The 144,179-nt window shown below is 39.1% G+C and overlaps 1 long non-coding RNA gene and 2 pseudogenes across 1 annotated transcript, besides 3 other annotated features; 1 reads left to right on the top strand and 2 right to left on the bottom strand.

Annotated features, from left to right (window-relative positions):
• Nucleotides 35,707-36,259: an enhancer, noted in NCBI's record as "H3K27ac-H3K4me1 hESC enhancer chr2:222849491-222850043 (GRCh37/hg19 assembly coordinates)". NCBI's record gives its function as "activates a minimal SCP1, AML or CMV promoter by ChIP-STARR-seq in primed H9 embryonic stem cells {active_cell/tissue: H9 hESC(primed)}" and the evidence as "EXISTENCE:reporter gene assay evidence [ECO:0000049][PMID:30033119]".
• Nucleotides 56,574-59,361, bottom strand: HSPA9P1 (heat shock protein family A (Hsp70) member 9 pseudogene 1; annotated as a pseudogene).
• LOC105373900 (uncharacterized) lies at nt 60,172-114,859 on the top strand. Its single transcript, XR_923944.3, has 3 exons — nt 60,172-60,366; nt 112,765-112,909; nt 114,475-114,859. It is a non-coding gene; the product is annotated as an uncharacterized LOC105373900 (long non-coding RNA).
• On the bottom strand, nt 76,220-76,856 carry LLPHP3 (LLPH pseudogene 3; annotated as a pseudogene).
• Nucleotides 103,127-103,421: an enhancer, noted in NCBI's record as "tiled region #7272; K562 Activating non-DNase unmatched - State 24:Quies". NCBI's record gives its function as "activates a minimal TATA promoter and a strong SV40 promoter by Sharpr-MPRA in K562 cells {active_cell/tissue: K562}" and the evidence as "EXISTENCE:reporter gene assay evidence [ECO:0000049][PMID:27701403]".
• Nucleotides 123,682-124,881: an enhancer, noted in NCBI's record as "CDK7 strongly-dependent group 2 enhancer chr2:222760870-222762069 (GRCh37/hg19 assembly coordinates)". NCBI's record gives its function as "activates an origin of replication core promoter dependent on BRD2, BRD4, P300/CBP, MED14 and CDK7 cofactors, with strong dependence on CDK7, by STARR-seq in HCT116 cells {active_cell/tissue: HCT116}" and the evidence as "EXISTENCE:reporter gene assay evidence [ECO:0000049][PMID:35650434]".

Raw genomic sequence — 144,179 nt, 5'->3', positions numbered from 1 at the left:
GGCAAGAGCTGTGAGCCGAGGAAGGGTGCTGGTGGGATATAGGTGGGGGCCATGAGGGTCTGGGCTATGCTCACGGAATATGCTGTCCCTTCTGGTTCTGCTAGGCTTAATCTTTGATGCAACATTTTCATCTTATAATGAATTCCTGATGGGCCTCTGTTATGACTTGATGAGGCTGAGGGGACTAGTAATTCTAGTCGAATGGTCATTTGTCATCTCAGCTCTACCAGGGCCAAACAACGTGACAAGATTGTCTTTCAAAAGGTGTATAATTCTCCGCTGCAGAAGACATGGCATGCTCCAGTCCCCAAAGGGTTTATATTGGGGTTCTCACACTGGGATGTTCCAGACTGCACAAAGCATCTTTTCTCTCTACTGCTGTTTCCAGAACCATTGCATTTGTTGAGTTGTTTTCCCCAGTGGCAGGCTGCTTGCACTGCCTTAGGCTGCTTCAGGGCCCTTTCCTGCTCCAGGCCCCACTCAAGATCCAAGCTCTTCATATTTCCCGGTATATAGATAAAGCAGTAATTCCAGGTGTGGAATATGCTGCCCCAGAACCCAAAAAGGCCTTTCCTTTCTGTGCCTTCTTTGTTATAACAGGGCACAATGCAATGAGCTGCTTCTACTTTGGAATGGATGTCCTGACCACTGGATTTCTAAACATTTTACAGATGTGGCAGGTTCTGATTCTTTGTGAGTTTTACTTCCCACCCTCTGTAGCACATGTGTGGCCCACAGCATGCAAGCCACCTCTAGCTCATTCAGCCCCACCAACATAATACTTTTCATGTAACAGATCAATGTGCTGTTTTCTAGGATGTTCAGATGGTTCAGATCTCTCTAACCTTTCTATGTTAAAGGGTAGGAGAATTAACGTAGCCCTGGGGCAAACCTTCAAATGTTTCCTGTTCTTTATTCCATGTTAATGCAAACTTTTTTATTCTCTTTTCTGATAATGATAGAAATGAACACCTTCACCAAATCAATGGCCACACACCATGTGTCTGAGGCTAAGATACCACAGTGAGCATGGTGACTGCAATCTGGGTTGAACTTGCATCCCAGGCATACTGCAGGATTCATCCTCCAGTTTCCAGGGACCAGACTGGTGAATTTAATGAAGGTATGATAGGGACTATCTATGGCCTTTGCATCCTTTAGACTCTTAAGGAGATCACTCATGTGGATCTCCCCCAGGAGATGCAATATTGCTTTTGATTTATTATCTTGGCCAGAAAGGGTCAGTTTCAGAGACCTCCATGTTGCCTTCTCCGCTCTGATAATTCTTACCCTGCAGAATAAGGCATCAACTGCGAAGTATATTGATCTCAGTTATATATTTTGAGACTGAACAAATGGCACTGAGTGGGTCTGGTGACCCAGTATGACCCACTGTATGCCAAATGTTTCAGGATTACATGGATTACATAGATTCTATATGCCCCCATTCTAATATGAAGAGAGGCCTGATGATGCTCCAGGTATTACAGTATTAATGTCAATCAGATCCTGTGTCCAATAATTGAGATGTCTGGTGGTCCATTTTCTCCAGTGTTCAGTTACTCATGCAAAAGGCTGTAGGTTCCTTTGTGGAAGAATTAGGAAATTGCCACGGTGTGATTGGCATGATGGTGCAGGATCCTTTCTCCTAGAGAGCTGGTCACCTCATCAGCCAGTGGGCTCCAGGTCTGAAAACTGGCTCAGGTCTGGAATCTGGGAAAGGGGTGACTTCCCCTCAGCCTCCTGGCCATCCATTCTTGATATCTTCCACTGGTATAAACTGAGTAATATCCATGTCAATTGTCCATCTATTTTGTCCCCAGAGCTGCTACATTCTCTCAACCATCTCCATAACTTGTGTATGTGCCCCCCCCCCGCCCACCCAGCTGCCACTCCAACTCATTCAGACCCCAGGCTTCCAACGGTGAAGTCTTACTGCCTGACCTCTGTTGTTCAGGCATTCTAGCCTATCATCTGATTGCTATTGATGAACCAGATTCCGTAGCAGGTTCTCCCACTGTCAGCCCAGGCCTGCAGGGGACAGCCACCACTCACCTTCTTAGTGATGCCGGTGCCTGCTCACCAGCACATTCCAGTAGCCTTGGTGTGTGTCATGTCACCTGGACCCTCTGGTGGAACCTAATCTGGATGTCTTTTGGCTGTATGCAGTATATCCATTCCAGCAGGTTCCACTTTCCAGAGACTTTTAATCTCTTGCTCCACCATTCTGCCACCTCAATTCTGTCTTTTCAGCATGAGCTATTGCTTTTTTGATGCCTCTAGGAGCCACATTAGCAATGATTTAGTTAGCACCCTTGCCTAGGGTCATTGCTGGAGTGTTAAATCCTGTCTCTTGGGATGGTGCCCTCAAATGAGTCAACAAACTCTTCCGTATCCAGTTTTATGTTTTGCCTCCCTTAATCAAACATTCTCAGTATTCAGCCCCCCGTGTACTTTCCCAGTTAGTGCATGCTGGTCTAGCCTTAAGACTCCTTTGGGATATAGTCCTTTCCTTCTTTATCCATAGCTGGGTTATGCTATGGCTTAATCCTTTTTGTAAAACTAGTGGCCAGGAGAATCCTAGGGGGGCACTCACTGGTTCTGCTTATAATACACTCTGTGTAGGACTTTCTTTAATTCCCAGACTTGTTAGGGGCCTGGCTCTCCCTTTCCATAGGAATTTTGCATCCTCTCCTGGAATATTTGTTATATTATACAGTCTTCCCCACTAGACTATAAGTGCCATGAGATGGGTGAGTATTCTCCCTGCCTAGTACCATGCCTGACATAAATATTTAATCACGTGTGGCTTGAACACATGTGGCCTTGTAATAAAGGCCAACATGCACTGAGTGTTCACCATGGGCCAGGTCGCTTTAAGCTTTTCCATACACCCTCACTCGTTTAATCTTCACATTAATTCTCTGGATTAGGAACTATCATTAGTTCCTGTCTTGCAGATGAGGCAGTCTGTCCTTCACCTAGGTCCCCATAGCATCCTATACATTCTATTCTCATAGTAATTAATGTATTGTGTACCTTGAATTATTTTCTACCTTAGAATTAGAACTGCACTTGAGTAGGGAATCATAGAAATTCAATATACTTTTGTGTGTATCCATAACTGAATGAGTGAATAAATTAATTCCCAGAAATTAACCAGAGAGGCTTAAGCATTTTGTAATTTCCCTCTTTCTGTTACAGGCATATTGCATTATATATTGTTCTTAATTCATGTACGCTGTTGAAGAAAGGCCAGATCTTTTAATTTGAAGTTCATAAGCCATTACTGCATTCGCCTTCATAATCATCTGTGACTAGTCAACAAGCAATATATTTTATGAAACAGGATATGCAAAACTTTATTTCACATGAGGAACATGCTTCTTTTATGCATGTCCTCCTCCTCTTCCAAATGTAAATCAGTTTTTATGTCTGTCAAATATGAGCACACATTCCGGTGATTAACAGCCCAGTGTTAATGTGATGAAAGAAATTAATTTTAGATATGTTTGGAGTTTAGAAGTAATTTGTGTAAAAATAAGATCCTGCTGTGATTCAACTATTTCCTACCCATCTGAAATATGCTGCCCTGGAAAATGTGTTATTGGCACATTTATCATAGATCACAGCTCATTATTTCAAGGGCTGACAAGTGTTTCATTGCACATTTATTAGGGAACTGAGCCTTAATCATATCTGTGGTTTTAAGAGTTCCTGTCCTATTAGATTTGTGACTTTTTTTTTTGCGGAAGAATTTTAAAAGGGAAAAATCTCCTAGACCTGGAACTGAAAGGATGATAATTTTATAGAGTATTAAAAAAGAGTTATAAGGACTCACCTATATTAAAAAGATGGCTCCTATTTTATTTTTATGTTCTGATGAGCAAACTCAATTTTTGAATTCCATTCAGTAGTTCTAAGCACAGTTATATTCTGAGCCAGTAAAACCTCTGCCTTCTAGAAATTTCACGACACTTTCTTTTTCATTTTCTTTTTTTTCTTTTTGGATTTTTGTAAGAGCCAAATAGGTAAAATAATACTAATACTAATAGTCGTAATAATAATAATGTGATCATAATTTAGAAACACAAATCAAATCAAATCTACATGACCAAAAACAGTACTTTCAAAATGCTGTGTTTCTTAAAACATTTTTCTTCAATTATTTCAACAAATATTTTAGCCTCTGCCGTGTGCCTGTCACTGTTGTTAGTGTCTTGGATGAAGAAAACAGCTACAATTATGTGCCTAGGGAGAGCTTACCTTCTATTAGGAGTGGACATTGAACAATAAGCACAATACGTATTTCCGTTATGACGTGTGTTCGAAAAGGACTAAATCCTTTGGGAAAGACAGAATAAGTGAGAAGTGTTGGAGAAGGTCTGAGGAGTGTTGGGGAAGGTCTGCAATTTTATGTGGTGTTGTCGTTCTTAATGAGATGATGAGACTTGAGCAAAGACTGAAAGGGGAGGGAGTAGACCTTGAAGGGGTCTGGAGGAGACGCATTTGAGGTGTAAGGAGCAGCTAGATCCAAGGCGCTGGCTTGGGTCTATGTCTGGAATGTTCAAGGAACAGCCAGAAGGTCATTGTGGGGTGAGGGATATAGGAAGTGAATTCAGGGAGGGACCGTAGAACCAAGAAACAGCTAGGGGTTTGTGGCATTAAAAGAACTTTGGATTTTCCTCTGAAAGAAATGGGGAGCCAATGCATTTAAGCAGAAGAATGACATGATCCCTCACGATGATCACACAGCAAGGCTGAGAACATACTGCATGGGTCAGCGTAGGGAGGACCAGGTAGGAAACTATGGCAGTAATTCAGGTAAGAGAGGATGGTGGCTCAGACCAAAGTAATAATGGTGAGGTGATTAGAAGGGGTTAAATTTTGAAAATGGGTTGAAGGTAAAGACAATAGATTTTCTGACAGATTGGGTGTGAAGTGTGAAAGAGAGGAAGAAATCAAAGATAAATCCAGGGCTTTTTGCCTGAGCACGTAGCAGGATGGAGTTACCATTGCCTAAGATGAGTGAGACCACAGGTAGAGCAGGTATAGGATGGTGGTGGAAGTGGCACAAGTCAGGAGCTCACTTGAGAGCCCATTAAAATAGGATACATATTAGATATTCAAGGGAGGATGTCAAGGAGTGATCTAGACTGGAGATATATCTTTAAGAATTGTAAATATGGGCCAGAGGCGGTGGCTCATGCCTGTAATCCCAGCTCTTTGGGAGGCCGAGGTGGGTGGATAATCTGAGGTCAGGAGTTCTTAACCAACCTGGCTAACATGGTGAAACTCCGTTTCTACTAAAAATACAAAAAATTAGCTGGGCGTGGTGGCACACACCTGTAATCCCAGCTACTCGGAAGGCTGAGGCAGGAGAATCGGTTGAACCTGGGAGGCGGAGGTTGCAATGAGCCGAGATTGCACCATTGCACTCCAGCTTGGGCAACAACAGCAAAACTCCGTCTCAAAAAAAAAAAAAAAAAAAAAAAAAAGAATTGTAAATATGTAAAAGTGATTAAAGTCACGAGACTGGTTGGGATCACCTACAGAGTGAATACCTATTAAGGGGAGAGGAAGTTTAAGGACTTATTTTCTTTTGCACTTATACTTTGTAGTTGACCTAATGACTAGGTGAATAGGTAGCATAAAACAATAGCAAGTACAACTGGCATAAGCAGGTTTGGAAGGAAATATGATTTTTGGGAAGTCACCAACTCAACTGGGAGAGCAGAACTGAATTGAGAGGTCACTGGGTATGTCAGGATGTTGTGTTAAGGAAGGCTTAGTTAAGAGTCAATTATTGAAGAAGGTTTTTACTTTATTGAAGTAAATTGGTAAAGAAAGAGAAGCCATAGTCAACTCCTTCATGGGACTGCTTCTTCCAATCTCTACTCCACGACAGACCCAGTCAGAGTCAAAGGGTTGACTTGGTATCACCCATTTGGCTTCCCATTTTCTGTTCTCCCTGCCCTGTTCTGGCCCATGGGTGTCTGAAGGGAAGGAAGTGGGAAGGCTGGAGAAGGTATTCCTCTTGCCTTATTGCAGTTCAGATAACAGCTACATCTTTTCATGACCACAGCTTCTGTTGAGCAGTGGTTTCAACTCTCACTCATGCTCCTGTTGCCTGTTCCACCATGTCCTCCTCTTCTTGCTCCAGCAGGCATTCTCTCCCTACTGTTGATAGTTCTTGGGGGTCTCAACATCCTAGGTCCCCATCTGTATACCTTTCACTACATAATATAACAAGCTAATAAATACAACTCCCCACTTGCTCACTTCTTCTTTTCTCCTTATCTTTCCATTCTGACTCACCTCACAGGAGTTTCATGAGAACTATCTGGGAAAATGCACATTAACTTAAGAAAAAATACCAGCCTGGGCAACATGGTGAGGCCACATCTCTATACAAATTAGCTGGGTGTGGTGGTGCACATCTGTAGTCCCAGCTACTCAGGAGGCTGAGGTGAGAGGATCACTTGAGCCTGGGAGGTCAAGGCTGCAGTGAGCCATGATCATGCCACTGCACTCCATACTGGGTAATGAGCAAGACCCTCTCTCAAAAAAATATTTGACACAAATGTATTCTTATTATTATACAGAAAAACATAAAGACATATATATCAATAATACATATAAAATATTTATAATTTGAGTTGAACAGTAAATGTAATCGAGGTATGCATTATTGCAGGAAGAAACATTTATTAAAAATGAGGCTCTCAAATGCCCTCCCAGCCTATACATTTATGAGAAAGAAATTCTAGAATGGTGTACCGCCGTGTTACCTCACCAAATAGTCCAGTGTACAGGGAGTCTGCAATGATCAGCAGCCACCATTCTTTTATTACTTTAGCAAACCTTTATTGAATAACTTTTATATGCCAGTGACAAAGATAAATGTAGCATAGTTACTGCCTCAAAGCTTTTACAGTCTTGAGAAAGAGCTGTATAAACAGATAGTTTCTATACAGTGTGATAACTGCTTTGATCGAGGTGACTATAATATACTGCAACACAGAGAAATACCAAACAGGGAAATTAGGAAAGGCTTCCTGGAAGAGGTGATGCCTGAAGTGAATCCTGAGGGATGAGTAGGAGTTAGTTGAGTGATGGGAGGTGTTGGAGGGCAAGAGTCTAAGAAAGACACATGAAAGGCTAGAAATAGAGATTTGGAATTAATAACATATAAAGAGAAGCGAGTAAAGCCGAGGAGATGAATGAGAACTCCCAGGGAAGGAGGATTGAGAGAACAATGAAGAAGGGCTCCAGTATTTGTAGGTTGTGATAATATAAAGAGAAGTCAATGAAAGAAAAGGCTGAAAAAAAGCTAACAGAGGGGCTGAGGATAACCAGAATAGAATAGCATGATAGAAGCTAAGGGAGGATTTAAAGACTGAACAACGTCAAATATGAGCAGAAGATCACGGAGAGAGAACTCAGGTTGGGGGAAGTCCGTTGTCCTTGTAGGTGGTCTGTATTCACCTTTTGAAGGGAAGGGTGAAATTTATGAAGTTGAAGAGAGGGATACATTATTTGTAAATCACTATTTTGAGGGGATTGACTGTGAAGAAAATGAGAGAGACAAAGGATAGGTAGGAGAGAACACCAGGTCTTTTGGGAGCTTTCTGTCTCTGTGTTTGGAAAAATGTATGTTTAAGCATAACAAGAAGTAAGCCAGTAGAGAGGGAGAGAGTAAAATACAGGATAAGGAGGGAATTATCATAAGAGAAAATCTGTTCCCACCCTGAAGGAGGAGGAAAGAAATGATATCACATGCCCCATAGAAGAACTCTCTCAGTTGCAGGAGACAGAAACCTAACTCAACCTAGCACAATCAAAAGAAGTAATCTCTAGGGTTACCTAACTGGGAAGTCTCAGGATAAGATCCAGGGGTTTATTAAATAGGATTACCTCTATCTATCAGTTATATTTGACTTAATTATCAGATATCCTGTCTCCACATGGGAGCAAGTTGCCACTGGGAGAGAAAAGACTAAATTATCCTTACAATGTATTTTCTCTGCAGATGAAAATATATCTTTCTAGTTTGTTCTATCAAAATTCTCAAGAAGAAATGCAATTAACCTGGTTTGGGTCACTCCATAACCTTGAACTAATTATTGTGGCTCAGGGGAGAGATTATTCTAATTTTCCAGATAAAAATCAGGTGCCGATACTCAACCAGGTCAAGGGTGAAGATGGGATCAGCCTCAGCTGAACCACACCAAATGAGTGGGATTATATGGAATTAAGGAAAGGTGTTTCTTAAATTTGGCTGCACATTAGAATCTAATGAGGAATTTAAAAATTAAAAAAAAAAAAGCTGCTCTCCCAAAGGTGTTGATTTATGGTTTCAAGTGGGAACCAGGAAAGAGAACGTTAAAGGTATCTATTACAGGAAATTTACAGTTTCAGTTCTTATGTGTGAATCTTCAACTTACTTTAAGTTGATTTTGTGAATGGTATAAGGTAAGGGTCCAATTTCGTTTTTCTTTTTTTCTTTTTTGCCTGAGGGTATCCAGTTTTCTCAGCACTGTTTGTTGAATAAACCATCCTTTTCATATTGTGTACTGTTGGTTAAAGATCAGTTGACCTATATGAGTAGGCTTATTTCTGGATTTTATTCTGTTCTATTGGTCTATATGTTTGTCTTTATGCCAGTACTATACTGCTTTAATTACTGTAGCTTTTCAACATATTTTAAAATCAGGAAATTTTATGATTCTAGCTTTGTTCTTTCTCAAGATCACTTTGGCTATTCTGGGTCTTTTGTAGTTCCATTTGAATTAGCATTGTTTTCCTATTTCCATAAAAAAGATGCCCAATCTCCCTTCTTGATATATATCCAAAGGAAACCAGGGTCTTGAAGATATATATACGTATAGATATATATAGATATATCTTGAAGCTATCTATCTATCTATCTAACAATTATCCTGACAATTAAGGTAACTTAAGATTTACTGTATTTGTAAATGTAATTTACCAGGCTTTTTCAAATTTTTAGGTACTTAAGAAGGTGTGTTGTAAAACTGAAGTCTTCAAAAAAGAAAATCAAATATAGTGCATTTATAATGCAGTTAAACATGTTTGAAGGTATATAATTAAGTTTGCAAATTGAACTGAAAGTATTTACAACCTTTAAATTTTGTGAAATTTATAAATAAGAATAGTAAACTGAGCTGAAAGCTTAAGAAACAATATGTAAATTTAATGCATTGAATATTAATTGGTTTGTTAACCAAAACACACCTCAGAGATGGTCTTTTCTGGACACAAAGCCTGCTCTTGAGGGCCTGAGGGATTCATTTTGTATCCAGAAGTTGGTTGCTGCCAGGATCCCAGCCATTCCATTGACAATGTCAGCCTATCTCTAGATTTCCTGTTAGGAAAGAAAAAAATAAGACTCAGTTTATTGAAGCCACTGTAAATTGAGTTTTTATTATGCTGGCTCTTTCTTGATATTCTTTAATTTTCAGATATGAGCTATTAATCTCTGAGGTCCAGAATATCATAACAGACAACTTTAAACATTTTAAAATTTTAAAGGTAGGACTGAAGAAATTCCAGAAACACCTAGCTCCGTGCCCAAGCTTAGCATACAAATTCCCTTAACAGCATCTCAGGCAAGAGGTTGTCTAGTCTCTGTTTGAACAGCTTTGGTAATGGGAAGTATAACTCCTTGATGGAATCTTCTTATTTTTAGACAACTCCAAAAGTTAGAAAGCTCTTCCTCAGGTTATGCTGAAATATGCCTTCCTGTCTTTTCCCTGCAATGGTCTTCATTTTTCCTTGAGTCTTTATTTTTCCTGCAATAGTGGCTTTGGAGTCCATGATTGTTTTCCTCTCTGTTCCCTCAATGTTTAATATGCGCTCTCCCTTTCATTGCTTTTTATGTGACGCTGGTCAGACCCTTCTTGATGTGTAGTGTTCAGAACTGAACACAATACCCCCTGTGTGATCTGAACAGTCAATCTATAGCCAACTATTTTCTTCCTCCCCTTCCTTCTGCTCCCCACCCTCTCAGCTTCTGTTCTCTCTCCTTTGGATACTCTATTTCCTTTAAACCCCATCATTCTCCTTTCCTGTCTAAAACTCTCAGCTTGGAAACTTTAGAATCTTATACAAACCAAATAGGTTAATTCCCCACATTTCCAATGTGGACCATTTGGCCATTTAAGCTGGGTTTTGTACCAACTTCTGTCATTATTTGTATGCAGAATTTATGGTTAAGCTGAGATCAAATCTGTCAAAACAATAGATCAGTGAGCTGTTTAGGGTTGAGTCTCTACAGGTCTTAAAATTTAGGGCAGGAAAAAAAAAAAGAAAACACTGTCTTTTCCATCGTCTTAGGCATAAAAACTCAGAAGTATTTTTGTTGCTGTATTAAAAATTCCCTGCTTTGAAAAGGAGTGATTGAGACCTAAGCATCACTTGAGGAATCTTTGCAAAGTGGCTAGTTCTGTTAAAAGAATAGATTTGCCATGTCTCAGAGCATTTGCAAACTCAATTACAACCAGAAGGAGTCACACTAATGTAAAAAAATAAATAGGAAAAAATTAAATGAACAATGGAAATTTGAATGAAGTTTAACTTTCAAAAGAATGCAGATGATGCACCATGGAGTGGTTATATGTTTTATCTATTTCTTTTGAGTAAAATATGTTAAATGTGGTAGGGAAAATCCTCAAGGAAGAGATGTTGGTGAGTCTACTCTGGATTGACTCTCCTTATATTTGGTTAAGGTTTTGTCTTTATCTGTTTTAATTGTCCCTCTCACCTCATCATTGTTCAGGTCCTTCAGGAAATGAGATCTTCTTAAGAAGGGATGTAATGACCACATTCACTAAAGGAAAAGCAATAGAATTTTCGCTGACTGTTTTTTTTCTTCTCACCATTAATGCTTCCTTATGATCATAATGAAAACCTTGAAATATTAACTCGATTAAATGTTTTATAGTGAAGAAAGAACTACCATTTTATAGAAGTTGAATTTCTGGCCCGACAAAGGTTTTAGTGGGTTGGCAAAAGCAGGAGAGATGGTAAAAGAATCAATGAATGAAACACAAATCTCCAAGTGTGGGCTTTGGAAGGATTTTTAACAGCCATATTTTGTTCTGATTAACTCTCCTTTTCCCAGAAGCGAGAGGATGTCCTCTGTCGGAGCAATGCATCTAGGACAATCTGTCATCTTTAATAGTACCACTAATAATAAGAAAGCCATTTTCAGGCTCTTTCATTTTAATTAGATGCTGGATAGCTACCCTAATAGCTCATTCTATTCTTTCTTCAAGAGCTTGTATATTATAGCTTTTGTGGAAGTAGAAGCCTTACGTTATAGACAACTGTTTAAAGTTTTTTTCTGGCTAAAGCATGTAGCTTTTCTATATTATTCATTGGAGGAGAAATTTATTTTTTTAAATTTTGATATGAATGAATCTGAATAGGTGATGAGTGGGAAGAGACCTACACTAACCTGGCCAGTCACAAGGAGATGGTTTATTTTGGTAGATATTAGAAGCGTTCTATAGTTTGAGGTAGGTAAAGGCTATAGGTTTCCTTCCCTACCGTCTTGCTCCCAGGTGACATATTATAATGAAAACATATCTCATGCTGAAATTTTCCACTCATGTGAGCAATTATCAGCAAGCAACCACAAAATAACCATCCAGCTTGCTCCTGTAAAGTCAGTGAGGTCCCATTCTCTGTTCTTTAGTCCCTGCCTTTCATTATATCACCACCTGGTAGCAAGTTCTCTGCATGAAAGGTTCTTTGGAGGCAGTTTCAATGCTATTGCGATAGCAGGATTCAGCTAAATCTCTAGTTGGAATAAGGTGACAGAATCATCCGTTAAGTTGTGGGACTCAGGACTGAATTGGAGGCTAAGAATACCACATGGGTCAGGCTGCTGGGCTTGCTAGATTACTATATTCAATCCACTGTACTTAAATATTATTCATTTCATCCATGAAATATTATTTCTAATATTCCTTATGCAAATAAGCAAATTCTATAGTGCTGATCTAGGTGAAGATAGTTCAAGTGTTTGTGGTTCAAATGCTATGCAACTATCATGGGTTATTCATGATTACAGAGGTACCCTCAAATATTAACCAAATATATATACACAAATATATATACTGTGTATAAAGTAAATTATAGGTAATATGATTCATGAGATATTAAATCTCCATGCAGCTTCCATTTCCCTCATGTTTCATTTCCCTCCCTCCCTCCTTTCCTTCCTTCTTTCTTTCCTTCCTTCCTTCCTTCTTTCTTTCCTTTTTCTTTCCTGCAATCTTTCTTTCTCTCTCCTCCCCCATACCCACTCCCCTTATTCAGCAAGTGTTCATTGAGTGGCCACCTAATCTGTCAGAAAACCTGGATTGAGAATCAACCATTACTATTTTACTAGCCTGGGATATGGTTTATTTTACTGGCTTGGGATAGAGGTTTTTCCCAGGACCTGAAACTTCCCATATTTAAAATGGGGTCAGTCTCAGGCAATCTGAGATGGTTGGTTACCCTAGTTACCCTAGTTATAATTCTGGGGAAATTTAAATCCTGAAACTCAGGCCTCTCATCTTTAAAATGGTAAGTGATAATATAATAGGTACCTAATAGTGTCATTGTAAAAAAATTAATAACTTGGTTCATACAAAGTACATGAAACATGATGTAACAATGTGGAGGACACTTTATTTCCTTGACAACAGATTTCGCTCCCCCACCTGCCACACAAAAAAAGACTTATTGGTTAGGTGAATACTTAGGAAAGCAGGTAGAGGTGATGGTCTGGGGATATGGGTGAGAGAGAGTACGTGGTCCCTAAACTGCTTTCTAAGGAGGATTAGGTGTGGCAGCTGGCTGATTGTGTCTTGCTGAATGGACACAAAGCTGAGGACCTAGATAAGGGAATAACTTCTAGAAGCTCTGTGTGTAAAGGGAGTGGTATGATGAGAAGCAAAATGTTGAATATAGAAAAGGATGAGGCTTTCTGTCATATGTGATATATTCTTCTATGTCCCTGTGAAATTCTTTCTAAAAAATATACATGACTGCACTATGAATTTGCAGCTACATCTTCTTTTAGGGTGTGCTGATGAACAGTTCAACATCAATAAAGGCACAGGGTAAGAAGAGAAGCTGCCTTCTGAATGATAATAACAGTACTTACCTCATAGGCTTGTGGTTAGGATTAAATGAACTTATGTGTCTTATGTGACATGATGTCTATAGAAACTCATAGAACAATGCCTGACACATTTTAAGTACCCTGTAAATGTTAGTTATTATGATATTATTATTAGAATAGCGTATTCCCAACGAGCACTAATTTCCTTTCACCTCCTTTATGCTTGAGGCTTTCTCCTATACTTTATGCTTCCTTTTTTTTTTTTTTTGGTTTGGTCTTTTTTGAGACAAGGTCTGGCTCTGTTGCCCAGGCTGGAGTGCCTTGGTGCAATGACAACTCACTACAGCCTCAACCTCCTGGGCTCAAGTGATCTTCCCACCTCACAGCCTCCTGAGGAGCTGGAACTACAGGTGTTTGCCGCCACACCCGGCTAATTTTTTCTATTTTTTGTAGAGAAGGGATTTTGCCATGTAGCCCAGGCTGCTCCCAAACTCCTGAGCTCAAGCAATCCTCCTGCCTCGGCCTCTGAAAGTTCTGGGATTACTAGCGTGAGCCACTGTGCCCAGCCACTTCCCTGTTTTTAACTAGCTCTCAGTTTTGGATTAAAATCTAGACCCTGGTGTTGCAAAAACCTCAAAAGTCCTGTGTAATGTAACCCTTGTCTATGCTGGAGATATTGTCTCTCCTTGGCTCAGCAGGGTCCTGAGAAAGTCTTTTTCCCCCACACAGACCAAGGTTGGTTATTTTTAGAGGTCCCATTTTCACCTCAGGATTCCCAAGGCTTGGTCTCAGAGGTGGTTGATTCTAACTACTTGATTCTTTCTTTCTGCATTTGAGGAGAGGAGGTTAAAAAAAAAAGTTCAGGAAAATCATCCTTAGCTGACATATAGAGCAGGAAAAAGAAGTAATTTTTGGTGCTTATTGGAGTCTTGCATAGAAGCAGTCATTTGACCTACAAGATTTCACAGGTCAAGCTTCCACATTCAAGGCTTCATGAATAATTGAAGTATACGGATCTTTCCGTTAGAAAACCCACTTGATTTATTCAGCTTCAGGTTGTCTCACTTCTAGGTTATTCATTCAGGACTGCTTCCAGGTAAACCTGATAGCTTCAATTACCCAAACCCCACATCTGTGTGTTGGTGCCTATATATTTGAGTAATTTAAGGGGGGGCTCTTTGATTGAAACTCAGAATATCTTGAGATCATGTAAGAATCTTAAGTGTCTTGATATCCTACCTAAAACTACCTTTGTACAATGGCTAAATTATCACTAGACAGTTCCAGGATGCCTGCTGTTCAGAGCCCAAATACTGGTGAGTAAATCACACACAGTCAACAATGAAAACTCAAGCTAGACCTTTCGTGAGACCTCATGTCTACATTGGTGGATATGACCTCTAGGGACAGCCGGCACACACTTTTTGGAAAAAATAAACTTAAGATAACATTAGAAAGGAAATCTATCTAAACAATTGCCTCTACTGAATACTCTTTTTTTTTTCTTTTCTTTGTAGCACAATAGCTATCTAAAGATCCTTGCATAAGATTAGATGAGGTTACCCATTAATTCATGCTATTCAGTGTTTAATGTAGATAAAGTATTTTGGAGCCATAAAAATTCTCTTTAAATAGTAAACCTAATTCAACCATCAGGATCGTTTCCTCTGCTGTGTTAAAAATCAACCTGACTATTCATGCATGCTGAAAGTCAGAATTTATGACATCCCAGATAAACATGGAGATACAGAGGAATCTGTTAAAGACTTCCTTAGCTTGTACATAATAATATCAGAAATAAGTTTTGATAAATTTTAGTTATATAAAGTTATATGAAGAGTGAGACTAATGTTTTTCATGTGAGAAATATATCTATATCCAAATAGAAGTATTTATATACTATTCTTAATTACTTTCTGGTAAAGTCAGCCTAGCAGGTTTGCCTTACACAATAGTTCTATGGCTGATCTCTTTTTATTTTTTTAAAAACATATTTAGTTTGCATACCCCTTCTTCCTCAAAAAGGCAAACAATTTGTGTGTAATGAAATTTCACTTGCTATGGGAAGTTAAAGTTCTATTAAAAAGCAAACTGGAGAAGATAACAAAATGTATTTTCTGAGACTACATTTCATTTCTAAAAGGAACATGATTTTATCAAAAGCTCCATAATCAATTTTGATAAAAATAAAACACTAGAGATTAATTCACCTGGCACTTAAATCTGGAAATCAAATACATTTTTCCTTTTTCATTAGGACTCTGCATAGCTCAACATGTTTGGGAATACTAAATACTACTAAGCATTAAGAGAATGAGAAGACAAACCATAGAATGGGAGAAAATACTTGCAAAAGACACATCTGATAAAAAAACTGTTATCCAAAATATACAAAGAACATTTAAAACTCAACAATAAGAAAATGAACAACTTATTTAGAAAATGTGCAAAAGACCTGAGCAGGCACCTCGCTAAAGAAAATATACAAATGGCAAAGTGAGCGTATGAAAAGATGTTCAATATCATATGTCATTAGGGAATTGCAAATTAAGACAATAATATGATATAACCACATATCTATTAGAATGGTCAAAATCCAAAACATTGACAATACTGTGATGGTTAATACCGAGTGTCAACTTGATTGGATTGAAGGATACAAAGTATTGATCCTGGGTGTGTCTGTGAGGGTGTTGCCAAAGGAGATTAACATTTGTCAATGGGCAATGCGAAAGGCAGACACATCCTTAATCTGAGTGGGCACAATCTAATCAGCTGTCAGAGAGGCCAGGATATAAGCAGGCAGAAAAACGTGAAATGAGAAACTGGTCTAGCCTCCCAGCCTACATCTTTCTCCCATGCCAGATGCTTCCTGCCCTTGAACATCGGATTCCAGTTTCTTTAGTTTTGGAAGGTGGACTTGCTCACCTTGTTCCTCAACCTGCAGATGGCCTATTGTGGGACCTTGTGATTGTGTGAGTTAATACTTAATAAACTCATATATATATATATATATATATATATATAAATATATATATATATGAGTTTAATATATATACATAAATATATCTATGTATATTAAATACATAAATACATGTATAGATACATAAATCTATCTATATATATTAAATTTATCTATCTATCTATCTATCTATCTATCTATCTATCTATCTATCCCATTAGCTCTGTCCCTCTAGAGAACCCTGACTAATACAAATACCAAATGCTGTCAAGTAAGTAGAGCAATAGGAATTCTCATATTGCTGATGGGAACCCGGAATGGTGCAGCACTTTGGAAGACACTTCGGCAGTTTCTTACAAAACTAAACATACTCTTATTATACTGTCTAGCAATCATGCTCTCTGGTATTTACTCAAATGAATTGAAAACTTATGTCTACACAAAAACCTGTACATGCATGTTTATCGTATTTATAGCAGCTTGATTCATAATTGCTAAACTTGGAAGCAACCAAGATGTCCTTCCATAGGTGAATATAGAAATTGTGGTACATCCAGATAATGGAATATGATTTAGTGCTGAAAAGAAATGAGCTATCAAGTAATGAAAAGACATGAAGGAGACTTAAATGCACATTACTATATGAAAGAAGCCAATCTAAAAAGGTTCTGTACTGTGTGATTCCAACCATATGACATTCTGAAGAAGGCAAACCTATGGAGATAGTAAAAAGATCAGTGTTTGCAAGGTGTGAGTTAGAGGAAGAAATGAATAGGCAGAGCACAGAGGTTTAGTGCCCCCAAAACATTAATTTTAGGGCAGTGAAACTGTTTTGTATGACATGACTATAGTGGATACATCACTATACATTTGTCCAAGTCTACAGAATGTAGAACACCAAGAGTAAACCCTAATATAAACTACAGGCTTTGGATGATGATGTGTCAATGTAGGCTCATCAGTGGTGACAAATGTACCACTCTGGTGTGGAACGTCAATAGTGGGAGGTTGTATGTGTATGGGGACAGGAATAGGGTATGTGGGAACTTCCCGTACTTTCTTCTCAGTTTTGTTGTGAATCTAGACCATCCTGGCTAACATCGTGAAACCCCATCTCTACTAAAAATACAAAAATTAGCCAGCTGTGTTGGCGGGTGCCTGTAGTCCCAGCTACTCGGGAGGCTGAGGCAGGAGAATGGCGTGAACCTGGAAGGCAGAGCTTGCAGTGAGCCGAGATTGCGCCACTGCACTCCAGCCTGGGGGACAGAGCGAGACTCCATCTCAAAAAAAAAACAAAAAACAAAAAACAAAACTGCTCTACAAATAAAATTTATTAATTAAAAACAAAACTACTAAGCTTATTTTATTTAAAAACCTTTCTTATGTACATCTATTATGTATCCATAATAATTAAAAATAAAAACGCCTTCTCTTGTTGAGAAAAAAGAGTTTATAAAGCAAAGAGCAGTGTGTAAACATCATGAATTCTACTTGTAAGTTAAAAATAGCATTTTTTTTCTTTTTTTTATTATACTTTAAGTTTTAGGGTACATGTGCACAACGTGCAGGTTTGTTACATATGTATACGTGTGCCATGTTGGTGTGCTGCACCCATTAACTCGTCATTTAGCATTAGGTATATCTCCTAATGCTATCCCTCCCCACTCCCCCCACCCTACAACAGGCCCCAGTGTGTGATGTTCCCCTTCCTGTGTCCATGTGTTCTCATTGTTCAATTCCCACCTATGAGTGAGAACATGCGGTGTTTGGTTTTTTGTCCTTGCGATAGTTTGCTGAGAATGATGGTTTCCAGCTTCATCCGTGTCCCTACAAAGGACAAGAACTCATCATTTTTTATGGCTGCATAGTATTCCATGGTGTATATGTGCCATATTTTCTTAATCCAGTCTATCATTGTTGGACATTTGGGTTGGTTCCAAGTCTTTGCTATTGTGAACCATGCCGCAATAAACATACGTGTGAATGTGTCTTTATAGCAGCATGATTTATAATCCTTTGGGTATATACCCAGTAATGGGATGGCTGGGTCAAATGGTATTTCTAGTTCTAGATCCCTGAGGAATCGCCACACTGACTTCCACAATGGTTGAACTAGTTTACAGTCCCACCAACAGTGTAAAACTGTTCCTATTTCTCTACATCCTCTCCAGCACCTGTTGTTTCCTGACTTTTTAATGATCTCCATTCTAACTGGTGTGAGATGATATCTCATTGTGGTTTTGATTTGCATTTCTCTGATGGCCAGTGATGATGAGCATTTTTTCATGTGTCTTTTGGCTGCATGAATGTCTTCTCTTGAGAAGTGTCTGTTCACATCCTTCTCCCACTTGTTGATGTGGTTGTTTTTTCTTGTAAATTTGTTTGTGTTCTTTGTAGATTCTGGATATTAGCCCTTTGTCAGATGAATAGTTTGCAAAAATTTTCTCCCATTCTGTAGGTTGCCTGTTCACTCTGATGGCAGTTTCTTTTGCTGTGCAGAAGCTCTTTAGTTTAATTAGATCCCATTTGTCAATTTTGGCTTTTGTTGCCATTGCTTTTGGTGTTTTAGGTATGAAGTCCTTGCCCATGACTATGTCCTGAATGGTATTGCCTAGGTTTTCTTCTAGGGTTTTTATGGTTTTAGGTCTAACATTTAAGTCTTTAATCCATCTTGAATTAATTTTAGTATAAGATGTAAGGAAGGGATCCAGTTTCAGCTTTCTACATATGGCTAGCCAGTTTTCCCAGCACCATTTATTAAATAGGGAATCCTTTCCCCATTTCTTGTTTTTGTCAGGTTTGTCAAAGATCAGATAGTTGTAGATATGAGGCATTATTTCTGAGAGCTCTGTTCTTTTCCATTGGTCTATATCTCTGTTTTGATACCAGTACCATGCTGTTTTGGTTACTGTAGACTTGTAGTATAGTTCAAAGTCAGGTAGTGTGATGCCTCCAGCTTTGTTCTTTTGGCTTAGGATTGACTTTGCAATGCAGGCTCTTTTTTGGTTCCATATGAATTTTAAAGTAGTTTTTTCCAATTCTGTGAAGAAAGTCATTGGTAGCTTGATGGGGATGGCATTGAATCTATAAATTACCTTGGGCAGTATGGCCATTTTCACAATATTGATTCTTCCTACCCATGAGCATGGAATGTTCTTCTGTTTGTTTGTATCCTCTTTTATTTCATTGAGCAGTGGTTTGTAGTTCTCCTTGAAGAGGTCCTTCACATCCCTTGTAAGTTGGATTCCTAGGTATTTTATTCTCTTTGAAGCAATTGTGAATGGGAGTTCACTCATGATTTGGCTCTCTGTTTGTCTGTTATTGGTGTATAAGAATAAAAATAGCATTCTTTTAAGTAAGTTTTGACTATCATTATCCTATAAACTTAGGATATTTGATTAATATTAATTACCAACTATATTGAAAGAGATTTACAGGCAACAAACTTAAATCTGGATACTTTCTCCTCCAATTTTTCTCCTCCTTTTTTCTTCTTTCTCATTGCCTTCTTGTTTTTCTTTTTCCCTTCTTTGTCATAAAGTGACTTTTTAATCTTATAAAAAGAAGAATATGCATGTTTGCATTTTCTGTTAAGAAATGAACCCATCCAAAATCTCAAGAGAAAAATCTGCCTGTTCAAGATTTTTTAACCAGAAGTACATGTAAATATGCATAATTTTCAGAAGCCTCATGTTTTCTGGTTTTTGTATTCCTAAAATAATGTGACATATGGAGAATGAATGTGAGTAGCTCATCTAATGTGCAGCTTTATTCTGTCTTGAGTACCATAAGGCTAATCAGGAAAGTGACCAATAATCTTGAATTAATATTATTTACTCTGAAAAGAACAAATAGTTTTTGAGAATATGTGCGCACATATTTATTGGGAGAGGGAAATACATATGACCTGAGGTTAATTTGTCTTGTATTAAAGGATATAAATAGATTTTAGACTTTCAATAGTGTTTTACAAACTACAAGTTTTGACTTGTTAGTGGGTCAAAAAATCAATTGAGTAAATTGCAACCAGTATTTTTTTTTAAGATGAAATAGAATAGAAACTATCTGAGTATACAGTACTTAGGAAGAATAAGTACTATTACACAAAACTTTAGTTTCAGGGTTACTTGCTAGGTTAAGTTATCAACTTTATTTTATTTTTTAATTGTAGGTTACAAGCACAATAGCTTGAAAGTCACTGCATTAGACCACTCATTTTTCCCTGTAGCCATTAAGATTAAAAAGTAGTGACAATACCAAGTACCTTAAATTTACCCAATGCCCTTTCCTCTTAAGCATTCCAAGTACTTCATAAATGATGTGATCTCCTTTATAACAACAATGGTCTTGTGAACCATGTGGACAGCAGCTGCTGCAGATGGGAAATGAAAGCTCAGGAGTGACTCATGGAGGACTGCAGGAGAGCTGGCCACAAAACCTTTAAAGGTGGAAGATCATGAGAGCTAAGGTGAAGATGGAGTGAATCATCTCATCTCCTCCTTAATTGCATTCAGCGCTCTCCACCACCTGTCCAAAGGATGTGTTCAACGTTTTAAATAAATTCGAACACTAAGGTGAAGATGGAGTGAATCATCTCACCTCCTCCTTAATTGCATTCAGTGCTCTCCACCACCTGTCCAAAGGATGTGTTCAATGTTTTAAATAAATTCGAACATCTGGTACAAAGAAGAAATATCTAACCGTCTAGAGACCACAGAGAAGGCTGGAGAATCAAGTATGTGTGAGTACCTGGCCAATTTGGATTCTGCGCCAGTCGTTCTTAGAATGGTCTTTCCCTTTGAAACTTCTGGGAAGCATCACTAATGCATAAGTGGGTGTTATCTTCCTGGGAGGCTAGTTTAGCAAGTGAGAAGAATGATAACTGGGTGGAATTTGACAGACTATGGATTGGAATGTCCTTCTGGGACTCAGGCTGTCTAGCAAAAACCAGGAGGTTATTTCAAACAAACATGCACACACTTACAAGGATAACTGTTTTTCAGATGCCTGAGTGACTCATCTCCTCGTTCTGACTTACCCTGTGAACGTTTGTGTTGAATCCCTGATGGGCGGTTTGCCTTACGGTTTCATAGCTTATAGTTCGTTTGTCACACCCTTATTTGATAAGCTCTGGCAGATTGTTAAATAGGCAATGGGTGACTTGTGGCGAAAGAGTACTTAGGATGGATAAGCAACTTGGACTCCATGATAGATGTTGAAAAGAAGAGAGAGGCAGAGCAAAGCAAGCATAATGCAACCAGCTAATATTTGTTGAGTTCTTGTTAAATTCCAGGCACCTGACATGCATTATTTCTCAACAATCCCTTAAGTGGGTATTACAATTATCTCCACTTTTCAGAGATGAAAACTGAGGCTCAGAGGAATAAAGTAATTCTCCTAAAGCCACACAGTGGCACAATGACCAGGGTGGGATTCTAGGCATATCTTGCCACAGAGCTGAGTACTTAATTCTTCATGCAAATGTCAGACCAGTGGCCATATTCCATCTGCAGAGGCAGACAACATAGGTCCTGCAAAGAAATCCACCACTTATCAACACGGGACTTATGGCAAATACTTCCTCTTTTTGAACTTTGGTTTTTCCTTTTAAATGGAGATAATGATACCTCAGTCATTGACTTGTGAGAATTCACTAGTGCGAAGAAATGCACAGAAAGCCTCCAGTCTGTGTCTGGCACACTAGCAAATCCATAGGTGAGTTGCTGCTGAGAGCAAATCTTGTCAACAGGAAGCATGGCAGTTAGTAGTTACAGACGGTGCAACATGACCCCGGCGTCATCCAGCAACTTGCTGGATGGAGATGTGGATTAAGTGCTTTTGCTCATTTGCTAGTAACAGCAGACACTTGTAGACCAGCTGTGTGTACTGCGACAAGCCATTCACTTTGCTGCAGCGACCCCAACCCTGAGAGGGCACTTTCTCAAGACATCTCATTTCAATGGCTGTGTTTATTGGAAGAGCCCATGGCACAGCCTGATGAACTGAACCAGGATAAGACAGAGCCCTGGACACTTCAGTGACTTTCACTGCTTTCCTGCTGTTATCTTTCTTTGTTGACTGCCTGAGACCTTCACAAAACACAGGAATTAGGGACTCAGATGTAAGGCATAGTGGATAAAACCTCAGTTGCCTCCCTCTCTGTCTACACAGCAACACTCACCATCTTGTTTATAATGCTCCAGCCACATGTTTTTTTCCCATTCCATGAACTCCCCAGGTTTTTTCCTCCTGGTATTTGCTCCCACTCTTCCTTCCATATGAACACTCTTTTCTTGGCTGTTTGCACTCTCAAATCCTTCTATCCTATAAATCCCGTTAGAGATGTCTTCCTAAGAACCTCAGTTATGGGGCCAGTGCCCCTCATTTGTTATTCTCTAACATTTCACCCCTTTTAAATTTCTTTCTTTACCTTTATTAATATCTGAAATTATCTTCATGAGGCCAGGGATTCATGTCTGTTTTGTAAACCACCCCAAATGCCAGGGGGCAGTGTTTGGCAATTGATAATTGTTGTGTAAATGAATGAATGGATGGATGAATGCATTGGTTTACCTAGACTACTCAACTTATTTTCTCTCACTTGAATGTAAGCTCCTAGGCAGCAGGACCTTATCTGTCCAGTTCACTGCTGTCCCTGAAAGCCTAAAACAATGCCTAGCACAAGGTAGAAATGTAATAAATATTTTTAATAAATCAATTAAGCTTGGACTCCAAAACCTAGCAGGCTTACAGTTCACATTATTGGGGTCCATGGTAAAAGCACAAATGGATACCTATGTATCATACATCTAAATATTTATAAATCAAGCTAACATATTAAATAAAGTATGGTTTATTCTCCTATCTTGAATGATAATCTTTTGTAATAATCTAGAAAAGCTTAATTTTGGATTTTGGGACTCCTCAGAGTTCCAGAGTTATGTGCTAGAATGCAGTGGCCAGGGCAGTGTTGGCCTAGCCTGCCATCCATGCTTGTAGCCCACACTCTCCACCCCCTGCTCCATCTCACACCTCATGGAGCTTAAATAAGCACACGTTTGCACATTTTAGCCTATATGTTTGAGCTCTGTGTCTATCCTTCCTGCAAATCATTGCCTTTTGGATATTCCTCAGGCCTGAAGTTTTGCCAACAGAAGCATGGATGCAGAGAAGAATCCTTGCACAGATCCTGGAACTAGACTTAGGACTATGTTTGAGCAGTAAACTCTAGATTCCTGGACACCCAGAGCATGGTCTACAGGTGGTGGTTCCAGGCTCTGGGTGGGCAAAATCTCTTCACTCCATGGACTCTCCAGCTGGGCAGAGGGGCATAGCTGGAAGGACAGAGCAAGACTGTCTAAAACTCCTGGCTTTGATCATTGGGCAGCAATGTATGTGAGGGTAGAGGATACACTGATCTAAATTTCAGCAGGTACAGAGAATGGTAGGGAGGGAAGAAAGAGGAGAGGTTGTCTAGGATGGATGTGTGGCTACTTAGGCTGCTATGCCCATCTCCGTGTGTTTATCATTCCTGTCTACGGCTAGAAGACAAATGTGAGGGAACATAATCACCGAGAGTAGAAAGAGGCAAGATGACAGGTTGTGAGCTGAAAGGTGATTGGCTGGTTCAGGAGCATCATTCCATTAACATTATTCAAGTCATTCCAGAGAGGTGAGTAATGCTGGTGAATCTCCTCAGTTTATTTCTCAGTAAAAAGAAATGGATGTTAAAAAGAGCTCTGTATTATATGATGTTTAGTGAACACTTGAGGGAAGAAAGCTCATGTAAAAAGTGAACTATGCAATTGAATGTAAAACTGAAAACAAATATTCATAGTGCACTTTTGCAGGCCCATTCTACTTAAGAGTTTTAATCAGAAGACTTTACACAAAGCTAATTCAGTATCTTAATTTAAGTCCACAGTTTTTTTTTGTTTTTTTGTTTTTTCACCTTCTAAGTGTCGTCACATGCTGGGCACTGGAAGGCCAAAGAGGAACAACTGGGGAATCTAGCTTTTAAAGAAGGAACATTAAGATGATCTAAATTAAGATTTGCTGGCCAGGTGCAGTGTCTCAAGCCTATAATCCCAGCACTTTGGGAGGCCAAGGCAGGTGGATTGCTTGAGTCCAGGAGTTAGAGACCAGCCTGGGCAACATAGCGAAACCCTGTATCTACTAAGAATTTAAAAAATTAGCTGGGCATGGTGGCACATGCCTGTAATCCCAGCTACTCAGGAGGCTGAGGCAGGAGAATTGCTTGAAACCGGGAGGCCAAGGAGGCTGAAGTTGCAGTGAGCCAAGACTGCGCCACTGAATTCCAGCCTGAGTGACAGAGTGAGACTCTGTCCCAAAACCAAAACAAATTTGCTGCGTGCCCTTCTAGATGTATGCCTGCATCCTTTGCTACTTATTATTTTATAAATAAAATTTTAAAAACGTTTTTCTTTACCTCCTAAAAGCTTTTAGGTATCAAAGAATAGGTGGAAGTTTAGCTCAATGAAATAATTTAACTTTTTAAATAAAAGTCCTACCAATGCAAATATTGAGTCTCTTTCATTTTTATTAATTTGACTTAAAGGGTCTTAAAAAATGCATTAAGGTTCCACAACGTTTCACTCTAATTGTAATTTATGTTTCTTTCCTTCTTTAACCTTTATCTTTTAGGCTTTCTTTTCACCCTTTATTTTCATTTTACCTCATTGCAGTGTTACAAGCCATCACCTTTCTCGGTAACAGGGTCTGTGACAGTCAATAATTATGTGATTTTAAAAAATGATAAGTTCTTCTAATTGCTTTAGCTAATAAAATGGCATAGGACTGATAAGCTTGAATAATGCTACTTAATTGCTTTTGCTAAAGATAGAGTTGGCTGACATTAGTTATAGTCTTTTAACTTTGAAGAAGCAATACATATATTAAAGAAAATGACTACACATCCTTGGGGAAAATGGTGGTTGAATTCTCTTTTTGTTGGTAGGAAAAAAATGTAAAAGAATCTTAGATACAACTCAGTGATATGACTCCATAGTTTCATAAGAGGTTATTCTTTTCTAAAAGATAATAAAACCCAACCATAAAATAAAAAATAGATAATCAGATATAATCAAAATGAAAAAAAGTCTTTTGTACTTTGAAGTACACCATCAAAAACGTGAAAAGACAACACACAGAATGGAAGAAAAAATTTGTAAATCATTTTTCTGATAACATACTTTCATCTAGAATGTAAAAAGAACACTTATAACTCAACAATAAAAGGCCAATAATCACATTTTAAAATGGGCGGTGGATCTGGACAGACATCTTTCTCTGAAGGAAATGTACAAATGGCTTGTTAGTGCATGGAAAGATACTCATCACCATTAGCCACCAGGGAAATGCAAATCAAAAACCAAAATGGGACACCAATTCACACCCGCTAGGCTGGCTAGAATTAAAACAAAAAAACAAACAAAAAAACCCCAGATAATAACACGTGTTGATGAGAATGTGGAGAGATTGGAAACCTCATACACTGCTGATGGAAATGTGAAATGGAGAAGCTGCTTTGGGAAATAGTCGGGCAGTTCTTCAAATTACAAAATAAGACAAATGATTAAACATGTAGTTAGCACGTGACCCAGCAATTCCACTCCTGGGAGTATATAACCAATAGAAATGAAAACAGATGTCCACGTAAGTTATACATAACTGTTTATAGTAGCATTATTCATGATGGCCAAAACCTGAAAACAACCTAAATGTCTATCAACTGCTGAATGGATAAGTAGATGTGATATATCCATACAATGGGGTATTTCGTAATAGAAAGCAATGAAGTTCTGATATATGTAACAACATGGATCAACCTGGAAAACATTATGCTAAGTGAAAGATGCCAGTAACAGATGGTCAGAAATCGTATGATTAGATTTATTTATTTATTGAGACAGAGTTTCCCTGTGTCACTCAGGCTGGAGTACAGTGGTACGATCTCGATTCACTGCAACCTCCGTCTCCCTGGTTCAAGCGATTCTTGGGCTTCAGCGTCCTGAGTAGCTGGGATTACAGATATGTGCCATCATGCCCAGTTAATTTTTGTATTTTTAGTAGAGATGGGGTTTCTCCATGTTGGCCAGGCTGGTCTCGAACTCCTGACCTCAAGTGACCCACCTACCTCGGCCTCCCGAAGTGTTGGGATTACAGGCGTGAGCCACCACACTTGGCTGTATGATTCTACTGAAATAAAATGTCCAGAGTAGGCAGATTCATAGAAACATGAAGTAGACTAGTGGTTGCCCAGGCCTAGAGCAGTTGGGGAGAAATAGGCAGTAATTAATAATGGGGATGGGGTTTCCTTTTGGAGTAACAAAAATGTTGTAGAATTAGATATGGCAATGATTACACAACTCTGTGAATAACTAAGAACTATCAAATTTCATATTTAATTGTGTAAGTTGTATAGTACATAAAGTATATCCCCAAAAACCATTACAAAATAAGACAATAGTCTGCTGTTAAAATTTTGTAATCTTGATTTCTGTGATTCAGAGCCTCCTTGGAGCTTTCTAAGGTAACAGATGCTCTTTTAACTAGACAGCTTAACATAGTTTTACTATTTCTACTGTAGTGTATGTTTATATTTTTTACCCTTTGCTTTCTTCTAAATAGCAAAATATAATTGATTCTATTTTAACTATTTTACGATAAGGTCCATAAAGTAATCATAACTCTAAGATGACACCTTTTTAAATGCCACCTGAGTATTTAATGTGAGTGCTTATTCTGTTCGGTTTGTAGAAGTTCTGGTAAGAATTTCAATTTCAAGCCATCCAAATTCTCCCCATCTGCTCCGCCACTCCCTATTCCAGCTTCCATTATCTTTTTCCTGTATGTAATAGCCTCCTAATAGACCCCCACATCCTCTCTGGCCTCCTTCCAATCACTTTTCCACACCGAAGCTAGAATTTTTTCAAAATGCAAATAGTATGTCATCCCCATTAAGAAAGCTCTTCAATGCCTCTTGATTGTTCTTAAGACAAAGACTAAAGTCTTCTGGGGGCCCACAGGCTCTGCAGGCTGGAGTCCTACCTACCTTTCCAGCCACATCTCACACCATTTTCCTCCTTGCTCATCCACTCCAGCCACATGGGCCTCTTTCTGTTCTCAGAAAACACACACCCTGCCATGAAGCTGCTGTGCATGGCGCTCCCTGCCCCAGGGGTCCTGTTCCTCCCTCCGCCTCTCCTACCGTGTGTCAGGTCTCAGTGCCATCTCATTTCTGTTTCTTGGCACTGTGTTCCTTTCTGCCGTGGTCCGTATCATTATTTGTAATTACACATTCATCACTGAACGAGTAGCTGGCAGTCCAAGACAGAGACTACACCCCACCCATCACACTACACCATGTCCTCAGCACATCCAAGTATGCCCTAAACAACGGAAGACGGCAGAGTGGGTAGTGACTGACTTGGGTTGTGGAGAATGGGAAGGTTCCTTAGGGGAGAGGACATGTTGGCAGCATTCTGGAGGGTGGGTTTTACTAACCGGGGAATGGGATGAGAGAACCTGGGCCAACGGGCACCAGCACAGAAAACAGTGTGTTTAGGGAAAAGCCAGAATTCATCATGGCTGCCACCTGGACACCAGGGCAATGGGTGAGCGCTCGGTGAGGTGAGAGACAGGGCAGAGCAGCAGTTGGAATCTGAGGTTAAGCCCACATTGCAAAAGGTCTTATGGACAATAGAAAGTCACTGAGTATTTCTAACAAGAAAGTGATTTGAATAGGCCTTTGTGCTTGTAGGATGACTGTGGAAGAAGGGTAGGGGATAGATAAAAGAAAAAAAAGCCCCAAAGTGGGGCGACTGTTTCCAACAGGGGAACAATTGGGAACCAAAAGACCCCACCTAGGACTGCTGGTAGCCATGGGAGGCAGGAACGATCAGGGCCTGGCTGTGCAAGAACAAAGTGAATTCACCTTCAGAGTGCGGTCAGACCTGTGGGTGAATGTCCAAATGCCTTTTAGCTATCCTATGAAAAAAGAAGGAAAATGTCTCCTTCTATTGTTAGGTTTTGAGAAATGTCTGTCTTGATTTTTACAATGCAAAAACAGTATAGTACTTGCAGATAAGGATTAAATTATACAGTTCAATTTTCTTTGTCATTTTATCTTTCTTTCCAAGAGCACTGTAAGACAAGGTGATGGAATTAATCTATTAAATCTATGCAAAGGTTTTTTCACAAGTCACCTTGCTGGTGGTCATTACAATGATAATCTAATTCATATATGTATATAATTAATCTGTGTTCATTCATACATGTATATATGAATCCATTAATATATGTATATAATTATTTTGAAAAGTCTCAAGTCACAAGGTAAAGCATGAAATGTTTGTCCCCCTTAATAATTGCCTGCAATAGTCTTTGTTTAATCCACCTTTCCCACTGGGTAAAAAGTACTTCTAAGGTCATATTAATATAATACCATACTTTTAATCATTTCAATTATTAAAATAGTCTACTCTCAGATATTAAGACTTGGTTCTAGTCAACTTCCAACCCTTTGCTCTGTTTTTCCAACACAGGCTGGATATGTGGTTACAGATGGCAGCTAAGGAGCCAGAGTTGGTGAGTGGCCCTTCAGTCCTCATTTCAGAACTCCTTTGGCTTTTCTGGTGCTGGAGATGAGAGGAGGGAAAGGGATGGGGATCACCACTGATATACCTCATGGTCTATAGGCTCATTGTGGATGAGTGCAGGACCAAAAGACTTCACAGAAGAGGGATGCAGCTCCAAGAATTTTCCCTGGGTTGCTTGTTGAACTCAGTCATATCTTTCTTTTGACACCCAAGTTGGCCTCCCACCACAGCCCTGAGCTGCCCTAAATTCTTTGATTCCAGGTTGTGGTGGTCCTCATCAAATTTACCCCATTTGATCCAATTATGGAAGCTAAAGGTATCTCTGAAGTGAAAAGATGGCCCTGGATCCCTCTGTAACAGACTGTACCCTAGCGCCATCTTGGCCTGTGATCTTTCGTTTTCTTCCATAAAGCCAGTGCAGGAGATGTAAGCCTAGTATTGAGTAAACTTCTCAAGAAACAAAAGGTCAAGTCCTTTTCTTGCAGGTACAAACAGATTTTAAAAAAGATGAGTGTGGGGGCCCTCTCTCCTGGCACTGGGTAAAGAAGTGTCCTCACCCTCCTGGGAGAGAGAAGTCTCATTGCAAGAGCCATTGTGTTTTGACATATTGTGGTCATTGTCTTATATCTCTCATGGTAAAGCTGTCAAATTGTGTGCCTCACACCAAGGCATGTGGGAATCTCAGGCAGAGAATGGGGATCTTTTTTGAATTAGATTCTTCAGAATTTAATAACTTCACTCATGAGGAGAAGCATCCCCACTATAGCCCTACCGTGTTTAGTAACCTCAGAGGAACAGACAGAGGTCTGAATCAATGTCTCACACTGTGTGTATATATACCCACTCCCACTCCTTTCTGTAGAGATGCCATTTCTCTGATCTAATGCTAATCTTTCCAAATTGCTCTTTTGAGCAGGTGGATTCCTAAATATTTCAGAACTAGAGTGAGGTCTTGTTCCGTCTGTTAGTCCTTCCTCTTTTATTTTCAGCTTCCATCTTTCCTACAGCTTATAGTATACTCAAGTCACTTTCAGCTTAAAAAGGAAAGAGAGAGAGAGAGAAAGTCCCTTTCTTGACTCTGCATCTCCTTCTACCTGCTTTGTATTTTATTTCTTCCCTTCAAAGCAGAGTTCCTAGAAATAATAATAGTCTATATTTTCTGCCTTCACTTTCTTCTCACTTGCTTTAAAAAACTGTATTATCGTTTAATATATTATGTTTTATTCTTTAATACATTTTCAGCTATATAAAATATTTTCATTGAGAAGTTTTGAGAAATACAGAAAAGCATAAAGAAAAATAAAAATTTCCCAGAATTCCAGCATCATAGATCATCACTTTTTACCATTTTGAAATATTTCCTGCTAGTCTTTTTTGGGGTCACCTTCCAAGATTCACCCTCTCCAGGAAGTCTGTCTTTGAACCATTCCTTCTGGTCTCTGGCTTGATCCAGCACACATTCTACCTGTACACATACTGACCTCACCTAGTTCTCTATCTACTTCCCTCACCTGTTTACAAACTTGTTTGGGGAAAAAACTATGTTTAACTCATCTTTGTATCCCCCTCATTTAGCACAGTGCCTGAAACACAATAAATGCTTAAATTTTCAAAATGTTAAAGATAAGCTGATGTATTTATTATTTAAGAAATATGCTGATTTAATAAAAACATTAAATTTTAATAATTTTATTTGCAATTAAAAATTGTGTTCATTCTTATTTTTTTTTACTATACTTTAAGTTTTAGGGTACATGTGCACATTGTGCAGGTTAGTTACATATGTATACATGTGCCATGCTGGTGCGCTGCACCCACTAACTCGTCATCTAATATTAGGTATATCTCCCAATGCTATCCCTCCCCCCTCCCCCCACCCCACCACAGTCCCCAGAGTGTGATATTCCCCTTCCTGTGTCCATGTGATCTCATTGTTCAGTTCCCACCTATGAGTGAGAATATGTGGTGTTTGGTTTTTTGTTCTTGCGATAGTTTACTGAGAATGATGATTTCCAATTTCATCCATGTCCCTACAAAGGACATGAACACATCATTTTTTATGGCTGCATAGTATTCCATGGTGTATATGTGCCACATTTTCTTAATCCAGTCTATCACTGTTGGACATTTGGGTTGGTTCCAAGTCTTTGCTATTGTGAATAATGCCGCAATAAACATACGTGTGCATGTGTCTTTATAGCAGCATGATTTATAGTCCTTTGGGTATATACCCAGTAATGGGATGGCTGGGTCAAATGGTATTTCTAGTTCTAGATCCCTGAGGAATCGCCACACTGACTTCCACAATGGTTGAACTAGTTTAGAGTCCCACCAACAGTGTAAAAGTGTTCCTATTTCTCCACATCCTCTCCAGCACCTGTTGTTTCCTGACTTTTTAATGATTGCCATTCTAACTGGTGTGAGATGGTATCTCATTGTGGTTTTGATTTGCATTTCTCTGATGGCCAGTGATGATGAGCATTTTTTCATGTGTTTTTTGGCTGCATAAATGTCTTCTTTTGAGAAGTGTCTGTTCATGTCCTTTGCCCACTTTTTGATGGGGTTGTTTTTTTCTTGTAAATTTGTTTGAGTTCATTGTAGATTCTGGATATTAGCCCTTTGTCAGATGAGTAGGTTGTGAAAATTTTCTCCCATTTTGTAGGTTGCCTGTTGAATCTGATGGTAGTTTCTTTTGCTGTGCAGAAGCTCTTTAGTTTAATTAGATCCCATTTGTCAATTTTGTCTTTTATTGCCATTGCTTTTGGTGTTTTGGACATGAAGTCCTTGCCCATGCCTATGTCCTGAATGGTAATGCCTAGGTTTTCTTCTAGGGTTTTTATGGTTTTAGGTCTAACATTTAAGTCTTTAATCCATCTTGAATTGATTTTTGTATAAGGTGTAAGGAAGGGATCCAGTTTCAGCTTTCTACATAAGGCTAGACAGTTTTCCCAGCACCATTTATTAAATAGGGAATCCTTTCTCCATTGCTTGTTTTTCTCAGGTTTGTCAAAGATCAGATAGTTGTAGATATGCGGCATTATTTCTGAGGTCTCTGTTCTGTTCTATTGATCTATATCTCTGTTTTGGTACCAGTACCATGCTGTTTTGGTTACTGTAGACTTGTAGTATAGTTTGAAGTCAGGTAGTATGATGCCTCCAGCTTTGTTCTTTTGGCTTAGGATTGCCTTGGCGATGCGGGCTCTTTTTTGGTTCCATATGAACTTTAAAGTAGTTTTTTCCAATTCTGTGAAGAAAGTCATTGGTAGCTTGATGGGGATGGCACTGAATCTGTAAATTACCTTGGACAGTATGGCCATTTTCACGATATTGATTCTTCCTACCCATGAGCATGGAATGTTCTTCCATTTGTTTGTATCCTCTTTTATTTCCTCGAGCAGTGGTTTGTAGTTCTCCTTGAAGAGGTCCTTCGCATCCCTTGTAAGTTGGATTCCTAGGTATTTTATTCTCTTTGAAGCAATTGTGAATGGGAGTTCACTCATGATTTGGCTCTCTGTTTGTCTGTTGTTGGTGTATGAGAATGCTTGTGATTTTTGTACATTGATTTTGTATCCTGAGACTTTGCTGAAGTTGCTTATCAGCTGAAGGAGATTTTGGGCTGAGACAATGGGGTTTTCTAGATATACAATCATGTCATCTGCAAACAGGGACAATTTGACTTCCTCTTTTCCTAATTGAATACCCTTTGTTCCCTTCTCCTGCCTAATTGCCCTGGCCAGAACTTCCAACACTATGTTGAATAGGAGTGGTGAGAGAGGGCATCCCTGTCTTGTGCCAGTTTTCAAAGGGAATGCTTCCAGTTTTTGCCCATTCAGTATGATATTGGCTGTGGGTTTGTCATAGATAGCTCTTATTATTTTGAAATACGTCCCATCAATACCTAATTTATTGAGAGTTTTTAGCATGAAGGGTTGTTGAATTTTGTCAAAGGCCTTTTCTGCATCTATTGAGATAATCATGTGGTTTTCGTCTTTGGCTCTGTTTATATGCTGGATTACATTTATTGATTTGCATATATTGAACCAGCCTTGCATCCCAGGGATGAAGCCCACTTGATCATGGTGGATAAGCTTTTTGATGTGCTGCTGGATTTGTTTTGCCAGTATTTTATTGAGGATTTTTGCATCAATGTTCATCAAGGATATTAGTCTAAAATTCTCTTTTTTGGTTGTGTCTCTGCCCGGCTTTAGTATCAGAATGATGCTGGCCTCATAAAATGAGTTAGGGAGGATTCCCTCTTTTTCTATTGATTGGAATAGTTTCAGAAGGAATGGTACCAGTTCCTCCTTGTACCTCTGGTAGAATTCGGCTGTGAATCCATCTGGTCCTGGACTCTTTTTGGTTGGTAAACTATTGATTATTGCCACAATTTCAGCTCCTGTTATTGGTCTATTCAGAGATTCAACTTCTTCCTGGTTTAGTCTTGGGAGAGTGTATGTGTCGAGGAATTTATCCATTTCTTCTGGATTTTCTAGTTTATTTGCGTAGAGGTGTTTGTAGTATTCTCTGATGGTAGTTTGTATTTCTGTGGGATCGGTGGTGATATCCCCTTTATCATTTTTTATTGTGTCTATTTGATTCTTCTCTCTTTTTTTCTTTATTAGTCTTGCTAGCGGTCTATCAATTTTGTTGATGCTTTCAAAAAACCAGCTCCTGGATTCATTAATTTTTTGAAGGGTTTTTTGTGTCTCTATTTCCTTCAGTTCTGCTCTGATTTTAGTTATTTCTTGCCTTCTGCTAGCTTTTGAATGTGTTTGCTCTTGCTTTTCTAGTTCTTTTAATTGTGATGTTAGGGTGTCAATTTTGGATCTTTCCTGCTTTCTCTTGTGGGCATTTAGTGCTATACATTTCCCTCTAAACACTGCTTTGAATGCGTCCCAGAGATTCTGGTATGTTGTGTCTTTGTTCTCGTTGGTTTCAAAGAACATCTTTATTTTTGCCTTCATTTCGTTATGTATCCAGTAGTCATTCAGGAGCAGGTTGTTCAGTTTCCATGTAGTTGAGCGGTTTTGAGTGAGATTCTTAATTCTGAGTTCTAGTTTGATTGCACTGTGCTCTGAGAGATAGTTTGTTATAATCTCTGTTCTTTTACATTTGCTGAGGAGAGCTTTACTTCCAACTATGTGGTCAATTTTGGAATAGGTGTGGTGTGGTGCTGAAAAAAATGTATATTCTGTTGATTTGGGGTGGAGAGTTCTGTAGATGTCTATTAGGTCCACTTGGTGCAGAGCTGAGTTCAATTCCTGGGTATCCTTGTTGACTTTCTGTCTCATTGATCTGTCTAATGTTGACAGTGGGGTGTTAAAGTCTCCCATTATTAATGTGTGGGAGTCTAAGTCTCTTTGTAGGTCACTCAGGACTTGCTTTATGAATCTGGGTGCTCCTCTATTGGGTGCATATATATTTAGGATAGTTAGCTCCTCTTGTTGAATTGATCCCTTTACCATTATGTAATGGCCTTCTTTGTCTCTTTTGATCTTTGTTGGTTTAAAGTCTGTTTTATCAGAGACTAGGATTGCAACCCCTGCCTTTTTTTGTTTTCCATTTGCTTGGTAGATCTTCCTCCATCCTTTTATTTTGAGCCTATGTGTGTCTCTGCACATGAGATGGGTTTCCTGAATACAGCACACTGATGGGTCTTGACTCTTTATCCAATTTGCCAGTCTGTGTCTTTTAATTGGAGCATTTAGTCCATTTACATTTAAAGTTAATATGGTTATGTGTGAATTTGATCCTGTCATTATGATGTTAGCTGGTGATTTTGCTCGTTAGTTGATGCAGTTTCTTCCTAGTCTCGATGGTCTTTACATTTTGGCATGATTTTGCAGCGGCTGGTACCGGTTGTTCCTTTTCATGTTTAGCTCTTCCTTCAGGAGCTCTTTTAGGGCAGGCCTGGTGGTGACAAAATCTCTCAGCATTTGCTTGTCTGTAAAGTATTTTATTTCTCCTTCACTTATGAAGCTTAGTTTGGCTGGATATGAAATTCTGGGTTGAAAATTCTTTTCTTTAAGAATGTTGAATATTGGCCCCCACTCTCTTCTGGCTTGTAGGGTTTCTGCCGAGAGATCCACTGTTAGTCTGATGGGCTTCCCTTTGAGGGTAACCCGACCTTTCTCTCTGGCTGCCCTTAACATTTTTTCCTTCATTTCAACTTTGGTGAATCTGACAATTATGTGTCTTGGAGTTGCTCTTCTCGAGGAGTATCTTTGTGGCGTTCTCTGTATTTCCTGAATCTGAACGTTGGCCTGCCTTGCTAGATTGGGGAAGTTCTCCTGGATAATATCCTGCAGAGTGTTTTCCAACTTGGTTCCATTCTCCCCATCACTTTCAGGTACACCAATCAGACGTAGATTTGGTCTTTTCACATAGTCCCATATTTCTTGGAGGCTTTGCTCATTTCTTTTTATTCTTTTGTCTCTAAACTTCCCTTCTCGCTTCATTTCATTCATTTCATCTTCCATCGCTGATACCCTTTCTTCCAGTTGATCGCATCGGCTCCTGAGGCTTCGGCATTCTTCACGTAGTTCTCGAGCCTTGGTTTTCAGCTCCATCAGCTCCTTTAAGCACTTCTCTGTATTGGTTATTCTAGTTATACATTCTTCTAAATTTTTTTTCAAAGTTTTCAACTTCTTTGCCTTTGGTTTGAACGTCCTCCCGTAGCTCAGAGTAATTTGATCGTCTGAAGCCTTCTTCTCTCAGCTCGTCAAAGTCATTCTCCATCCAGCTTTGTTCCGTTGCTGGTGAGGAACTGCGTTCCTTTGGAGGAGGAGAAGCGCTCTGCGTTTTAGAGTTTCCAGTTTCTCTGTTCTGTTTTTTCCCCATCTTTGTGGTTTTATCTACTTTTGGTCTTTGATGATGGTGATGTACAGATGGGTTTTCGGTGTGGATGTCCTTTCTGTTTGTTAGTTTTCCTTCTAACAGATAGGACCCTCAGCTGCAGGTCTGTTGGAATACCCTGCCGTGTGAGGTGTCAGTGTGCCCCTGCTGGGGATTGCCTCCCAGTTAGGCTGCTTGGGGGTCAGGGGTCAGGGACCCACTTGAGGAGGCAGTCTGCCCGTTCTCAGATCTCCAGCTGCGTGCTGGGAGAACCACTGCTCTCTTCAAAGCTGTCAGACAGGGACATTTAAGTCTGCAGAGGTTACTGCTGTCTTTTTGTTTGTCTGTGCCCTGCCCCCAGAGGTGGAGCCTACAGAGGCAGGCAGGCCTCGTTGAGCTGTGGTGGGCTCCACCCAGTTCGAGCTTCCCAGCTGCTTTGTTTACCTAAGCAAGCCTGGGCAATGGCGGGCGCCCCTCCCCCGGCCTCGCTGCTGCCTTGCAGTTTGATCTCAGACTGCTGTGCTAGCAATCAGCGAGATTCCGTGGGCGTAGGACCCTCCGAGCCAGGTGTGGGATATAATCTCGTGGTGCGCCGTTTTTTAAGCCGGTCCGAAAAGCGCAATATTCGGGTGGGAGTGACCCGATTTTCCAGGTGAGTCCGTCACCCCTTTCTTTGACTGGGAAAGGGAACTCCCTGACCCCTTGCAATTCCCAGGTGAGGCAATGCTCGCCCTGCTTCGGCTCGCGCACGGTGCACGCACCCACTGACCTGCGCCCACTGTCTGGCACTCCCTAGTGAGATGAACCCGGTACCTCAGATGGAAATGCAGAAATCACCTGTCTTCTGCGTCACTCACGCTGGGAGCTGTAGACAGGAGCTGTTCCTATTCGGCCATCTTGGCTCCTCCTTCCGAAAAATTGTGTTCATTCTGATGTAGTAGGGAAGGAAGTATAAACAGTCATCATTTTGTGATGGCTTCACGAGACAGCTGTGTTGAGAGGCACTGGTGCCAGTCTTTGAGAGTGATTAGCAGTCTGAATTCAGAGGGTTGGGAGATCTCAAATAGCAGCAAAGTAGAACTTAATACTATTCTTAAAAATATGCCATTTTGACCCATGCAGTGGCTCATGCCTGTAATCCCAGCACTTTGGAAGGCCAAGGTAGGTGGATCACTTGAGGTCAGGAGTTTGACACCAGCCTGGCCAACATGGTGAAATCCCATCTCTACTAAAAATACAAAAATTAGCCAGGCATGGTGGTGCCTGCCTGTAATCCTGGCTACTCAGGAGGCTGAGGCAGGAGGATCACTTGAGCCTGGGAGATAGAGGTTGCAGTGAGCCAAGCTCACGCCACTGCACTCCAGTCTGGGCAACAGAGCAAGACTCTGTCTCAAAAAAAAAAAAAAAAAGCCATTTTGTTATTTTCAAGTGGACACTCTCCCTGTACATAGGCGAAGTGTGGCCCATTAGAGGATCTCCTTCAATAGCTAGATGAACCATTTGTGCTGGGTATCCAAGTAGCGTTGGTCTTTACATGGATGGTAACTGGGCTGTGTAGAAGTGGGTGTCTGCATGTTTTCTGGAGTGCTTAGGCACTCCTTTGGAAACCCTATGTATACTGTCACTTCACAGATTTGTGTGAGTGTGTGTGTGTGTAAATAGTAGAAAAGTCAACAATGGTCCAGCTCCTTCTTGAATTATAGCAAATTCTAAATAGAATTAATGAGGTTTATTATGTATCATTTATTTATAGAATTTTGTCTCCTTTTGATTTGTTGAACAAATCTCTGTACTTGGTGCTTATTTTCTTCATAAATGCCTGTGTTAGTGTTTCTTGTTTTAGAGTGAAAATTCCTAGGAGTCATGAAGATCACTGTTTTAACTTTATACACTGCCATGGGAGGTGATTGACAGCAGTGGTTAAACATAGGGGTTTGGGAGTTTCACTGGGTGTGAAACTCCACTCCATCCCTGACTACCTTGGGCAAGTCTTTTAATCTTTCCAAGCTTGATTCTTTTTTATCTATAAAAATGTTAGTAAGGGTGACTAAGATCAAATATGTAAGGTGTTTTTTCATCTTAAAAAATTATAGTACTGACATCTAGTAAATGTTAGATGTGTTTGAATAGCAGCATTAGGTCAACCTGTTATACTAATGTACATATAAGCACTTGCTAGGTATTGTATGATTAGGATGAAGTAGAAGTAAAATAGCAATTCTCAACCGGGGTTGATTTTCCCCACGGGGGGATATTTTTCAATGTGGAGAAATTTTGATTGTCACAACTAGGAGGCTAGAGAGCTGCTACTCACATCTAGTAGGTTAGAGGCCAAGGATCCTATTAAACAGCTTGCAATATACAGCATAGTGACCAATAACAAAGCATTGTCCTGCCCAAATGTAGATAGTGAGAAATGCGGTAGTGAAGGTATGGCATCACTTATAGAAGCCTGTAGGAGTCCTGAAATATACAAACGTATCTAAAAGTAAGGTGTTTTGTTTTTCTTGATTAGTAATAAAGGTTAACAGATTATTACTGCAAATATGTATATATGTATTTACTATGTATACATATATACTGCATATACATATACTGCATGTTATGTATATAGATATTTCTGCTAGTAGGCACTATATATTTCTAGATGTCTCTGTACCAAAGACTCATTTTATCCTATTGCTTTCTGGGTATACAATGTGTTTCTCAGCCATTCTGGTGGACTCATCCATATGGAGCAATATTTTTAAATAAAGTCGCTAGGCCTAGAAAATTTACTTTATTTGATATTATTCATATTTGTTGTGAAATTTTGATAACTACCAAATTGCCCACTTCCAGGCAATTAAAGAAGAGAGAAAATTATTTGTTTATGCCTATTTGTTTTAAAGCAGGCCCAAGTCACATAAAAAGTAGAATCAGATTTCTTAAAGTGTGAGGCAAAGTCTCCTTGCTCGGAATTACCAAAAATCCCAGTCCCAAGAGAATTCCTGTGTTCCACTTCAGATATAATGAGTCAGAATCTTCAGGGGTAAGGACAGGGAATCTGAATCTGTATTTTCCAAGTGTTTCAAAGTGATTCAAAGCATTCTAAGGTTTGAGAAGCAGTGGAGTACAATATATAAGTGTCAAAGGGTAGCAGGCAAGGCTGTGGTCCTGGGGTTTTATATTTTGGATCAGATTGTCTGTGAGCCTGGATTAGAATGGATAGATCCCCAGAGCTCTTTGGTTTCACATTTTCTTTTATTTTGCCTTGAAAAGGCCTTCAAAATACTCTGCACCCGAAGATATAGTTCCACTTTCAATAAAGGAACCTACTGTTTGCGCCCTTGGTAAAACTATTAGAATGGAACAGCTGTGAACAAAGGCAAGCAGATTCTATATTTAGAAGGTTTTGTGGGGCTGAGTCTATGACAAATTCATTCTTGTTCCTCTTAGAATGGCCCTGGTTTGTAAAGGAGAGAGCGGTTTACAATATACTAGCTTTTCAAGCTGGGTGAAATTTAGGGTAATTTATGTGTCCCTTAGGAAGAACGATATATCTAAAAGCACATTTCTCTTCCTTCTTCACACATCGATTTTTAAGTTAAAATAACATCACACTTTCAGTTCTTATTTTATGAGTTGGTACACCTTTCCAAGTGCCAGTGTAAAGTCTACTGATGCTAATTGCTAATAGGAATTACATGTTTTGGGGAAGAATGGGAGAAGGAAGCAAATTAATTCAAACCTAATTTGCTTTCCCTTGCCAAGTTTGAATTGGGACTAATTTGCAAACTGAATTATCTTTCTAGCCTTTATAGAGTTTATAATAATGCTGAAAGTTTCTTAACTCATGGTAGTGCCTTTTTAATAAAGACACATTCACAGCTGCAGTCTTGGTGCCTTGTAACATATTGCTAATAATTGGGCTAATAAGATTTTAAAGTTAATTAAAAGGAGAGGGAAACCCATAAAGTCTGATGCAGCTCAAACTGGTTGGTGTGTAACAGGCTGACCAAGCAAAACTGCAAAGAGAGGATAATAAAACTTATTCATCAGTGATTTACTAATGATGATTTTTTGGGTAAAGTTTGCACTTTTGCATTTCTCTTAAAACAACTGATAACCTTTTAACAAGAATTATTTGGTGCCCTTTATCTTGTTTCTTCTTATGGAGTTCCCTAAGACAGCTAAGGAGGTGACTCCTAGGAATTTTCATTTCGTAATGTTGATGGTCCATGGTAATCTGGGGTGGGTCCAGTACCATCTCCTAGGCCAGAGGGAACTTGAATGTTCTAGCCTGGCTCTCATGGAACAGTTTCAGTGCTCACAGAATCTCTTCATACTAGGACTCCAGGAGAAACAAGAGGAACGTTATTGTGATTTCTGTCTGATTTTTCTAAGGCTCTTCAAGCTTCTCCTTTACAAGCCTGCCTTCTTGCATTTCTTGTGTGTCCTTTTTCAAAGAGCAATTCTTCCTGCAGCTTTACACAGAGTGGTAACCCTGGTCATGCTGGTGTGCTGAGGTGCAGGTGTTCTGTAGCGTTAGGAGGTTAGAGCCTTTGCAATGCGTGCTGTTTTCAATATGGGATCTGGAAGCCAGATAACAGAAGGGACACATCCCAACTGCTGTGCTGCCTACCCATTTGTAAATGGTAAATTTCTGGTGCCTCTGCCTGGAGTTTGAGCTGATTTAAATGGATATCGGTCTTAGAGTCCCTCAGAATATTATATTTTAGTCTGTTATAAACGAGTATATGATTTGGGATTTTGAAGTTCTTTTCTTTTTGGAATGTTCGAGGTAATTCTTCTGAGCACTACACCCAGGCTCTTCTCCCATGAGTCACACTAGATTCAGTTCTGATAATTTCTAGTTTTAGTATTCTTCTTTGATGACTGGTATCATCAAAAGAAGCATACACATAACACAGTAGTATGAGCTTTACTTGAACTTAGAGATCATCTACATGTAAAACTCCCATCTTCATTCCCTGCCCCCATTGTCATCCTATGACCATGAAATTGTTAGTGGGTCAATAAAGACATTTGCATGATAATCCATACCCACTTCTCACTTACTGTGGCCACATTCTGTTTCCTAACATCAGATTCTGATTTGGGCAGCTTTTGGTGCCATTCTAGTGACATGATAGTTGTAACAGAGGCAGCTAATTGTCTACCTATGACCACTCTCCTCTAATATAGAAATATTTGTAATAGAACCTCTCATTTTAACCTGGCTTAGGCCTGCCTGAAATAAAACCTCCCCTACAGCTAAGGATTGCCATGGGACTAAGTTCTAATCAATATAGTGTAAGTTGAGGCAGGCTGTTTAACTTCTGGAAAGTGTCTTTAAAGGGAAGCAGCATTCCTTCCCCTGTCTCTTTTTTTCTTCCTGCCACCTGGAATGTGGATGTGATGGCGTGGATTTGGAGCAATAAACTCAGATGGAGGTAACCGAGGGAATAGAATAATGAACTGAGGAGCTAACAAGGGAGAAGGAACCTGAGTTCCTGACACTGCAGAGTGCCCTACCAGCTGTGGACCACCCAATGCCGGCTTTTTGAAAGAAATAAGTAGTATCTTGCTTATTTTGGGTCTTCTGTTACTGCCAGCCAAATTGAATACTAAGTAATTCATTAGTGTTCCTCAATTCTAAAAAATTCCTTCACAAACCTGCTCCTTAATGTTCAGGATTCATTCAAAAGGCCTAAAGCCCACTGTCTCACAATTTGTTAAAAGAATTAGTGAAGAGGAGACTCTTAGGCATTATAGTAGATTGACTAAATATCACCAAAGGGTGAATGATAACCCCAGATAGTGCGACCTTCTTCTTTATACCTGAGGCTGGGAAGAAAATAGATCGGAAATTTGTCAGGTTCTAGACCTGTTTTATGGGTACTAGGTATGAAGGGGAGAGAGGACAAAAGCAAAAGTGCTTAAATCTTTCTCAATTTTGGTCAAATCACTTAAAAGTTCTATTACTCAATGGATTTCAGATAGTTATCGAGTATTTTCCCATTCAAGAGTTCATGCAAGGTTCTGTATGGGGCAGGAAGACAGAAGATCTCTTTTCGAGGAAGTAAAATTTTCATCAGGGAATGTCTTCATTTGAGTCCTCCAAAAAGCAGGCCCCAAGATAAGGATTTAGGGACTAGTAGTTTATTTCTGAGATAATCCTAGGAAACATGGAGAGGGAGGTATCTTAGTTTATTCCTGCAGATATAACAAAATATCATAAGCTGGGTAATTTACAAGTAATAGAAATTTATTTCTCACAGTTCTAGAGGCTGGAAAGTCTAAGATCAAGGCTCTGGCACATCTAGTCTCTGGTAAGGGCTTGCTCTCTGCTTCCAAGATGGTGCCTTGTTGCTGTGTCTACTGGAGAGGACAAATGCCATGTCCTCACATGGTGGTGGGGATAGAAGGGCAAAAAGGACTAGGGCACTAATAATAAGGTCACTAATACCATTCATAAAGGTTCCACCCTCCAGTCTTAATCACCTCCTAGAAGCCCCACCTCTTAATACTATCACATTCATGATTACATTTCCACATATGAATTTTGGAGGGGACACATTCAGACCATAGCAGAAGGGAAGGGAGATGACCAAACAAGTCCTTATCCTGGGCAACTGGGCTCAATCCTGTTAAGGATTTTCTGGGTACTATGTGGAGCACAGCTCAGGATTTTTGCACCAAGAGGTGAGGAAGCTGGGGTATTAATCCACCAACTCTCATCCTTCACTGAAGTTTGCTTCTGAGGGTGTTAACTCACTGACATTTCCATGCATGGGCTGAAAGATAAGAAACCATTAACATATGGGAACTGGCCTGTCAAGCTGAAAGTGACCTCCAAAGTCAGTCAAAGGGCTATGAGGAAGGCACCAACATTTGATACAGTCCATTCCTTGCACTGCTCAGATGTACTCCTGTGTTTAGCTCTCTTTGTCCTGTTACGTGAAGAGATAGCTGCCCACCAAAGCCACATCACAAACACTTGATACTGGCATAATCTTAGACTCTCTGAGGCAGGACAGATCTCCGTGGGCCATCGTGGTGAAGGAAGAGCTTATATTTGAAATGAAAATCATTCTAGCCTTGCAGGCTAGCCATGGTTTAAATAAGAGGAGAGAAGAAGAGAAAATGGACGCCAGGAGTGAGGCATACCATGGGCAAGGGCTTGGATGTAAAAGCGTGAAAGGTACAATCTGGTAGTTGGTGGCGGAAATCAAAGGTCTACAGTGGGAGGTTAAGTTGAAAAAGTATTAAGGGATTTTTTTTTTCAGGCACATTATAGTTCAGACTAAGTGTTCTGGCTTGACTTCCTGCCAAGGCATTCCTTTCTATTTAATGGGACTAAATTCATATATAATTAAAATTTTGAGTCCCAATTTAATGGAAAATATTACACGCTCTTACGGGGTAATTTTAAAGTAACGGTTCTCAAACTTCTAAATTCTATCATGGTAGACATAAAAAATGATGTTAGCATGCAGCACAAACCCCATAGATAGGATAGTTTTAATTTTCTATGTGTTAACTTTACCTTTTTTTCTCTCCAGTTCAAAGATCAAAGATGCATATCAGAATGCAAGTACACAACACTAAAGGCATGATCACGATCAAAAACAATGTAATTAGCTAAGAAGAAAATAATTGGCAAATGTTGGTCCTTTAATGTTGGTGGAATAACAAATCATTTGTGATACACTTCAAAACTGGTTGTGGCATAGCAGTGTCTCTAACAGATGGCTGACAGCTATTGCTTTAAACCCAAGCTTGCAAATGGGTGACCTTCAGGCAGAAACCACAGGCTGACTTGTGATTGTCCCACTGTGTTAGCCTCAAAGGGTGAGGATGAGAGGAGCTCCCTTTGATACAGGCAAAGGACAGCAAACTCACTCCTTAGAATCAGGAGTCAAGAGATGAGTCAAAACCCAGGGAGTTTTGTTAACTAAGCTGCCAATATGGTAATATCCCTTCACCCCAATATCCCCACATGGAAATGAGCTGGAGCTGAGTGGCTGCCCCCTTGGAAAAGGGCCTGCTGTCTCCAGTTTATTCTTCCAGGCCTTCTTTCTGCTTTACTCTAATGGTCTGTAGGCATTTGAGTATGAAATACCACCTTCAAGGCATAAAAGGAACATGTGGCTGCTGGAGGTTCCCAAGGCCAGTTGATGCTTGGCTTTGGGGAACCTGCCTCCTTTACTCAATTGCTGGCTAATCTTAATTATAACTTCTCTAACTGCAATGGTGTTTGTCTCTTAGTGAAGACTAGTGAGTTTATATTCTTGTTGGAGAAGCATGACAATGAGCATATCAATACCTAATGTGCTAAATGGTGAAAGTACTAGGAAGAAAACAAAGTAGGGTGAGAGGCGGGTGGGGAGATGTGCTGCCTCATAGAGGATGGGAGAAGGCTTTTTTGAAAAGGTGATGGGTCAGAGCCCCAAAGGCTGAGGGAGAAGAGTATGCAGAGGTTTGAGAGAAGAATGTCTCAGGCACAGAAAGTGCAGTCTTGAATTGGGAGTGTGTGCATGGAATTTTTTTTTTTTTTTGAGATGGAGTCTCGCTATGTCACCCAGGCTGGAGTGCAGTGGCACGATCTCAGCTCACTGCAACCTCCACCTCCCGGGTTCAAGCAACTCTCCTGCCTCAGCCTCCCAAATAGCTGGGACTACCGGCACGTGCCACCACACCCAGCTAATTTTTTGTATTTTTCGTAGAGACGGGGTTTCACCGTGTTAGCCAGGGTGGTCTTGAGCTCCTGACCTTGTGATCCACCCGCCTCGGCCTCCCAAACTGCTGAGAATACAGGCGTGAGCCACCGTCCCCGGCTGGATATTTTTTTTTATTTTATTTTGTTAAGAACTAGCAAGAAGGCCAGTGTGAGTGGGGCTCACTGAAAATTAATAGGAAATTATATTGGAAAATTGCCTAAGGGTCAGATAACATAGGTTTTGAAGGCAAGAATAATGATTTTGGTTTATATTCTAAGTGGGTGGGTTTTGAGTACAGGAATGACATACTCTGATTATTTAAAAGGATTACTCAGACTTCTATAAGGGGATAGTTCGATGAGAGTGGATATAAAGGGACCAGCATAAAAGCAACTGCAATATGATGGCCTGGATTAGGGTAACAATGGAAGTAGTGGGAAGTGGGCAGATTGAACATAGAGGAACAGCTGATTGATTTACCGATGTGATGTGTGACATAGACAGAAGCATCAAAGATGACTCCAAGTTTTTGGCTGAGTATCTGCATGGCTAGACTCTAAGACCAAAAGGACTGCAGGAGGAGTTTTAGGTGTGTGGGCAGTGGTAAAAAACAAAGAGATCGTTTCAGATGCATTAACTTTGAGATGTCCATTCAACTTCCAAATAGAGATGTTAGGTGGACATTATGATATATGCATCTGGTGTTCAGGAGAGAGTTTGGGCATGAAGAATTAAATTGGGGAGACTTTAACATATTTAAAGCCTATGGGCTAAACAAGATTATTTTTAAAGTGAGTATGCATAGAGAAGAAATCCAAATACTGTCCCGGAGTGCTCGAGATGTCAGGGAAATGGCACCTTGATGTCATTTGAGCAAAGATGAGGATGCACGTCAGTGAGTGGGTTGAGAGTGGTGTCTTGGAGAATGAATGAAGAAAGCTTATTAAGAAAGAGAGAGGACCTATTGTGACAAACAGGGCTGAGACGGGAGGAAGGTAAGGACTGGGAAGTGACCACTGGGTTTGACCCATGGCTGGCTGAGATGGACAAGAGCAGTTTCAGTGGACAGAGACAGCCTAATTGGAGAGGAAAATTGAGAATGGGAGAGGAGGATGTGGAAACAGTGACTATAGACCATTTTATAATAGGGGACACAAAAATGGGAAAGAGAGAGAGATGGCCACATGTCCCATGATACAACTTCAGGGCTTCCCCCTCCTTATGTTCTCTTGCAGACCCTAAGGTGTGGTTGGGGGAAGATGGTATGCTGCCTCATGTGGAAATCACACTTCTGCTTCCTTATTTGCCCCTTTTCTGCTGGTGGTCAGGCTTGCTCTTCTGAATCGAGGTTCTTGTTCCTCAGCCAGCCTACTTGTGTCACCCACATGCTAGCACTGACTCCCCTTGGGCAGTGATACTCCGTGAGCATCTGTCTCTGTCTGTCTTTCCACCACTGTTGCCTAGAGCTTCCCATCATGAGGCTGTGCCTGCATTGCACATGCCAATTGTGTTCTTATGCTATGACAAAATGACTGTTTTATCTTGCCTTCCATTCCTATGTGCCATATCTCACATCTTGCAGTGGGGTATTGTGTGTATGTAGAGGGGAAGGGACAATAGAAAGTAAAGAAGGTCCCCTTGCATGTTAGAAAATGTAACTGGATATGGGAGGCGGGGCATGTCGTCTACCCTTGGCAACATGCTGGTATATTAACTCTTGGCTCCATCCAAGCCAGTTCCCTTGAAAGAGTCGAAACTTGTTAGTTTTGTAAATTTAGCAAATCAAATCAGCTTAAAATATCAGTTAAAATGTTTGTATTTTGAGGCAAATAATTTTCTCTTGTTGGATTCATTAGGGACTCTGAGTCTTTTTGGTTTGGTTATGTAAGTCTTTAATTTCTGAAAAGGAGAAACATGCATATCTGTGAAATGACCTTGGGACAGATCATTTAACTTGTGTATCTTGGTCCTCCTTCCCTAGTTTTTAACTATGTCTGTCCTTGGAAATAGAGTCTTCTAAGCAAGAATATCAGAAGAAATACTGTTGGCTAACTCAGATGTCTAGTCTTTTTCTCTCTCCCTATTTCTTTCCTGTATTAATCTGTTTTCACACTGCTGATAAAGACATACCCGAGACTGGGCAATTTACAAAAGAAAGAGGTTTAATTGGACTTACAGTTTCACATGGCTGAGGAAGCCTCACAATCATGGCAGAAGGCAAGGAGGGGTAACTTCTGTCTTAAATGGATGGCAGCAGGCAAAGAGAAAATGAGGAAGATGCAAAAGCGGAAAACCCTGATAAAACCTCACATCTTATGAGACTTACTCACTACCGCGAGAACAACATGGGGGAAACTGCCCCATGATTCAATTTTCTCCTACTGGATCCCTCCTACAACACATGGGAATTATGGGAGTACAATTCAAGATAAGATTTGGGTGGGGACACAAAGCCAAACCATATCACTTCCTCTCCAGATAATGTTCTTAGAAGGTAGTTCCAGGTTTCAGGCAGAAAACAGAGAGGATTTTCTCCATTTCTCATGTGGATCAGATTCACGGAAGTAATTTACTCTCAAAAGTGGTTGGGTCTTCAAGTGTAGATAAAGTGGGTACTTTAGTAAGGGTAGCATTTTAGACTCTCTTAGGGGGCACAGGCAAGAGTTTTCAATGTAGTTCTTGCGCAATTTGCTGAATTCTGAATTTGAAGGTGGGGGAAGCTGTATCTGTCACCCTTTCACTGTGATTTATAATTTATCTCTTAGGTCTCCTTGTTTTGAAGGTTCCTTTTGATCATTAGTTAAAATTTTGCCCCACCTGACAGAAGTGCTCTGATGAGTTAAGAAATCTGTAGCTTATTAATTAAAATTTATAGAGTCTTTAAATAATTTTTCTTAGTGACATTATGGTAATTTTGATTATAGCCTTTGGACAAAGAATATACAAAGAATCAGGTTATCAAGTTCCTTTAGGACTGTAGATTAAATTGTAAATTCAGCTACTCTTTGCAAGTTATACTAGTCCTTTTAAGGCCTATGTATGCACGTAGTAGTTTAGCCTACTCATCAAAATTTAAAAAAAAAAAAAGGAAATTTAAGAAGTGGGCACTGTGTTCTAGAAGCAAATCAAAGCATAATTTTTTGCTTTTCAGAAACACTATTTCAACTTTTCTTTCCCTTTCATTTTCCTTTCAATTTCCCATTTATACTTACCTTAGAATGTTCTGTGATTATCGTCTTTCTTACTGTTAGACTACGGTTTACTTGAAATGTGCACATTAAGATTAACACTGTTACCTTTGTCTCTGGTTTCCCACTCACTTATATTTAAAAACTGGCATTGCCAAGGGAAAAATACACACAGAGTACATATAATATCAAGATAAGTGAGCCAACCTAGGACAGATATACCAGGTCACTGTGCAGTGTCCGAGTGGAAAGGTGAGTGCCTTCAACGAGATGGTGAATCACGAGAGAGCCTGTTTTGACAGCGAAGTGAGGAAGAGTTGGGTCACCCACTAAGGCAGAGGGTTACCACAACTCTAGAAGTTCTTCTCTCTACCCTTAGGAGGCTTAAGAGGATAATATCCTAAACCAGTGGAGAAGCAGTCACTACATACTGCTCAGGAGAAAAAGCATTAACATGTTTCTGAGGTTTTGATAAGAAACACAATTTAATAAACAGATAATAATTAAAGGAAAGCACCTACTCTCAACCCATACTTGAAGGAACTTGAACCAGTCTGGCCAGTTTACAATTATAATGTGTGTTGTAACCAGATGAGTGATTTATCAGAACCTTACAAAATCTAAGTCTTGGTTCAGAGGCTTAAGGAAAGAGAAAATTTTCGAATCTTTGGATGACTGACTTAATTTTCCTTGCTGAATTTCATTTATGTTCTGGGCATGAACGAACAAAAATAATGTTTTCATTCTCTCCTTTCCAGATAAAGTGATTAGTAAGGGATGAACCACATTTGGCTTTGATATAAATCAAACGCATTGGAAACCAAGGTCATGGAGCTCATTGTATTTTCCTCATGTTTGCTTTGTTTCTACCTCTGTAGTCTGTGTAGAATTCCACCTGACCCAGCACCTCATTTTTAGTAACATTTTCATTACTCATGACAATTTTCTTTTCCTTTTTTGAAAATATACAGGTATTTTCTATTTAGTATTATGAAAGAGTGCAAATATTTTATGCTAAATGCCACCTTGAAGACATTTTATGCTAAATGCCACCTAGAAGGTGGAAAACCATAATGAAGTTAGATAATTGGTATGGGAGAGTGTTTGAGGCTTGAAACATTTTCCAGTTTGTAGTGTCTGTGGTATAAACTATTATTTTGGGTAATTCTTCAGGGCATTTCCAGGCACTTTATCAAGATTGACAGATTAGCTAATCGGTCTTCTTGGTATATGTGGGATGTGTGCCACAAACAATGTAGGAATGGACAGAAAAATGGAGCAACATACGTCTGGGATCATAAACCCTCACTAACATCATGCAAAAGACAGAATCCCTACAATAAAGAGTTCATACCCCACCGTGGGGAAGATTAGCCCTATTTTCAAATTCAAAACTAGGAAGATTTTATGAAGAGATCAAAGTGGAAGTTAGGAACTGACGTGTCCTAAGTGAAGTTCATTCTAATTGAAACTTATTTTAGCAAAGATGTCATGTGAAATCTCTAAACATAACGTTAGATGCAAGTTTCATTCTAGGATAAGGGATTATTTTAAAATAATCTCAATGAGACAATATAATAATATTAAAATGTAAAACACAACTTGTAAGTGAGGTGATTAACTTATAATAATTAAATAACACACCTTTGCTATGGGGACTCACGTGAAGTCCATTCAATGTACTTGTAAAGAGATTTGTCTAAACTATTTTCTAGGATTTCTCTTTTCTAGACTTTCTCTGTGACTCTTTTGGTAAATCTTTCTTTTCACCTAGAATGAATGCATTTATCTGCTTGCTGTAAATTCTGGGAAATACCAATAAAGTATAAAGCACAGATTCTGCCCTCCTGACATTTACATTTTGGTTGGAGAGATAAAACATATACACAAAAAGCACTTGAAGTGAGTGTGGGTGTCTGAGTTGTTCCTATAGGGTCTAGGAGGTCAGAAGTGCATGTGCTTGGAATGTTTGAGAAATAATTTGTTGGATACATAATTTCTTTCTTTCTTTCTCTTTCTTCCTTTTTTTTTTTTTTTTTTTTTTGAGACAGAGTCTTTCTCTGTCGCCTAGGCTGGAGTGTGGAGCACAGTGGCAAAATCTCGGCTCACTGCAGCCTCTGCCTCCTGGGTTCAAGTTATTCTCCTGCCTCAGCCTCCCAAATAGCTGGAATTACAGGCGCATGCCACCACCCTCAGCTAATTTTTGTATTTTTAGTAGAGACAGGGTTTCTCCATGTTGACCAGGCTGGTCTCAAACTCCTGGCCTCAGGTGATCCACATGCCTCGGCCTCCCAAAGTGTTGGGATTACAGGCATGAGCCACGGCACCCAGCTGGATAAATAATATCTAAAAAGGAGAAAAGGAGGAGAGAAGGCAAGGTGGATTGGAGATCTGTCATAAATAAAAGTGAGAATAAGGAAATGAGCTCAGAACTTATTTACTTAATAATTATTTATTGAGTGTGTACTAGAAATATACATCAGTAAATATCATGAGGGCTTGGCTCTCATAAAGCTTACATTCCAATATGATGAGGCAGATGATAGAAAGGAAAATAAATTAACAAGATAATTTTAGATTGTGAATGTAAAATTAAGGAAATACATAGATGAAGTGAGAGAAAAACAGGGAGGTTGGGGGTGTGTGTATTCTGTATTCCTTAAACTTTCACATGCATATGAATTTCCCAGGGATCTTGTTGAGATTTAGATTCTGATTCTGATTCAAAATTCTGGGGTGGAAACTGGAAGTCTGGATTTTCAAAAAGATCCCGGGTAATGCCAATATCCCTTGATTCACAGACCACACTTTTGAGTTACAAGTCTTTAGTTGGCATGATCTGAGAATCTCACTGAAATAAAATTGCTTGGAACACAGGAATCCCGGCAGGGCAGGGTGGGAAAGAAGAATGAAAAAGATTAACAGGAAGATTTGGGCCTTACAGCAATGAGGCCAGTGTTGAAGACGTCTGATTTGGCAGGCACATGCAGGGTGGAGTTGAGTGGGGCTTAGCAACCATTCTCACCTCGGGGCATACATAGAAAATGATGCTGTTGCACAGTGGGGAAAAGTGGGTTTCTGCCTGGGGAAGATCTGGATTAAAAGAGCAAAGGACTAAAGAGATGGCATTACCATGGTCCATGTATGCCACAAAGAGTCCCTTGTGGACAGAAAGGAAGCAGTGAGCAGGAGAAACAGCTACACAAAAAACCGTCAGGATTTTGTGAGTGTTCGGTTATACACGGTGAAGAAGGAAGATGGTTTTAGGGACGGGACATCAAACATTCCAGCAGACAGCTGAACACCCATCACTGGCACTCAAGTGAAAATTCTGCCCAGGAGTTAAAGATTTTTCAATCAAACCCTAAGAGTTTAAGATGTGCAAAGAAAACAATTCCTTTGAAGGCAAAAGCATGAGGAGAGAAGAGCAGAGAGACTATGCTTTGAAAAATATTTACAGCTTATAGAAGAATGAAGGGGGGCTTGTGTCCCCCATGAAGAAGGCAGAAGGCCAGCCGGTGAGAAATTTCGGAAGATCAGGAAGCTGTCGTGAGTAGTCCATGTTGTATGGGCACTGGACACTGTATGATAATAGGACTTGGACTATTGTTACTGTTATTGTAGACAGGCTGATTGGGAAGGCAGGTCCTTTATCCTCACCTCTTTGTCCCTCTCTAAAGCTCTCCAACGAGACCAGAAGCATGGTCAAGCAGGCATGTGGTCAAGCATTTGCACCCGAGAAAGTGCTCTCCGTCTCCGGGGGAAGGGGTGAGATGAAGGGGAGGGTGACCAGGAAGAGGCCAAGTTTGCAAGCAACCCCATATCCGACCTTACACAGCTCCTACAGCCCCAGAAGCATACAGTCCTCTCTGAGATGCACCACTAATCTGCACCCTTGCAGAGTGCGAGGAACAAGACAGCTTTCCTTTGTCTTCCTTACATTTTGTGGAAAAACGGAGTCCTGAGGAGGCTCATTGTGCTGTGAAAGATGACTACATCTGTTAGCAGTAAGTTTTGAATGAGGACTCAAGTTTTCTTGACTTTCAGAGTAGTGTTCCTATTTCAATTAAGGTAAACAGTGACAAGTGTTAAATACAGAGGATATGTATATATGGAATACCTTGTCCCTGAGTCTATGGGAGTCCTAGTTTTTGCATTCATTGACATTAGTTTTTAGCCTTTCTGGATTCAGGACATAAGGTGACATTTTTGTGTTTACTGTATTCGATATGCTCTGAATATGAGAAAACCTTCAATGGGTGTTTTGGGCTGTTCCACACCGAAGTGCTAGGTGGCAGCCTAACACTATCTTAAGATATTTCAAATGCCTGTCTGGTGCTCTCAATGGCATTTTAACAAAAAATTTTTAGAGATATTTTAAAAGGAATAACTTTAAGGAGAAGATTTAAATAAATAATTAAATGATGGTGATGACACATATTATTTGTAAACCTCCTTTCACTGAACCCTATTTTAAATTACAAATTACACATGCAGTCGAATGTGGTATTGAAAACGTAAGACTTAGAAAAATAAGCAAAAGATGTAAACAGATATTTCACAAGAGAAGAAATACATAGGGCAAAGACTGTGTGCACAATTTCTAACCTCTAATAAGAAGGAAAATTCAAATTAAAATAAGGACATTTTTACTATCTCTCAATTTGACAGCATTATTTTCTAAAGTTCTATCCTGAAGAAAAATTAATTAGAGATGTGGTCAAAGATTTATGCACAAGCATCTTCCTTGATGTTTTATTTATGGTAGTCTAAAGACATTAATGCTTAGAAGATGGTGTTTCTTAAGATGAAATATTATGCATTCTTAATTGATAAGGCTTTTTATTTTAGTTAGCCTCTAACAAAATTATATTAATTATAGCCACTTAATGCAAAAGTGCAGATACATAATGTATAAAAACACACAGAGAAGAGGCGAAGGTTAACCCTTGTTGGAGGAACTGGATTTGTTGTGCACATTTTAGATATTTAGGAGAATTGACTAGATCCGAATTTCTACAACTAGGTCAATGCTTGGATTGATGATGAAGCAGAAGAATCATAACCAAATGGATGGCAAGTGGCTGTGTTCAGCCGCCGCTGTTTAACTAAACTGCAGGAGTGCAAAGGGATGAAAATCCAGGTCCCTTCTTTGAGACATTTTCTAGAATCACATGGGTGTCTGTGGGCCTAAATGTCACACACAGGGCTGCTGTCAGCACAAAGATTTCTGTGGCAACTAAAAAGGGAAGAATTCAGTAAACTAGAAAGAAACCTGCATCTCTCTCTCCAGTGATTATTAAACGATCATCTGTAAATATTGTGAAAGTTGTCAGAATCAAAATGGAGTCACTTGTGTTAAAAACCCTGACAAATAGAGTTGGGAAAGGCCAGGAAGAGAGTGGTCTCATCATGAGTGTCTGATAACAAGAACTACCACAAAAGACTGCAAAAAAGGCCATTGCAACCTTATACACACACACACACACACACACACACACACACACACACACAAATGCTTCTGCGGGGACATCTGCTCAGCAACTGCCAGTCTAACCTCATACTGGCGCCACCCTTGTTATTGATCCTTTCAGCCAAGGATAATTATCTCAAAACAATTATGCAATCCTCATTTTTTCTTTAAAAACCTTTGTCTTCCTTTACCTCCCTGCAGATGCACACAATTTATTATGGCATGCATATTCCTCACTGCAGTGCCCATTCCAGAGTAAATATTACTTTATTTTAGACAGTCTCCTTCTCTGTTATTTGGTTTGACAATATTTTGCTACATTGATAAATGTATTAATCTGCTATTAATTTCTTTCTTAACATATTCTTTCCTGTGTATTATTTTTTTTTTTTTTGGTCAATAACAGAAGGTTATAACTGCTTGATTTGCTATTTGATTTAAGTAATAACATGGAATAAATAAGACAAAGAAAAAATCAATAGAATTGTCTGGTCCAAGAGGTTGCTTGTTGCATTCTGCCAGAAATATATGGATCAAATATTCAATTTATTTATTCGTTTAATTTATTGATTCAATTACTCATTGCCTTCATTGTGGAAATAGCAGATAAAACATGGTCTTACACCTTGGTAATGGTAAAGTATAGGAAACATATGGAATCCTATCTTGGAATCCAGTACCCAATAATAATTTTTTAAAGGACTTAATTTTTAGATGAACATGTTGTTAAATAGTGACCAGATATGGCCCCAAATTTAAAACATAATTATAGGCCAGGCATGATGGCTCATGCCTGTAATCCCAGCACTTTAGGAGGCCAAGCTGGGGGGATCATCAGATCATGAGATCAAGACCATCCTGGCCAACATGGTGAAACCCCATCTCTACTAAAAATACAAAAATTAGCCGGGCATGGTAGCACGTGCCTGTAGTCCCAGCTACTTGGGAGGCTGAGGCAAGGGAATCACTTGAACCTGGGAGGTGGAGGTTGCAGTGAGCCTCTGAGATTGCGCCGCTGCACTCCAGCCTGGTGACAGAGTGAGACTCTGTTTCAAAAAAAAAAAAAAAAAAACACAAGAGAAACATAATTAACATAATTATAATCTACACATAATCAAAGTCTTGGTGCTTTCATTTCATGCCTGCAATATAACCTGTTGAAAAGCTGATTGAGAGGTAACTTCTGCAATGTCTCTCTTCTTTCAGCAATATGTATTTTCTTTTAACAACAGAAAAGCTACATCAAGATATTTGGTAATAGCATTTTTCTAGATCCTGTACTTTGGGAAGGAAACAGACCGTGAGACCTCTAAGTTCTTTCTTAAAATTTTTTCATGATTAGGAGAACATATTAACCATGAGAAAATTTTTCTGTATTCATCGAGATAGTTCCAATTTCTAGGCTTCTAGCCTGCCGATGAGGTCCTACCCTTTGTGTAAAACCACAGTGCTGCTGATCTATTATAATCATTTCCATGGAGAATCATATAATATTCACTGGGGGAGGAAACAGTGGAGATTGTCCTTCTGAGGCCCCTCATTTGGCAGATGAGCTTGAACATTTGAGTGTTTTTTTTTCAGTATAGGTCAAAACCTACTCTAATGAGACTGATGGATGGAACAATAGATTTTATTACAATGGAACACAAAAGAAGCATAGAATGTTCATTATTTTTAAAATTTGCATACTTAAATGTTTAGCGTGCCCCTTATTTTTACAATTAGTAAGGTGGAGGAAAGAAGGAAGCAAATGCAAATTTGGGGGGACCTGGAGCATTGGGAAGAATAAATGTTTGTATTTCCTTTATAATTTTATTTTGGTGCAAGTTGAGGTCACCTTAACAAAAATCTTCATGTTTTGCAAAGGGTTGCAGAGTTTCTCTTTTGTTTGTTTGAATTTACTTACTTATGTAATCCATGTATCAAAGGTTCCTGTAGCATGAATGGCCTGGGCTATCTATTGTTGTTTAGGAATATTTCTTGCCTTTAAGTCTATTCCTTCAGAAATACAGGAGAGGAGCTGAATTTTACTTCCTGGTGTCTCAGTAACTCCAGAGGCTGTGAGAACCTGCAGGGACCACTTGTTCCAGTCCTCTCATGTTACAAATAAGAAAACCAAAGCCTGAGGATGTTAAGTGTCTGCCCAAGGTCAATGGCAGAGCTGCCACAAGGAGCTGGGTCTCTTGCCTGCCAAGTGGGGCAATTTTTCTACAACATCTCTTTTGTCTTGTGGGCATACTCCCTTCTCAGCAATTTAATAAAGATCCTCATTACCTTTCTCAAAGACAGTAACTGAGTCAAGTGTTGATGATTTGCCTGAGCTCTCTGTCAGCACCCACTGTACCTTTCTAGGGTGACTGGGACCTTGCCTCAATTCATTCGTGCTTCTTACCTTCTTTCAACAAATGGTGACAAATCATTCTCACCTCTCACTAGACACTACTTAGGAACTGCTGAACCCACTGATGACTGTTAATGACAGTTCCTGGTCATCACCCTTTCCCCAGGGAAAGCTGTGCTAGAGACTCCCAGAACTACCTAACACAGGGGGCCAGGTGGGGACAGGCTGCCTTCAACATGTGACATGTGAGTGTGAGGAAGGAGGAGCATAAGGTTCAGGATACTTGTTTCAAATCTGGGCTCTACAACGTGGGCACGCTACCTATCCCTGTGTCTCAGTTTTCTTATTTATAAAGTGGGAGAATAATAGCAACATTTCCTTAATAGAATTGTGGTGAGGATTTAATGACTTAATACATATAAAATATTTTAAATATGGACTAGTACATAGTAAATGCCCCATTAATAGTGGCCAATATTATCAGTATGGGTTTTACTATATGAACAGGATCATATTCATTTTGGGTCAAGATAGTGGTCTGACGAGTAAGGGGATTATTTCTGCACAGAGTTTTCTGTGTTCCAGCCATAGCGGCCTTCAGTTCAAGGAGCAAGTTGCCTTTTTTTTTTTTTTTCCTGTGTTACGGCCTTTGTATATATCATTCCCTTTGACTGTTAGGTTTTCTTTCTTTGCTTTTATCTTATTAGGTCCTATGTGTCCTTCAGATCTTAGAACCAGCCTTACTTTTTCAGGGAAACGTTCCATGACCTGCTAATACTTTACTACATATTCTCATAGCACAAAAATCTTCATAATTCTTATAACTGACATAATTTTACAGGTAACAGTGATCATTTGATCAAAGCCAGTCTTTCTCACTAGACTCTACACTGCATTAGCATAGGGATTTTTTCTGTTTTTGCTGACCATTCGGTCCCCAATGCCTACACAGTATAATCCATGTTGCAGACATTCAATAGTTGTTTGTAGAATTAATATATAAATGAATGAATGAATGAAGGTGAGTCCAATAGAGTTTTCATCCCAAGATGAAACTGTGTGACAATTGGGTACAATATTGAGCTCTGAGGGAAGGACAGGACAAGTAGGTTGATGGAATGAGATCAACGCCATCACAGTATTATGTACAACGTGCCATGGTAATATGGTTTGGCTGTGTCCCCACCCAGATCTCATCTTGAAATCCCATGTGTTGTGGGAGACAGGTTGCTCTTCACACTCATAAAGCCAGAAGTCGTTTCTTCTTTTTATAAAAGAGAAAAATCTAACTTCATAATTTTATTTTATTTGCTTTACATATTTATTAAAAAAAAAAACAGAATGGGTAAGAGAACAATCATCAAGGGTGTAGGTGCCAGACAAGGGCAGAAGATAGCTAGAAAAGTATGCCTTAGGGAAGTTAAGGGTCTAGCCTCATTCCTACGTTGTTTTAATAGCTGTACCTAACATAAATAACTAAGCTTTCCATTGTTCTAGATTCCTCTGCCCCATCTACAAACATGGCACAGCCGGCTTGCCTTGCAAGGCCTCAGTTGAAGGACCCCATGTACACATAGGCCAGTACAGCAGTACTAGGCTAACTAGAAGGATCTCATCCCCATATGTGGTCTCATTTCAAGTCTATGGCTGACTACCTTCATGATTGTGTGCGAGATGGTTTCACCCCTTGAAAATATGGCCACTTCAGCATAAAATAGTTAAATCTTTATAATGATCAATTCATCCTACTTCCTTTTACATGCAGCTGAAAAATGATAAGCTAGGGACATCGAACATTGTGAACTTTATACTGTTAGAATCACCATCCATTAAATGATCACTAGCTAATAGTAACTAAATTTACAAATTAAGGAAATTATATATAGAATACTGCAAAAACACAGTAAAAAGACTGAAGTTTGCCCGTTTCTGCTCAGGAAGTCTCTTTACTCCTAAGCTTCATATGTGGTCCTTCTGGCTTCAAAATTTCTGCTATTATTACTGTTTTTCCTCCTTTTGATCTTCCTTTTGTTCCCCAGTGCCAGAACTTCCAGAGCCTTCTCGTTCAGTTGCCATCTTTTTGTATGCCATTTTGAAGAGCTTCAATGATGCCTGCTGAAGAGAGGATGCTGCCTGTCTAATGTTTTCTCCTGTTTCACTGTCTTTTTAGCTAGGAGCTCCCTCACTTTGGAAATCTCTTCTTTCAGCTTGTTGCACTATCAGCAGGTAATTGGTCCTTGAATTCTTCCATCTTGGTTTCTGTGTCATGAATGATGCCTTCAGCCATATTAACTGCTTCAACTCATTCCTTCCTTCGCTGGTCTTCCTTAGCATATTTCTCTGCATTTTTAACCATATTTTCAACATCATCTTTGCTTAACCCACCAGAAGACTGGATTACAATCTGCTGCTCATGTCCTGTGCCTTTATCTTTAGCTGAAACATGTATGATCCCATTGGCATCAATGTCAAATGTAACTTTGATCTGAGGAACTCCACGAGGGGCTGGTGGAATTCCAATCAAAGTAAACTGTCCAAGGAGTTTGTTGTCTCCAGCCATCTCTCTCTCACCCTGACACACTTTAATTTCCACTTGTGTCTGCCCATCAGCAGCAGTTGAGAATACCTGGCTCTTCTTGGTTGGAATAGTGGTATTCCTATTAATAAGTTTGGTAAAGACACCTCGCAGAGTTTCAATACCCAGAGACAGGGGAATGACATCAAGGAGCAGCACATCTGTGACATCGCCGGCCAACACATCTCCCTGAATGGCAGCTCCAATGGCCACAGCCTCATCAGGATTGACAGCTTTACTTGGGGGCTCTGCCAAAAAAAGTCCTGCACAGTCTGTTGAACTTGGGCATCCTAGTCATGCCACCCACAAGAATCACTTCTCCTATATCACTCTTGCTGACTTCTGCATCTTGCATAGCTTTTTGGCATGGAGCGATAGTCCTCCTGATTAGATCAGTGACAATCCCTTCAAATTGAGCATGGGTCAACTTTGTATTCAAATGCTTGGGTCCAGAAGAATCCATTGTAAGATAGGGCAAATTGATGTCAGTCTGCACAGATGAGGAGAGTTCACATTTAGCCTTTTCAGCAGCTTCCCACACCCTCTGAAATGCCACGTTGTCTTTGGTCAAATCAACCCCCGTCTCTCTCTTGAACTCCTTCACAATGTGCTGTAGCAAGGCCTGGTCAAAGTCTTCCCCACCTAAGAAAGTGTCCCCATTTGTGGATTTCACCTCGAATACTCCTTTCTGAAATTCCAGGATAGAAATATCAAAAGTTCCACCACCTAAATCATATACAGCAATGACTTTGTCTTTTGATTTGTCTAGACCATAGGCAAGAGCAGCAGCTGTGGGTTCATTAATCACCCGAAGCACATTCAGTCCAGATATCTGGCCAGCATCTTTAGTGGCCTGCCTCTGCAAGTCATTGAAATAAGCTGGGACTGCGATCACAGCATTTTTTGCTGTGTGCCCCAAGTAATTTTCTGCAGTCTCTTTCATCTTCATCGACACAAATGCTCCGATCTGACTTGGAGAATACAGTTTCCCATGAGCCTCAACCCAGGCATCACCATTGGAGGCACAGACAATTTTAAAGGGAATATTTTTAATGTCTTTCTGTACTTCAGGATAGCTGGACAATGAGACATTTGGTAGCATAGAATGCATTGTTTGGGTTGGTGACAGCCTGTTGCTTGACTGGCATGCCAACAAGTCGCTCACCATCTGCTGTAAAGGCCACAACTGAAGGGGTAGTTCTGGCACCTTCGGCATTCTCCAGCACCTTTGCTTGTTTACCTTCCATAACTGCCACACAGGAGTTGGTAGTACCCAAATAAACACCACCAGCTGCTCCATTGATTGCTTCTGACGCATAATCCTGCCTTGAAACAATTCTAAAAGCCTCATGACTAAGGCCATTCCAGCCATCCTGCTGGCGGGCGGCCGTAGGGCCCGGGGAGGCTGCGGTGCCCCTGAGACGGGCTGCTGCAGCTCGGCTGGCACTTATTATGGCGGCTGGATGGAGGAGTATGAGGCAGCAAACAGGCGCTCAGGCGGCCGGGAGCTGCGCGGTGCAGTCATGATTTTATGATATTTAAAAAGTTGCTTGCAATCAAGTGCATAATATTAAGCATACAGTTCAAGTTTTGATAAACAGTAACCTTTATGACTAGCACTATAATCAACTGGGCTACTTCTGTCCTTATCTACTGCCATTGTCTTGAATAGTTTGGCATCAGCCTTCATTGGTCCTCTCACTTCCATTTATGTTCCACTTTGACTCATTCTCCTCCAGCAGCCAAACTAATTCAATTATTACATAAGCTAGATTATTTGATAATAACCTCTACTGCTTAAATTTGCTTAGATTACTTGATACTTGATTCTACTGCTTAGATTATTTGGTAATAATCTCTTAAAAGCCTCAACTAGCTCCCAGTTGTAATAGAATGAACTCAAATTCTTTAACATGGCCTAAAAGGCCCTGTGTGTTCTGGCCCCTACCCTGCTCCCAGCCTTGTCTTGCACCATTCTTCCCCTTGCATTCTGTACTACCGTAACATGGATCTTCCTTCAGTTCCTTGAATTTGCCAAGTTCTTTCTTACTCTAGAGTCTAGATAGAAACACTCTTTTTCCACTCCTTTGTATCCTGCAGGTCTATGGCAGGCAAATGGTGGCCTCCCAAAGACGTTCATGTCCTAATCTCCAGGAACCAGTGAATAAATTACCTTACATGGCAAAAGGAACTTTGTAGATGTGATTAAGTCAAGGATATTGAGATGAAAAGATATGCCTGGATTATCCGGCTGGGGACAGTTTAATCATAATAGTCATTATGAGCAAAAGAGGGAGGCAGGAGAGTCAGTCAGCAAAGGAGATGTGAAAATAGAAGCTGGGTTGAGGAGCTTTTAGGCTTTGAGGACAAAGGTGGTGATGAGCTGAGGACTGCAGGCAGCCTCTAGACACTGAAAAGGAAAGGAATGGATTCTCTTCTAGAGCCTCCAAAGAAACACAGCCCTGCCAGCATCTTGACTTCAGCCCCATAAGACCCATTTCAGACTTCGAGCTTCTAGAACTGTAAGGTAATCAGTTTATGTGGCTTTAAGCCGTGAGGTTTCTAGTTATTTCTTACAACAGCAATAGAAAACTAATGCAAGTTCTCTGCTTTAAATGCTATTTTTTCATAGACATCTTCCCCTAGCCACTCCATTTAAAATAGAGCCTGATATGGTTATGGTTTGGCTCTGTGTCCCCACCAAAATCTCATGTAGAATTGTAATTCCTAATAGTGGGAGAGGGACCTGGTGGGAGGTGATTGGATCATGGGGACGGATTTTCCCCTTGCCATTATAGTGATACTGAGTGAGTTCTCAGGAGATCTGATTATTTAAGTGTGTGTGGCACTTTCCCCATTGATCTCTCTCTCCCGTTACCATATGAAGTTGTGCTTGCTTCCCCTTTGCCTTCTGCCATAATTGTAAGTTTACTGAGGCCTCCCCCACTATGCCTCCTGTACAGCCTGCAGTACTGTGAGTCAGTTAAACCTCTTTTCTTCATAAATTACCCAGTCTTAGGTATGCCTTTTTAGCAGCATGAGAATGGACTAATACAGAACGCTTTACCCCATCCCTTAACAGGCTCTCAACCCCATTCCCACCGAGCAGTCTCTACACCACTCCTGGGCTTGTTTCCTGTAACACTCACCATTTGTATTATAGTTATCTTTTACTTATTCTTTGTCATCATTTGCCAGAATGTGTGCTCTGTGAGGACAGGGATAACATCTCATTTACCACTGTATCTTCAGGAACTGGTATTGCAGCTGCAATTTTTAAATTATGGGCTTAATCAGTATTTATTAATGATTCATTTCTGTGCTGTCCAATATAGTAACCACTGGTCACATGTGGCTTTTGATCATTTGCAACACGGCTAGTCCAAATGAGATGTATTGCAAGTGTAAAATACATTTTGAAGTCTCACTATAATAAAAGAATGTAAAATGTCTTAATGATACTTTTTTTGTTGATTATATGTTGAAATGATGACATTTTGGACATACTGGGTTAAATAAATATATTATTGAAATTAATACCAAATTATTAAAATTAATGTTACTTATTTTTCCTTTTATGAATATGGCTATCAAGACATTTAAAATTATGTATGTGATTTACATTCTGTTTCACAGGGCTTAGATTGTGGATATCTTGAAAGAAAACCCCACATTTTATTTCACTTTGTATGAACCAAAATTATTTGCACATAGTAGCTTCTCAATAGTTTGCTGCATGAATGGGATGTTTGTTAACTTATTTTATTAAGAATATGTAACATTGGCCGGGTGTGGTGGCTCACGCCTGTAATACCAACACTTTGGGAGGCTGAGGCGGGCGCATCACCTGAGATCAAGAGTTTGAGACCAGCCTGGCCAACATGGTGAAATGCTGTCTCTACTAAAAATACAAAAAAAAAAAAAAAAATAGCAAGGTATGGTGGCAGGTGCCTGTAATTCCAGCTACTTGGGAGGCTGAGGCTGGAGAATTGCTTGAACCCAAGAGGCAGAGGTTGCAGTGAGCCGAGAATGCACCATTTCACTCCAGCCTGGGCGACAAGAGTGAAACTCCATCTAAAAAAAACAAAAAAACAAAAAAAAAAACCCATGTAACATTGTACCAATGCATAAAATTGGGCCAAAAGAGAAGATTTGCATTCAGCAATTTTTACCTATTAGATATTTGTGGTTACATGTGGTATTTTTTACCGGATAGACTTTCTAGTAGCTTTAAAATTAATGCTATTAATATATGTTATCAATCTGCAATTGAAAATAGATCTAGATGGCAAATGTGATGAATTAGACATTCTTATACTGTTTAGCGCGATGAGATTCTACCTTCAGGGGCACAGCTTTTTCCTTAGAACACCCACTTTCTTATGAAACATTTAGAAGTCTATCTAAGAAAATGTGCTAGGCACTGCTTCTCAGTCTTTGTCTGAAAATTACTCTGAATGACCAAGGGAAGGAAGTATGTATACTCGTGAGTTGGGAAATGGGGGCATTTAGGACCTAGCCTTGGGCTCCGCCCTCTCTCAGTTTGCTTGAATTTTCTTTAACATCCATTATTTTGTCTGAAAAATTCATGACAATATTACATTCTACTCCATAATATGTCTGTATTTGTCTTAGTGTAAAGATATTCCTCTGTAGTCCAAATCCTTAAATAAAATAGATACTCCATGCTTTTGTCTGAGGCTCTTTGTACTCTCCATGTAGTGATCCACCTGGGGGCACTGGTACCGCACTCTGAGAAGAACAGAATTAAGAGTGATGTCCTGAGCCTTGACTTTCTGGGGAGTCCTTATATGGCTGTAATGATGATTGGTTAAGCAGTGAGTTGGGCAGCAGCTGGTGGGGAGGGGATGAAGTGGTTCTCCCAGTTGATGTGGGGCTGCAGAGTGAGGGGAAACAAGAACAAAAAAGCATTAGCAAAAATATGGAGGCCATCTCAAGGCCCGTGTTTATGGCCAAGATAAATTGACAGATGGGCCTTGTCTCTATCCACCTTTCATTTCCTTCTGGCTTCAGGCTGCCTTTTGGGATTGTTGTATGTGTGTGTGCCCGTGTGTGTGTTTTGTGTTTATGTGCCTTTAAAAGCAACACTTGGAATCCACTTGCCTATATAAAAGTTAGAAGAAGGGGCAGGGCACGGTGGCTCATGTCTGTAATCCCAGCACTGTGGGAGGCTGAGGCAGGTGGGATCACTTGAGGTTAGGAGTTCAAGACCAGCCTGGCCAACGTGGTAAAACCACATCTCTATTAAAAATACAAAAATTAGCTGGGCGTGGTGGCGTACGCCTGTAATCCCAGCTACTCAGGAGGCTGAGGCAGGAGAATCGCTTGAGTCCAGGAGGCAATGGTTGCAGTGAGCCGAGATCGCACCACTGCACTCCAGCCTGGGTGACAGAGCAAGACTCTGTCTCAAAAAAAAAAAAGTTAGAAGAAGGGAAAGACAGAATGTCATTTTTCTAGACCATTCTCTTCCTTGGAGATGGCCCCTTACTTAAACCTAGTGATAGCCTGACCCATCCTCCTTGTTTTGGTAACTGGCAATTTACATGCACTGTGTTATTTAATCCCCATTTCAGCCCTATAAGGTAGAAACTGGTTATTACCATTTGACAGGTGAACAAACTGAGTCTGCCCATAGTCTACCCGGCCTGTAAGTGCCCAAGTCAGGATTATGAGATTGTGGTTTTTTGCTTCCCCATCACAGTTTGCTGCCTATCCAGCAGGTTTAGAGGCCATTTCAACTTGATTCTACAATTTCTTTTTAGTGCCTCCTACATCCTAGGGATCATGCTGGACTTAAAAGAATATACAAAGATAAATACTTTTCCCATATATGACACTCAAAGCAGGATGTAAGAAAGATAGGAATTATTCAATTACTTTCTTGGGGCCATTCATCCTGAATAGCCTAGAGTTAAACTTTAATTTCTTATTCAACATAGGTAGGTGAATGAGACAACAATGTCTCCACTAGAAACAAAACAAAAGTAATACAAAAAATTGGCACTTCAACAGAAAATATGAACCACCACTGCTGCAGGTCCTTTGTCTCAATCATTCAGTAGAATGGAAAAAAAAAATCACTTCATAAATCAGTCGAACCTGGTCTCATTCTGCCATTCACAGAACATGGAATTACTTGCTTCGACTGATAAATGGATGTCTTTGCCAGAGTACTGTCACTGAGACTTATATAACTTACATTGCAATTATTACTTATGTCTTAGAAATAACTTATTTATTTTAGCTTATATCATCTTTTCATTCTTGAAACATGTCCTTTATGTATTTGCTTTTGAAAACTGGAGTAGATGCCAGTATAGAAAGAAGCCTTTCTATTACCATATCTGAAATATAGTTTTGAAAGTGGGTGATATGAAACAGTATGTTGATTTTTGGTATTATATCATCATAAGCCAGAGCAAAAGGAAAATAACAACTGCATTTTAATAAAATTAAGGGTATTTATGATTTGATTCCAGTAAGTGCTAAAACCAGAGTGTGTGGAGTAGTCAAGCCTTAAATTTGTTAGTGCACAAAAGGTTGATTTATTACATTTTAGTTGTTAGAGTCCAAAGGAGATAGGCACAACTTATCTACATATAAAAATATACATAGAGATACATACGTGTGTGTACCCAATATATACACGCAGACACATAATACACATAAAAGCTTATTAAAAACAACCAAATTCTATTTTAATCCTCTTAAAAAGGTAAAAAGCTGCATCGTCAATTTTGCTGTGCGTTTCCCATAATCTCAGTTAATGCCTCTGGGGAAGAGAGCTGAATTTTGGCAACAGTATGTAACTTGGTAATTGGACACAACTCCAAGTCATTTGCTAGGACTCCAAGTTTTTCAATGAAAGTTGAAAATTAATCTGTAAACCATTCATTTATACACACACACACACACACACACACACACACACACACACACACACATATTTTGGAGACAGAGTTTCGCTTTTGTTGCCCAGGCTGGAGTGCAATGGCGCAATCTCGGCTCACCGCAACCTCCGCCTCCCGGGTTCAAGCAGTTCTCCTCCCTCAGCCTCCTGAGTAGCTGGGATTACAGGCATGCACCACCAAGCACGGCTAATTTTTGTGTTTTTAGTAGAGACAGGGTTTCTCCATGTTGGTCAGGCTAGTCTGGAACTCCCGACCTCAGGTGATCCGCCCACCCCGGCCTCCCAAAGTGCTGGGATTACAGGCGTGAGCCACGGCACCCGGCCTCATTTTCATATTTTTAATATGTGCATCGTGAATCTTTTTCTTCTTAGCTTATGACTGTCTTTCAGAATGGAATTAGGATGGTAAATTTTAATTGGTAATCATTCCACTTTTGATATGTAACCTGGGATTACCCCGTGTCTTTCTGATTCTCAAAATCAACAATAAATTACCTAAATTATTACCACATATAAATACCTATTTAGTTTGCAGCCAAGCAGGCATATTTGCAACATCTTGAAACTAGAAGCATTTTTTATGCTTTTGCATGTAATATGCTCCCCCACACATCTCTGCAGAAACAACTCTCCATGTTTCTTTCCTAAATAACAAATAAATACAATTCTTTAGTAAAATGTAGGCTATTTCCCCTCAGTCCCCATTTTATATTATGTTATCATTTAGAAAGTCATATTTACAGTTATTTTAGAAACATTTTCTAATAAGGAAGATCTGTTTGGAAGAGGAAAATTGCCCGGTTTACTGTAAAGGTAGACTATCGCCCTTCCACCTAATTTCCCAACCCCATGCTCCACCGGCCAAGACATGATTGAATAACTCAGTTGTCCTTTTTTTTCTACTTACCTTCTAAAAAAGGTTTCTACTTGATAAGCGTGATGGATGTTAGATAACACCTGAAAGACCAGAGGGGGAAGTTGCTGTTGCTTTTTCTTTGTAACTCAAACTTACCTTTGTCACACATATTTTTCAGGTTTCTGCAAGTAGCCACTACCTTGCCCCTTTTGGCCTCCTCTTTTTCTCTAAGTTTTATTCTCCTTCTTATTTCTGCGAAATGGACTATTATGGAAACAATACTACTGAAAAAGAGAAGGCCAGACACTAACCGAGATCCACATTTTGACTTTTTAAAATTATACACTCTAAATTATGTTTGGATTTTTTCATTGATTTCAATGTTTACAATTCAGCTAATTTAATAAATTACCTTTTTTCTCCTTTTCTAAACTCTCTTATCCTCCCTTTTCCTCTCATGATCCTGTGTCTTGTTGTAATTGTCTTACCTGGCCTCATAGGCCTCATAAAAGCCTGGAAGTAGGCTGGTAAAAAGGAAACTCCTATGGGGTGGAAAATGTACAGGTAAAGCCGAGTGGGCAAAGACAATTTTTTTAAATATATGGAGTGGAAGGAGCATGGGTCAAGGTTGACAACATCATATATTAATTTTTATCTTCATTCCACTGAAATTGAGACATATAATTTCTCTTTCCCATGTAGACTTTTCTTTCCTCACTGTCAAATTTTCTGTCTTATTTCCAATTCTGGAATTGAAAACTATAGCTTCAAATCTCCTAAAAGGAATTAACCTGTAGCATTTGAACAGAGACACCGAATACTTACATATACCAACGTAGTATATGTAAATATTACTAATTGGTATATATTTATGCTAATTATTTGCATTATTACTGGTCATTTGATGAGGCAAATGTTCAACAGAAAGTAGATCTACCCATCCTGTGGACATAGTCTTGGAAGGTAAGCTTTTTAGAAAGAGGTATATTCTTTGCATTCCGTACAGCATCTTGGAGTGCATGATGGTTGTTCTATGAATATTATATAATGAGAAATATGATGAAGCCACATTTTTTGGTAAGTCTATTCAGGCCTAAATGAAATAGTTTTTTAAAAAATCTAAACACAGGGTTAAACATCTTCCAACGTTGAGGCTGATAGCTGATGTCTCTTTAAAAGATGTAAACATTTTGGAGACTATGCTTGAAAAAATACAGCCACACACAGAGAAATAGAAATAAGACTGAAATATATTTCTTAAATATTTGGAAATCTTACAAATTTTATAAAATCTGAGACCTTGTCAATTGAAAAGTGTACCTTATTTTGTATCTCTCTCACACACACGTGTGCACACACCCATGATGCTTGTTAGGATTTTTAGTTTATACATAGTGGAGAGTTATTTTAAGACTTAATTATGAAAATATTTTTAGAATTGATACTTCATTCTGTGTACACATCAAAAGGAAAAGGAAAATAAAGTAAAAATGGCTGAGGCATTCCTAAAATTTGTTCACATGCAGACTCCAATTCTCTGGAAATCCTGTTGGCTCAGTTGCTGGGGTTCATGATTTTCCTCACACTGCCATCCTCTGTGCCATTCAGAGTGTTAATGATGAAGAACTTCTTAAAAGAATGCTCCAGTATTGTCTCTGGGATTTTCTTTGAAGCAGTTGATCCTTAGTTGGAAGATTTGATGCCTGTGCTTACTTGACTATCTGAGGTACCAATAGAATATTTTCACATAATAGCCAGGACTCATATTTTTTCCTTAAGTGGGCCTGAAATGGTTTGTTGACAGAAATATTGATGGGTTGTGATTGTCCAGTTGGGTCACTAGGAATGACAACTGAACTCAAAGATGTGCAGGTGATGATAACTACTTTGCAATTTTACCTGACTGATAGCAATTGTGAGATGCATTCTGATTTTATAATGCAAAAACACAAAAGCAGGCTCATCTCAGAATTAATAAAAAATGATGGACATTTTATTAGATACCAGACATCATGTTAGATTGATTATTCTACAATGTAATTTGAATTAATCACTCATTTTACCATTATGTATCGTTAAACATAGTGTATTAGTTCATTCTCAGGCTGCTATGAAGAAATACCCAAGGCTGGGTAATTTATAAAGAAAGTGGTTTAATTGACTCACAGTTCCACATGGCTAGGGAGGCCTCAGGAAACTTACAATTATGGCAGAAGGCACCTCTGCACAGGGCAGCAGAAGAGAGAATGAGTGCCGATTGAAGGGGGAAGCCCCTTATAAAACCATCATATCTCATGAGTACTCATTCACCTCCACGAGAACAGCACAGGGAGAACTGCCCCCATGATTCAACTATCTCCGCCTGGTCCCACCCTTGACACGTGGGGATTATGACACTTCAAGGTGAGATTTGGGTGGGGACACAGTGCCAAGCCATATCACACAGCTTCATTCTGAAGTTCATTGACTATATTTTCACTCATCTTCCTTTTTTGTTGATTCCTGATCTTAGGGAAATTATGAAGTATTGAAACATTTTGTGGTTAGATTTCAGACTTGTTTCTTAAATAAAAGGTAGCAAAAGCACCTGATAATTGTCAATGCTTAGGTCCACTCTCTGGGTATTGATGCATAATCTTGTGGGGGTGGGTAACTTGCAGTGTGACAATGGCATGGACTTTAAAGCCTGTTTTTGGATCTAAATCTTGATCCTACAAGCAGTAACTGAAAAATCTTGAGAGAGTCTCTTAATTTCTCTTAAATTTAGCTTTCTTTCCTACATAAAGCATGATATTAATATTTATTTGTAGGATTATTTTAAGGATTAGGATTGTTGAAACCTAGTGGACACTCAACGAAAGGTTAGATGTTATTATATGTGTCCTACCCCAATCTGGGTATCAGAATGACACCTTCAACTATCATTTGGGTGCATTTAATTCAGTACTTTTGTTTAATTTTTACTTACAGTAATCTTTAGCTTGTGATTTTATGAAGACTAAAAACTAAAAAATCGGATAAATAGGTGATATAGTTTGGCTGTGTCCCCACCAAAATCTCATTTGAATTGTAGTTCCCATAATCCCCGTGTGTCCTGGGAGGGACTCAGTGGGAGGTAATTGAATCCTGGGGGTAGTTTCTCTCATACTGTTCTTGTGGTAGTGATTAAGTCTCATGAGATCTGATGGTTTTATAAATGGAAGTTCCCCTGCACAAGCTCTCCTGCCTGCTGCCATGTAAGGCGTGACTTTGCTCCTCATTTGCCTTCTGCCATGATTGTGAGGCCTCCCTAGCCATGTTGGACTTGTGGGTCAATTAAATCTCTTTCCTTTATAAATTACCCAGTGTTGGATATGTCTTTATTAGTAGCATGAGAACAGACTAATACAACAGGTTAAACCATGTAAAGTTTTGAAAATGACTTATACTCAAGTATACATATATACATGAACTTCTGTATTAATCAGGGTTCTCTAGAGGGACAGAGCTAATAGGATAGATGTATATATGAAGGGGAGTTTATTAGGAGAATTGACTCAGATGGTCACAAGGTGAAGTTCCACGATAGGCTGTCTGCAAGCCGAGGAGCAAGAAAGCCAGTCTGAATCCCAAAACCTCAAAAGTAGGGAAGCCAACAGTGCAGCCTTCAGTCTGTGGCCAAAGACCCAAGAGCTCCTGGCAAATCACTGATGTCAATCCAAGAATCCAAAAGCTGAAGAACTTGTAGTCTGATGATCGAGGGCAGGAAGCATCCAGTGCGGGAGAAAGACGGAAGCTAGAAGACTTAGCAAGTCCACTTTTTCCAACTTCTGCCTGCTTTATTCTAGCCACACCAGCAGCTGATTAGATGGTGCCCACACAGATTGAGTTGGTGGGCACCAGTGCAGCTTTATTTTAGCCTCACTGGCAGCTGAGTATATGGTGCCCACCCGGATTGAGTGGGTGGTGTACTCATTAGATGGTGGGCACCATCTAATCAGCTACCAGTGTGGCTAGAATAAAACAGACAGAAGAAGTAGGTCTGCCTCTCCCAGTCCACTAACTCAAATGTTATTCTCCTTTGGCAACACCCTCACAGACACACCCAGGAACAATACTTTTCATCCTTCAAACTAATCAAGTTGACACTCAGTATTAACCATCACAACTTCTAATGATATTATAGATCAATTAGGATGTAGTTTTGGCACATTAATTCCCAGTTCCTTCTCATGAGATGGGATTGGTTGAATCTTTAGACAAGAATGGCTGGGTTTCAGTCGTTGAAGAATGGCTGGGCTTCACATTTGGTCCTGCTCTGAGTCCCCTTGTATCAGTATCTGGCTCAGCAGCATCTTCCGCTCCACTGTAGGGACTCCATGTGGATCCCTGTCAAGCTCTGATGGACTGGTCATTTTCTTCTATCATTGGTTATGTACCAGTGACTGAGAGCTTTCAGTCTCATGTGCAAAGCAAGGTCTTGAACTTGTCAAGATGAATCAAGTATATTTCTTTTGTGCTAATGCTCCTAGCCTTACAAATTACGACATAGTTCTTCTAAGGCTTACATGGTCTACAACTCCTCTGTTAAAATGAATGCAAACTGCCTTCTGGTACTGCGTGACCAGGGTTTTTATAAGACTATCTCTTTTCATTGATTTTTGCTCAGAAGTCTTTTTTTCCAAGTTTGTTTCCTTCTTCTCACTCTTAAAAGTCTCCATTGGCTGCAGCAGCTAGGGTCACATCCAGCTTGTCTCTCTGGGTTTTCTCTAAAATTCACCTACATTTGGAGGTGAATTTGGAGGTGAATTTGGAGGTGAAATAAGAGATTCCACCTACATTTGGAGGAACCTCACTTCCATAGAGGTTCTCTTTGATAAGTGCCACATTGCTGAAATAGTTGTCTCCACAAGTCCCAGAGGACAGGATAGTGCCTATTAACTATTAATTCAAGCAGTATTATATAGTGAAAGGGGCATGTAGATGGGATTTAGGTAACCTGAGTTTGAATTTTCACTCTGCCACTTGCTAGGAAGGTGACCTTGACCATTTCATATAATACTTCTGAATCTCAGTCTTCTCATTTATAAAATGGAGATATTCTTGCCTTGCTGAGTTAACATGGGGACTAAATCAGATGAGAGAAGTAAAGTGCTTGTCACAGACAAAGGCTTCAATAAGTAATTGTAATTATTAAGTGCATCATCATCCTGCATTCACTGAATAAACTACCTGGCATTCAGATCTCCCCTTTGGAAGTTAGTTTACCTCCCTTAGACTGATGCAGTTTCTGGACCCTGCCTTGGGATATCTTATTGCTGGTGGGGAAGAAAGGATTGCCTTTCCTAGTATAAACAGTGTAGCCACAGTACCTACATTTCTGAAAAAGTGAAACCCTACTAAACCTTAACGATCCATTTTCTCCTACTGCTTGAAATTAAATTTGCTTTCGGTGAGAAGGACACTTCTGAAATATTCATTCTAACCTTTTTTCTAAGTTGCATAGAAGACCAGCATTTTACCACATGGACTGTAGGTCACAGTCCTCAGATTCCTTCATGTCACTAGAGCTAGATGTTCTGATTTAATGAAGCCTTCGTTGTCTTTGCCTCTGTTTAATGCACAGCATGTTTCTAACATGCATTCCCTTTACCATCCGCTGGTGTTTGAAATCTCTACTTTGGATAGCGCTTTCATTCATGGAACTGTTAAAAAGATTAACAGGAAAGAGTAAATTTACATTTTCTCATACTTTCTTACAAAGATGGAAGAAACATGTCAGGAAAAAAATCTACTTTTAAAAGATAAAACATTATATCATATATGTAGAAATGTTGGTACTTCATTTAGGAATTAATATTATTTACAGTGTCTGCTAGGTATTATTTAAGGAATTGTTTATTCTATCAAGTATTCAAAACATGTACCCTCCTCCATTCCAACACGTAAAGACCTCGGCAAATAATGTAGGGTTTATAGTACCAGGAGCTTCATTTTTTAGAACTAATTTCGCTGATATATAATTGCTGGTGTAAATGTTGGCACTCCCTTAACTAAAGTTGTGGTAACGAGCCTTGCTATAATGAAAACAAATGAGATTAATGGTCTTTTCCAGGTTTTTATCGGGCAGTGGCTGTGAGATTGAAATTCCTTTTGCTTTGCCTCAGATAGGGTTGTTTTTTCCCCTAATCCAAATGAAATAATACAGAATTTACCTGCTCAGTCTTTTTTAGAATATACAAATGCTCTCAGGAGCATCAGAATGGGTATTCATGTTGAGAAGAACTGTGCAAATGTAAAGTTGTCTTTAAAAAAAAGTAGTTGCAAATTCAATAAAAAAGCATACATTTCTGCTTGTAAAATGAGCATTATTTGATGTAAATAATAAATTGGTAAAAAAAAATCCCTTTCTCTAAATATGGTGTACAGTATAGCCCAGATAATTCAGAGTTTTAATGTCAAAGCATAAAGTTATTTTAGAAATGTGTCTTGATTGACAAGTCTTTTTGCAGCAACCTAGATGATAAAATTACAGTGTATAGCTGATATTATAGCTTCATTAAAGAACTGCACTTTGTGTATTATACTATTGCTTATTTATACTATTACTGCAGCTATTTCGTATATTAGACACTAGCTTCCCACTAAGCAGTAGAACTTGTCTACCTAAAGGATTTATTTAACCGGAGTTTTAATCAAATAATAGAGAGTTTCTAATGAAGAGTTATGATTCTCCTGTGCTAAGAAATGGTACAGTCCATCAGTTTCTTCCAAGAACATATCAAGAGATTAAACGTACTTTCATTATTGTATTCCAGAACAATATTGTTGAGTAAATATTTGCACCAATATATTGCCATTTTAGTATTTCCTGATGTGTACATAGTCTCACAAGGTGAATAATTAAAGGATCTGCCGCCTTAGGTAGCACAAAGCAGTGCTTGATATAGGTTTGATTATTTCACTTGTCTCAAATAATCGATAACTGTCTTCTGTAATTATTTGCATCATCCAGCCAAGCAGAGATAAAAGATGGAACATGTTTCTTTTGCCTACTCCCAAGGAAACCCCATTATCCTTGAAATGCCACATGACCACGTAAAGCCCAGTCAGGGTCCAAAGAAGCGGTCGGCAAGGACAAGCTGAGTGTGAGCCGAAAATGAAGTTGTTACCAAACAGCAAACCGCAGTCCTCGCTTCTTATGAATATTTGAATGAGTAACTAAAAACAGCTCAGTAAACTTTAAGCAAATGTGACAGCTGAAACTGCCTGGAAACCAGAAGTCCACCAGGACAGTGATGAAAAGATCACCGGTTACTTTGTACCTCACACTGCCATGGGTCTACAAAGGGACAGTATCGGATCTCTTTTCCTCAAATATAAGTTATGGAAAATCTGATTTATCTCTGCACTTTCAGAAGCCAAACAGCCCCAAAAATCTCTTCTGTTATTTTGAATTCATTAAAATGCCATGATTTCTAACAATCTTTTCAAGGAAAGAGAATAGCCATGTTTTTTTTCCAGATCCTGAAATATTGATGTTGCTGTTGTTTTTACTCATAGAAAATTGGACATAGTCAATCTTTCATGAATATCTTTCTGCTCATTCCATGTAGCAAGAAAGACAGTGAGAACAGAGGCCCTGAAGCCTGAATTACAGATTTTGCCATATAGAAGAGTTCCAGAAACTATTTGTGGAAGATACATTTCAAAAGAAAACTAAAAAACAATTCATTTTTCCTGGGTCTTCTTTAATATATAGACAAAAAGTTGCTACTATGATTATTATCTCCAATTTACTGGAAAATACAATAGTACATAATTTTCAAGTTGATGCCTTTAACTGGAAGGAAAGGGTCAGTTATTTAGTTCCTCTAAGTGTGTATAGTAAATTCTACTTAAACCCACTTAGTTTTGTTCATTTGATGAATGCTTTAAATATAATGAGAGCCCTCTTATAGTCTTAAATTTCTAGTAAAGAAAAAAGCTATGCAGTATGTGGATCTAATGTACAGATTGCTACAGCTCAAATCTAGTAGCTAACTGAAGATAAAATCAAACTAAGGGGAACCTTGGTGAAGTTATTGTTTATCCAGTGGTTATTTGTAAAAAGTCTCTGAAACATGAAGTTTCAGTCAGCCTCTTCAGAAGTTCCAGAAGATAGCAGCCACAGACTTTATTGCTGAAGAGTTTATGAGTATTTTTAATGACAATGGGGACTGCAATGGTTTCCTAAGAGGCCACTACAGGGACCTGTCTCTTCATCATTGGAACTGAGAGCCCTAATTCCATCTCAGCTGTAAAATTACTATTCCAGTTCCTTGGAGTATCTGAGCAATGTCAACCACAACATGCTGTTCAATTTCTCCTTTCTCTTTGGCCATGTGTGGATTTAAGATTGGTGTTACATATTGCTGGATTTTAAGTTCTGCAGTGAAAATGGAAAGAAATACACAAAATGCAATTGTGGTTTATGCTCATACCGTGGACAAATGGAGAGCCTTTAGAGAGAAAGTAACTAGACAGAAGGAATGTTTGTGACGTCCACATTAGAAACCCAGACCCTGGAGACAGATAGGAACATAGTGACTCTGAAGCAGCAGGAGGAGACAGAAACCTATTTTAATATTGAGTGTTAGGCGGGATTAAGGCCATTTGCAAAATCACACTAAACCCATCAATCTCACTGGATGTCATGTTGGATTGGAAGTTAGCACTGTTGCTAGCTATGTGGGCTTCAGAAAAAACACTTACATTCTCTCACCTATATGGTGTAGATCAGGGGTCCCCAACACCTGGGCCATGGACCGGTACTCGTCCATGGACTGTTAGGAACTGGGCCACACAGCAGGAGGTGAGGGGCAGGCGAGCAAAGCTTCATCTGTATTTATAGCTGCTCCCCATTGCTTGCATTATTGCCTGAGCTCCACCTCCTGTCAGATTAGCGGTGGCATTAGATTCTCACAAAAGCATGAACCCTATTGTAAACTGTGCCTGCGAGGGATCTAAGTTGCATGCTCCTTATGAGAATCTAATGCCTGATGATCTGTCACTGTCGCTCATCACCCCCAGATGGGACCATCTAGTTGCAGGAAAACAAGCTCAGGGCTCCCACTGATTCTACATTATGGTGAGTTGAATAATTATTTTATTATATATTACCATGTAATAATAAAAGAAATGAAGTGCACAATAAATGTAATGTGCTTAAATCACCCCAAAACCATCCTGCACCCCCAGTCTGTGGAAAAATTGTCTTCCTCAAAACCGGTCCCTGGTGTTAAAAAGTTTGGAGACTGCTGGTATAGATGAGAGAACATTTATTCCGAATGGACAATTACAAAGGCAGTTCCAGGAACAGAACAAACATAGATTTTAGAGTCAGAAGATCTGGATTTGCATTCCCGATCCATCATGTACCAGCTGTGTAAGTTTCCTTGAACAATCTTCATTTAGGATCCATGGATAGTTCCCCTGCAAGAAGGCTGTGAAAAACAGAAGAGGTGATCTCCAAGGAGTGTCTACACATGCAGGTGTTCTGGTAAAAGTTAGTTTTCTTCCTCTCTTTATTCTAAAGTCTTTTCCAATTTGAAATTCTACAAAGTACTAATGGACTAAGATCAAGTTTTCCTGCAGCATGCTTGAATAGGTTTGTAACTGCTGCTGTCTCAGGGGTATATGTGACACCTGGCGCATGTGAAGGATTTTAAAATTTAATGTTAGGGATGCCTAGCAAATATCAAGAGAGGAGTGAGAGGTGAAGAAGGACCAGTTGATATCATCAAATATGCTATCTTTGATACTTGCTCTTTTGTTTTAGAGTCTGTGATGTAAAGCTGTTTTGTATCACAGTGTAGTAGTATAACTTTGAAGGTCATAAGTAGGTCAGAGTTTGAAAATGAAAGTTATTTCCAAACATGTACCGTGGGACATGAATATTCGTGGACTTGTACTCATTTTTCATTCATTATATTGCTTTTCAAGATAAATTTTAAAAAATCTTATAATTAAGAGATCTTAAAAGTGGACTCAGAAAACAAGAGAATACACACTAGAGGTGTAATTCAGCATCTAGTTGAAGTAGTTTCTCAAAGGTTTTACTTAAATGTGTAGGAAAAATCCCCTCTGAAAACAAACAAAAACCCCAAACACCTGTGTTACAAGTCTTGTTAAAATAATTCAGCAATAAGACCCAGCAATCCCATTTTTAGATATTTGACCTGAAGAAATAGCATCACAATTGGGGTTCATATGTTTAACGCAGCATTTTCTTTAAGAGTAACTAATTGGAACTGACCTACTTTTCCCTCAATAGGAGAATAAACAACAGTACATACGTACTATGAAATATGATATTGCCATTAAAAAGAACGAGGCAGATCTATGCATGCTGCCATAGGAAGACATCTCTGATTTATTGTTAGGTGAAAAACAGCAAATTACTGAGCAATTTGCCTAGTATGTACCCATTTTGAAACAAAAAACATTTTTGTTTATATATGTGCATAAATGTATCATACAAATGAGTGTGTGTGCATGCGTATTAGGCTAACATAGAAAAAGATTTGAAATAATACTTGCATAGCTATTTACAGTGACAAATGTTTTTTTTTTTGTATCAAAGAAAATATTTTATTCAAGTTCCCAAAACAAACTTGAGGAGTTATGCTGGGTTTGAATTGAAGAAAAAAGGCCAAGTTAAAATAGGAAAACAAATGGTTTTCATTTGGTGGCAGTTGAAATAAAAGTATACACGTGTATACATTGTAATCCGTCATCTATCCCATGTGGCATTTTCCAAGGTTTTAAGAGTCTACCAGGCCAAACCCTTTGCCACTTTCACTGCTTTTGCTTTGTTTTTCTCCTTTCTTTTCTCTCGCTTTGCCTTTAGCCTTTTTCTTTGCCTTTGGTTCATCCATATTGGGTACTGTCCATGCTGGTCTAGAAGAGTCTTTTTGTTTCTCTTAATATCAGTCTCCATTTTCATGTCATCTTTTTCATCTTTTACCTCACATTGCATTTTCTCTTGGCAATGTTTGGGTTTGGGTACCACCACAGTTGCTATCTCTTGAACATCTTTCATTAAAACGTCATCGTCTAGTTTGAGAATACTTTTAAGCCTGCTGACCTCCTCTGGGGCATTCTTTTTTCTCTTTTCAGCACGCATCTTTCTTTTCCACTTACTCCATAAGCTTTTAGCCATATTTTACCTGAGAAACGAACACACACACTTCAGGATCACGCCGACCGGCGACAACTCTTGAGGTTAGTGGTTTTTGTCTTTATAATGCAATTCTATAGTGATGTAACTTATTACCACAAATGTAATAATTTTACAATCAAAAATAAAATGTAAATATGAGTCTTGGTCTTGAAATGACTTGGCAAATCAACACATTTCTTCTGCTCCTGTCCCCTTTCCCACCTCCCCAGTTATTTAACACTGAAATATTAATACTTCAAAGACCTAAGGACTAAATATAAAATAAATTAGTTCTTAGTGTTAGCTCTTGTGTTATTCTGCCCTGAATCCAATCCTGACACTTCCACTAGCTACTTGTGTATTTCAGAAAATATACAAGTTCCAATGCTCAGCTTCCTCACCTATTAAATAAAAAAAAAAAAAAATTGACATAAACAAAGGAGTTGGGCAGAGAAATTTTCTTCCATTTCTGAGATACTGTGTTTTCTGTTGAAACAAAATAAATTTCATGGTCCTTTGCAGCATAATACTTTCTCCCATGTACTTCACACTTTATAGTAAATAACTCATTACTTTACTGGAGGAATGACTAACAATGATATCATAATGCTCAATTTAGTCCTGATTTTTTTGTTGTTGTTCTGAGTATCTTGAATGTGAATCTGTGGACCACTAACACACCTTCAGACCTTCAAAACTTCTGCACAAGGAAGGTTCAGAGGTTCTGACCTTCCTTTTGGAAAATGGTGACCAAGTGCATCCTCATGTTAGGGTTGACAAGTATTGAGGGTACACTGTGCTCTTCTCATTCTCTCCTGGGCTTGCTTGCATTTGAAGCTAGCTGCCCTTTTCCTACCCTGCAGAAGGCTCAGAATTGTGGCTGGCAGACTTCCTGGAACATTGTGTCACAAACCCTTGTTCTTTTTATTGCTCAGCTGGTCCAGGGCATATATTTGCAGCAAGCTGGCCTTTCAAGAGAATGCATTATGAATAAAGGCCACTGCGATTTGTTTGACACCATTAAAGTTATTTTGCTTTCTCTGACCAGAGTGAGATCATCAATTACTTTCCTTCTCTGAAGAACTGAGTAAACATGACTCTAAGGATCACCCATTACTTGCAGAGCAATGAGAGGCACAGAAGACGCTTTGCCTGCCCTTGGAAGTTTAAATTTGTATTGTGGGAGACAGAAGGGCTAAAAAATAAATCACAAATGTAGAATGTGATGTGCCATTTAAAAAAGCAGCAAAGATAAATGTACTGAACAAAGAGATATGAAACTATGTTCTGAGGAAGTACTGAAGTGGCTTCTTGAGGACTTTAGAAAAGCACTTTCCCCAGAAACACATCAGGGAGAAAAGTCAGAGATTTGTATGATATCACTATGATAAAGGAATTTCTAGAACAATTTTTATAGTAATAGTTTAGGCCACATTGGACTGATTTGTATTTATCAAGCTAAAATAAAGTTATCACTTTTATATTTCCAGTAGATTAATACTCTATAGGAGTTCAGATGGCCAGAAATTGAAGAGGTGCTCTCTATGGCAGTCTTCCTCTATGTGGGGTCTAAACAAGACCACCTATTGTGGAATAAAGAAAGAATACTAGATCTTTCAAAATTTTTTTTTACACTGTTCTCTAAAATGTTCTACCTTTGTATTTGTTTTATAACAGTCATGACACATTAGTAAATATTACAAGAATATAATTTCTAAATATACACTCATGGTTAGGGTTGCATACCTAAAGACACTTTAATTTGTGAAATATGTATTTGTTAAATTTTACTTTAACTCAGTTATTTTGAACATTTTGATTAGTAGTTTAAATGACACTTGTAGAAATATGATAGTCAAAAAATTTAGAAATCAGTGCTTTTGAAAAAAATAACTCCTAATTTAATTTGTACAGTAAAATATAATCTTTTTTATAAAGGAAGCTTACTCTTTTAAAAGCAAATCTAGTGTTTCTTCTGAATTTCTTACATATCAGAACAATCTTTAGTCTGAAAAAGTTGGCAGAAAAATCCATGATTAATAGATAAATAGTATTCTTTTCAAATGCTTCTGGCTTTTAAGCTAAGCCACCAGGGATTTGCATGTGGGGAAAGAGTTTTGAAGGTAAGAGGTTTTTCTTCTTATGATTTGAATGCAATGCTTTTGGGATTTCTGTGATTTATTGGTAGTAAAGTGACTTTGGTAGGATGAGCTACTTGAAGCTTTTCTTGTCACTGTGCTGTTACTAATACCTGGAATCCACCCTATCTCCAGAGTCCATCCCCTGCACCAGGTAGACTGTGGTCATTTGGTGCCACCAGCTCTGTCTTTCCATTTTATTCTCTGTCAGGTTCCCTCTCACACCCTGCAGCAGGTGGGTTATTCTTATTGAATTCATGTGTAATTATGGAAAATTTCTTGAATACCAATATGACATTTAGTTTTGATCAAGGGATTCCCTACTAATTCCGTGGCTCATGGAAGGGGTGGAGATTTCTATCTTCTTTCAAGAGTACCTTTTCAAGAAAGGGTAAATTGGCATTTGGACAAAACTGTTGTAAACTGGCACATCCTCTTGATTTATAAAATGATTTTCTCTCCTTCAAATAAAAAATGAGAATGGAATTTTATTAATGGAATAGTCATGGTGCAAGATATTCTTAATATCTGTATTAGCCTGGGGTCTCCAGAGAAATAGAACCGAGAGAGAGAGAGAGAGAGAGAGTGTGTGTGTGTGTGTGTGTGTGTGTGTGTGTGTGTACACACCCAGAGAGAGGTTTTAAGCAATTGGCTTACATGATTGTGGAGGCTGTCAAGTTCAAAGTCTGCAAGGTAGACTGGCAGGCTGGAGACCCAGGAAAGAGGTGATGTTGCAGGTGGAGAACAAAGGCCGTCAGCTGGCAGAATTCTCTCCCCTGGGGACATCAGGCTTTATTATTGTTGTTGTTATTATTATTATTATTATTATTATTATTCTTAAGGCCTTCAACTAACTGAGTAAGGCCCACCTACATTACGGAGGGTAATCTGCTTTACTCTAAGTCTACTGATTTAAGTGTTAATCTTATCTAAAAAAATGCCTTCACAGAAACATCTAGAATAATGTTGGACCAAATATCTGGGGACTGTGGCCTAGCAAAGTTGACACATAAAGTTAACTATCACAATATCTTGAAAAACCTCTACTCTGAACTTTCTTTCTTTCCTTCTTTCCTTCTTTCTTTCTTTTCTTTCTTTTTTTCTTTTTCTTTCTTTCTTTCCTTCCTTCCTTCCTTCCTTCTTTCTTTCTTTCTCTCTCTCTCTTTCTTTTCTTTCTTTCTTTCTTTTTTTTTTGACCGAGTTTCACTCTGTCACCCAGACTAGAGTGCAGTGGCGTGATCTCGGCTTACTGCAACCTCCACCTTCCAGGTTCAAGCAATTGTCTGCCTCAGCCTGCCGAGTAGCTGGGATTACTACTGCACATTACATATTCTACAAAATTCCTCCTTACACACCCCTCTGTACTAGAAAATAATTATAGTTCAGTGATGTCACTTCAACAAAAGCATTATGGTTATTTCTTTTACAGAGAAGTCAGAATAAGCTTTCCTTATTAAAGGCATTATTATATCCTTTTCAGAGAAGTTAGAAATAAGCTTTCCTTATTACTAAAGGCATGAACTTGCTGTCTAAAACCAAACTGTTTACCAGTTTTTCTCTCAAGAGCCAAAATGAGGAGGGTGTGGTATGGATTAGAGTGCTGGATGCCCGCCCAAGTATGGAGTTCAGAAAAGACCAGCAGGTGACATGAGGCAGAGGAAGTCTCCCCAAGCACCTCCCCAGTGGGCAAAGCAATCATTTTCTCTTTTACCAGATTCATACCTTTCTAAAGAAATACATTTTTGTAAATGTCAGCCCTTTTTAAATTGGAAAACACCCAACTACTGTGAGAAATTAATATTATTAAAAGTCGCAGTTAGCCCTCACATCCAAAATATCTTCCAGAGTTCAATTCCAAAACTGCATCTCCCAAAGAGCTCACATTTCCTTTCCCTGAATTGGATATGCCTATAGATAAGCATTAGAAAAAGAATATTTCGGCTGGGTGCGGTGGCTCATGCCTGTAATCCCTGCACTTTGGGAGGCTGAGGCGGGTGGGTCACCTGAGGTCAGGAGTTAAAGACCAGATGGCCAACATGGCGAAACCCCATCTCTACCAAAAATACAAAAATTAGCCAGGTGTGGTGGTGGGCGCCTGTAATCCCAGCTACTTAGGAGGCTGAGGCAGGAGAATCGCTTGAATCTGGGAGGCGAGGCGGTGGTTGCAGTGAGCTGAGATCCGTCACTGCACCCCAGCCTGGGCGACAGTGCGAGACTCCGTCTAAAAAAAAAAAGAAAAAAAAAAAAAGTCCAGGCGCAGTAGCCCACGCCTGTATTCCCAGCACTTTGGGAGACCGAGGCGAGTGGATCATGAGGTCAGGAGTTCAAGACCAGCCTGGTCAAGATGGTGAAACCCCGTCTCTACTAAAAATACAAAAATTAGCCAGGCGTTGTGGCGGGCACCTGTAATCCCAGCTACTCGGGAGGCTGAGGAAGAGAATTGCTTGAACACAGAAGGCGGAGGTTGCAGTGAGCCGAGATTGCAACACTGCACTCCAGCCTGAATGACAGAGCGAGACTCCGTCTAAAAAAAAAAAAAAAAAAAAAAGGAAAAAAGAAAAAAGAAAAAGAATATTTATTTTCTTTCATTTCACATTACTATAACACAATGTTCTTTATTGTTGAGTTGACATTGCTGATGCATCTGAGGTGCCCAATGCCATTTGATTCTTCCACCAGGAATAAGCCAAGCCTCTGCCTTCCACTCGCTTTGAGGGTCACCTCCTTTGGTATATATTGGGGCATAGAGTTGGACTCCTATCCCTCCCGAGTCATCTCTTGCTCTATCTCACTGACTTTGGCTCTGCAGGAGTGACTGCTCAGTCCTGTCCACTGCCTTTGATGGCCTAGAACTCCTGGCAGTGTCCCTTACTGTCGGGTTGCATCCTTCTTGGGCCCAGCAAAGGAAGAATATGGGGCAGAACCCGTCTGCTTTTACCACCTTGTACTTTGTCCTCCACACTGCATTGTGCACAAGTGGTTATATGACCTTCTCAAATGCTGTTAGGTGAGGGTTGGGGGTCAGAAGGAATGAAAATGAAGATGGGAGAATATGTGAGGGAAACTGAGCCCCTAGCAAACCAAAGTCCACTGCAGTGGGTCCACTGCAGTTCCTAGCTTTCCTTTCTTCCCCAGTGTTCAAATTTGTTTTCTGTTGAAAGAGAGCTCCCTTCTACTTCATCTGTCTTTTGAAAATGCTGCCTACTCACTATGGAGTCATCTCATCCCATCAGTCTGTAAGTCTAAACTAATATCCTGGAGGCTCCAATAGGGCATGTGCTACTCTGAGCCTCACCTCCAGTCCAGTCCAGGTGTGAACATTTAAGTTTAGCCTCTTCTATAGTTTCCCACCAGTGTGAGTTGCAGATAGGTCTCCTAATTCTTCTGTTGTCCAAGTAGGTAATCATTAGGTAATCACACACACACACACACACACACACACACACACACACACATCAAGAATAACTGAACTCTCAGAGACAGTGAAATCTAAATATATATGGAAATGACATTTTTCTAGCTGTTTCTTAGCACAACTTTGCTCACAAAGGATGCCAAATGTTTACATATTATGCAGAACAGACATAGTTACTTTTTCTTTTCAATTTCACACTGTGCAGCCGGGCTTGTGAGTGTAAAGACTGGCTAAAAGATTGTGGCCATTACTGAGCCATTTGCCCAGTGAGGAATCTCCTTAGGACACAAATGTCCAGCTTTACAATTACCCTTGTTTTAAGCTAGCTCAAATCAATTTTTAAAAAATGCATTGCCATTCCATTTTTCTTTGTCAACAGAAGGAATATAATACAAGAAAGTTGTCTGTTATTAAAATGTCATCATGGTGGTTGTGGCAATGGTGATGGTGAGACTCATGATGGTTTTCCACTTGAGCAGGAAAATGAGAGGTTACATTGAGGTGGTCACTATTTTATCTAAAATAAATGAGATATTTTAAAATTTCTTTATATAGAGAAGTTAGAAAAATATTTTACTGACTGGTAATTTATTCCCCCTGAGGGAAAGAATTATATTTGGGGAAAAACCTTGATAAACTCCTTGAAAGTGGAAGGTAAGGCATTTAGAAATATATTAGAAGGAGGAAATAAACCCTGGCCAAACTTCTTTTTCAAAAAAATAGGATTGATAGGGAGAGTGGGCAATGGAGAACAGAGGAGATTTAATGAGGTAGAAGGGAAAGTAGGAGGTGCTGGGTCAACTTATAAAAATTTGGATCTTGAGTTGACAATAATCATTAAGGTTAAGAATAGAGAAAAGTGATGTCCAATTTTCAATTGTCCATTGACAATTTCTCTAAGGCGAGGCACAGTGGCTCATACCTGCAATCCCAAGCATTTTGGGAGACCGAGGTGGGAAGATTACTTGAACCCAAGAGTTCAAGAATAGCCTGGGCAACAGAGGGAGACTCTGTCTCTATAAATAATAAAAAAATTAGCTGGGCATGGCAGCGCATGCCTGTGGTCTCGGCTACTTGGGAAGCTGAGGCAGGAGGATGGCTTGAGTCTGGGAGGTCAAGGCTGCAGTGAGCTATGATCGTGCCACTGCATTTCAGCGTGGGGTAGTTGACAAAGTGAGACCCTTTCTAAAAAAAAAAGGAAAGAAAAGAAAAGATCTCTAGCATTTTCTCATTTTCTTCAGCAAATGTTTATCTCTAAGAGCTGCCTTGTGTGGGTGAGATGGAGGAGTGTGTGTTAGTACTGAGGGGTTGGCAATGTGTAAATAGAAGACACCAAAAAAAGAATAAAGGGCCCAGTCACAAGACACAAAATGCAGGAGAATATTGAATAGAGCTGGAAATCGGAGCCAGGGCTAACAAAAGAATAATAGAAACCCCAAGAAATTCTAAATATGCCCATGAAAACCTTCAGATTTCCCGCAGTATGTAAGCTCATAGTTGAAAATCATCTTATACAGATTTTAAGTGGCAGGGGTGAACCAAGATCACACCTTGGTTGAATTGTTGTAACTTAAAAGGATGACTCAGGAGCACTCATTGAAATAAATGCCAAGTCTCATTAGCAATATACGACAAAATAGGTGGTTTCGAGGCAGTGAGGCAATAAATTGGGTGTACACTTTATCTTAAGTTCATTCAATTGAATGGAACAAAGATGTACCCAGGTAATCATAAGTCTGTGTTTTTTCAGAAATTTCTATCAAATTACCATTAGCTACAGAGAAGAGTAAATTTTTTTAAATTTTTTTTAAATTTTTTTTTTTTTTGAGATGGAGTTTCGCTCTTGTCGCCCAGACTGGAGTGCAATGGCGTGATCTCGGCTCCTGCAAGCTCCGCCTCCCGGGTTCACGCCATTCTCCTGCCTCAGCCTCCCGAGTAGCTGGGACTACAGGTGCCTGCCACCATGCCTGGCTAATTTTTTTTTTTTTTTTTGTATTTTCAGTAGAGACGGGGTTTCACTGTGGTAGCCAGGATGGTTTCGATCTCCTGACCTCATGATCCCCCCACCTCGGCTTCCCAAAGTGTGGGGATTACAGGCGTGAGCCACCGCGCCCAGCCGAGTAAATGTTTTTTCTCAGGAGTCTGGAGCTCAGCCTCTTATAGAGTGTTGCAGTTCCCCCCACACTTCTCCATCAAGTCTTTGAAAGCTCATTAGGAAAAAAATCCTAAACAGTCATTAGATATTTGTATAACACAATATAATCAATTCTTTAGTTCTTACATTGAAATTTCTACACACAGTATTTATGGGTAAAACCGACACTCTAAGAAAATTCTCCACTCCCTGTATCCAAGCCTACTCTGTATTCTCCTCTCAGCTTTTAAAGTACATATTTTAACCTATTTATTGACTGCCTTCCCAGGTAGTATGTAAGATCCAGAAGAAGAGGGAAACTTCATTTTATTTATTGCTATAACCAGGGTAGGAGTTTAATACACATTTATTGAGCACATGCATAATCTTTGGCTTGCATAATCCTGCCACACTTCCCTTTATATCCCCAAAGTTATAAGTAAACTAGTCAGAGAAGTCTTGGGTAGTAGAAGTATCAAAAAAAAATCCCAACTCTTCTGTTTCAGTGTTCAGCCATTCTGTTTTCTCTCCCAGGCCATAGGTGGCACATAAGGAGCCTTGGTGCAAACTAGAAAAGGTGCTTATGGCTAGGGGGAGCTGAGCTAGGTCTACCTGGTACTACCCAATGATCTGGTCTCTCTGGATCTCCAAGGTGTCTCTGATGGTCTCTGCCTCCTACCTGAGCTCCGGAAGCAAGGAGAGATTGGACTGGCCCACACAGCCACCATCTGATAAAGCACCTCTTTTTTTTTTCTTTTTTGGAGACAGAGTCTTGCTCTGTCTCCCAGACTAGAGTGCAGTGGCGTGATCTCGGCTCACTGCAACTTCCGCCTCCCGGGTTCAAGCAATTCTCCTGCCTCAGCCTCCTGAGTAGCTGGGACTACTTGTGCCTGCCAGCACGCCTGGCTAATTTTTGTATTTTGAGTAGAGATGGGGTTTTACCATATTGGCCAGACTGGTCTCGAACTCCTGACCTCAGGTGATCCACCCTCCTCAGCCTCCCAAAGTGCTGGGATTCCAGGCGTGAGCCACTGTGCCTGGCCAATAAAGCACCTCTTTATTGGGCTGCTCCTGGCCCAGGCTTCAATCCTTTGTCCTATCAACGAAGGCCACGTGGCAGGATTTCCTGGTTTTCTCAGAAGAAGATGACAGTAGACTATGTAATTTACAGGCTTGGTCTGCCCTGGCTTTCTGAAATAAGAGGGCTACAAATTTTTAATAGCAAACCTATGTCTACAGTTTAGAGAAACAACCATAGATACTGTCACATTTTGCAAGTGAGAAGGCAAAAAAAACCTTGTCACAGAGTTAATATCAAAAATGTCTGGAAACTTACTGTGGGTTGCTTTTCTATGTTATACTTGAAGTATGTCTGTAACTGTCACTTTCATTTTATGTTCACAAACCCTGTGTTGTGTTGTTATCTTATTTGATGGCTGAGGAAACTGAGGCCCAGAAAGGATCAACTCTTCTAAAGTCACACAACTATCACATGATAGACTCAAGAATCAGAACACAGATGTTTTGTTTTCTCCTTGTCTGTTATTTTTCATTTTTTTATTTTTTACCACAGCACTTTTATTTCCAGGATAGCCCCACAGGATGAGGTTGTTAGAGATGGTGATTTAGATGATATAGTTTTCTTTTATCTCCAGTTGTGTTTTATTTTTAAAACACATGAACAACTGCCTAAAATTATTTAATGGGACAAGCATGACTCAAATTGTAGTATTCACTTATTTTTATCACTTCAATATTCACCCAATCCCTTCATTGTGATGGTTCATCCTTGTAGAGGATCTTCCAAAATCATTGGATTGGTTTTTTTAAAAAAAAAAATCCTTGCTGGGAGTGGTGGCTCATGCCTGTAATCCCAGCATGTTGGGAGGCCGAGGTGGGTAGATCACCTGAGGTCAGGAGTTCAAGACCAGCCTGGCCAACATGGCAAAACCCTGTCTCTACTAAAAATAGAAAAAAAATTAGCTGGGTTTGGTAGTGGGTACCTGTAATCCCAGCTACTCAGGAGGCTAAGGCAGGAGAGAATTGCTTGAACCTGGGAGGGGGAGGTTGCAGTGAGCTGAGATCACACCATTGCGCTCCAGCCTAGGCGACAAAAATGAGACTTCATCAAAAAAAAAAAAAAAAAGAAAAGAAATCCTCTCTAAAAAAACAAAATTTTAACTGGGTTGATATTTATATATTGTGCTATCTTTTTCTCCTTTTGACTCCTAATACCAGAGCAACCTCTAAATGGAAATATTCTGTTAGGTATCTCTCAACCTTAGTTCTCAAGAACAAAAGTAAAGTCAAATATGACTGATGTCTTTTTTAAAGATCTGCTGACAGATTTTCAGTAGCCCTGTAAAAATCTCTTTTTAACCCCGGGTGCAAACGTCCAGCTCTTCATTTAAAGCCATTTGTCTAGGAGATGCCAGACCCAGTAAATAGTTCTGGCCGTATAGTTTGTAGACTCCTTAAATAATATGCATATCACATTCATAGTGTGTATATCATATGTCTTTTTGTTTTTATTCACTATTTTGCTCATAAGCTGCTTTCATATTTTCAGTTTGACTTTTGCCTCATTAAAAAAAGAAAAGTCAGTTTGTCCCAGGTACACAACATAATAAAAGGCCTATATTCTGCTTCAGATTTATGTAATCGTATTCTTTCATACCCCACAAGACTAGAAGAAAAGTTGCAAAAATAATAGATAATGTTTCTAGAATGCTTTTAGGTCTTCTGAAGGAGGAGCTGTGAAAATGCAAAGTGATGATGATGATGATAATGTGCTTATCGTTAATGATGTGATTGAAGAAGAAAAACCATTTTGGTTTTCAGAAAAATAAGTGAATATCCTTAGATAATAGTGACAGACAAAAGAAAAGTAATATTCTTATAAAACTGTATAATGTAATATTTCTTCACAATTGCTGAACTTTGAGTTTTCATTTTCAGTAAGTCAAGGCATCTTCTGATTTGTCAACCTAGCATTATAAAAAGACTTCATGTAGCTGCTATAGGGAGTAAATTCTTTTCTATGTGTCTGCTTGTTAAGGGGCTACCATTTTAGAGAATGTTTAGTTTAGGTTGCTCAATAAAGCCAACTAGAAAAATCAGCCAATGCATCCTGTTTTCCTTCAGATAATTTCTGCAGTTCCAAGGCCCTGATGGGAATGTTGCATATAAAGGAATTCAGAGTCTGAGGGGATAAGGAAACAAAGACTTACTGAGAGTCTGTATTATGGACTAAATGTTGTGCCTCCCCCAGATTCGCATGTTGGAACTTGAACCTGCAGTGTGTCTATAATTGGAGATGGGGCCTCTAAAGAAGTAATTAAGGTGAAATGAGGTCATAAGGGTGGAACACTGATCCTATAAGATCAGTGTCCTTATAACAAGAGACACCAGAGAGCACTGGCTGCTTCTCTCACACTTCCCCCTGTGCACAGTGAGAAGGTGGAATAGAGACTTCACCAGAAACTGAATCCTGTGGGAAACTTGGTCTTGGACTTTTCAGCTTTCAGAGCTGTGAGAAAATAGATTTATGTTGTTTAGGCCATCTAAGTTGTGGTATTTTGTTAGGGCAGCCCCAGCTGACTTCTGCAGTCTGCTACTGCTAATACTGAAGGACTGAAACGAGGTGTTCTCAAGAACTTGGAGGTGATGGAAACAAGACTCTGTCTGTGGCTCCAAGACCAGCAACACTGGACTGAAAGAACATTGACAACATTAATGATATCATTATTCTATTCATTTTGTACCTACTATATGCCAGGCATGTGCCAGGCACTTTCTTTAATGTGTAAGTCATTTATTATACCCATTAGACATTTACAATGATTAAAGAAATACTTATTCATCAAAAGCAGTGACCATTGCCTAGTGAAACTCTCATGGATTATATTTCACTTAAAATGTACATGGTGGCCTTTTTTAGTGGCCTTTTTTATCCTTTCTCCAGGATCTGCATACATGGAGTGTCATATTTTCCATCTGGTGTTTTATTGTCACTCTTCTTTAACTCCAATTCTGCCTTTTCTTTCTTCAGAACAGTAATATGTACAAAATATTGCCAGTATCAAAACCCTAAGGGTGAGCAGGATTGGGGGAAAAAAATCTCAACTAAGCAAATAATTAACTTCTTAAATAAAATAAGATTTATAATGTCAAAAAAGATCCCTTATCATATATAATTTTAGAGTAGGTAGTTAGATTTTTATTTATCAAAAATGTATAATATATGTGAATTTGGTGATACCCATGCTTGCCATTCTCACATTTTCATAGCATTTTTAAATTGTATTTTCTTTTAAATTTATTTTTATTTTTTTATTGTACTTTAAGTTCTGGGATATATTTGCAGAATGTGCACATTTGTTACATAGGTATACATGTGCCATGGTGGTTTGCTGCACCTATCAACCCATTAAATAGGTTTTAAGCCCTGCATGCATTAGGTATTTGTCCTAATGATGAGCCAGGCACTTTACAAGCATTAAATCATTTAATCATTCGACAGCTCTATTAATAAGTCTCTCTTTTTATTTGTGCCTTTTAAATGTAGTCGTAGAGTGTCAGGCAGTTCAGTAATGCTCAAGCTCACACAGAGATAAAGGGATTCAAACTTCGGCTGTCTAACCCCAAATCCCGAGTGCTTAATGACCTTGTCCACACTGCAACTCTAGTGACTGCATTTAATACCTAAGGAAAGAGTGTGGCTATCAGAAGAGTGGTGTCAGCAATAAAGCACAGACAATGAAAACTACAGACACCAAAGCTGGTATAGTTCATCTTGGGATTTCCTCTGAGTGATAAATCCACTCTTGGTGCTGCTCAAATCAGCTTCCAAAATTGCAATGCTTAGAGCCTACCTCATTCATGTTCATGAGCCCCCTTCACTCACACTCATGGTGTGTCTTCAACTGGACAGACCATGAAGACATAAGCTTGAAGACATGAGCTGTTTAAGACCTGGAGCGATGAATTTCTTCAAGACTGTGCTTAGCATGAAGCAATGTCAGGTATATAGCTAGTGCTAATAGATGCTGGTGGAATCCTATTAATCTGAGAGCTCACCTTGTTAAGTATGTGTTAAGAGATACAAAGATTAACTTGGAAACTGCTCATTGTATTCATGCCTCCCCTCCCTGGTCTGTAGCTCAGCCCAATAATGTCAACATTGACTATCTTATACTGACCATTTCCTGTGTTTCTGCGGCAAACGATAAGTAAGAAATAAGCAATTTAAATCTAAAGTGTCTTATATGTTCTATTTCCATGTAGCTCAAAAATACTATAAATTTACTAAAATTACAATAAATAAATTTCAAGTCTTTAAAAAATATGTGTCCACAAAGATCTATTTTAGCGTCCTGTTTTTACCACCTCTTTTTATCAGCCCACACTTTCTAACTGACCCTTTCTCCTCATTTCTTCACTCCTAACCAGAATACGGGTCCCCATAGGCATTGCTTTGTTCAGACTCTCCATTTTCAAAGGTTAAATGCATCTATTTCTTTTATTTATTAGGCTTTTAAGTAAATATGCCCATGACTCGATTCTGATAAGTAAAGTGAGTCTTGGAAAGATACGGCAGAAATGTGCAAAGCAATCTCAGAAGTGGGAGGTTTACTATGTCAAGAAAATTTGAGGATGACACATACTCATTTTCGTGAAAGCTTGGGAGTGTGGATAGCAAGGAAAATTTTCTACTACCTGTAGACTGAAGTCTAGTCTAGAATATTAATGTGACAGTGCTTATTTGCTTCACTGGAGAGAGGAGTTTGTGGGCAAGTATGTGGATAAACTTAATCTCCCCTTAGGTATCAGGTCTGCTATTTTACTATGTTGCCATCACCTGGATGGAAGATCCTGGCACAAAAAATCAGGTTTTCTATCGGCTGAACTAGTGGGTGAAAGAGATTATGCCCAGATTCTTGATAATGTTTTCTGGAACATTGATTGTTAATGCCTGGCTCATATCCCCTTGGACCATTTCTGTGTTCATTTTGCCACCATGGTGGACAGTTCCTGTGCATACTGACTGCTTTCACCTCCAAGTGTTGGTAGGTCTCCTTTCCTCTGCCAGAAGCTCTTTCCAGCACTACAGGACCTGCCTGGTCCTTGTGTGGCCAATGACACCAATGAGGATGGAAGTCACTGCTTCACTGGGGGATAATTCTGTAATGTGAAATGCATGATACCTCAGCGGGTCCTGGAGCATTGAGCCTCAGTTTTCTGCAGCTGCCACACCCTCACTAATATACCCTTCCTTGGCTTCTCTGTCTTGAAGACTAGTTAAAACAATAGAGATAACACAATGCCGGATACAGGTTTTGGTCCATTTCTAAGGGAAACTCTTGTAAAATTGTCTCTTAACTATGCAGCCACTTTGCTCTTTGTTGCCATTGCTCTTTGTATGCTCCTTTGGAAAACCAAACACACCTTGCCTTTAGTACTGTATGCTTCATGAAGGCAGGAGCCATACCTGTTTTGTTTGTATCTGTACCTTCAGCAGGTAACACAAGACTTAGTACACGGTAGACACTTAATAAGAATTCTAAATGGAATTTTATCTATCAATCTCCTATCTATCTATCTGTCTGTCTGTCTGTCTGTCTATCTATATCTATCTATCAACTATCTATCCATGCTTATCTATTCATCCACTTATCTATTCAGTGTATAATTTAGTGGATTTTACTGTATTCACAAAGTTATGAACCATCACTGCTATTTAATTCCAGAACATTTCTATCACCCTAAAAAGAAACCCTGTACTTCACAGCCCTGCCCACAACCCACTGCCAATCATGAATGTACTTTCTGTTTCTATGGATTTATTTATTCTAGATAATTTAATATAAATGGAATCATACAATATGTACCCTCTTGTGTCTGGTTTCTTTCACTTAGCATGTTTTCAAGGTGTAGCATGTGTTAATATTTCATTTCTTTTTACAGTTGAATAATATTCCTTTGTGTGGATATGGAACATTTTGTTTATCTATGTATCAGTTGATGGACGTTTGGGTGGTTTCCACTTTTTGGCTATTATGAGTAATGCTGCTATGAAGATTCATGTACACACAGATGCACCATTTCACATTCCCATCAGCAGTGGATGAAGGTTCCAGTTGCTCTACACTCTCACCACTTGTTATCATCTTCTTTTTATTATATCCACCTGAGTGTCAGATTCAATTTGATTTGAGAAGAATGGTCTTTGGAGAACCTCTCAGCTTCCTTTTTATCTAGCAATTTGCTTTTTCTTGAGTTTGCCCTCATGTTGCCTCGATACAGAAAATAAACTTTATAAAGCAGCTGATATTGTTGACTTACATAAAAGCTGTGGTTGTCTTAATTTTCCTTGGCAGTCCCCTTTCCAAGCCCAAGAAAATCAGAGGTGTTTCAACATCATAGAATGTGCAGCTCTGACCACCGTCAAGTTGTGTGGCCATAAGAAAGTCACTTCTCGATGGACCTTAGGTATTTTGTCTGTATATTGAATAAGTCCTGTTCAATAAATTATTAGAATAAACTTTTAAAGTTCACTTTTATTTTTAAAGTTCAAGGCAAGCAGTAGTGGATAACTTTTTTTTTCCATCTCTATATCCCTTCCTTTGGAAATTGTTATTCATCTGTGGCAATTGATTTTGATGTAAATCTTAGAGTTAACATCTCTCACTCCAGAAGTGTAATCAACTGAAAAACCTCTTCCTCCTGGGCAGAATGATCAGTTCAAGGATAGGCACATGACTCATGCTGGGAAAATCAGGGCCTTTCCTGTGATTTCTCAGCTACAGCTGTCAGGGAAGATGCCATCTGCTACTGGGGCTACTATGCTGAAGAAACGTGAATCCTGTACAGCTAATGGCTATTATGGACATCACAGAGAAAGGACCTATCTTAGAAATAGTGAGATAGATAGCATTGTTTGAACTCCTGGTTCCAACTGGGCCTGAAATCAGACATACTCCTCTATTTTTCAGTCAATTTATTTATTTATTTATTTATTTATTTATTTATGTGTTTATTTATTTATTTTTGAGACAGAGTCTCACTCTGTTGCCCAGGCTGCAGTGCAGTGGTGCGATCTCAGCTCACTGCAACCTCCACCTCCCGGTTCAAGTGATTCTCCTGCCTCAGCCTCCCAAGTAGCTGGGACTACAGGTGCGTGCCACTGTGCCTGGCTAATTTTTGTATGTTTAGTAGAGACAGGGTCTCATCATGTTGGCCAAGCTGGTCTCGAACTCCTGACCTCAAATGATCCACCCACCTCGGCCTCTCAAAGTGCTGGGATTACAAGTGTGAGCCACCATGCCAGACCCATTTTTTATTTAAGTTGAGTTTCATTGACTCCTATTAATCAGAAGCCACACACAAATATTTACTGAATGCTTTGTGGTAGATACTTTGAAGTAAACAAAGAAGTGTAAGTCCATACTTTCAAAGAGTTCATAGACTAGTTTAATGGTCACAAGGTGGAAATAACAAGAATAAAATAAGAAATAAGAAAGCCAGCTTTGCAATCGCCCTTTTCTATATGAGGAAAATGCTTTGGCTGTCTACTTTACTGATCAGTTTCTTAACCAGCACACCATTTCAGAGACTCTGCAGTTTCAAAGCACAGCCTCTCACATTGTTTTCATGTCTGATGGCCCTGAATGCTCTACCGCATATTAGCTGCATGACTTTGGATATGTTTTCTTAATGTTCAGAACCCCATATTTTTTGTCATCCATAAAATAGGGGTAATATTATTTAGTTAATGGGTTGTTTTGAAGATTAAATGAAATAATTCAGACAATTCAGTGCCTAGTATATCATAGTAAAATAGATCTCATATCTTTTTTCTGTGTAGAAACATCCTCCATCTTAAAAAATCAAACTACTGCAAAATTTTAAAAAACACATTTAAGCAAAAGCAAGCTTTTTTCCCCTTGAAACAGTGATATGAAATAGTTCTTCAGCTACATCTTAAAATAATAATCATTTATGTGGGATAATAAATTCGCAAACACATTTAAACAACATAATCTGATTGTTAGCCCAGAGGTTGGTACATTTTAGGAAAGCTAATAGGCAGAGATTGATATTCATTGCCCATAACTAACCCTCACACAGAATGAAGAGGATGACAAGAAATTTAAACAACAGTGAAAATTTATGTATTAAAAATTATTTTTTCCTGAAGGCCTGGATGTTCTGATTATGTGCTTAATTATAACAATCTCCATATCATCTTGGTAACATAACCAATAAATCCATTTATCATTGACCCCAGGACTGGTTGGCACAAAAATAAAAAGTGAAAATAATGTAGTAACCCAAAGGGCATCCTAGTGAACCACCCCATATTATTATTATTTAATGGGCATACATGATAAATTAATGTTATGTTAATGGATAATCATTGTATCTTCTATCGACTCCTGGCATGTATAAAGTGTTCATTTGACTTTAAGTTGCATTTCTAGTCATCTCAAATCATAGTTACTCCTATTAGCCCTTGTTTTTATGGGCCTGACTCTAACTGCAAGGTGGCCAAAATTTTCTGAAACAGTAAAGAAGCAATTGAAAATATTTAAAGATATTTGCTGAAAAGAATTGTTAGAGGACATGTATAAACTGAAAACCTGAAATGGGGATGAGGGTTGTCATTTCAGTCTAAAACAGTGGCAAGTTTGTTTATGGAATAATCATCCTATAAATCAATTATTTTTCTGATTAGATTATACTCATAAAGAAATGAATACAGTGCCCTTTAGAAATGCAATATAGTTATGAAAAAAGAAGCCCACCCTCTCCCTGTACATTTTAGTGATTAGCAAAGCTACCTCATGGTTTGGATGGAGGCCCAGAAAATGATCCAAATGGGATTATATTTTCTTAATCTATTAGAATAATGTACAACTTGCTTTCATATTGCTACCCTACCCCATCTAACTTGGCAGGTATTGTTAGCAGACGCTGAAATGGTGATATGCCAGAGACAGACTCATATACAGTTTATCATCTCCAGACACTGTGTCTGTCATAGCCTGAGATCTGAAGAAGAAAGTATTGCTGACTAGAAGAGAATTCATGTGTTTTAGAATTTGATTGATTATATGCACCTAGTTAATAGTCAGTGTGATCAGCGTTATGCAAACATAGAAAGGTCATAGCTCTGGTTTGCTAGAAGTGATTGTCATGCACACACATCAACCCACTTCTAACCCCTCCACTCAATACACATAAAGCTTGAAACAGTGAGCGTGGAGTTTCAAATTCATAATCGAAATGTGGAAAAACCAAAGGTGATTAGGAGAAGTCATTTCTCAGCACCTGTTTTTCAACTGCATGCTTAGTCCAATAAGCATAAGCACTGGAGTAAAATGCTGTTTTGTACAGAGCAGGAGGCCCTGGTCAGGCCAGTTCAGAATTAAGGAGCTCAGAATAAAAACTGACGTCTACTCAGAGAGGAAATCAAGGCCTTACTATCTGCTAGGATGATTTGTTTAGACATGACTGAGAGATCCGTGGATAAGAGCAAAAGACACCAGTCATACCAAAGAAAAGGGATGCCACTCTTTCTTCTCCCTGTGGATACCTAGTCTGCCCAAGAGGCATTGGAGAATCTTGCCTTCTGGGAGAGGGCACCACGAGCTAGGAAAGCATGCTTATTTTGTCTATGAACATGCAAGCAGAGCTTACTTACTTACAGTACTGGCAAGGGGCTGAGACTCTGGATGGATGCTGAGAGGACCAAGCAATGCAACAGCTCAATGAGCTTTGAGACTCCTGCACAGCCTCTAGGACTCTTGGTCTGCATCTACTGCTTATAGGCTAATTCTTTTCCTGTGTGCTACCCACAAGGTTATGACCAAGCTATCTAACGATTCTTAGAATGTCACTGACATGACATTTCTGGAATCAGCTCATTTATTTATTGAATTTCTCTAGTGCAAAGAAGCAGGTTAATAGATAGTCTTGAGGCACCATACAAAATAATAAAAGCTATAATGGAGCTAAAAGTTTCTAACATCGTTTCCAATTTTATTTTTCATTCGTTGTTCCATTCAATATTGCAATACTTGTGGAAACATATGTAGTTATGTAAGCCAGCTATTTAGGAGTCCAGAGGTGGGGTTGTTTAAGTTATGCCTCTGTGAGGGGTGATTTTTGCTTCCAAATATATATTTGTCCTTTAGATTCTTAACCTTTAGCCAATTCCATATTTGCCATGATTTATTTCCTATATGTTTTTGACCTTCTCTTGGCAGATGGATTCAACATTATTATCTTCATTGAGAATGATTCTGACACTGCCTAGAGAGATACAATTGTATTCTGTTTATGTAATATAGAACGCCAGAGCACTTTTTTAAAAGCTATTGTCATGTATCACTGTCAGTATTTTGAACCACTAAATTGTGATTAAAAATTCAGAGACAATAATCCATTTTGAGAATACCATAAGAGAAGCAAATACTGTAGTGACTGATTGACATTTTAGGAATAACATCATTTAAGACATGCTAATTTCCCTGAGATCCTTTCCTTGGATAAATGCCTATTGTATACATAACTTTGGTTTCCAACCCCTTCCCAGCAGTTGCTTTCAATGAGGGATGCTGAAATGAGATTTCCTTGTATTCTGCATGGTTCTACAGCCAAAACTTTTTTTTAAGTTAAAAAACAGCCTGCTTCATAGATACAATGAATGCCTTTGTTTACTAGCAAAGAGGTTTTTGGATCACATGGTTTCCATTATTTTTCAAGAAACAAACAGCTATAATAACCACCAAAAGTGTCTTGTGCAGTGGTTTAGAAGGAGCCAGCTGCAATGAGAAACATACTAGACAGAGAGTCAGGGAACAGGAGAATTCTGATCCCCACTCTGCCCTGACAAAGCTGTCAACATGACCTTGAGCAGGGGATTTAATTGTCTATAGCTGTAGTAGGGCTTTGAGGTTTTGTTTCTGTGCTATTTCTGTTTTTTAATCAAGGATGTTTGGGTGCGTTCTAGCTCTGGTAGCCTATGATATGATGCCTTAGGTAAAAATATAAGAGAATACTTCATTGATATATTTTGTCTACATTCTTTAAGGAATGATAATTCTATTTTTTTTTCAGTCAAGAGTGAAAAATTGACCTTCTAGTCCTGTAGTTTTCAAATATCTTCATCCTATAAGCCATTTTGGCGGGACAAAACACTCACAGATCATTTGTCCAACAACTTTCACTTGTCACTACAAAAGAAAAGAATAAATAAATGGGCTCATTAATGGAAAATATGTTGCTTCTTTCACTCAGATGCTAATGAGAATGATCATAAACGCATTGTTCATGCATTTTGTACCAGAAAGCATAGATTCCAGTATGATAAAAGGATGGAGAGCAATAATTTGCATCTATGTACTGTGCCAAGTTTATGAAACAGTTGCATTTTTAAAAGTCTTATTTGACCCTCAAGAAACAGAGTATTATTTTTTCTGTTAGATGAGAAAATTGAAGCTGCATTATGAGGGAGAGAGTCAAATGAAGAATCAATCCCTGGCCTCTGGTTTTTACTTTGGTTTGCTGTGCATTATGCCATATGCCACCATAATCTCATAGGAGAGTATTGCAACCACCATTGATTGAGTGGCCTCAACATTATTTTGGGACATTGGGATGGACACTTAATCTTTATACTAAAAAATGTTCATTTGAGAAAGAACTACTAGGAGAAGACAGTATTAATAATGGAGGGATTATTGTGATAATAAAGAGCCCCTAATATTTGTGTAGAACTACATGGTTCACTAGTGCTTATTTCATGGCTTTCTTACTACAAAAGTCTAGCTAGGCTCTCTGACGTTTGGTTGCAGATGTAGAAACCTGTTCTAAGAGGCCGAGAATCTGTGCTTTATACAAATCGTATATGGCAGAGCTTGTGGCCCCCAGTGGTCTCGGAAATTACACAGTATGAAATTACTATGCAGCTCTGCCATATACCACTTGTGTAAGACACAGATTCAGATCTCCTGGCTTCAGGCCTAGTGCTGTTTACATAATTCCATATTATGTAGTTTCAGACACCATTGGTGGACACATTTTAGTTGTCTTCTGAAAGTTCAGGTTTTTTTTTTTTAAACCGATAATCACTCTTTGACAGAAGAAAGCGTGAGTGCATAAGAGGTAGGCAATATAAAATACCAGATAAAAATATGAGTTCTTAAGTGAGAAAAAATTCTACTTCTTGCTTACCTACTAGTGTTAGGATACTGGATGAGGACCCACCTGTACCTTTCAAGACCCCTTTACAAGGAATCTCTCAGTACAATAGGAATCCTTTTTTTTTCTTTGTCTCCTACCTAACTGCAATGGAATTAAGTTCTGCACCTAGCAATTGATCTACTCCTTCCCTTTCCAATAAAGTTGGTTTCTCATTTATGGAGTTGCCAAAGCAAAAGTCACAACCATTTGTCAATTAAGCAAGTATTTCTTTAAATATCTGAGATACATTAATGCCAGAAATGATAAAATCTCAGTTTGGGGCTTGCACCCTCTTTAGCCATTGCCTCTTGTGTTTACTCAGCATTAGTTCAGAATTTAACTTTCAGAGTGCAGCTGAAAGAGGAGTCAGTACTGGACTATGATGGGTTGAATACAGCTCTATAGATCCTAATAACTCGTATCACTTCAATGCTCTGGGTCTTTTATGTATATAATTGAAAACCTCTCATTCAAAATGACACCTGAATTACTCATTGGTCAGTCAAAGTAGATGGCACTCTTGTTCCTCTTACTGTGTGGACAGCAGCAAGAATCTGGGATTGGCTGCTCCATTTACAGTATTGGTTGGCATCGTGATGAATAAGGTGAGAGGGAAGTTAAGATACGTCAAAAAGGACAGAATGGGCTTAGAAGACTGTAGCATGTCTTTCGTTTGTCACTTTCTAAGGTATTCCTCAATATTTCTTGTCTGAAAGCCAAAAGCATTTTTATGTTCTAAACAGCAATCCACTAGGGTGAAGGGCAGGAAGTTAGTGATGAAATGGTCCTAGGTTCATGTGGATGGATGTGTATGCACTTGTAATACATTTGAAATGCATCAGTAAACTACTACGTACATTCACATGTTCACAGCGTATGTGAGAATTCAACAAGACATCACCTTTAAGGCAGTAAATACTACATCCCATTGGGAACTGCTTCTTGTCACAATAATGATAAAAATAAAAAGCATAATAATAAGAACCATTGCTCAGAAATTGGGTCCCATAGGGCAGAAGTAGGAAAATGAGTGCCTTGGAATGGAATAAACAAAAGGAGGAGAGGGGGCATTGCTTTGTCTGCTTTGAATTCTGGCCCCAATCAGGTATGAGGTCTGGGTTGTCTCCTTGACTGCCACTGTTAGGCTTTCTGATTTAATGCTTTTGTGGTTTCATGCCCTCACATTATTATGGTGGTCTCACACCATAATTATATCTCCTCCCACTAAATGCCAGGAGGATCTGTTGAATGAAAAAAGGACAATGAGGTCAGAGCTGTACAATTGGTCAGAGCAATACAAATTGTGGTTGCTGGCATTATGAAGACTGAATATGCAGAACTGAATATTAGATGCTTTTTGGGAACTGGAATCAAAGGCATTATTAGACTTACCATTGACTTCCACAACCTTTTCAGCTGGAGTCTCAGTGTTTAGTATCAGTGGCCTGGAGATAAATAAGTGTCTTGGTCCTGGGAACCAATGGTCCTTCTCTAATGGACCATCAGTCCAAAGGAATGTTTGTCATTTGGGGTCCACAGTAAACGTTAACTGGCAAATGCTTTTTAATAATTCTACAGAGAGAGATACGGCAATGGAAAATGTTCATGAATACACTCCCCATCTCTCAAATAACTGTTTCCACCTCAATCCATTTGTCTTAGGTACAGTAGATCGCAAGATTTCTAGTAAATTAATTTAGGTGAGAGCAAAATCCATTGTTCATAAATTTTTCCCTCAGGGAAAAATGCTTTTCAAATCACCATCTGCTTATCTGCCACTTTGTGTTTGCTACTCTTCAAATCCAACAGGAGGGCAGAGGGCTCAGAGCTAGGTAGGTGTTTGACAGCTGTCATGGACCAGGACATATGAAGGTGCTCTCCAATGCTTAGAGCCAACACGGTCCCACTTGTTCAATGTGGATCACTTGCAATAATAGCACTACTCACTTTCCACCCAAGGTGTCCAAGAATATAGCTCTAAAAGATTATCTTTCTTTCCAAAAATACAAGCATATTTAAGATGGAAACCCTTTTTGCCTTCCTTTTCTTCTGAGTACAACTTTATAAGTAGGATGATGTCAGAACTGCCAAGGAAAACAAATCAATTTCTTCTGGTTTTTTAAAAATGAACAAGAAATGCTGAGTGAATCAAAGGCAATGAGGCAGGGTTCACTAAATGCACCAGCATCAGGAGGGAGGTCGAGTTAAGATTCTGTCTGACTGTCGGAGTTTACTAAAAAAATTTAAGTACCATTACCGGAGACAAAATATTGTATGTGTGCATTAGCTCTTGGCTAGATAGTCAAAACTCGTGTCCATGGTATAATTTTTATATATAAATTGATGCACTACAAATCGATGTTCTTTACTCTCAGCTGTGCCCTGAATACTGCTCAGAAACCCTGTTATTCATCTGACTTCCTATCACACTCTCCCTGTGGGCTAGTATAAACCTTTGTAACTGACTGGCTCCACTCCCACATACTCTAGCTGATGGCTTCTTCCCCAGAGGCTCCCTTTATTTTCCTTTTCTTCCAAGCAAGACCCTTCGTGTACGGCTTTGCTTTCATTCATTTTCATTTTTATATTGTCTTAGGACCTCAAATCTTCTCGTTCAGTCCTCCAGCATTATCTTTTGAGCTTTGCAAGGTGCCTGCTCTTCTTTCCTTCTTTGTTGCAAGAATTTAGGCTGGCTAAAGTTCTCTGTTTTCTGAGCTCCATAGACTCCCTTGCAAAGGCCTGAGATGGGCTCAGGGCAGTCCTTTAAGCTCAAGCGGGACCACTGGGTTTGATGACCACCATCATAGGGTTTGATGACCACCACCGTAGGGTTTGATAACCCCCATAGTAGGATTTGACTCTGGCTTTTGCAGGAACATTTCAGAGCCTATCTTATCCCCTCACTGCTGTCTGCAGTCCTTATCTCTCTGCATCTTCAGTGCTATCTACTTCATGGAATTCTCCATTTCCACAATACTTACTGCCAAAATACTCAAATCTGATATTTCTTCCAGCTACTGATTGTCTATCTGTTCTTTCACTGCTAAGCTTCTGAAACACATTTTTATATGGATTGCCTCTGCTTTATCACCCCCTTACACACTGGGGAAAAAAAATTCCTTTAACTTTTGAGGAACTGCATTTTTCTGGTTTTTCTTCCTTTCTGCTGGATCCTTCTCATGTGCTTCCTCCTTCTCCCAGTCCCTAGTAGGCATTCCATATGATTAAGATTACAACATCTTGGAGATTTATTTTATTTCTTTATTTCAACAAATATCCTTATGCTAGTAACCCCAAAATCTACATCCCTATCCAATCCTTTCTCCAGAGCTCCAATTACCTTTTCACAACTCTATTGATAATTTCCACCTGTATATCCATTAATACTCTGACCTCTTGTTTTTAAACTTTGCACATTATCTCCTCTTCAACTCTCTCTTCTCGTCTTTTCTAATTCTGTTAATGACATAGTAACAAAATCACCATCAAAATCTTAGTGTTATCTTCCTTTCCTCCCTTTCTCTTGTGCTACCTGCAATTGATTACCATGCTCTCAGGAGCCTAACTCCTTCTTACTGCCTTCCCATTTCTCTTCCTTCTGTCTTAGGCCAGGAGTCCCCTTCTCTTGCCTGTGCCCTTGGAGTTCCCCTCACTGTTTTTCTGACTAGGGGCATCTCTCCCTGCAACCTGTCTTCCACATTCCTCTTGGAATTTTCTTTCTTAGACTCGGCTATCAACTCACTATGTCTTCACGTTTAAGAATGTTTGGTGCCCTTCTGCCTAAAGAATCAGGCTCAAAACACATTTTATATCATTTAAAGTCTTCTACACCGTGGCCCTGGTCTTTTTCCTTCTGTTTCCTATAACTTCCCTTTGCTCATCCTATGATCAGTGTTTTTTCTCCTTGCCATTTCTTTCTGTTGACATCAGACCCATTATTTAAGGACTGGTTCAAGACTCAATAGACACTCCTTGTACAAAGCCTTCTCTGGATACCCTATTAATAATAGCTTCCTTCTTCTCCTTCTAGCTTCTTTTGCTTGTCTTCTCTAGACCTTTCTTCTGCCTTTCGTTACTGTCCGGTGAGCAACTCGAGAGTCTAGGTTTAGCTGCTGGCACCTTGAGGAAGTACTCAATGCTTCATAGATTAAACGGAAGTTAAGGCTGATTGTGATGGAAACAAGAACCAGCTGTTTATAATTTTGCAATCGTTTTAAAAGATAAACATTTTCAAAGATCTTTATTCGGTAAAATCCAAATAAGGCAACTGATCACTTTTCATGGTTTCTAATTTATTCAATCAGACAGGTGTAAAATGGCTGTAGAAAAGCAGACATGCAAATTAATTATCCATTTAACCTCTGACAAAAGAAGATAATCTGACACCTTTTCAAGACTCTTCCTTTTCCCCTCTCAATCAGGGCAATAATGTAAAATTTAACTGATATGTTTCAAGGAAAGTGTCACGTTCATGGCCCTTTGCTACATAGTCTCCTGCCTCCGCAGCTGAGCAGACTGTGGATAGGAGATAAAAGTGGGTAAACAGAGGAAGGCAGGTTTATATGTGATGCACCTGTGATCAAGGGAAAAGCTGCTTGTACTGGTGAGACTTACATGTGCGTTAACAGAAAGCAGGATAGCAGGGTTAATGACTCCCTATGAGAAGAATGAGTAAACACAGATTAGGATTATATTTTTGGAATCAACAATGCAATATTAACCAACGTAGGAGTATACTGTCTGATCCCAATTCCAAGAATTTCCTTGCTGAATTTCAGAAGTTTCCATCTGATAGATTTATTACACAGAAAACTATGAAGAGTTTTCTTTGCTGGGTTCTTAGCTTCTTTGCTAAGAGAGAACGAAACTCAATGTAAAGACACTCATTTTAAGATTGCTTTAACAATATTTAGCATCGAATATCATTTGTTTTCTATATGGCAATATTTCTCAGGGCATTTTTTTAAGAAATGACGGAAAGAGAAAAGTGTGATTGTCTCCCATATGGGTTTTTGAAACATTATGAAAACACGGCTTAGATAACTCGCAGAACTTCAAACACTTTAAAAAGCTGAGAGTGGCTGGCTTTGAACTTAACATCTTGATAAATAATTTCTTAAATGAGTACATTTAAGGCTAAATTAACTTTTAAAATGGTCACTTATTCAGCAGGAAGGCATCTGTAGCCTTTCTTTTTTAAAAATGGCCAATTATATATAAATCACCTACTTTTTATGGTACTAATTCAACACTTTTCAAAATGGAAGTTCTATCCTATTTTCCTACTGGGTATGCACTGGATATTTGCAAGTGCCTTGAATTCAAATAACAAACTGAACTGTAGCCTGATGTAGACACTAAGGGACAGGAAGCAGGGGGTGGAAGTCTGGCTTAGACTGTGCCATAGATCACATGCACACGCCAGGTGCCGGCCTTCCACCACCATTACTAGCAGGGCTTTCAGAAGAAACTAAAATAACAGGAACAAGTTACAAGAGAAATGGCCCAATACCCTAGGCCCACCCCGAAGGGATGCTGGGTCTGAGAGATGGGGAGGTCAGCCCTGATTGCCAGCTGTAATATCCTGTGAAAACATCATTCCATTGCTTCCTTTGCCTGCCCTACTTTGAAAGGAGTTTCCTTCATTGGCTGCTTACATTTCCCCACCACAACTTGGAATCAAGCTTGGGACTTCACCAATTTACTGACTGTATTTCAGAAAGGTCTGCCAGTCACCAAACCAAGGTCCGTTTCCTGAGTTCTCATCCTGTGCTATATCCCAGCCATGTTTGAAAATATTGAGTTAGTGGCTACATTTCTGTTCTAGCCTCCCTTGATAATAAAAAGGTAATCAGGTCTTGTTTGTATATTTTAAAAATTAAAAATCATGCTATTATATCATAATATATATAGTGTATGTAAATACATATATAGGTCTATTTAGTTCATCTATGTCTATGAAATGTCAGAGAATAGAATTAAACAAAAAGTAAAGAAAATGGCTTATTTGCTTACCACTATTTTTAACACCTTGGTTTAAGTTCCTCCTCATATCTTTTAAACACCTTGGTGTATATACCTCTGACTGTTAAAAATAAATGTAAATATATACACATTTGGAATCACACACTGTTCCATGACCTATAACTTTAAAAATATTTAAGGTATTTAAGTACCTGCCCATGCTAACACATACCTGCTTACTTTGGGTGGGTGGGCTGATTTTTTAGCACTCAGATCCCCCTGCTGTGCCTTTGTTCTTAGGGCCAGTCCCTGTAAACTACACTTCTTTTTCACAAGAGCTTACTTTTAGTCCAGTGGGAAGCAGTGGGAGAATGAAGGGTGGGAAGGTGGAACAGCCTGGGTATTTCTCTTCGTCTCTGTTTTGGTGGAAGTCTCTGGCAGGACAAGCTACATAATTTCTGGGCTTCTGTGTAAAATGAAAAGGAGGGTGCCATTCAAAAATTATTAAAAATTTCAAGGCCGGGCGCGGTGGCTCACGCCTGTAATCCCAGCACTTTGGGAGGCTGAGGCGGGCGGATCACAAGGTCAGGAGATCGAGGCCTTCCTGGCTAATACGGTGAAACCCCGTCTCTACTAAAAAAAAATACAAAAAATTAGCTGGGAGTGGTGGCAGGTGCCTGTAGTCGCAGCTACTTGGGAGGCTGAGGCAGGAGAATGGCGTGAACCCAGGAGGCAGAACTTGCAGTGAGCAGAGATCGCGCCACTGCACTCCAGCCTGGGTGACAGAGCGAGACTCCGTCTCAAAAAAAAAAAAAAAAAAAATCAAGATGGTGGCAGCAAAGCATTAAACCAGCACACTTTTGTGCTTGGGGCCCTTCCAAGTGGGAAGCTCGGTGCAGCTGCACAGATTTCACTCCAAGAACACAGCTCTGGTCTCTGGCAGGGGCTCCATCTCTTCTGTGACTCTGATTCAGGCCATATGGCCTTGCCACAGAGCTCTCTGGGTGACTGCTTGGACAGCCTCTCTCCAGTTGTCTTCGGCACTATGGGGTGGTGTGGCTTCCTGCAGTGGTAAATCTGGGGGTTGTCCCACTTTCCCTGTTTTCTCTTTCAGCTTTTCCAACATGTGTGTAACTAGCTCTCCCTGTTAAACTTCTCCTACGGAACTCCCTGTCTTGACCCTCACTGATTGCAACATTAGGGATGGCAAGAACCTGGTCATCATGCTGCCATTTCCTTTATCCTGCTATTGTTGCATCCATTACTCATTGGTAACAGTTTTGTTTCTTTGAGACTAAACTCAACCTCAGAATTCTTCTCAACACAGTGCTTAATTTCAGTTGAAACATGACATAAAATCTGCATGGCCTCTGTACTTTACCATCCTTTTAAACAACAGCATGTTTTCTACTGTAGTTACAGTGCATTTTATTTAACTAATCCCTAATTCATGACAATTAATATGTTTAAAATTTTTCACCAATTCAGTAGTGAACAGCCTCGCATATGTGTCTTTATTTCTTCAAGTGTCTTAGGACAATGTCTTCGAAGTAGAATTGCTAGGTAAAAGAATATGCACATTGTATATTTTGATACATATTGCCCTCTCAGAATGGTTGTATGAATACTAGAATGTTTAAGTAGGAAATATGTCTATAGTATGCTAAGACTGATCTTTTTTCCCTTCAAAATGATTAGGGTTTTATACACTTATTTCAACAAATTATTTCTGTAATTCTGTGAAAATTGTCTTTAGATCCTGTTTCAAAGGGACTTAAAAGTCACCCTATTAGTACAACTTATTTTTAAGTAAAAATAGTATTACTAAGATGAATTGCCTACCCTGGTCTCTGGACTTGCTTTCAATGGACTTTTGATTATTTTTCAAAAATATAACTCTATTTTCATGCATTGAAGCTTCCTTATTTTTGAAGACAGTCAAAACAATAGCCTGCTGTCCCTGAAGGCTTGAATCGAAGAGCTGGAAACTCTTCTAAGAAATTGCTACAGCCTTATTTAATCCTATAGCTTCCCAGGGTAACCCCTGTGGGAGAGAAAATACTCGCTAAGATGTGTAAAGTTAGTACATTTGTTTACAACCTCAGTTGCTTTATGTTATCTAGGTACCTCATCTTCATTAGCAGTAGGTTAACTCTACCTATAATTCCTTTAATTACAAACTTTTGTCAAAGGGGCTGTAAAATATTTATTTAGCTTGATTTCATTGACAAAGCAAAGGAAATATCTCATTTATAAGTACCTCATCTTTCACCTGGAATTGTTCTGACTGAAAACAATGTTGTTGTTTTTTTAAGTATGCAATAAATTATGCTTCTTGATTTTAAAAGATAGCCCACCCTTCAAAGAGCTTTGGGTCATTTCATTTTGCATACTCTGTCCAAGGTAATTTCTAATTTGCTCTTTTCAGAAACAGCATGGGGGAGGTGCTGTTATACTATTTAATGTTTTCTCATTCCTTTCTTACCAAAAATATCATGCAGCTCTCAAATCATCACAGAGCAAACAAAAACACTCTCTCTCCACCCCTCTGGCTAAAATCTGTGGGTTTAAAGGCAATGTCTGGTTTTAGTAATATGAAATTCTGTGTTAGCCTTAGAGATGAGAGATCAATGACTTATTCTTGTAATCCCTTAACTCTTAAACAGTCTACCAGAAAGCTGGTTTCAAAAAATAAGACCAGGCTTTGCATTTAGATAGAGACTCAAATGAGTCACTGGGAATGTATGTGCTCCTTTTGGTGCTGTGTTTTCGTCCCATCAGACCCATAAATTATACTGGTCTCAGCTCTTTAATTCCCTTTAGGAGGACTGGGATAAAGAACATCAGCCCATTCTAAAAAATCCTGCTGTTTTTATGACACACAGAAATAGCTACAAGAAATACCTTAATCATTTTTACTTGCGGGGTCATGTAACATTTTTTTTTTCCCTCAAAAGTTAATGATCACAAGAGGCCCGCACACATACACACACAGATCCCTAGCCCTTGGGTCTACCTAAGTCACCTTTATGGCACAGCCCCAAAATGAAACTATACTTAGTTCTCTGAATTTGCACTCTTGTTATACACTTTTCAATTTATAGGTTTCCATTTCATTTCCTCTGCAAGCCATGTTGTAGCTATAATATTTCGGTTCTTGAACAAGATATTTACTTAGCAGGTCTAGACTAATAATCCAGCTTAAATTTTCACTCATGGTGTGAAATTGATTGAGGCCTGTCTCCATTAATCAGAATCTTACAGACTACTTGGGATTTTCATTCCTATATTTATACTTTTAGGTATTCTTGTGCCTGGAATGACCTTCCTTCTGATAGATGCAAGAGGCAGATAAGAGGGAAGGTCCCCAGAAAATCTCCTGTGCACTGGGAGGATGGGGTGGAGCCACGGAAGTTCAAGCCCTTTGCAGGGGGAGGAGCCTGGCCCCTCCTGTTCCTGTGTGGTAACTTGGGATTCAATCTGTGAGATGGGGGCCTGTTAACAGGAATCCTTCTCGCTTTGTTGTGTTGTTTTTCCTTTTTCCTTTTCACCCATAACTCCTCACCCTTCAAAGTGTCTGCTAGCCTAATCTTTCCTGGTCATGTGACAAGAACCTGGATTTTTCTACAACACTTCTCCATTCCATCTAATGAAATTCCTTCTTCCATCAAAGCTCAGATCAAGTTCTGCTTCCTTCCATGAATCTTCTCCAATTTTTAAAATTATTAGCACTACACAATTCTCTTTATTCTCTGAACTCTTATGATATGAAATACAATGTTTTGAACTTTTTTTGGATAATTGTTTTCTAAAAGAGAATGTATACCACTTATGGACAGTTGGCATGGCATATCTCCAGAAAGCCTTCTTTCCCAAATCTTCCTAGCATGGGGTCAGGGCGAGAGTCAAACCGAGGTCCTCACATTGTCTCATTGTCTTTATTGGTAAATCAATCTTCATGTAAGAAAAGATGTGAAAATATAGGGATTTTACTTAATCGATTCAAAGTGAGGTCTTGATGACAATAACTGTTTTGCTCATTTTTATTGTGTTGATGTCCAAACATCAAATATATAATATATAGTTCATGAATTTTATGTGGGTCCTGTTTACCACAATCCTATTCTCTTTCATTGTTTTCAGTTTTCAAACATTAAACAAATCACCTATTTGGAAAATGTATCTTTCTGTTTTTCTTTTTAGCCTTTTATTCTTTTCTGAACTCCCTCTTTAATATTTTCCATTTCTATCATTTTCTCACTTTGTTCTAATTTTCAAGAATCTAAAGGATTAAAAAAAGAAAATGCATTTGTACTCAAAGCATACTAGAAAATATTTTTATCAAAAATATAAATTCAAGTAAATGTCAGTTTTTTCCAATTAAAATGATTACCTTTCAAAATTTACTCTCTAAATTATTTAAAAATCTACTAAGACTAGAAGGGCAAAAGTTAGTAATAACATAAAAATCTAAAAAAATTATGTTAAAATGAACTTTAAAATTTTACTTAAAAATCATTCTCTTTTGTAAAAACATACTATGTACAATTTCAAATATGTAAAAGTAAACGAAATAGTATAATGACCCCCACATACCAGTTATCTGGCTTCAATAATTGATCAGCTCATGGCCAATCTTATTTTGTCTGCTCCCAGCCCACCATTATTTTGAAGCAAATCCCATCTATCATATAATTTGATCTGCAAATATGTCACTATATGTCTCTAAATGGTAGATTTTTAACATAATCATACTATCATTAATACATCTAAAACATGTCAATAATTTTTCTAGAGACTAGGTCTGACTCTGTCGCCCAGGCTGGAGTGCAATGGTGCAATCAAAGCACATTAAAGCTGTGAACTCCTGGGCTCAAGCAATCCTCTTGCCTCAGCCTCCCCAGTAACTAGGACTACAGGTGTGCACCACAACACCTGGCTAATTTGTTTATGTTTTATGATTCATTTATTTATTTGAGACAGAGTCTCACTCTGTCATCCAGGTTGGAGTGCAGTGGCTCTATCTCAGCTCACTGCAACCTCCAGCTCCCAGGAGGTGAAGGCCTAAATCCTATTCCACAGGCAGGAAAACAAATGGAATGAGTTGTCCCAGCACCAGCAGCTAGACAGGAAGAATAGGGCTAATTTCTCCTTCCTCTGCTTTTTTTTCTATTCAGTCCCTGAACAGATTAAATGGTGCCCACACACACTGGGGAGGAGACTATTTTACTGAGTCTACCGATTCAAATGCTAATCTCATTCAGAAACACCCTCACAGACACACCCAGAAACAATGTGTAATCTGGGCACCCTGTGACCTACTCAAATTGACACATACAATTAACCACCACAAAGTCCCTTATTGCAATTTGTTGGATAATCTAAATCTCTTTTAATCTTTAGATTTTTCTCTTTGTCCTTCTCTCTATCTCTTGCTTTTCTTTGCAATTTGTTTGTTAAAGGAACCACATTGTTTGCCCTATAGAATTTTCTCCAGGCTGTTTTGTTTATTACATCCCTATTGTGTTATTTGACATTTTAAATATTTAATTAAACTTTATTTAATATCTTGCAAAATTGTAAGTATTTGCACTGTTAGCATTCAACATCAAATTAGTTGCCAATATCAAGAATTGGTGTGTGTGTATGCATACATATTTAAGAGTAAAATAAATTGCTTAATATTGCAGAATTTTCCTCAGCCACTGTGTGTAACTTTTGCATTTACCGGGTGAATTCACTAGTATTTCCCAGAACCGCAATTGGAACCTGAAGAGAAGCAACAAAAGAGATGCGTGACCCTATTGGGAAACTATACTTTGTTATGCAAGAAGCTATTGTATTCATGCTGAGAGGAAGATTTCACAAGTTATTTGGTTTGTCTTTTACTTAAACTCCATCTCCATACCCCAAGTCCTCCTTGCATTCTGGGGCATTTTGTGTTTCTGATGCCAGGAGCAGCATAACACACAAAGCTTTACAACCTTCTGGTCCGTATGTGTCCCCCAGAAATTTGTATGTTGAAATAATAACCCTCAAGGTGATTGTATTGTGGAGTGGGACTTTAGGGAGGTGGTTAGGTCATGAAGGTAGAACCTTTGATGGGATCAGTGACTTACGAAAGAGGCTTTAGAGAGTTTATTCACCCTTTCCACCATATGAAATTACAGTGAGAAGACAGCCATCTATGAGGAAGCAGACACTCACCAGACACCAAATCTTGGGGCCAGCATCTTGCTCTTGGGCTTCCCAGCCTCCAGAACTGTGAAAAATAAATTTTTGTTAATTATAAGCCACCTACTTTATAGTATGTTTTTTATAGCAGCCCAAATGGACTAAGACAAGGACATCAGGTAACGAATGGCAGAAGCATTTCCCTGGCACCTGAATGACACTGGCCATGCAAGCAGATATTAGGACTTATAGATTGTGTGCTGCTAGTACTCAGTGTTGGATTCCAAATAGACGGGCCTGTGTATGCCCATTTTGTGTGTATGTGTGGATGTGGATGTGTGTATTTGTGATATTTGATACCCATTAATGTGCAGGACCCAAGGCAGGGGCTTTCCTCCGTGACTGGGTCTAGTAGTTCTGTCTCCTGGGGTGGGACAGTGTTTTACAAGCCTCAGTCATTTGAGTTACTACCTTCATGATTTTTACCATTGCTCCATATCACTTGTTCTGTTACCTACTCTATTAGTTTTCTATTGCTGTATGACAAATTACTACAAACTTAGCTCAGCTTAGCTGGATTCTTTGCTCAGAGTCTCACAAAGCTGAAATCAAGGAGTCACAAGATGTCAGTGTCTCATCTGGAGGCAGTTGTTCTCTTCTAAGCTCATTTACGTTGTTGAAAGAATTCGGTTTTTTACAGTTGTAGGACTGAGGATTCTGCTTTCTTGCTAGCTGTCAACTGACAGCAAGTCCCCCTAATCTACTATGACATTGTTTTACATGACATAATTTAATCATGGCAGTGACTATTCCATTATATTCAGTTTCCTCCCATACTCAAGGGAGGACATTTATGTACCGGGGGTGGGTATCTTTGGGGCTATTTGAGAATTCTGCCTACCACATTTATATAACATGTTTCTTTAAATCAACTCACTTTTAAAGTTTAAATACATTTGTGAAAAGTATATATCATGGATTTGATGTGCTAAGAGTGTGTGTGTTTGTATTTGTATATGTCTTTTTCTTTTATTTATTTATTTATTTTTAGACAAAGTCTTGTTCTGTTGCCCTGGCTGGAGTGCAGTGGTGCCATCTTGACTCACTACAACCTCTGTCTCCCAGACTCAAGAGATTCTCATGCCTCAGCCCCCTGAGTAGCTAGGATTACAGGCAGGCACCACCATGCCCAGCTAATTTATTGTGTTTTTAGCAGAGACAAGGTTTTGCCATGTTGGCCAGGCTGGTCTCAAACTCCTGGCCTCAAGTGATGTGCTCGCCTCGGACTCCCAAAGTTCTGGGATTAGAGGATTGAGCCACCGTGCTTGGCCATGTCTTTTTCTTTATGGACACACACAGTAAAATAAATATATAACCAATAAGATAAAAAGTATTTATCAGCATATCTCCTAAAATTATCTTGCCTCCCCAGGGCTCATGTACCACACTGGGAAACAATGTTCCTGGGAATAACATTTAAAACTATTTGTTGAATGCCTGGTGATTAAAATAGCTATAGATTAAAGAGCTTTGTTTTCATTGAAATCAAATAGTTTATATTTCTATGACTACATTAATTTTATTTCTCTCCAAAATTATACAAATTGTATATGAGCATTCATCGAAGCAAGTCATTTTCTTAACTGTGGAAAAGACTGTGACTTGGAGGTAACCTGGTGCCCATAAATACATGGAAGCTTCTGTCTTTTATGACTTTGAGATCAAAATGAAAGAGTCTGGTAAGCCAGATATTTCCTTACGTGTTTTCAGTATTTACTGTAGTGTCATTTATTTCAAAAAGGCATAAACCAGTTAAGTTCCACATTATCATAAAGAGGCAAAGATAAGACAGAAACATCCATTTATTTTTCCGAAGAGAAAGTAAAACTTTAGTGATGATAGGTGTATCTCTGAGGAATTGACTAGTCTCTTTCTTATATAATCTCTGTGGCCCTGAGACACTTCTGATCACAAGAAATCTATTGGTCTGATCGTTTTCATGCTCCAGCTCCTAGTCCTGGCCTGAAAGCCTTTGGATTCACATAAAATCAACAGATAAACTTGTTTGGAAAGAAGCCACATCTCTCTGTTTGGACAGCTCTGTAGATTTACTGTGGCTCACTTATCTGATTGCTGATTGGAGAACCTCTGATTTTTAAATGTTTGCCTGGTTTTGTCCCATGATAAACCAGATGATGACTACTGGAGGAAAAAAATCCTCCATCTCAAACTGACCTGTTACATTCTCTTTGGCTTTGAACATTTTTCCACCCAGACATAAGTCCTCTTGGCCACGTAGTCCCACCGTCCTACCAACTGGAGGTTCACCCTTGATTTAAGCCAGTAACTGCCTGTACGTTCAACAGAGATGATAGGAAGGAGGCCAGTGTCTCAGGCCTAAGGCATCTGAAGCTGTATTGGAGAGTTATCGTCCCTCTGGTGGTCTGTTTCCTCCCAGCTGGTATAGTAATCCTTCCAATCCATAACAATCTCCACATTTTCTCAACTGGTAGACTGCATATTGCCTAAAATACTCCTTTCAGGGATACTGGCCTTTCTTTGTTAATTAATTCTAGTAATCACTCCTTATTATTGCATATGCATTTTGAGTTTTTGAATAAAGTGACCATTTCTTGCATTTTTTTCTAGCTTCTTTCAATGTCCAGAACAAACAGATTATGAAATATTTGTTGAGTGAATAATTGCTCAGTTTCCTCAGTAGCCAGTAGATAGTTATGGTTGAGAGGTAGGGAAGGCTCATGGCACAGTACAATCTTTGGCTCAGGAATGTTACCAAATACTCAGCACCCTTTGTACCAAGAGGTACTTAGCACCAAGCACCCTACTGTTTTCCACACTGTGCTAGCTTTGCTCTTACCTCAGGCTGGATTCCCGTGGGGTTCCAAGATGACTACAGCAGTTCCAGTCATCATTCTCAGATATCAGAAAGCCAAGAGGAGAAAAGACCATTATTCATTATGTGCCTCCCAGCAGACATCCCCTGTCTTGTTGACCTGCATTTCATCAGGTACCCATGTCTAAAGCAAACCTTGGAGAGGGGAATAATGCTATTAATGTCATGGCTTAAATTAATTAGGCAACATGCCTAGAGCTGAGATGGGGGGACAGTCTCTTGACTTCTTCAGGGAAGGGGTTGATTGGATTCCTGATAAAGGAAGTGGGAAAATACCAAAAGCTTCTTCTACTGCCATTTCATTAAATGAGAAAAGTTAAACAAAAAAGGAGGTAATTTGCTCAAGGAGGTCACAAGGCTGATCAGTGGGATCCAAATCTAGAATGCAAAATTGCCAGAATGAATCTTAAAGATCATTTGGTTCCTCCTCCTCAGTTCACAATTTGGGAACCTGTGGGCCAGAATGTTTTATCACTTGCTCAATATCATAGGTATCTAATTAGTAGCAGAGGCATGACAGAACTCAGTTCAGCTGCATCTCAGTCCTGTTCTCTTTCCATTACTACACTGCGGTTCCATTCGTGTGAATTTCTATCTACCCTATGTGTAATTATGCAAATGAAACCTGCTAAAGCACTGCCTAGCACATAGCAGGTTCTAATATTTATTTGTCGATTGAATAAGTGTTCCAATTAGTTCCAAGATGCTTCCTGTAACTGCAGTTCTGTGGTCTATACATTTTCCCAGTTCTCTCCCCATTCTGTTATCATTTTGAGACTTTACATAGATACGGACTAGGCAAAGGAAAAAGGAAACAGCATGTCCTGTGTGGGGAAGCACTTTATAAAGATGATATTTAAGTAATACAGACATTAATTATTATGCAATGGAGAATGCAAATTCAATGAAAGGGAGCAGGATAATGGTAGTTTTTCCTAGGTTTTCACTTATGTCAGCCTGGAAAAAGTTGAGAAGTGCTGTATTAAGCTAATAGCCTGCACAAGCTTTTTCAGGATAAAGATATAATTAGCTATTAAACCATCAAAGAGTTGTTTATGAAAATAAATAAAACAGCAGCATGTCGCCTGTTTTCCATTAATATTGGAGGTTTAATCATCATAGAAATATTTTGGTAGAATTATTTGAATCTTCTACATCAAAATAAATGTATTTTATTCTCTTCTGATTTCATTACTGTCCATGAAGGCATTATTTTCTTGGCTTTTGTACGCTAGGTTTACTATGGCTTCTATTCCTGTTAATACCTTTATCTGGCTATATTAATTTTCTAAAGCCACTTGTTTTTGATTGAAGTGAGACATACATACATATATGTGTATATAAGGACATATAGTTTGTTATATAGCTCAATAAATTATTTAAAAAGTGAACATATGTGTAACTGCCACCCAGACTATTATGTTTAGATCACAGGAGCCCACCTAGTACCCTTCCCATTCAGTAGGCCCTGGTCAAAATTAATCACTATTCTGATGTCTAACTCCATAAATTAGTTTTTACTGTTTTTTGAACTCTGTATAAATGGAATCATGCAGTAAGCGCTCTTTCCTGCCTTGTTCCTTTGCTCATGATTATGGGTGTAAGATCTTTCCACATTGTTGTATGTTGTCACAGTTTTTCTATTTGTGTTGGTTTTATGGTGTTCCATTCCATGTCAGACAGAGAGATGCAAAGGTCAACCTGGAAGAGTGGGCTGACAGCCCCTAGCTACAGCGTTTTGGGATCCACTGAAGCAGCAGCAAGTTGTGGACATACTGTCTGTGGGCAGCATCCAGCCAATGACTGGGATACGAAGGTCTTGAGTATTTCTGCTCGATGTGGCACTCCTCCATGGACATATTTGCACTGGGGCTCCCCTTTGAACTGGCTGAGACGTTGTCAGAGCTACATCATCATCTGAGGCTCCTCTCTACCCAATCCTCCTTTCTTCCCCCTCTCTTTCACAAATGTCAGACCTGCTTTGCAGTTTGAAGCCTTACCCTGCCCTCTCCTGCCCCATTTATTTCACAGGCATTACTCTCAATAAATCTCTTGTACCCTTAACTCTTTCCATCATTTGCTTACCAGAGGATATGAAAAGATACACATTATGCAATTGTAACATAACTTCTTTATCTGTTCTCCTTTTTTTTTTTTTTTGAGACATTCTGTTCCCTAGGCTGGAGTGCAGTGGAGTGATCACGGCCCACTGCAGCTTTGACCTCCTGGGCTCAAGCTATTCTCCCAACTCAGCCTCCCAAGTAGCTGGGATTATAGGTGTGAGCCACCACACCTGGCTAAATATAAAAAAAATTTGTAAAGACGGAGTCTTCCTATGTTTCCCAGGTTGGTCTCAAACTCCTGGGCTCAAGGGATCCTCCTGCCTCAGGCTCTCAAAGTGTTGAGATTACAGGTGTGAGCCGTCATGCCCTGTTCTACTGTTGATGAGCACTTTATTTCCAGTCTTGGGGCACTCTGGAAAGTACTGCAATAAACATTCTTGTACATGTATGTAGGTGCACATTTGCATGCATATCAGTGTGAAATAATTGGTTACAGGTTATGTGTATGTCAGCTTTAGTAGATCTTGTCAGAGTTTAACTAAATGATTTTACCAGTCTACATTATCACCAATACGATATGAAATTTCCACTTGCTCCCTATACTTTCTTACACTTGGTGTTGTTGGTTTTAACATTTCTAGCCATTTAGTTTCTCTGAGGTCTAATAATATTGAACATGTTTTAATATGTTTATTGGTCATTTGTCTATTCTTTTATGTGAAATGTCTATTTATATGTGACTATTTTTCTATTTATCTGTCTATATTTTGCTTCTTGATTTGCGGGAGTTCTTTATGTATTCTGGCTATGAATCCAGAGTATCTTTCCCTACTCTGTATGATGCTTTAATACCCTCTTAATAATGATTTTGATATATAGATGTTCTTAATTTTAATATAGGATGATTTATCAATTATTATCTCCTTTTTTAGAGCTCTTTTGAATGTTTATTAAATCTTTGTTTTTTCCCAAAGGCCATAAAAATTGTTGTCAATATTTTCTTCCAGAAAATTTTATTGTTTTAGTTTTCACATTTTAGGTTTACAATCTACCTGCAGTTGGTTTTTGTTTCTAATGTATCTGAGGGATTATGATTTATTTAAAAAATATGTAGACATCCATTAAATTTAGCATTATTTATTAAGAAGACCATCCTTTCTACACTGCACTGCACTGTCAACTTTGTCATAAATCATGTGGTCTTTTCCTTTACTTTCTGCTTTGTTCCATTAATCTATTTGTATATCCTTGCCTTAATATGGTGCTCTTTTAATTACTTAGCTTTATGATAATTTTAGCTATCTAGTGATTAATTTTTCTATTTTTTTTCCTTTTAACCCATGATTGTCTTGGCTATTCTAGTATTTTCATACATATTTTATAATCAGACTATCAAGTTAGACAAACATACTGTTGGAATTTTTAACGAGATCGATTGAATCCATACATCAATGTGGAAAAACTGACATCTTACCATGTTACCATTGAGTTCTCCAATTCATGGGTATAGATGACCCTTCATTAATGTGGAGACTCTTTAAGTATCTCAATAATGTTTTGTGATTTCTATTTAGACTGTTTTCATAGGATATGTTTGATTTATTCCTATATAGGTATTTTTGATAGCATTATAAGTTTTATTTGTACGTTTTCATTTTCTAGTTACTTGCTTCTAGTGTACAGAAATGAACTTAATTTTGATGTTGATCTTGTATGCAACAAATTTACTAAAGATACATGAAGTTAATTAGATTCTTTATGATTTTTCTATGTATGTATTTATGTTATCTGCAAATAATAGACCTCTTACTGTTTTATTTCAGATCTTTATACTTCTTTTCTTTTTTTATTGCATTAGCGAAAACACTCATTACAATGTTGAATAAAAGTGACTGCAGGCATTCTTGTTTCCTTCTTGATCTTGGGAGTGACAAGGGGAGGGCTTAATGTTTTACCATAAGCTTTTGTTTTTTAGGTAAATATTCTTTTTTAGATTAAAAATTTGTACACTTGTCTAAAAGTTTTTTTTTACTATGAACTTATATTAAATTGTATGAAACACTTTTCTGCATCTATTGAGAGGCTTTCTTGTTTATCTTGCTAATATAGTGAATTGATTTTTTTTTAACGTTAACTTATCCTCCTCTTCTTTCTCTGGAATAAATCCCACTTACTAATGTTGTGTTATTCATATTATATTTTTGCTGTGTACAATTGATTAATATTTGCTTAAAATTGCTGTGTCCAAATTTGGATTTTTCTTTCTCATAATGTCCTTATCAGGTTTTTGTATTAAGGTTATTCCTACCTCATAGAATAAATTGTAAGATTTTTTATTTGTTTATTTTTTATTTATTTATTTATTTATTTATTTAGAGACAGACTCTCAGTTCTGTCACCCAGCCTGGAATGCAGTGGTATGATCTCTGCTCACTGCAACGTATGCCTCCTGGGTTCAAGCAATTCTTGTGTCTCAGCCTCCCAAGTAGCTGGGATTACAGGCATGCACCACCACACCTGGCTAATTTTTGTATTTTTAGTAGAGTTGAGGTTTCACCCATGTTGGCCAGGCTGGTCTCAAACTCCTGGTCTCAAGCAGTCTGCCTGCTTCGACCTCCCAAAGTTCTGGGATTACAGGTGTGAGCCACCATGCCCGGCCTTATTTGTTAATCTTTTTATATTCTCTGAAAGAGTTTGTTTAATATTTGTTCTTCAACTATGTAGAAGGTTTCACCAATGAAGCCATCAAGGCCTGTAATATACTTTATGTATAGAATTTACATTATAAAATAAGCTTCCTTAATTAATATGGGCTATTCAGATTTTTAATTTTTTTGTGTCAGTTTCATTAAGTAAACAAAAGTTTTCACTGCATATTTACACTTTGACATCTAAGATGTCAAATTTTTGGCATGAAGTGGGTAACAGTACTCTCTTTCTGTTTTTTTAATTCCTGCAGAAACTGTAGCGGTGTTCTCTTTTATGTCCTGGTGTTATTTGTGCCTTCTGTCTCTTTTTATTTTTTCTTGTTCTATATTGCTAGTGATTTATCAGTTTTATTAACAGTTTTGAAAGAAACCTCCTCTGTTTTGTTCTATTGTATGTTTGCTTTCTATTTTATTGACTTCTGCTCTTATCCTCCTTCCCTTTATTTACTTTGAGAATCTGTTATGTTCATGTTCTTTTCCTTGAGTGGGAACCTTAAATCATTGTTTTCACATACATATAAGTTTATTACATGTGAATATTTCATATATTGTGTATGCAGTATGTGTATGTATTTAAACTATCATTTTCTAAGAATTGCTTTTCCTTCACCTACAAATTTACATAGGTTGTGTATTCATTATTCATATTAAAATATTCTCTAGTTTACATTTGATTTCTTCTTTGGCCTGTTGGTTATTTAAAAGCATATTTTAAAATTTTCAAATAGTTTGGCAGTTCTTAAATTAGCTCTTTTATATTGTTTTCTACCTTAATGATATTGGGCTAACAATTTTTTTCCTTGCTGTATATGTATCCAGTACATTGAAATATGTTGAGACTTACTCTAAGTCCTCTAATATGGTCAGTTTGAGTAAATAATATATGTGCATTTGAAAATGTATATTCTACAGTTGTTCTTTGCAGTCAAATTCTTAAGTGAGCTGGCCAAATCTTTTATATGTCATAGCATTTTTATTTGTTAGTTCTCTCTTTTATCAGTTACTCTAAGAGTAACTTTTAGTTACTGAGTGAGGTATGTTTAAAACCTCCATTGTGGAAGACAGTATGGTGATTCCTCAAGGATCTAGAGCCAGAAATACAATTTGACCCAGCAATCCCATTACTGGGTATATACCCAAAGGAATATAAATTATTCTACAATGAAGACACATGTGCACGTATGTTTATTGCAGCACTATTTACTATATCAAAGACATGGAACCAGCCCAAATGCCCATCCCTGATAGGCTGGATAAAGAAAATGTAGTACATATACACGATGGAATACTATACAGCCATAAAAAGGAATGAGATTATGTCCTTTGCTGGGACATGGATGAAGCTGGAAGCCATCATCCTCAGCAAACTAACACAGGAACAGAAAACCAAACTCCGCTTGTTCTCACTCATAAGTGGGAGTCGTGGGAGTTGAACACTGAGAACACATGGACACAGAGAGGGGAACAACACATACCAGTACCTGTTGGGGGGTGGGGGTGAGGGGAGGAAACTTAGAGGATGGGTCAATAGGTGCAGCAAACCACCATGGCACACGTATACCTAGGTAACAAACCTGCACGTTCTGCACATGTATCCCGTTTTTTTAGGAAGAAATAAAAAATAAAAAAAAATTGAAAAAAAAACACTGGAAAAAAAACTCCAAAAAACAAACAAAACCCCTCCAACTATAACTGTGGATTTGCCTGTTTTCTTTATAATTCTATTAATTTGGGACTTTGGAAATATTCTTTGTTTTTAGTTTCAGCAGGTTTACTACAATACACCTAGTTGTAGTTTCCTTTGTATTTAACCTATTTGGGGTTTGTAGAGATTCGTGAGTCTGTAGTGTGATGACTTATCAGTTTTAAAATATTTTTGGTCAATATTTCTAAATACTGATTACACCCATTTTCTCTTTTCTCTTCTCTTGGGACTCCAACTACATGTGTGCTAGACGTTTTCTCCTCGGTCTGTATGTCTCTTACATTCTTTTTGGTGTTTTCCATCAAATCTTTTTCTCTATGTTTCGATCTAGATATTTTGTACTGAACTATCTCCCAGTTTACGAATTCTCTCCTCTGTTGTGTTTAATCTGCTATTAATAATAGCCCATTTACTGAGTTATTAATTTCATTAAAAATGTAATCTAATTAAAATTTCAGCTTTATTAATTTATTATTGACAATAAAATTATATATATTTATGGTATATGATATAATGCTTTGATATATGTCTACATTGTGCAATGATTATATCAAGCTAATGAACATACCCATCGTAGTTTCAGTTGTATATTTTAGTTCTAGGCTTCACATTTAATTTTTAAAGGCTTGGACAATTTATATTTTTGTAGAGAGTATTTAATTAATTGGTTAATTAATTGATTGTATTTCTTGCAGGAAGTTGGTTTATTTTCAGTTTTTCCTGAGTCCTTGGGTGCTGATATTCAGGAATTTCAATGATAAACCTGGAGTGTTAACCAGGGCCCCTTGTCCTTGGCAGGCCCTGAATGCCAATTTTTGTCTCCTCAGCTCTGTAGGAGAGCTGAAAACTCTACTTAACATTTAGTCTCTTAGTAGCTACGTTTGGCTTCGTTTATTAGCCTCTTGCTTCACAAATCTTGGGATTTATCAAATGCTGAAAGGGCAGTAGCTGCACACTGTGTTAGCCCACCTTCCCTGAGACTGTCTTTCTTTTCTGCCTCTGCTGCCTAACTCTTAGTTACCTTGGTTGTTTATTCAAAGCCTGAAATAGCTGCTGTATGATTTTATTTTGTTTTTTTATCATATGCAGCTTTTACGGTTTTCTTAAAGAGAAGTTTTATATGATAGAAGCTAGTTCTCCAGTTCTCCATCCATATGATCTTTATGGAACCAATACATAATTGTTTTTATTTGAATTGAGTATTTTATTAACACATAAAGTCTACAAAGTTGTTCAGAGGGAAAAAAAAAAAACTTTACTGTGGTGAATGCATCCTTTTTCCCCAGGTGGAGAACATCTACTCATTCATTTATTCATGTACTCATTCCACAGCAAATATTTATTAAGCATCCTTAATATGTTTACATGAAATATGAAATATGCTAGACTCTGAGGATATAGAAATAAATTTAGCTATGCTTATTGAATTTGAGGAGTATACAGCCTAGTAGATTGCATGAGTGGAGAGATTAGAAAGTAGGAAGATAACAGGTTTTACACTCAGATGAACCAGGGTTATTTATTAGTTGTGACCTTGAACAAGTTATTCAGATATTTCTGAGCTTTACTGGTGAAAATATTGAGTGCTATAAAGATTAAACACAAAGTATGTAACATGCCTTTCGCTGTGCCTGCAACATAATAAGAAATAAATAATTTATATTTCTTGTTAGTCTAGGTGGAGAGACTTATAAAGTGCAAAGTCCCTGGGACTCTTTGTGAAAGATAAAGAAAGATTTTACAGTGATTAAAATATAGAAGGGATATAGTAGATCACCAACTAAAGTAGTTGGTAAAGTAGGAGTAGTGTGTGTGAGTGAGTGTGTGTGTGTGTGTGTGCACGTGTGTGTGTGTGTGAAAGAAAGAAAGAGGCATGGGAGTGAATTTAGGAGTTAGGAAGAAGTCACTGATATCAAGGGAACTATACATGCATCTCTTTCTTTTATATCACAAATTGAGCAGTTTTATGAGTCTGGCACAATTTCATGAGGATGCAATGGTGAATAAGATAGATATGTTAGACTGACCTACTTTTAGAAAGCTTACTGATGGTGAAAGATACAGACAAGTAGGCAATTACAAACAGGATTGTGCTGTACATCTTCTTGAATAACAACTCATCCATTAGTTATTACACTTTTCTCTAAAGTGGGCCCTCCATTAGATGCCTAATTTAACTGAAGCCGGTAAGATTATGGCAGAAATTTGGGAATGTCATTCGAGAACATTTCATTTTCCACATATGGCTAGATCTGTGGCCTGCCATGTTTTTCCATATGGCTAGGGAAGCAGAGAAAGCTAGCCCACAGACTGGCAGGAAGGAAGTAGATATGCAGAAGTTAGCAAAAATGTGAGGGAGAGAGAATCCTATCAACTTTCAATTCCTGGTTCTAGTTCTTTCCTAAGGCCCGATGTCAATCCTGCCCCTTGCACTATGTAAGATAACACCATACTGGTATATTTTGCTTACATTCCCTCAAGCTGACTTTCGTATCTTGCAACCAAAGAGTCTCAGCTAATAAGTTGATGATGAATACTAAGATGGGGAAGGTATACTTTGGCAGAGTATCACATATGAAGGTCATATTATGCCACTTAATTGGTAGGACAGGGAAGAATCTTGGAGGAGTGAGGTCTAAGCTGAGATTGGAAGGATGAGCAGGAATTACCCAGGTAAGGGGAAGAAATACGATTCTCTGAGTAGAGGGGAAGACATATGTGACCTGGAGAGGAGAATGGGTGAGGAGAGTCACTGCACAAGTTCTGTCTATTGTGGTAGAGTGTTGAGAGGCTGCAAAGGAGGGAGTAGGAAGATATCAAGTCAGAGAGGTAAATGGCTTCAGATCATCTAGGGCTTAGTTTATAGGGATGAGTTTGATGTGGATCCTCAGCTCCTCATAATTCCATGAAGAGAAACTTCCCTAGAGTCACAGTCCAGGCATACTCCATCCCTTATTCACTTCTCCATGGGGACAATTGAGGTATCTGGTGGGTGAGTGGTAACGATTGTTCCACATATCTCAATCAGCTGGAGCTTCAGGTTAAGTTCTGGCATTTGGTCTCATTCTTTCCCTCTCTGCCTTCCTTTTTAACTCGCTCTTTAGAGAATATAGAATGATGTGCCAATAGAATGATGGGTAACCATTTCTAAAATGGCTGATCAAAGGAGATTTAAATACTCTTACCATGGAGTGGGAAATCCAAATGACAAACTGGTTAGGACTTTAATAAAGGATTCTATAAGGCCCATGAAGACACGTAGTATTGATTTATTCTAGACACTGCTAGGTAAAATCTGAGAAGTGAGTTAAAAGTTAGCAGTAAAACACTTGGGTTTATTTAAGTAAAATATTCTCTCTGGTGTTTTTTACCCTGTTTATAAACAACTTGAGTTATTTGGAGAAATGTGTTAAATAATTATGCAGTTACTAAATACTTCATTTTTATAATTGACACTTCTCTTAGGTTGGTATTAAAGAGTGTGACTTTTATTTTAGTAATTTTGCATGTGGGAAAAGCAGACTTGTGTGGTACATTGCTATTTCTCCTAGGCTCTATAGCGATACTCCTGGAACAGAATTGCAATGCCAGTGAGTGTTGGAGACTGTTTCCCCATTTCTTCCTTCTTTTCTAAAAAGAGGGGTCATATTTATCCATCAATTACAGACCTTTCCCTTTATACTGCTTAATCAGAGGCAGGATAAGACTGGATCTGGTGTATTTCCTTTCTGTCCTATCTTAGAACTCTGCATATTTGACTAGACTCACACTCAGACGATCCATCAGTCATTCCAGATGGCTTTATTGCTTGTCCCAGGGTAATACCAGTTTATCTAGAGCAGCCACGTTCTCTCCAATCAACATCTAATGTCAAGTGACAGCTAGCCTGAGAAGGATTTGGAGGATGATAAATCAAACGGAAAAATCAATGAAGTCAGAGAATAAGGAATCTATGTAATAATCATACAGGCTCATGGGAATGGTAAGAGATATATTCAGAGTATCCCAACCATGTGAGACTAGAAGCCTATGGAACCTGTGCATTTTGGGGTGGTGGTGGTGGTGGTGAACTGTGCATTTGGCAGGGGGTGAGATCTGGTTGCCTTTAATGCTGGGATTACAGGTGCGTGTCACTTTTTAAAGTACTCTCTAATAAATGCTGGGTTAAGTATTTTTCCTGGTTTATCTTATTTAATATAAGCAAACTTATGAGCTAGATGCTACCATTGGCTCCAGTCATTGATGGTCCCACAGAATAAAAAATAATGGAGGAAGACTTGTGACCACTGCTCTGTGTGATTTCATGTTCCATGACCTTAACCATGATGATGCACTACCCTGTCCCTATGGGATGACTACTTTAATATGCCTTTTTCCTTTAGTAGCTTGACTTTACCCCACCTATCTGTTGATTTGGGCTAGATGAACATTGTTTACCTTGCAACTTTCTCAAATTCCAGCCTGGTTACGCTTGATAATAATACCTTCTTATTTCCTAGTATTCTCATGATCTGGATACCAGCCCTGCCTATGTAACGTCAGGTATGAACGAACGTGGTTCGGCATCAATTCCCAGAGAGCAAGCCAGCAGAGCGCCTCAGCGTTGCTCTCTGTGCTCCCTGCTCGGCTGTGACTCCTGACACTTTTCTTGCTTAAGAAAACAGCGTTAACATTATCCACATTTGCTTTTGGCTTTCGCTACCAAGCAGCCTGGCACCAACCCCCAGCCACACCACAGCAGACTCTCTGCCGGACTGTTCCTAACGTCAGCTCTTTCTGCCCCTTGTGACTTCTTCCCACTCCCACACCAGGGTGGGGCTTTAGCACTGTAACAGACTGGAGGCCCTTTGGAAGGGCCCAGTAGTGAGAGGAGTGAAGAGCAGCTGCAAGGAATGCGTGAACTATCAGTCCTTCGTCCCTTCCTCTAGTTACATTTCAACATCTTGGCTGAAATGAAATTTGAAATGCAAAAGGTTTAAAGAACATTTCTCAAACCCACAATTTCCCAGCAGCTTGAAAACCTCTTAAAACATTACCTTCAATCTGCTGCTGGTGATGAGTGGATGTTGAGTACTTATGTGAACGATGTCATGCTGCTTAGTCATGAGATGCCTTCCACATCTCCCGGGCTCACCCACAAGCGAGCATTCAAACCAGTGAGGCTCCCTTTGGTTTCTGGGAAGAACAATCCAACTCTGAGAAAGCTGATACCTATGGTGTCTCTGCTGAGGAATAATTCCCTAAATGCATAAAGGATGCTCATCTAAATAAGGAAATGGAGACTTAGATTAGAGGGTGCAAGAATAAAGAGAGGATTTATCCTGCAAACAAAAGGAAGGAGAACTCTTTCCACTCTCCCTCCTTTGGGGTAGGCTTTGAGGTTGATATCTTAGTTGTGACCTATCTTTGGCAACATCGTCATTCTTATTTAGGGTGAATGAGGCTCCTGTGAGGGCTTCAGTGGGAGTCCCGTTGTCAATTCTGCATTAAAGAAGCATTAAAATAAAGTGTTACTGTAAGAAGCTCTGTCTGCTAGACAGTTCTCAGAAGAGCTTTGTGCCTCTTCTGAGAGCTGCTTGCTTTTTCTTTCCATTTTCAGGAGGGGAAAAAAATGTTCCTAATGAACCAAACCTTTTTAATTGATTATAAAAACAGAGGAGAACATAGCAGTGGGAATTGTTGGCAAGGCTTTATAGCATGTGGCGAATCACTGCATATTCATTTGTCTCTCATTGGCCAAGATGAATCCTCTTTTGGTATTAAAGCAAATGTGCTGTGAAGTTGCAGAGGACAGGGTTTAACAACTTTTCCTGGCTTGAGGCCTGGGTAATTTTTTTTTGGTGGAGTGGTAGGAGGGCCAGGAAGCGGCGGGGGCAAGGAGCCGAGTGGGGAGCAGTGAAGTGGGGGAGTGTTTTAGGGAAGGCAAGGAGCTGCGTAGCACTGAGATAGTCTCTGAAGTAGCTGAGAAGAATGGCTTCCTTCGTGTAGGTGGGAGGTGGGAGAGCTGCATTACAATGTGGAAACTGCAGGAATAGTCTGACTGCAGAGTGGCCATACTTGGCATAGAACACAATTACCTTGAAAGTCCAGGAAATGGGGCTGAAATGAATTCTTTTATGACAGAAGAGAGGACATAGTTCATCTGACTTCAGCTTCTTTTCACTGTGTCTCGAGGAGTGGGAAGGGAACATGGCTATGTCGTATGTAAACTAAGAGAGCGGGTTCTGCTTTCTCATCCTCCATTCCTGCTCCCTGACTCAGGCTCTTATAACCACTCATCTTCCTTCTCTTCTATCATTGTGTTCCTCACATCCCCTGCACCATGTCTGCCTTCTTCTCCAGTCCACTTGGACTCAGGTTATTCAGTTTGTTTAAAGAGTCAGTTTCTTCCCGCCTCAGGACCTTAGCACATGCTATTCCTTTCACCTGAGTGCCCTTCTCCAACCCCCTGCTTCTCTCCACATGGGCCTGGCTGACTCTACTCATCCTTCAAGCCACAACTGAACAGTATCTCATCAAGGAAGCCTTTTGGGAACACCCTGACCAGCATGGGCCCCCCTGTTAGGGATTCTTTACACAAGGTACTTTTCTTTTGTAGCAAGTATTGCAACTGTGATTACATAATTGCTTGCGGTAATCAGCATGATATGAATGTTTCTGGCAGATCTTTAGGAGATATTAATAAAAAATTGACAAATTGTTTGTTTTCATTTATACCTTTCATCATGAAATATTTACAACATTTTTAGAGATAACGGTGATTTCAATAATTGTGATTGTTGACACAGCAGCATAGAGTACTCCCTGCCTGATTCCAGAAAGGATTAGAAAAGTTTATCAATCAGATGTTTGTCCTTGTGAGAGATTCAGAAGCTCATAGAGTTCTACAAACTCTTTCCTAAATTGCATCAAGTTCCAAATAGATGATGCGTGTTTAACAGTGCATATGGTAAACATTTTAAGAAATATTTCAAAAGGCTTAAATGAGCATGTGCTTAAACTCTTCACTAATTCTTATTTTGTCACTTGTTACTTCTGAATCAGCAGGCAAATTTCCCCCAGTCACTGAAAGTTTGTTCTTTGGATGGAGTGACCAAAGAAAAATCATGACCAGTTGAACCTCAGGGACATGTATGATAAACACTATGTTCAGAGGAAAAACTTTTATCTGAATAGTCTAAGACTGGCAGTTGGTTAATCACGTCTTTTAAAGCAGTAGATTGGGAGGGGAGAGGGTGGATAAAACATACATTTAAATGTTTTATTTTAAGTCAGAACATAAATATACATCTATTTTTCAATCTTATGATGTAGACCTAGTCCTTTACTTTCTTTTTCTCTTCTTTTTTTTTGAAATGGAGCCTCGCCCTGTCACCCAGGGTGGAGTGCAGTGGTGTGATCTCAGCTCACTGCAACTTCTGCCGTCTGGGTTCAAGCAATTCTCGGGCCTCAGCCTCCCGAGTAGCTGGGATTACAGGTACACACCACCACCACCACGCCTGGCTAATTTTTTTATTTTTAGTAGAGATGGGGTTCCATCATATTGGCCAGTCTGGTCTCAAACTCCTGACCTCAAGTGATAGGCCCACCTCAGCCTCCCAAAGTGCTGGGATTATAGGCGTGAGCCACCACGCCCAGCCCCATTCCCTTACTTTCTGTTTGATGTTCACTGACTAAAGTCTTCCATCATCTTTCTTGTATCTATCACACTCAAAATGCAGTATCTACAGTTTCCAGTTTTTTAAAAGAGAACTAAAAGACATTTGAGTGTCACTTTGAAGGCAGAATCCTTTCTAGTTTGTATTTGTCTCCTGAGTCTTTTACAGTTGCTTCGCCCACATTGAGTTTAATGGCCTCTTTTAGTCGCTTGTCTTGATTGCGTCTTTCTGTAGCATTCATATAGTTTTCATGGAAACAACTCTTTTCACACTCATATATAATTTGCGTAACATGTATCTAAACTATTTAATTACAATAAATTATACAACTGGCATTGACGGGCTTGGGAGTAAACACAACTGAGTCTTGGAAAGCAGGGAAGAGGAACAGGAGTGGGGGTCTTGGCAGAGTGCTCAGTGGCTGTGAGCATCCGTCAGGAAGTTTACAGAATGAAGGCGGAGTGTCGTTTAATCTCTCAAACTGTTAAGTAGCAGTTAAAAGAATTTCTTCTATGTCTAAATGTGTTTAATATTTGATTAACGTGAATCTCCTTTGCCAGATAGAAAGTTCCAAGGAGCCAAGGACAGTTCCTATGTATAGGAGGTGTATTAGCCTGTTCTGACACTGCTATAAAGAACTACCTGAGACTGGGTAATTAATGAAGAAAAGAGGTTTAATTGACTCACAGTTCCACAGGCTGTACAGGAAGCATGACTTGGAGGGCTCAGGAAACTTACAATCATGGCAGAAGAAAAAGGGGAAGCAAGCGCCTTCTTCCCATGGTGGCAGGAGAGAGGGAGAAGAGGGTAGTGCCACACACTTTTAGATCATCAGATCTCATGAAAACTCACTCACTGTCCTGAGAACAGCAAGGGGTGAACTGACCCCATGATCCAATCACACCCCACCAGTACCCTCCTCCAATTTGCATGAGATTTGGCAGCAACACAAATCCAAACCATATCAGGAAGTGCCCAGTAATCACTTGTTGAGTGAATGAATGGTCTCCTAAGTGCAAAGTTCACTCTCCACTTGTGCTTTTGCTGAACGTTTTCTTTTTTTTTTTTTTTAATTGATCATTCTTGGGTGTTTCTCGCAGAGGGGGATTTGGCAGGGTCACAGGACAATAGCGGAGGGAAGGTCAGCAGATAAACAAGTGAACAAAGGTCTCTGGTTTTCCTAGGCAGAGGACCCTGCGGCCTTCCGCAGTGTTTGTGTCCCTGGGTACTTGAGATTAGGGAGTGGTGATGACTCTTAAGGAGCATGCTGCCTTCAAGCATCTGTTTAACAAAGCACATCTTGCACTGCCCTTAATCCATTCAACCCTGAGTGGATACAGCACATGTTTCAGACAGCACAGGGTTGGGGGTAAGGTCACAGATCAACAGGATCCCAAGGCAGAAGAATTTTTCTTAGTACAGAACAAAATGAAAAGTCTCCCATGTCTACCTCTTTCCACACAGACAAGGCAACCATCCGATTTCTCAATCTTTTCCCCACCCTTCCCCCCTTTCTATTCCACAAAACCGCCATTGTCATCATGGCCCGTTCTCAATGAGCTGTTGGGTACACCTCCCAGACGGGGTGGTGGCCGGGCAGAGGGGCTCCTCACTTCCCAGTAGGGGCGGCCGGGCAGAGGCGCCCTCACCTCCTGGACAGGGCGGCTGGCCGGGCGGGGGGCTGACCCCCAACCTCCCTCCCGGACGGGAGGCTGGCCGGGTGGGGGGCTGACCCCACCTCCCTCCCGGACGAGGTGGCTGCCGGGCGGAGATGCTCCTCACTTCCCAGACGGGGTGGCTGCTGGGCGGAGGGGGTTCTCACTTAGACGTCAGGGCTGCCGGGCGGAGGGGCTCCTCACTTCTCAGATGGGGCGGTTGCCGGGCGGAGGGGCTCCTCACTTCTCAGACGGGGGCGGTTGCCAGGCAGAGGGTCTCCTCACTTCTCAGACGGGGCGGCCGGGCAGAGACGCTCCTCACATCCCGGACGGGGCAGCGGGGCAGAGGTGCTCCCCACATCTCAGACGATGGGCGGCCGGGCAGAGACGCTCCTCACTTCCCAGATGGGATGGCGGCCGGCTGGGAAGAGGCGCTCCTCACTTTCCAGACTGGGCAGCCAGGCAGAGGGGCTCCTCACATCCCAGACGATGGGCGGCCGGGCAGAGACGCTCCTCCCTTCCCAGACGGGGTGGCGGCCGGGCAGAGGCTGCAATCTCGGCACTTTGGGAGGCCAAGGCAGGCTGCTGGGAGGTGGAGGTTGTAGCGAACCGAGATCACGCCACTGCACTCCAGCCTAGGCACCATTGAGCACTGAGTGAACGAGACTCCGTCTGCAATCCCGGCACCTCGGGAGGCCGAGGGTGGCGGATCACTCGCGGGTAGGAGCTGGAGACCAGCCCAGCCAACACAGCGAAACCCCGTCTCCACCAAAAAAATACGAAAACCAGTCAGGCATGGCGGCACGCGCCTGCAATCGCAGGCAGTCGGCAGGCTGAGGCAGGAGAATCAGGCAGCAGTACCGTCCAGCTTCGGCTTGGCATCAGAGGGAGACCGTGGAAAGAGAGGGAGAGGGAGACCGTGGGGAGAGGGAGAGGGAGAGGGAGAGGGAGAGGGCTGAACATTTTCATCAGGCATTTCCTGCCCTCAACAATTTTTCAAAAACCAACTTTACCATTTGATTGACTGATTCATTGATAAGATCCAGAACCATAGGAGCAGCAGTGATATCCTCAAGTTTAGGCAAGAAACTTTAGCTTTTCTTTCTCCACTAAGAGGACTAACTGTTACGGATTGTCTGTCAACCCAGAGATTTTCATTTTCAACAAAAGTATCAAATAGTCCCTCGTACTAACAACTATAGCATAACATGACAAACAAAAATGTAATCACATTTAAAGTCACAAAAATGTTGACGTGGGAGGTAGATATTTATAGTAGAACTAGAAATCAAACCTGAATCAAAACTAGAGGGATTTTATAAGGCTTGATCATTTAAGTTTTTATGCAGCTCTAAATACTGATATCAGAGGAATAATTCTGGATGCACATGTTTGAACCTATAAGCAGATATTTTATAAGAATCCAATGCTTGACAAACGCCTTGGCAGTGTTGAGGGGCTATGATTGCTACAGATGAATAAGGCATGGTCCCTTTCTTTGAGAAAATTATCATCCAGTAGACCCGACTGGTTGAAATATAATCTTTTTATAAGGCACAGTGAAGAAAATATACTATGATGAAGGAGCATTGAAAAAAGAGAAATTCTATTCTACTGTAGAGACTAAAAAAAGAGATTTCTGAAGCTATACAATGGTTACCAACAGAAGAAGGCACACTTAACCTGCTTTGGAATATTGCCTAGGGATGTTGGCTTCGGTGGAAACAGTTGTCTAGGACATAGGAAAGAGAAAACCCAACAACTTGGAGGCTCTGTTTCTCCTTCCATCCCTGCCCTTTGTCAAGACTAGAGTCTAATTTCTCTTAGTAAAGAAAATAATAATATCAAGAAAATCAAATTCTGCTCCAAAGGTCAGCAGTTCCTCCTGATTAGCAGTAATGGCTGAAGTGTGGACAGATGGGTGGTAGGAGGCTTCTAGGCAGAAGCAGCAAATGAAAAACTGGAGGCTTCAAAATCTGCCATAACTTCATGGGTACAGTCATTTCTTGAGGCCCATGGATTTTTCCAGGCCATCTGTGGAAATGACATTCACTCTGCCTCCTTCCCCACGGTCCGAGGGCGTGTGCTGGGGACAGATAATACCAGGTTCCACCCTTCTGTGTGGTGACAAGTGTATTTTCCAGAATCTCATGAAAAATGTCAGGGAGGTGTGTGATGGAAAAAAATGAATATAGCAAGAGTTCCTATTGAACAATAGGAAAAGAAGAATTTATGCTGGATGGCTAGTGGCAGAAACTGTCTTCATAATTTCAGAGTGAATGCTGGTGATGATGAAGAAGTTGGGTTGTGTGATTGAAACTGGGAGTTTGACTGTGATGTTGATTTTGATTGCAGATTATTAACAAATGTCTTCCATGTGACTTTCCAAAGATCTCTGAGTGTAGTAAGGAGACAAATTAAGACTCTCCCTTTACTTACTGTTTCCAACTCCCTTCTTAATTCTCTGCCACTCAGTTACTTACAAAACTTAGTTGGTGAACTAAGTGAGCACCTTAGCTTTTAGGAAGAATAAACATTTTTTTTTTTTGAGTTGCTGATATAGACCCTATCTGTGGCTATGAGGTGTTGCTTTAGAATATCTTCTAGGATCATGAAGGAATCTTCAAGAATGTAAGTGGTGTAAACTGGGTAGTAGAAGAGTTGATTGCTGTGATGGGGTCATGGTTTCCTGTAGGAATAGTGCTGATCAGGCAGCAATGGTTAATTGTTTTGGGTCCATAGATGTTGACCAAACACCAACCTTCAAATAGTAAGATTTATCAAAATTCTTCAAATGAAGTTCTCATAGGTTGGTAAATTGCCAGAACACCGAGGCAAATTTACCTTGACATTTAAGAGTGATCAAATTTTTATGAAGTACCTAGAGGAAAATTTCAAGGAACCACAAACCTCAGGTTTATTAATATTTCAATTCCAGAAAACTATGCCTATACTTCTGATTAACTAATGGCCATGTGGCCACTGAAAAGGCCCTAATAAAATGGCATTTTCTTTTGTATAAACAGACAAACAAATTACACATGTATTCTAAATATGCTGTGCTATCACGAAGCTGGCAAGGTTCTTCTTTGGTGCTTTATGCACTTCTCTTTCAAATGTGGCCCCCCTTCTCTTGCCTCTTTAGGCATTCAGAATTCTCAAGACTTGCCATCTCTGCTCCTTCTACCTGCACTTCCTCCTCTCAAAGATTGCTCTTATAAAAGGATCTGATGTTATGTATATCCTGATGCAAATTTATTAGTGTGTTACCTGGAACTAAGGGACAAGAAACAAAGATGGGAGTGGGGGGAGTGCTATACATTTTAAACAACTGTGGAAAGAGACAGTACTTATAATTTGATTTTTTGAATAGGTAATACATCCATATGGCTTAAAAATCTTTCTTGTTTTGTATCATTCAAGAATTTTTATGCATGTTTAAGAAAAACAAAACATAAATTATGATACCCTCTTTTCTCAAAAAGTAGCATATTAAATGAACTGTTCCCATTTTACTTTCTTTACACGTCTTGAAGATCTTTATCAATACACAGAAATATATTTATTCTTTTTATATTTTTACATCTACACAGAATTCCACTTTATGGATATGCATAAATTATATACTCAGTTTTCTATTTAGGGACAGCTGAGTTATTTTAATCTTTGCTGTTAAAAACAAATATACAATAAAGAATAATTTCAGAAGTCATTTCGAACATATGCAAATATATCTGTAGAAAATCTTCCCAGAAATATTCTCACTGGGCTCAAAGGTATATGTGTATGTAATCTCAATAGATATTGTCAAATCACCTTCAACTGGACTTGTACCCATTTACTCTCCCACTGGTGATGTACGAGAGTGCCCATTTCCCCATAGCCTCAACAACAAAGTGTGTTATAATGAAAGGGTTTTAATCCTTCTTAACCAAATGTCCAAGATTAGAGAGCTTTTGAGAAAGAAAATTGTTTTATATCTAAAAATCTTCTCAATCTTCTGAAACCACTTCCCTTGGGCAGAAGCAACAAAGCAACACTTGCTATGTTCCAGGCACCATGCCAAGGATTAGGGATAAAAAGGTAAATGCGTTCGTTTTTACATTTCTTTTCCTTCCCTGCCTCCCTCCCTTCAAAGTTATCAAGGCCTATTGATTTTATGTTTCAGGTAGAATGCCTATCTTCTCTCCATCCTTTATGTGTGATTTCCAGAGCTTCCTAATTGCTTGCCTTTCTGCTGTTCCTCCCAGGTCCAATCTATAGCCTATCTTTGCCTACGTGATCTTTCTGTGATATAAATTGAATCTTGTCACTCTTGCTCATTTCTTTATGGTTCCTCTTGACTTTTGGAAAAATGTCCATTTTCCTTCCAAGCTCAGCTCTGATGGTTTCTATAACTTCCTCTTCTGTAATTCTCTTCTTTTTCTTCTCTACCTGGATAATTCTCTCTCATCTTCTAACTTTCATGTTATGCACCATCTCCTATTTGATATTTTCCAGGACTGTGCCCCAAACTCCGGAATGCCAATTATAATTAATTTTCATAACTTCTGATACCTGTAATATTGTTCTGTATGCTTATTACTCCTATGCAACAATAGGCTCATTGAAGAAGGAACTACTTCTTACCCATTTTTAGATATTCAATGCTCAGAACCGTGTCTGGTCATCCCAATAACTTTAATTATCTTATAATAATTAGTTGATAAAGGTTCTGGGCCAGTTCCAAGATATGTTCTAAAGAGAAATCATCTCAGTCTCATGGCTGGTGGAAATGGAAATGAATAACCTCAAATTCAATGAGCCATCTGTCTGAGGCTCTTTTGTCATAAATCTAGGTTGAATTTGTAAGTTTACATAGGTAAATCTACCCAAGACCTGGGTAAGATTGTGGATAATATGGCAGACTTCACACAGTGGCAGAGAATGGTCAAATGGTGACCCTACCCATTCTTCTTCTCCCTACACATAGCTGGACAGCTTCTCCCAGCTGACCTTGAAGTTAGGTGAAACCATAGACTGAGTTTAGACCCAAGAAATATGAATGGAAGTGAATGTCACTTCCAGGTCTAATACCTTAAAAACTCCTACGAAATGTTCCACACTCACTCTCTTCTCTCATTCCTGCCTGGATGCAGATGGCTTAGTGGAAAACTGTGAGTACCTAGAAAATAGTGGAGTTAGATATCAGAACCACTACGTGGAAGACCACTCACCACATGTCCAATTGGATTGTAACAGGATTAAGAAATAAACTCTTTACTGTGTTCAGCCACCAGAGTGATAAGGTTGTTACAGCAGTTAGTTTATCCTGAAAATACAGACTTGCAAATATATATACACATATTCATGTTATGTAATCTAATGACCACTTGGATCCTTTACCAGAGGGAAAAAAAAAAGGGAGGTAAGTACATGTGCAAATAGAACCAAGTCAGAGTGAGACATCACCTGTTCCCCTCCAGAGGTAGCACTAGGAAAAAGCCTGCTGGTCTTTCTCACCACCTTGCTGTGTAACAAGCATGTGGGCAAGGCGGCTGGCAGCACTTATTCAGGTGCCAAAATGCCCGATTATAATTTAATAAATGCTTTCTCTTCCAGTCAGTAATGGATGCTCTTTATATACAGAAACCACTTTCATTCTTCTTGTCTATAAACATCTTTGCATAACTTCTTTTTAGGCCAGTCCTAATTCACAAATGAAAACCCATTGCTCTGAGTTCACTGTCACCATACAGCCTCCTTTTAGGTTCCTGAATATTAAAAAAGGATTTACCAAAGTATTCTTCTGCACAGCATTAGTCTGCTTTTTCTTAGATGAAGTTGATCAGCATAAATTGACCTAGAAGTTATTTCTAGAATTGGTGTTCTTTTTTCACTAAGTACCATACTTACACATTTCTTTTTTCTTCTGTACATACTCATTTCCTTGGGAGCCTTATCCCAGTCTTGCAACTAAAATAATCTATGTGCTGATGACTCTAAAATACACATGACAAGCTCAGTCCTTTCTCCTGAACTCCAGATGCATATGTTCACTTGCCTGCTTAATAACCTTTGCATGTATAGTAGGCATCTCTAATAAAAATGGGTTTCTGATCATTCCCGTCTCTCAGATGTTCACATCTCAGTCAATGGCAACTCCATCTTTCTAGTTCACTTCCTCAGGTCAAAAACCTGTGTCTCTTCCCTCTCTCTCTCACCTTACTTTCACTCTCTGCAACGTATCTGGAATTGGACCACTTCTCATCACTGCTACTACCATAACCTTTGCCTAACCACCGTTATTTTCCACCTGAACCAGTACAATAGATTCCTACTAAGCATCTTTCCCTCTCCATTTACCACTCCCTCTTATAAACCATCCCATGGCAGCTGGAGTCATCTTGTTAAAATGTGAGGCAGATAGGCCGGGGGTGGTAGCTCACACCTGTAATCCCAGTACTTTGGGAGGCCAAGGCGGGAGGATCACCTGAGGTCAGAGTTCGATACCAGCCTGGCCAACATGGCGAAACCCTATCTCTACTAAAAATACAAAAATTAGCCAGGCATGGTGGCACATGCCTATAGTCCCAGCTACTTGGGAGGCTGAGGCAGGAGAATGGCTTGAACCCAGGAGGTGGAGGTTGCAGTGAGCCAAGATTGTGCCACTGCACTCCAGCCTGGGCAACAGAGCGAGATGCCATCTCAAAAAAAAAAAAAAAAAAAGTGAGGCAGATAACTCCACTCTGCTGTTCAAAACTCTCTTAATGGCTCCACCTCCATGTTCACCAGGCAGGTCAGGTTCTGCTGCAGAAACAAATGTTCCCAAATAATCTCAGCGGCTTAAGGCAGCAAAGCTTATATTTTTCACTCAAGTGAAATCTGATGTAGACCAGATGGTTCTTATCCATTTCCATTTGGGACAGCTGAATTTGAAGGTTATGGGCAATAGGGTAGAAAGGTGTTGAGGAAGCACAAGGTCTCTGCTGCCTTAGCCCAGAAGCCATGCATATTACTTCTGCTCATGATCCGTTGCTGACAGCTAGGTATATGGCATAAACCCAGCTGCAAAGGAGATTGGGATAAGTAGAAGAGTGCATGGTGATTCTGTGAGTACTAACTCTCCGAGTCACACTACTTCTCACAGAGGAAAGCAAAAATCCTTTTTATGAACTACAAGGCTTTCCAGGATCTTTTCTCTTCTCGTATCTGCCCCCTCTGCCCTGTGAGCTTTCTCATTGCATTCCCACCAGACTCCTCTTCATTCTCACTACTCCAGCTCATTGACCTTTTTGCCCATATCAGGGGCACTCCTGCTACAGAGCCTCTCATCTGCTTTTCACTCTACCTGGACGTTTCTTCTTCCAAACATCTGAATGCCTCAGGTGTGGCCAGCATCTGGCCCTGCATTTCCTATTTCTCTTCCTTAATAGTATTGTACCCCCTTAATTAGCATGGTATTATCCAGCATATACACTTTTCTTACTTATATTGTTTATTAAGCATCTCTTCCACCAGAATATAAGTTCCATGAGGTCAGACCTTTTTGTTACAATATCTAGAATGAGGCTGGTATGTAAGTGGCATGCAAATATTGGTTCAATGAATAACTAAATCACTCCTCTGTAAAGTGTTGTATGATTTTTTTAGTATCACTTCCTTCACCCTCAAATGATACAATCCTAGATCTCTAAGTTTAGCTACCTTCAGGCAAGATGTGAATAAACAACCTGCAACATATGTCTGTGACAAAAACACTATTAAGAAAATCAAAAAATCAATTCAGCAGACATGGCTTGTGAATGATGAAGCAATATGTTATAAACAGAAGACATCATATTTAACTCCCGCTATCTATCTGTCTGTCTATCTCTGTTGATGTAAAAACTTCCAGCAGGAGTCTTTCATTCGTATATTTAATCCAAATCTAATTTAAATATTTTTCTAGTTTGTTCCCATGCAGAACAAAATCCAGTCCCTCTCTCTGTCTCTCTCTCTTCTCTTTTCTCTCCTTTCTCTCCTCTTTCTCTCAACAATGGTCTAAACATTTGAAGGATAAGTCATCTTTCAACCTTATAGCTCTATGTTATGTTACACAACTTCTCTGACCTTCCTTATACGTGCAATTGCACATCCCTAAAATTATTTTTAATCATTTCTACTGCTTGTTATTGGAGAATAAAAGCATACATGTGGACAGAGCCAGTTGGAGGTAGGAAGTGAAATTATGGTCTAGGTTCTTCCACATAAAGGATTATTCCGCTGGGAGCTGCCCTCATTTAGTGAGGGATGGTTAGCACCTACCACTGGTTTCCTAGCAACACAAAGCTTTCCTGCAGCTAGGACGGAGGGTCATTTTTGCATCTTCTCTTCATTTTCTCTTGGACTCTGTGAGGAGAGATTTGTCTGGAAAATTTCCAGAACAGAAGATGTACTGAAAAATGTGCATGTTGGGGGGCAGTGGGGAAACTGGTGGTGGGCTTGGGGCGGGGGTGCATCTGGAGAGGGAGATGAGAAAAACAGGAGAGGAGAAAAGAGGAATGACATAAAGGGATTAGAGAAAGGCATCTTAATAAAAATGTCAGAGGGACCAGAAGACTTTTAGAAGTGGCTATTCTCCTTGCAACCCAAACGTTTATTCTAATAGAGGCAAAGACAAATGATGCTTGTTTGCCAGCTTACAGCTTATTTTGTTGGCTGCATACATTGCATAAACAAGCACTTTAGACCTTTACTCTCCTTTCCTTTTATGAGCAGAATCTACAGACATTCCCTGTCTAAATTCTGTAGGTCTTTTATAAGATAGCTATGTTTAAATGATGTTTCCTGGTTACCTCTGTTCTCCACCCACAGAGGCTGTCTTCTGAAGGGAAAACATACCAGTTTTGAGACCCCAGACAGGACTGGCTTCATTCTCTGATATCCACCTATTAGCAATGTGACATTGACAAATTATTTAACCTCCTGAAATCTCATTCTCCTCATATGAAAATAGGGATAGTAATATCTGCATGTGCAGGCACTGCTAATCTCCTAAGCAGTATCTCTTCTTCTTCATTAACAGTACCCCAATTTTGTTTGGTGGAAAAATGTGCCCAGCTTTAAAAGAAAAAAAGATTCTCAATTTTCTAGGGTCCTTAGTGGATATGGTTATAGGATAGTTCTGGACAATTAGATACAAATACAAGTCTACTTGGTGGAGCTGCCAGGAAATTTGGTGTTTTTCTGATAAAAAGGAACTGATTCAGCTGAAATGAGCCTTTGATCCCTTCTCAGCTCCTGTCTTCAAAACTGGAACTCAGACAAAATACCTAGATTTTGAGACTATGAAGATGAGAGCTGTCCTTTGAGGCTGGTTGAACATAAAGACAGCAAGAGCTCACATCCTTGAATTCGTCCAGTGTCCATACCCACTGTTTATCTCCCGGAGGGTTGTGACATGTTTAAAATAAACCCCTTACTTTGAAGCCACTGTTTTCTTAAAAACAAAACAAAAAAGCCAGCAAGAAACACACAACTGTGATGATTCTTTTTAGACCAATAGGAATCATTTGTAGCACAAATAATGTATTGATTCCGTAAAATCTGATTTGACTGCATTAGGCTTTCTTTAAAATGTCCAAGACCATCTTTATTCCTTTAAAAAGAACTTTGCTTTCATCATCATTATTTTTCAAATGCCTTGTTTTAGAAATTATAAATCAGGGATTTTAACTGTTATATTACCAATCCAAATATTTTCTTTCAAAATATTTCAGGACCTTTTTCTACTTATGTACTCCCACTGTCTCATTTAATGTTGTCTGCGTGCTGAATTTTAATTTAATACCTCTATGTTTGAGGTATTAAATGTTTGAGTTCCTTTCTTCCTTTAGCCCATATTAGACAAATAAAAATAATTTATGATGGCTGAAGTTTCCATAAGAGCAAGAGAAACAGGTCTCAGTGGCAGAGTGGTCTATTGTAAAATATTTTGAGAAGATATTTTTGTGGAAAGAGGATGTTTTCAGCTCAGTGCATGTTGGCCTGTTAATCCTCAATGCTTTTCTTTAATAGCTTGAAGATTCTGTTAAAATTTTTCAAAAGTCATGATATTTTTGTGTTCATGCTTGATAACTTATTTTGAGGATTATTCTTATTTTATCAAAAAATTATTTCTCTACTAATGCTATTTTAAGGACTTTTATCATTCTTATTTGGTTTTATTTCATTTTGTTAATTTTACATGTGTGTCAATATCTCCTATAACTAAAAGAAAGTAAAAAATTGGACTCATATAAAATAATTCTTTAGGCAATTTGTAGTTTATTCTTTAAATGAGATAATTCTTATATCCAACTTTATAATTACAAGCATGAAAAAAATTAAAATTTAAAGAGTTTTTTTAAATTTAAGAATGCTTTTAATAAAATAAGTCATATTTAATGTTGACCAGTGCTTCTTCAACATTCTATAGTGAAGGAACATGTATGTTTTCTGAGAAAAAAAATGCAATGCATTACAGACAAATACTTTTGCAAAACACAATAAAAATGTATTACCAAAAAAGTAGAAAAAATACAGATGTGCAAAATGCAAGCTCTCAATTTTATTCTTTGAGTTAATAGGCAGAAAATTGCTCTGTCAAATTGCTAAAAGAACTTTTCTAAATGCTTACTTTTCCTCTCTATACTTATCTACTTACAGGCTGGTAACAGTTTGCAGATCATCATAGTCTGTGGAACATACTTTGAGTTGCAATGATATAGACTCTCAGATATTCTCATGCCAACTTAATCGAAGACATAAAATTTAATTAAATGAGAACTACTAATATACTGATCATGCAAGAGTTTATTAATTTCTTGTTCAATCTGTCTTTTAATATTTTCTTAGCCTTAAGAATTAAGCTTCTGGTGAACTCAACATCCAGCATGGTCCCTTACACACTCAATGCACTCAATGGATATTATTTTATGTTCTTATCTCAGCCAGAAGTAATCTTTCTATTAAATGAACTCTCAAAACACTTAGTGATTTTGCTTGAACATATTCTATTAACATTATTTATGCAGATTCCTCTCATTAGCTAAACTGAAAGTTTTCCATGACTTAGGATTAGGCTTATTTTTTTATTCAGACATTACTCAGTCTTTGGTAGACACAAGAAACACCCTGACCAGATCCTCCAGATTCCTAGGAAATGATAGCCGTAGGAGTATAAAGACCAAGCCATTGTGGCCCCAAATAGGGCATTTTAGTGGACAATGCTATTTTCAGAGAGCCCTGTGGGTTGATTGAGAATTTGCTGTGCCTGAGTTACAGCTCAACATCTCCTTCTACCCAGTCTTGCTTCCTTCTTCTAATGAACATGTTGTACCACAAACTCCAATTCAGCATCTGCTTCTGATGAAGTCAGCATCCAACACAGTTTCTTGTACACTTAATAGGTAAGTAAATAAAACTCTCATGCTCAGCTTCATCAGTCTGGTTCAAGAGAATTTCTTGGTGGAGTTGGATTAAGAGAGGAATCACTGTAGGTATGGATCTTAGGGTAAGAGGAGATAAAGATCAGATTGAAGAATTACTCGATGATGATGATGATGATGACTGCAGCTCTTACTATGTGATATATACACTTCTATGGCAACACTATTAGACAGGTACTGATATAGTTTGAATATTTGTCCCTGTTTGAATCTCATATCAAATTGTAAGCCCAGTGATGGAGGTGGGGCCTGGTGGATGATGCTTGCATCATGGCAGCAGATTCCTTATGGCTTGGTGCTGTCTTTGCAATAGTGAGCGAGATCTTGTGAGATCTGCTTGTTTAAAAGTGTGTGGCACCTCCCACCTACTCTCTTGCTTGCTTCTACTTTCACCACATCATTTATCTGCTCCCCTTTTGCTTTCTGCCATAATTGTAAGCTTCCTGAGGGCTCCCTAGAAGCTGAGCAGATTCTAGCACCATACAGCTTATAAAGCCTGCAGAACCATGAATCAACTAAACCTCTTTTTCTTATAAATTACCCAGTCTCAGCTATTTCATTGTAGCAATGCAAGAATATGCGAACACAGGTAGTATCATTCTCAGTTTAAAAATGAGAAAACTGAAGAACAGAGAGGTTCAGAAATGTGCCCCTCACCCAGTGAGTAGCAGAGCCAGGATTTGCATCAAGTCTTTTAACCACTACTTATTTTACTTCTCTACAGTGAACGTTCCATGATGGCAAAGATTTCTGTCTGTTCTGTTAACTACTGCATCCCTGAGAGCTGAAACACTGCCTGGTATATAGTTAGAGCTCAGTAAATATTTATTGAAAGATCTTCTTGGTATTGATTTCTATTTTTATTACACTGTGATCTGAGAGCATGCTTTGCATGATTTCCATTTTTTAAAAAAATTTATTGAGGCTTCCTTTACGACCAAGCACGTGATTGATCTTAGAATATGTTTCATGAGAAGAATGTATATTTTGTGGTTGTTGGGTGAGGTGTTATGTAGATGTCTATTAGGTCCAATTGGTCAAGTGTCAAGTTTAAGTTCAGAGTTTCTTTGTTAGTTTTCTACCTCGAGATCTGTCTAATGCTGTCAGTGGGGTGTTGAAGTCTCCCACTATTATTGTGTGGTGGTCTACGTCTTTTTGTAGACCAAAAAGAACTTATTTTATGATATGAGTTTCCAATGTTTGGTGCGTATATATTTAGGATAGTTAAGGCTTCTTGTTTGATTGTATACTTTATCATTGTGTAATGCCCTTCATTATGTTTACTGGTTTAAAGTCTGTTTTATCTGATATAAGAATAGTTATTCTTGCTCTTGTTTGTTTTCTGTTTGTATGGTAAATCTTACTCCATCCTTTTATTTTGAGCCTCTGGGTATGGATACATGTGAGTTGGGTCTCTTGACGATGACAGATGGTTGGGTCTTGTTTTTTTTTTAATCCAGGCTGCCACTCTGTGTCTTTTAAATGGGGTTTTTAACCCATTTACATTTAAGATTAGTATTAATATGTGTGATTTTGATCCTTTTATTGTGTTGTGGATATGTGCTTAAGTGTGCTTTTCGAAAGCAAGTGCTATTCTTTTAAATTCATGTTTGGCACTCCCTTAAGGATTTCTTATAAGCATTTGCTTGTCTAAGAATGATTTCATTTCTAATTTGCTTATGAAGCAAGTTTGGTGTAATATCTCAAAACTACACAAATACATGAAAATTAAACAACCTACTCTGGAATAACTCTTGAGTGAACATCAAAATTAAGGCAGAAATAAAAAAATTAAATTAATGAAAATAGGAACACAATTTACTAAAGTCTCTAAGATACAACCAAAGCAGTGTTAAAAGGAAAGTTTATAGCACTAAAATGCCTTTATCAAGAAGTTGTAAGGATTTTAAATTAACAATCTAACTTTTTACCTAAAGGAATTATAGTAAAATGCCAACCTAAAAGCTAGCAGAGGAAAAGAAGTAATTAAAATTAGGAAAGAATTTAATGAAATTGAGATTTAAAAAATCCATAGTGAAAAAAGTCTATGAAATCAACAGTTCTTCAATAAAAACAAATAAGATTGATAGACCACTAGCTAGATTAACAAAGAAAAAGAAAGATAAAATCCAAATAAGCACAATCAGAATCAACAAAGATTGTATGACAACTGATTCCACAGAAATACAAAAGATCCTCAGAGACTACCATGAATAACTCTATGCACACAAATTAGAAAATTTAGGGAAAATGGAAAAATTCCTGAAAGTGTACAATCTCCCAAAATTGCATCAGGAAGAGATTGAAATCCTAAGTAGACCAATATCAGCTTCTGAAATTAAATCATAATAAAGAACCTACCAACCAAAAAAAAAAAAAAAAACCCCTGGACCAGATGAATTCATGGCTGAATTCTACCAGATATTCAAAGAACTGATACTAAGCCTACTGAAACTATTCCAAAGAAATCGAGGAGGAGGGTCTCCTCTGTAATTCATTCTATCTAGCCAGCATTAGCCTGATACCAGAATCTGGCAAAGACACAACAAAAAAAGAAATCTTAAGGCCAATATCCCTTATGAACATAGACACAAAAATCCTCATCAAAATATTAGCAAAACAAATCCAACAGCACAACAAAAAGTTAATACAGTGTGATCAAACAGGCTTATTCCTGGACTGCAAGGCTGGCTCAGTATATGCAAATCAATAAGTGTGATTCACCACATAAACAGAATTAAAAGCACAACTATATGATCATCTCAATAGGTGCAGAAAAAGCTTCTGATAAAAATCCAACATCCTTTCATGATAAAAACTCCAACAGACTAGGTGTCAAGCAATGTACTTCATAATAATAAGAACCATTTATAACAAATTGAAATCCAACATCATAATGAATGGATAAAAGCTTAAACTATTTACCTTTTATCTTGGAGCAAGACAAGGATGCCCACTCTCAACACTCGTATTCAACACAGTGATGGAAGTCCTTGCCAGAGCAATCAGGCTAGAGAAAGAAATAAAAGGCATTTAAATAAGCAAAGAAGTCCAACTATGTCTCTTCACTGATGATATAATTCTATACTTAGAAAATCCTGGTGGCTCATGCCTGTAATCCCAGCACTTTGGGAGGCTGAGGTGGGCGGATCACTTGAGGTTGGAAGTTCAAGACCAGCCTGGCCTACATGGTAAAACCCCATTTCTACTAAAAATACAAAAATTAGCCAGGAGTGGTGGCACATGCCTGTAATCTCAGCTACTTGGGAGGCTGAAGCAGGAGAATTGTTTGAACTCAGGAGATGGAGGTTGCAGAGAGTACAGATCATGCCACTGCACTTCAGCCTGGGCAACAGAGTGAGATTCCATCTCAAAAAAAAAAAAAAAAAAAAAAATGGAAATCCTAGAAACTGCCTAGAGCCAATAAATAACTTCAGTAAAGCTTCAGGATACAAAATCAATGTATCAATATACAAAATCCAGTAGTATTTCTATATACCAACAACATCCTGGCTAAGAGGGAAATCAAGAACACAATCCCACTTACAACAGCCACAAAGAAAACAAAATATCCTAACCAAGAAGGTAAAAGGGCTTTACCAGGAGAACTACAAAGCACTGCTGAAACAAATCAGAGACCACACTAATAAATGGGAAAACATTCCATGCTCATGGATTGGAAGAATCATTACAGTAAAAATGATCATACTGCCCAAAGCAATTTACAGATTCAATGTTATTCCTATCAAACTAGCAAGGTCATTCTTCATATAACTAGAAAAAAAAACTATTCTAAAATTAATATAGAAACACGAAAGAGCCCAAATAGCCAAAGCAATTCCAAGCAAAAAGAACAAAGTCAGAGGCATCACACTACCTGTCTTCAAACTATGCTAGGAAGCCACAGTAACAAAAGCAGGTTGGTATTCGTACAAAAATTGACACACAGACCAATGGAACAGAATAAAAAACTCAGAAATAAAGCTGCACCTCTAAAACCATCTGATCTTCAACAGGGCCAACAAAAACAAGACATAGGGAAAGGACTGTCTATTCAATAAATGCTGCTGTGATAACTGGTTAGCCATATGAAGAAAATTGAAGCTGGAACCCTACCTTTCACCATATAAAAAATTAACTTAAAA

Source organism: Homo sapiens, chromosome 2 (genome assembly GCF_000001405.40).
Source record: "Homo sapiens chromosome 2, GRCh38.p14 Primary Assembly".
Taxonomy (NCBI): domain Eukaryota; kingdom Metazoa; phylum Chordata; class Mammalia; order Primates; family Hominidae; genus Homo; species Homo sapiens.
This window is presented reverse-complemented; position numbering and strand designations above follow the sequence as displayed.